Raw genomic sequence first — 121,896 nt, 5'->3', positions numbered from 1 at the left:
GTTGCTCCTGAAGGCCGGCGTGTGCGCTGACAACCAAGAGTCATTTCTGGGGCCGGATGGAAGGAAGGAAACTCCGTGGTAAAGAGCACGTGGGTGGGAAAAGGAGGGGAGTGGAGTCCGGGAAGATGAAAGCTGGCTAGGTAGTCTGCATCCTGCGCTTTCTCTAGACCTCAGGCTCCACCATCCAGGTGGGCGGGCACCGCTGGCCTGGAACCAGCCCCTCGCGCCTCCCCACGCCCCTGGCCACCCACCCCCGCCGCTTCCCCGGGTAAACTTCCCAAACTTTTCCCACAGCAGGGGGAGGAAGGGTGCTATTAAGTTTAAAAGGGAAGTCCCTCCCCATTCCCGGATTCCGATTGGCCGGGGCTAGTCCACCCCCGTCAGGGCGGCCGGCCGATTGGCTGCAGAAGGGGGCCCAGCCGCAGGCCCGGAGCCGTCCTCCGCCAGGGCCCCCAGGTGGCAGGTGGGGCCGGTAGCGCCGCGCCGCCTCCGCCGCCGCCTCCTCCGCGCTCTCAGCCCGCGACTTCAGGGTTCGCGCGCAGCGCAGGCGCGCCGCTCCAGCTGGGAGCGCGGCTGCAGAGAGTTGGCCATGAAGAGCCTCAAGTCGCGCCTGAGGAGGCAGGACGCGCCCGGCCCTACGTCGGCCGCCGCCGGCGCCGCCGCCGCCAGCGCGGTGAGTCCCGCGGCCCGCGCGAGTGCCCGGCGTCCCCGCGCTCCGCTCGCGCGAGCCACGCAGCCTCCGCGGCTGCCCAGCCCGCGCGTCGCCTGCCTGCGCTGGCTCTCAGCCCGTCCTGCTCCCGCGGGCCTGGCAACTTCTCTCTCAGGACGGGGCGCCGCGCCAGCCCAGAGACCTTGGGGACCCTCCCCGCCTCCGCACCCGCGCCTCCACGGCCCCTGCCCAGCCCTCCTCCCGCTCCCCGCGCTGCTGAGAAACCCCCGTGCGCGGGTTTATCGCCCGCTTCTAACCCCGGCGTCCTGGGTTATCCCTCCGCCCGGCCGGTCCCCCTTGGCCGCCTTGTCCCCGTCCTCTCCCGGCGCTGGAACCCGGCTCCGCGGGGGCCGAGGCGGGGGGCCCTGCGTCCCCGGGGCCGGGGATTCGCGCCAGGTAGTCCAGGTGGGCAAGGCTGTGCCTCCGGCGCCGCCCCACCTGGACTCCGGACCTTCCTTGGGTCTGAGACTCAGAGAGTGGAGCCCTGCCAGCCGGTGGACGCGCGTGCTGGCCTCTGTCGCTGTCACTGGGGAAGTTTGATTTCTGAGTGAGCAGAGGAATTGGCGTAGTTGTAGAGACAAAGCCCCCCAAGGGTGGTGACCCTAGAGATCGTGGAGTCGGGATGGTGGTGATGTTGGGCCTTGCAAACTCACCTGTGGGGCAGATCCGTGCGGGGCAGCCCTTTGGTGCTGATCTGCAGCCCGGCCTCAGTGTGCACGCGAAGGAGTAGTCTGGGCCTCCCTTTACTTGGCAGGAGTACAGAAATCTTGAGAAACAGCCTGACCGCAGATGTTGTGATTTAGATAAATTGGCAGGCTAGAAGAATGGCGATGTCATAAAAATTCTATGGTATTAAAATAAGTGCTGTTAAAATAAGTCTTGAGGAGACAAATATGTATAGGAGGTGTAATGCTCAAACTCCCCTGTTACCTAGTTGGGATAATTAAATGGACCTTTATAATTTTACACAGATTTTACCAAAGGATTATATGCCTTTTATGAGAATATTAATCAATCTGCTTCTGCTTTTGAGTTGATTCAGAATTGTGCCTTCCTCTCCACCAGATTTTTTTCTAGGATTGTTTTACTTGTACTTAAAGGAAATTGTGGAGGAACTAGACTTTTAAATTCCCATTGAAAAAAAGAATAGATTCAGATGACATGCTGATCTTAGATGATGTTTAATAAAACATGAAGTTGTTTTACAAGCTCTTAGAAAGGAGAGATTAATTTGTTTCACTTTTAAAAAAAATATTGGTGGAAATGTCATTTAGTGATATTGTAGGTCACTACAGTTAAGATTCAACTTCTTTGTAATGCAGGTTGTGATTTCCGCTTTATTGAAGATATACTTTCTTAGGTTTATTAGCTATATTTTCCCTGGTTTTGTTTGATCTACACCAAGGATTTGATTTACATCCTCCTTGGAGAGTCATATACCTTAACTTTATCCTGTTTTCTCTTCTAGAAATGGAGAATATTTAGTTTTTATTGGTATTATCAGAGAGCGAGTTTGCATTTTATACATTTGGAATATGAAGTGCATTGCTCTGAGCTTAAATTTTTAGCACTCTATAAGTTGAGCATTCTGCGATTCTTCTTAAATAACAGCATAAAAATAAAGAGAAGTATATGGTATTAAACTCATTGCTGTAGAAAAATGAACATCTTTCAGTGTTAAATATTATAATAAATTTTTAAGATTTTTAAGATTACAATAAATTTTGTAAGATTTTAAAGTAAAAGAGTATGGTGACTAATCAAACCAAACACTGATAGAAAATAAAAGAGTATGATGACTAACCAAACTAAACACTGATAGAAAAAAAAATGTACAGGAGAAATAGATTCCTTCTGCTTTTCAGTCATAATCCCTGATATGTACATGGTGTATGGTTGAGTCTCTTTTTTTTCCTTAAAAACAGTTAAGTTTTATTTACTTTTGAATAGATAATATAGCACATGGTTTTATATTTGAAAGCAACACAGATATTGACCACGAAATGTCTGTCTCCTTCAGCCACCCTGCCCCATCTCCTCAGAGGGCGCTGGTGTTATTAGTTGCTTGCATTTCCCTCCAGAGAGAGCTTAAGCCGTAGCATATACAAGCAAATATGAATACCAGTATTCATCCTTTACATAAATGGTAGCCCACTGTACTCCCTATTTCGTATCTTGGGTGTTGGCTTTTGTTTTGTTTTTTTACTGTAAATATCTGAGCCTATTCAGAGCTTATCCATTCAAATCTTTTGCTATAATATACAATGCTGTGTTGAATAAGCTTGTGTATATTTCAAGTATATGTGTGTATGTACCTGTAGGATCAATTCCTAAAGTGGAATTGCTGGGTTAAAGCTTATGTGCATTTGTATTTTTGAAGAATGTTGTCAAATTTCCCTTTATGCATCATGCAATCAATCTATGAGAAATGTTTTCCATGCTTTTATTAAAAGTTTGTTCAAATTTTTTGATCTTTGCTATTGCCTGGTAGCTAAAATATGATATCTAAGGGTACTTTAGATTTGTATTTCTCTTATTATGAATGAAGTTGAGCATCTTTCCATATATTACCAGCCCTTTGTATGTTCTTTTTTGTGAACAGTTTATCCTTTCCGTTTTCCTATAGAGTTGTTGATTTTTCCCTATTTATTTGAATGTACTTTTTGTCACAGAAATTAGACCTTTTAATATTAATAACTGATATTATTTCTCAATTTGTTATTTGTCTTGAGTTTTTTTGTGGTGGCATTTGCTATGCAGAAAGTAATTTTTATGCAATTGAATTTATAACCTCTTATTTTGTGACTTTTGTCTTTATGTCTTGTTCTTTCCAGTCTGCAGTATTAAACAAACAAACAAAATCTTTCTAGTTTCTTCTACTTTTTTTGTTTCTTTTCTTTTTTTTTCTACATTTAAGTCTTTGATGCATGTGGTATTTATTCTGGTGTAATACACACCTTGCTTTATTTTTTTCCCTGCCTTTTTCCATGGGTTCGTAAACCCATGTACCAGCCGTGTGTACAGCCATGGGTTCGTAAATCCATGGGAAAAATGCTTTTTATTATTAAAGCATTCATTTAATTATCATGGAAACAGTCATAATTTGCTCTGCACAACTTTGACTTGAGATAAAATTTAAAAATGTTTATTTCAGAAATAGTTATCTTTGTATATTTATTTGAGCTTATTATCTGAAGGAGACACGTTAGCAACAGAGTGAGGTATGCAAATATTTTATGTCATGAAATACAGCATGTTACCTTAACACGCTAAATTATAATTATGTGCAGTTTATGTGCAGAAGAAAGGTAATTTTAAATATTCTGAATAGTACCATTATTATAAGTCAGTGAGTTTAAGGTTCACTAAATGGGGATATGTTTATACATATATAAGTAAATGTAGTTCACCATTATAAATTGTGGGCAAAATACATTTGAGGGTTTGTCCTTTACTAGTCAAATCTCGAGGTAGCTGCATCTATTAATCACAAACTAAGATTATTTTTGTTATATTTATTTTTTAATTACTAAATTGAAGCTTCACATTTCTGAAAGGGATAATTAAATGACTGTAAATGCTATATCAGATCTAGTCAATTATATGTACATTTATATGTACAGTGAGCATAGACATGTTAGGAAATCTGAGTAATTAAAATTAAAGGGTTATAATTCCATAACTAGCAGAAGTGTGGTAAACAAATATTGTAAATAGACATTTTGGAAGGGGGTCTCACTTTAAATTGTACTTATGTTCAACATTTGTAACAGAGTAAATACTTGATTGTAAAAGTGATCTCTGACCTGGAAGGTTCTGCAATGATTATTTTTGCTGCTTCTTCTCTAGGCTAATCCTAAAATGAGGCAGTGAATTTTATAAATCAGCAAATAAAGTTCTAAAGCATCTTGTTGATGCCTCATCACTCTGAAAAAATACTGGAGTATTTCTAAAAGAATTTAGAGTTACAAACATAGGAACCCATCTTCAAAAAATTTCTTTTGGTTCCCACTAAGAACATTAGTTTGAGATGTTTGGAAAGTATAAAGGATTAAACGTGATTTTTGTTTTAGTTGTGATTTTGAAAATGAGGGCTTTGTGTTTCCTACTCAGGGATTTGGGTGAGTTTGAAAATATGTTAATGTTGTTATCATAACAGTGACTTTTGGGTAATGTGAATAATTAAGGTCACAAATTGTTATGTTTAGTTTAAACTTATGATACCTAACTCAGCACTCTTTACTCATTGTCATTAAAGATTCCAACCTTTAATTAAAAATGCTTACCTTAATTAAAGCTTTATTTAGACAACTTCCTATGATTATCCCAGCACTGTATTTCCTGTGGTTCTTGAAGGAGAATTACAACAAAGAAGCCTGTTTTTATACTTTTGAATTTCAACCCCAACCCAGCAGCAGGTTTACCTAGATCCTCATGCTGATTTGAATTGCTGAATTTTATTGTAATGCCAAAGTAGAGTTGTCAAAAGACATAATGAATCCAGCAACTTAAGTGATGAGTAGCTAAGGATTTTAATTACTTCTTTTAATAAGGGTGATATAATGATTGTATATCTTTATTGTGCATCATACACATTGTTCAAATGGAAAATAATTGGCTCAGGAAGTGGACCTTGCTCAGCAGTTGCCTTATTTAGTTTGGAAAATATTTATGGAACACATAAGTTAGGCTCAAGAATGGGTTAATAATTAGGTTCTCTTTGAGAAATGGATCATTCCAAGTCATGAGTAGACTTAGAAATCCCCTGTTCTGCTAGAATGCAAGGAGGTTATTAAAGATAAGGACTCTGGAGCCAACTTGAAGAGGCTCCCACTTGGCCAATGATGGGACAATTTGAACATGAGTAAGGATAACAACTGAAGTGGATTGATATATTTAAATCCATGAGTTCATAATAATGACCAAAAAACATAAAAACTCATCACTTTTGGATAATGCTAGGGAACTGATGATATTCTTTTAAGATCTGGAAAATAAAGGGAAAAAATAGAACATTTATTGTGCTTTTCCTATGTGAACTGTATCTCAAGTTAACCAAATAGTTGATAAGAGGAAGTTCCTCTTTTATAAAAGATATTTTAAGCTCCTAATGAATTAATGACCCTGGAATCTATACAGTGATCATCAGAGGCTACTAATGTCTCAAAAAGAAAGCAGCAGACATAATTTATCTCCTGGTGGAAATACTCAATACTGCCTATAAGTTGTCTTGCCAAAAGAATAGCTCCTTAGATACAACTACCATTGTATAGAGAGTATAGGGAACAAAGAAACATGAGGATATAATCAGCAAAATTCTGATTGTGGGAAACTCAATAGAACAAATGACCTAGTTTCTTCAAAAACAAATTTTAAGAAAAAGAAAGAGGTAGAGGAGAAACCTAGAGATTCCAAGAGATTTAGGAGATTAAGAGACATATTAGCCAATTGCAATGACATACTTTATTTAGATCCTGATTAAATAGTTGTAAAAAATAAAACGTTTATAAGACAATTGAAATGTAAATAGTGGCTGGATACTTGATGATATGGAATTATTATTTAAAAATTTTAAATATGGTTATGTTTGTAAAGAGTAACCGTCGAAGAAATATTTAGAGCTGCATTTACAGATGAAATGATATGAAGTCTAGGACTTGCTTCAAAATAGTAGGTGGGTGAACGGGCTTAGTGAGTGGGGGATTGGTCATGAGTTAGTAGTTGTACCTGGGTGGTTCATCAGATATTATTGTATTTACTTTTGTGATACTATTGTGTTTAGCATATGTTCTATACTGTAATTAGAAAGATCTAGTAACAGCCTTCAAAAATTTTAAGAGTTAAACAAAAAAAAATAACAATACTGTATATTAAGAGTCATAATAAAGGTCTGTGTAAATTGCTGTGGTAGCACAGATGTGTAGGATGAAGTCAGGAAAAGGCTGAAAGGAGGAACTTGAGCTTGGGCCAGAAAGACAATTTGAATGGCTTTCCAGGCAAAAGAACAGCAAATGCAGTAGTGTGTGGAGCTATGAACTTATAGAGCCCAATGAAGAAGCATCAGATTTGGAAACTAACTCTGGTTTCATGGTAGGGGATGGTGCAAATGAGACATAGATTAATCCTCAAATAAGAATTTCAGCAAAAGTAAGGAGTTACAGGGCTGTAGTTTGGGGGTTACAGTCAGGGAAGGTTTTCTTCCTTCCTTCCCTTCCCTTACTTCCTTCCATTTTCTTTTTAACCTTGCATTAAAATTTTGAATTTCTTGACAAGTTTTTTTTATTTTTTTTATTTCGGCATATTATGGTCTTGACAAGTTTAAATCATTGTTTAGAGAGCTCCCTGACTAGAGTCATTAAAGTTTCATCTTCAGAAATCATCCTGTTAGTGAGTGACCAAGTTCATCCTTCCTCTTTTCCCTCCTTCTATCTAATTAGCTAATAGCCAACAAAATTTTATTTTTATCAGCCCTGTTTAACTTAGAGTTGTATTCCTGGTAAAGAAAGCTAGATCTAAGAATAATAGACTTGAACATTATAACTGATGTATTCTGTTTCATCCCTATCATATGAAAACTTTTGCTGTCCTGTTGGAGTTATGCAAACATTTTTTATCCTGACACCTAAGGAATATATCAAATTGTTGAAATTTCTACTTGCATGAGCTTATTTGTGTGAGAGAAGTCTAATTGATTTTTGTAGGAATTTTACTAACAATGGATGGTTGAAATGCACTTCCTGTAATTGGAAACAGAACAATAGGATATTATACTCGTATGGTCTTATTTTCCTGAATCAGAAAACAATTAAAAGGTTTGTATGGCTTTTATATAGTTAGAAAATATAGAAAATATATAGAGAAATATAGAAAAAAATATATATAGTTACAAAATATAGTCTCTTCTAGGCTTAAAAATATAGCACCAAACTGCAAAAATAAATTGGATTATTTGTAGTCACAAAACAGTTTTGTCTTTGACTTTGTTTTATTTTTTAAAATACTAAATATTGTTGACATTGACTAATTTATTTTCAAATAGTATAGTCTCCAAAATGCCGTGCAGAAGATGAACTAATGCGGTTGAGTGACTAAAAGGCTCTGGCAAAGATGGGATGTGATGAGTTGTATTTATATACAGATGTTCCGTGACTTATGATGGGGTTATATCTTCATAAACTCATCTTAATTTGAAAATATTGTAAATGGAAATGCATTTAAGACATCTAGCCTAGAGAACATCATAGCTTTAGCCTAGCCTACCATAAATGTGCTCAGAACACTTATGTTAGCCTATACTTGGGCAAAATCATCTAACACAAAGCCTATTTTATGATAAAGTGTTGAATACCTCATGTAACTTATTGAACACTGTACTGAAAGTGAAAAACAGAATGGGTGCTTGAAGTATGTTATAGTTTCTTCTGAAAGTGTATAGCTTTTGCACTATTGTAAGGTCGGAAAATCCTAAGTCAAACCATTGTAAGTCGGGGACTGTCTATAACTGAATCAGACCAGGCAAGTGTCCTTGAGAAAAAATAGATGTATAATTCAGCCAGTTAGGATAAATGGCTGTCCCATAAAAATCATACACATTCATTGTAAAAAACAAAATATAGTTGAAGGTAAAGAATAAAACAAGTCACCCGTAATGTCATTCACTATGCCATAAACCACTGGTTATGCTCCTTTTTAAAGATTCCATAGTACCCCTTATTCAGTTAGCATTTAATTACCGTGATACTACAGTGATGACATGTACAATTTTTTGAATATTTCATCCTAATAAACTTTGTACTTAAAATTATAGGTAATTTGAAATGATTTGAGCAGATACAAATGTTCCATTAATAGTACTCAGTAAATGCTAATGAATTACTTAGAAAGAAATTGCTTATAAGAATTCCATGGGCCAATAGCTATTTCTTGAGTATATAAGTGCCAGGCATTATTGTAAGTGCTTTATGTTAACTTGCTCCTCATAGCAACTCTAAGAAGTGAGTACTATTGCCATCATTTCACATGGAAGTTAAATAATCTACCTGTCTAAGGTAGCATGGTAGTGAGTGGAAAGCTAGGTAGCCTGGCTCTGAAACCTATGTCCTTACCATTGTGAATGTACATAATTTCAAATTTAAAGCTATGGGATTTGTACCTTAAGCCACATACAAAAAAAATGGGGAGAGGGGTATTTAGGGGGAAAGAAGGCCTTTTATGGGAAGTCTCAATTTGTGTTCCTTCCAGTGGTATATAGGAACCCTTTCAATAATGGATACTGTTATTAAAACATATTTGTCAACCTGATAGAAAAAAATATTGCTTTAATCCATGTTTTTGATTTCTACAGAGTGTGAACATAGTTCCCTGCTTATTGGATACTTTCATTTGTTTTAGGAATTGTGTGTTCATGCTCTTTGACTGTTTTTTTCCTGTCTTGTTCATATTGATCTGTAACAGCTTTATACGTCCTTAGTTTTACTATTGGCCAGTTGTAGCTTTTAGACTACTATTGCATGTCTCTCCCTATAGTTGTGTTTCTGTCACCTTCCCTTATATTTCAAACAGTTTTTGTTTTATGTATTTAATTTTTGATAATTTATACATTAAGGTTCTTGGCTATTTTGTCTTCATTGTAGAGTACAACTATTGATATAAAAACCTTTAATTTTTTCATTTAACTTTTGCCATGAATTCTACATTGTTTGATATTAATACTGTCATATTGCCTCTTCTGCCGTTTTGCTTTTGTGTGTGTATGCTTACCTTGTATGTTATCCTGTCATCCTTTGTTTTAGCATTAGATATAAAGGAGGGTGTATAGGTGCAATAAGTCTTGTGAATCCAATAGAACTTAAATCTTTTTGGCCTACTGTCTGGAGGGTTGAGTGTGTTTGTATGTATGTCTAAAAGGGTGTGTGCTTTTTGGGGAGCTGACATGTTTTTAATATTGACCTTATTGATGTGTTGTCAGGTTATGACATTACCTCTGTGGTAAGATTTTCACTGAGGTAATTTTCAGATGCACAAATATGTATATTTTTTAATCTCAGTGACTCTTGCTTAATTTTCTTCTTACCAGATTATGACATTTTCTCTTTATTAGAGAGATTGTTGAGGGGGGGAGAGAAAACATACATATACAGCATGTTTTTGTTATTTCATGGTTTTTCTCAGCAGGTGCCTACTTAGCGGAGGTTGGGGTACTTTGACAATGAGTCTCCAGTGGGAAGCCTTGAGGGTATGGTTCCAGTGAAGCCAGCACACTCTAATCTTTTCAACTGTGGACAAGAATAGCCTGCAAACACTTGCTGATTTACATGTGAGAAGTTTTTTCATGAGAAATCTTTTTTATGATTCATTTCTATTTTTTGACTGTTATATTTTTTAAAGTAACATTTTATATTTTAAAACACTTTATGAAATATAAATAGCATTCATGGCAGTGGGTAAGTAGGTAAATGAAGAAAATGAAGTGCTTTCTCAGCCTTAAAAAGGCAAATTGTGGGCCAAAGAATGTCCCATTCAGAGCTCTACAAACCATACCTGGAGCAGTATGAAGGGGAAGGGTCACATGTTGATGCTACAGGCTCAAGCTCTGCAGCCTGGGCAACTTGGCTTTGAGTCTTGCCGCTCCTGGTAACCAGCTTTGTAACTTTAGGCAAGTTATTAAATATATTCATTTCTTCATTGGAAAATAGGTTTAGTAACTATACTTCATAGAGCAGTTGTGAACATTAAATGATATAAGGTATATTAAGAGATTGTTTATTAGCACAGTGCTTCTCATATAGTTAATAAATGTTCTTATTACTAAATGAAAAATCTCATCAAAGGTCACTCTCTTGTCCTTTATTACCAGACGAACAGCAGTCTTCCTGATCTTTTCTTTTCCAGTTAATACAAGCTCTCATAGGCTTTTAGATCTGCAAAAGATCATCTACTCTACCTCTTGCCTCAAGGGAGATAAGTGGTGTCTCCATTTTACAATTATGAAAAAAGAAAATCTTTTGATGGCCTGGGCTAGGCACTGGAGGATGAGAAGATGAGGAAGATAAGAAGAGGCTCATAGTTTTGAGGGGGAGCTCTATGAGCAGGCAATGTAAAGTAGTAAGTGCTGTGATAGAGGAGTGTACAAGATACTGATTCAGTCTGGGGCTGAGGAATGGGGAAGTCAGTGAGGTTTTTATTTTTTGTTTTTTTGCAAGGTAAGCTGCTGCTTTTCTTTTAAAACTGGTAGGAGATTGATGTAACATAAAATCAATCATTTTCAGTGGCATTTAGTACATTCACAGTGTTATATAGCCACCATCTCTGTCTAGTTCTAAAACATTTTCATCACCCCAGAAGTAAACCCCGTACCCATTAAACAGTTGCTTCCCACCTACCCTTCCCTACCCCCTGGCAGCCACCAGTCTACAGGATTAACTTCTTAATTTGAGGCTTAAACAAAGTGGGTAGAAATGATCCAGGAAATGATAAAATTCCTTTCAGAGGAAACAGCAAGAGCAAAGGCATGGAGAAAAGAAATATTAGGTTATTAAATATGAAATATCCAATTTCCTTAAGTAGTAAGTTAGACAGTTGACATTTGTGACATTTCACTTTGACATTTCTTGTTTTATTTTTATTGTGAAGGTACATCCTCATTCTTTCAAAAACATGGTTTGGCTTGTGATTGTCTTTCACATTGTTTTTTTAGAGCAATTTTTGTGAAACCATGTATAAGTAAAAAATCTGTGTTATTTCCAAATATGAGTTCTGTCCTAGAAACAGTGCAGCACAGACAGCTCGAGATATCAATGAAGTGTTTGGGAAGAATGTCGCTAATGAATACACAGCATGTTGATGGTTTGAGAAGTTCTATTTGGGTGATTTTAATATTGAAAATGAGCCAGGTGGGTGACCTGAGACCAAGGTGGATAATGGTGAGCTGAAAGCTGTAGTGGAAGTGAATTCATCTCAACCTACATGTGAATTAGCAGTAAGGTTTGATGTTACTATTCCAACGACATTGGACCATTTGAAACAAGTTAGCAAGGTAAAGAAATTGGATAGATGGGTATGACATGAATTAAGTGAGTGTCAGAAGAGAAATCAGAAGAGTAATCATCTTGAACCTGCCTTTGCTGTCATGACATAAAGGTGAAGTGTAACGAAAAATGGATTCTTTTTGACAATCACAAGTGTTTGGCACAATGGTTGGATAAAGCTGAAGTGCTGAAACAGAGTCCAAAACCGAATATTCATCCAAAAAAGCTAATGGTGTGTTTGGTGGTCCAGTGCTGATATTATCCACGACAGCTTCATAAAACTTGGTCAGTTGATTACAGCAGTGGATGTCTACTGCACCCAATTGGAGGAAATGATGAGGATGCTTGCAATTAAGCAGCTGAGATTGGTCAATAGAGACAGGCCAATCATCTTGCAAGGCAGTGCTCCATCACATGTCACACAAAGAAGGCTGCTCAAACTACAGATGCTGGACTTGGAAACTCTCTGTCACCTACTGCTGTGGTCCCTAGCCCACAGGCTGTGGACCGGTACCCATTCGTAGCCTATTAGGAACTAGGAGGTGAGTGGTGGGCTAGTGAGCGAAGCTTCTTCTGTATTTACAGCCCCTCCCCATTTCTTGCATTGCATTATCTCCACCTCCTATCAGATCAGCAGCGGCACTGGATTCTCATAGGAGCGCGAACCCTAATGTAAACTGCATGCGCGGGGAATCTAGGTTGTGCATTCCTTGTGAGAACCTAATGCCTGATGATCTGAGGTGGAGCTAAGGCAGTGATGTCAGTTCTGGGGAGCGACTGCAAATACAGATTGTCATTTGCAGAGAGGTTTGCACAATAAAAATAGCGAGCTTGAATCATCCCAAACTATTCCTCCCACCCCCCAGTCTGTAGAAAGATTGTCCTTCATGAAACTGATTCCTGGTGCCAAAAAGGTTGGGGACCACTGATCTACTGTATTCACCAGACCTCACGCCAACTGACTACCACTTCTTCCGGGCTTTGGACCACTTCTTGCAAGGAAAAATATTCAGTTCTCAACAAGTGTGGAAAAACCCTTTTGCGATTGTCTTGCCACTCGCTGTCCAGGCTTCTTCGCAGCTGGTATAAACAAGCTACAGTTAAGATGGCAAAATTGTGTCAATAATTTAGACATATACTTTGATTAATTGTACTGCTTCTTGTTTGAGATATAACAAACTAAACTTTTGATTTGAAATTGGATATTTCATATTTGATCACTTAATATAATGGAGATGAGGGAGGGTGTAGTTGGGAGGAGCCTAGAATTAATAGCAGGAGATTGGATGGGAAATAGAAAAAAGAGGAGGTTGGGGCTAGATCTTGGAGTAGCTTAAAATATGCCATCTTTAAGAGTATTGGACATTGTCATGTGCTTCCAGAGGTGGAGAATTCCATAATCTAGATGGATTACTGTTAAAGCAGCTCTGTTCAGTACAGATTTGAAGGTGTCTAGGTTGGAAGCGTGGGGATCAGTTATGAAGCTACTGAAATAATACAGGTAAGAACTAGTGAGGGCCTGAATCATTACAATGCTGGAAGGGATGGAGAGGAGGGCACAAGTCAGACAAACATGGGTGACCTGAAAAGTTATAACTTACAAAAGGCACATAGTCAACAGACAAGTGGTTAGAGCCCCTGCCTGCTCACCCTGTCTGATTCTCACTAAGTCCCCTAGGTTTGATGCACTGTGTATTCCCTGCCTGGATGGTAATTATATTGTAAGGCAGGGGGAGAATACTGTTTACATCTTCCCATATGTTAGCAACTTAGTGATTTTTTTTAAGTGTGCTTACTTATAACTGATTTGGATAAATAGTTCAATGTTCTGATGATGATGTTTGAAGAAAACTGGAAAGTTTAACTTACTGTGTTAATAATCATGAGCACAGATTTTTAGCAGATACTCTAATTTTCTCCAACTCTTTATTATGAAGAAATTGAAATGTACATAAAATGAGAATAGTACAAATTACTAGAATCCAGTTGCCTACTAGATCCAAAAGTTAACATTTTGCTGATTTGCTCTATGTTTGTGTGTGTGTATATATATAATAAATACATGTAATTATATATAAAATATACACACATATTTTTCACTGAACCATTTGAAAGTAAGTTGTAGAATTATATTTTACCTTTAAATACTATATATAGCATGTATGACCTAAGAATAAGTCATCTTAAATATCTAGAGTGTAATAGTGATATTTGAAACTGTAACTTTTATTTAAAAGTGAGGAAACTTAAGCATAATATGACTTGTGAAGATGAAGCAGTTGGAAGAAATAATGTTTTCTATTTCCTCAGACTCCTTTACTTTCTATCGTACATGGTAATACTTTCTTTGAAACTTAGTAATATTAATGCATTATTTTGATTTTTGTCATATCCATGAAACATCTGTGCTAGTTGGTAATATTCTTTTAGAATGGCTCCCTTAAAAAAACACTTAAATGTCAGCATATTTATTTAGAAAGGGGACTATATGCGGGAGACTGCATGAAGGGGATCATAGTGGTCCTCTGAGCTGCAGAGAGTATCTCCAGGATCTGCCTTTCTAGAGAAGGAGGGGTAGTAAAGGGAGAGGGCAGAGGGAAGAGAATGTGAGTATGCAAGCAGGTGCAAGCAGTGAATACCTGCACTCTCCTGGTCCTGTCACTAGGGTGAGTCAGGAACCAGAGCTTTGGAGCTGGCACCTATTGGGCCTTTTTATTTTATTTCTAACTTCATGTCCCATGCCCCACTGCTGCATCTAACCTTCCTGATCCTGAATGATTCTAGAACCTTAGAAGGAACTGCCAGAAGTTCTTGTGCCAGAGAGGGGGTTACCTGCATAGTAGTGTATAGACCACACTTGGAGAGATGCTTAATTTCTGCTGCTAAGAACTTTTCCTGTTCTGTGGGTTGATTTTTTTTTTTTTTAACTTTCCTTTAAAGCTAAGAATTGTAATTATTGATGTTCTTAATTAAATAATTATTCAGCCTTTTAAATTGGAGAATGCACTTTTTTTTTTTTTTAGACAGAGTCTCACTTTGTTGCCCAGGCTAGAGTGAGTGCCGTGGCATCAGCCTAGCTCACAGCAACCTCAAACTCCTGGCTCAAGCAATCCTTCTGCCTCAGCCTCCCGAGTAGCTGGGACTACAGGCATATGCCACCATGCCCGGCTAATTTTTTCTATATATATTAGTTGGCCAATTAATTTCTTTCTCTTTATAGTAGAGACGGGGTCTCACTCTTGCTCAGGTTAGTTTCGAACTCCTGACCTCGAGCAATCCGCCCGCGTCGGCCTCCCAGAGTGCTAGGATTACAGGCGTGAGCCACTGCGCCCGGCCTGAAAATGGACATTTTTAAAACTCAGCATATATTCTTTAAGTATTTACTGTATGCCAGGCACTGTGTTGCTTAGGGAACGTAAATAAAAAATTTAGCATATATTAGTGAATATTTGAAGTTTAATTTTCTTTGAATCCTTTCTCTCAACTTAAAAATCATCTGGTCTGATATTTAAGAATATATTATTTCATTAGGATTTTTATTATCAAATTAATGTTTTAAACATAAAATCTATTTTGGTTTTCTCTATATAAATAGAGAAATTTGATATAATTTTAAAACCATCTTCTTTCATTTTAGTTTCAATATTTTTTAAGTAGAAATATTTTATAGGCAGAAAGATTAGGGTTAACAGGATGTCAGAAAATCTTGGCACTACCACTGAAAAGTTCTGTGACTTTGGGCAAATAACTTTATCTCAGTAATATTCAGTTATTACTTTTGTAAGACAGCCATAATGCCACTTGCCTTTCTATCCTACGAGAAATTTTAGGTACTAAAAAGAATGGAAACATTTTAGAAGCTGTAAAACAATGTAAATAGAAATTTAAGCAATGATTGCTACCTGTCAATTAAACCATTACATTAGTTTTTGTTAGGGATGCCTGAAATTGTACTGATTCAGTTCTGAAAATAGAAAATGTTGGTTAGATCTTTATGAGATGAAGAGTAAAATTTGTTTGTATATAGTATGAAAATATCTTCTGAGTTCTAATTTGATGTGGATTTCATATTGATTCCATGAGGTGAGAATAAGAAGAGTAGAACTTTTGTTTTTGTACAAAGTAGTTTTGAGTTGGTTAGCTGAATAAAGCACAGTTGAGATGGAACAATCTTTGTTAAGGTGAAAAATACACAATTCTCTCCCCCCCCACCCCCCACTAAATTTTCATCTGTAGTCCCATTTAAGTCGAGTGTTTCTTTGTTTATTTTCTGCTTGGAGGATCTGTCCAGTTCTGTTAGTGGGGTGTTTAAATCCCCAGTTATTATTATGCTGTTGTTTATCACTTTGTTTAGATCTGATAGGGTTTGCTCTATGAATCCCAGTGCACCTGTGTTAGGTGCATAAATATTTAGAATTGTTATGTCTTCTTGTTGAATTGCTTCCTTTACCATTATATAATGACCATCTTTTTCTTTGCTATTGTTGATTTGAAGTCTATGTTGTCTCATATGAGAATGGCTATACCTGCTTTCTTTTGATTTCCATTTGCATGGATTATTTTTTTTCCATCTCTTCACCTGGAGTCTGAATGAGTCCTTGTGGGTTAGATGTGTTTACTGAAGATAGCAGATACTTGGCTTGTATTTTTTTTTAATCCATTCAGCCAGCCTGTGTGTCTTGAGGGATGAATTCAAACCATTCACATTTATTGAAAGAATTGATAAGTTGGATGCAGTTTAGTTCATCCTGTTGGGTAGAACCGTATTGCTCTGTTTTACTTCTTCAGCTATTACTGTATATGGGCTCTGAGCTTTAGCTTTTGTGTAATTTTAACACTGGCAGATGTATATTGTGCTTACCAATGTATAATGCAGATGTGAGTATTTCCTGCAAAGCTAGTTTGGTCTTGACAAATTCCCTCAGTGTTAGATTGTTTGAAAAGGTATTTATTTCACCCTCATATAAGAAACTTAGTTTTGCAGGATACAACATTTTAGGATGGTCATTACTCTCTTTGAGAAGATTGAGGATGGGGCCCCAATCCTTTCTGGCTTGTATGGTCTCAGTTGAGAGGTCTGCAGTTAGCCTTTCCTTTGTAAGTTACCTATTGCATTTGCCTGATGGCTTGTATGAGTTCCTTCCTCATATTAACTTTGGCCAGTCTGATGACTATGTGTTGTGGTGATTAACTCTTTGCCATGAATCTCATTGAGCTTTTTACCTGGATATCTAAATTTCTAGCAAGACCATGGAAGATTTCCTCAATTATTCCCTCAAATAGGTTTTCCAACCCTTGTGTGTTTTCTTCTTCCTTCTTCCTTCCCCCTAAGGGATGGCTATTATTCTTATGTTTGGCCTCTTTTCATGATCCATATTTCTCATAGACTTTGTTCATTCCTCCTATTTCTCTGTTCTTTATCTTTGGCTGATTTTTTAAATTTGAAGGTGTTGTCTTCAAGCTCTGAGATTCTCACTTCTGCCTGGCCTACTCTATTCTTAAAACTTTCCACTGTGTTTTGTATTTCCTTGAATGAATTTTTCATTTCCAGAAATTTTATTTGATTATTTTTGTAATTTGATTCCTTTAGTGAATTTTTCATTCATTTTCTGTATTGTTCTTATTACCGTGTTTCCCCCAAAATAAGACTAACTCATAAAATAAGCCCTAGCAGGATTTCTAAGCATTTGCACAATATAAGCCCTACCACGAAAATAAGACCTAGTGGAGGGCGTGGCTATGCAGCATATCTGTACAACCCATGCATTTCGTTGCAGAGCGGTAAGGAAGATGAGCAGCCCTTCTCATCTGCCTCATCGTGACAGCTACTATCCCAGAGGTGACTGGAAAGGTGCGGGAAGCCCCACCAACAAGGTTGGCTCCCCCTGTCAGGTCCCGGCCATCCTGTGCTTGCTGCAAGCTGAGGCTTTGTGAGGAAAATAACACATCCCCTGAAAATAAGCCCTATGGTGTCTTCTTGAGGAAAAATAAATATATGACCCTGTCTTATTTTTGGGGAAACATAGTATTTCTTTGTGTTGGTTTTCCATTTTTCTTTTGTATTTCATTGAGCATTGGAATTCTTAATCTGTCATTTTGATACTTTTGTTTGGTATCTATCGGTACAGAGCTGTTGTTTCCTTTTGATGGTGACTTTTACTCTGATTTTTCATACTTTTGGAGTTCTTTCACTGATTCCTTCTCATCTGGCCTCTTGATCCAGTTCTAGGGGTACTGGGCCTGGCTTGTGGTCCTGTCCATTGATCCACAAAGATCATTCCTTGACTCTACCAGGGAGAAGAGTGCTGGTACCAACTTGCCTGTGGGGTGTTCAGCAGGTCTGATGATCCTCTCTGGTTGCCTCTGTCCTGCTGTTTTCACCTCTTCCCAGCAGTGTGAATTGTGTTGATTCCCTCAGCTTAATCTCCATTATGGGGGGTTGGTATTGTATGAGTCAGCCATGCTTTGTTTGCTTGAGTTGGGTGACACTATTATGTGCTATAGAGTTGTTCTCCCTGCCATTGGTTGATATTTCCATGAAAGAGCCAGCTGCCATGATGTTCCTTTGTGCCTGTGGCAGACTCTGGTCCTCCAGGTGGAGTATTTGAGTGCCCTAAGCTTTAGGAGAGACCCTGAAGCTCCCAGGGGGTTGTTTGATGTCTACCACCACTAAGGAAAGTGGAAGGAGGAGCAAGGCAGTTCGTGGCTAGGTTGTGGGAGCTGAAAGGGTTTGCAAAGCCTCAACAGGGCTCAGAAATGCTTTTTTGGCCAGTAAGGGAAGCCACTGGTATGAGGGTTAGGGTGGGCTCACTAAACCAGGAGGGTTGTTCACAGGGAAGGGGCCTAAATGTTGAGTGCTGAGGCCCCATGCTGGAATCTTTTCGCCCTTATCAAGTTTTTCTGCATGAAGAGGTGGGCACTCCCTCAAATCGCCCCCCCTTTGGATCCCCAAAGCATACTCCTGTCCGTTCAGTTCATGTGTGCTCCCTTACCATCTGAGGCCTGCTCTCAAATCTCCCCGTTTTGTGTGTCTGACCCACTTGCGTGTATCTCCATGAAACGCTGGCAGGCAGAGAGTTCCAATATTGTGCACTGCTATTCCACATCCAGCCCTTGGAGGAAGAGGTGTGGGTCCCTGTATCAGTGTGGACCTCTGCCTGTAGCACACTTCCACTGGAGAGAAATGCTGCTCATGAACTTCTCAGCACGAAGTGCACTCCCTGTTGTAATGAGTGGGGGCAGGGCTGCAGGACCCGATTAGCTGGCACACCTGAGTATGAGACATTGGGTTGTCATGGAACTGGGGCAAAGCTATCCTCTCTGAATGCCAAGCCCTTATCCAATATAGTGGTTCTCCAACGGGGGGAGGGGGGGATGGGTGCCTCAGCACCCCACTGCACTATAAGGGATATGTCTGTGTGGGCTTCCTTGCCACCTGAGTCTAGCTCCCGGACTTCTCCCCTGTGTCCTCATACACCGTCTCATGTCTGGGGTGCACCGAGGCCAACTTGCTTTTCTGAGCCCTATGTGCGACCCTGGGAAATGCGGGCAGGCAGGAAGTTTCCAACTTGTTAACCCCATTCCACCACAAGACCTCAAGGGGAAGCGGTGTGAGTCCCACTTTCTGAGGAGACCTCAGCCTGGGATGTGTGCTTGCTGGAGAGAAATGGCTGTATGTGAACTTCTTGGCTCAAACTATGCTCGTGGTGGCACTGGGTAGGGGAGGGTCCACAGCTTCCGGACAGCCTGAGCTCACACTGCATTCTCAATTGCAGTGGATGGGGAAGGTGCTGGGAGGAAATGTCTGGATGGGAGAATGATGGCACTCTGGTCCCTTTGTGACACTCTTCTGGGAGGTGCCCCACTTGGGCTGCCCAAACTCCTAGGACTTGCTAGTTCACCCCACTGTTCTGTATTTGCTGCTGTGCCTGGGCTCATGGAGGGTGGAAAAGCCTTCGGTATACTTAGTGTCCCAGTGTTCACCGAAGGCACTTGTGAGGGGGAGGGGGATTTCTCCCCTTACCCTTTCCTGGGCTCCAAGCCTCTCTGGGTTTGGTGCTGCAGGTATCTTCTCCTCTTTATTTTCTTACTTCTTGGCTTCACAGGTCTTTCCGTGGGGTCCCAAGCCATCTCTGATTTCTCTCTCTGTGGTCCACACCTGAGCTGTGACTCTTCCTTTTCTTCTGTCCAGTATCCTGCTTTCCCATCAGGACGGTGGGATAAGTTATGTGTCTAGTCAGCCATCTTGGATGTCTCCAGCCATAACTAACTTTTAAATTCATATAATTTTTATTTCCTTATAACATTACATTTTATTTCCTTAACATGTTTGAATACTAGATTTTTAGATTTTTAGGATTGAAAGGGAACTTCAAGTTTTCTAGTCCAGTGGCTAGGTGACCTTTAAGCTTTTTACTACAACCCACAGTGAGAAATACATATTCTATGGTGATCCAGAGTTGCGGTGGGCAGAATTATAAAAATGGCTTCCCATGATTTTGCACCATAATTCCTAGGACTTTGAATATGACTGGGAAAGTATGCCCATGATTATGTTTTACATGGCATATGAGATTTTGCAGATCTAATTAGGTTACCAATCACTTGACTTTGGGTTAGCCAAAGGGAAGATTATCTAGGTGGGCCTATTCTTATCCCATGAGCCTTTTAAAAACAGATTTTTCTGTGGCTCAAAGCAAAACTACAAGTCACAGAGAATTGAAGGATGTGAAGGACTTGTCTCATTGCTGGGTTGAAGATGGACAGAGCCATGTGAGAAGGAATGTAGGTGGCATTTAGCTGAGAGAGAGGTTCCCTGCTGACTACTGGCAAGGAAAGAAGGACCTCAGTCCTATAATTGCAGGGAACTGAATTCTGTCCATAATCTGAATGAACCTGAGAGCAGATTCTTTCCCAGACAAGAGTCCAGCCTAACTGGCACCTTGATTTTGGTAAGCAGAGAACCCAGTCAACCCCACCTGGACTTTTGACCTACAGAACTGTAAACTTAAAATAATTATTATTTTTAATCCTCTGAGTTTGTAGTGATTTGCCATATAGCAATAAAAAACAAATATGCAAGACCATTTTGCAACCGTATGAAGAAATTCTATGGGAGAAATGGAAATCTTTATTTATTTTTTTAGAGACAAAATCTTGCTTTGTCATTCAGGCTAGAGTGCAGTTGTGTGACCATAATTCACTGTAACCTCAAACTCCTGAGCTCAAGCAATCCTTCTGCCTCAGTTTCTCAAGGAGCGTGCCAGCTAATTTTTAAAATTTTTTGCAGAGGATGGGGCCTTGCTGGCTATGTTGCCCAGGCTGGCCTCAAACTCCTGGCCTCAGGCGATCCTCCTGCTTTGGCCTCCTACTAAAGTGTTGGTATTATACATGTGAGCCACTGTACCTGGCCTGGAAATCTAATGTTAAAAAAAATAAGAATAAAAAATATAGTGCAACTTGATAATAGTCATGTAAAACATTCACATTGGGAAAAGAACTGCAGGCGATATACAAAGGTGATCATAGTTATGGAGGTATGGTAGAATTATGAAATTTTTTTATTTTTCACATTTTTATGTTACTTTTTATAAGTAAAATAGATTTATATTAATATAACAAACTTTTGTAAAATTAAGAACTTAATTTTTTTTGGAATTTATTATTAGGAACATGCAAATTCATAGGCCTAAAATACTTGCTGGTAAGTGTTAGATGTGAAAAACTTCTGTGTGTTTTCCTTAATTTTGCTTAATTACTGAATATATCAGTAAGATAATTGGTATCAAGAACCTGTAGGTAATAAACTAAAAATCCTATATTCCATAACATTCACCAGTTCACTAGTTTGCTGAGGAAATAGCTTTTACTGTCCTGTGTTGTTTAGGAGAATGCACAGGCATGCACATTTTTTGAAAAGGGATTATGTGTGGAGGTGTAGAAGTGGCAGTTGGAAAGGTAGATTTCAAGTTGCTTATTATGTATTGCCTTTGAAATAAAGATGTGAAAGGACTTGTGCCTGTTATTACTTATAGCCATGTTAATTTAATTTAGCTTTAATGAAAGAACTGTATTGCAAGTAGTCCTGCAACTTAAGCTTTATTAAGCAAGCTTTTTTATGTATTCATATTGAGGAAATAGAACATCAAGTTTCCTAATTGCTTAGATCTAATTGCATTCCTGCTGTTAAAGTGTTTTGATATCATGGGAAAGGGTGAGTCACAAAAGAGGAAGGAACTACACTTAGGACCCATTATGAACACTTGGGTGTGGTGGGGTATTTGTGTGTACTCCTAAAAGAAATGAAGTGTTTTGTTTAATGCATTGTTTAATGCATTTGTTTAATGCATTGTGACTATCATGTAATTTTTTGTTTTTGGTTCTAACCTTTAAGATAAACTTTCTTGTGGCCACTCCTGACTTTGCACTGAATATACTACTTGAAGAGAACCATAATTAGGGAAGGAATACTATTGTATTGTGAAGATGAAACCCTATTCTACAGTCATTTTTGCACAAAACTGATTTATTAAAACTAACATTCCTAACCACTTAGTATACTATTAAAATGATAAAATTTCCATTGAAAGCATGAAAGATGTGCTTAAAATTGTAATCCACTTTTAAACACAAGGACAACTTTATATAGGACAAAGTTTTGGAAACTTCCTAGAATGCCCCTTTTTCTACCTTCATATTTTAAAACTTTGGCAAGTATCCTATTGTATGTTTTAGGTGACCCTTTCTGCTGGGCTGCCTGTTTCCGTGTTTGATACTATTACTCTAGCACATATAGGCAGGCCCTGTGGTTCTTTGAAGGAACACAGAACTGACAATAAGTAAGGTGTAAGTGCAGAGGCTTAGTACAAGACAGAGCTTGGGGGTGCAGAAAGCAGCGGGGTGTGTTATTACTTGCCTGCTATTCAGTGTAATTCCTGCTGGACTGGAGGTGAGATGAAAACAACAGACTCTTACCTCACATTGTGGCTCATTGCCTGTACCTGAGAGAGGGTCCTTCCTTAAATTTTGCACCCTAGGCACTTTGCTCCCCTCTCCCTACTTTCAGCCCTGATAATTGGTATATCACTTGGCTCTGTAAAGGAAAAACTCTTATTTTTTGCTTGAAGACTCCAGAATGAAGGTCTCTAAATTGGTTCTTATGGATATGATTTCACTTGGCCAGTGCTATCACAGATTTATACCTGAGTGTTAGAGAATATTTGGTTTATAAAGATTTATATTATATTATATTATATATTACATTTATTATATAATATAATATAATATATTATATATTATATTTATATTATATTATATATTTCTTATGCATATAAAGTGGTTTGATTTATAGTGTTTCAGGAACTTAAGTATTGTGAAAAGAGTTTAGATTAATATTTCTTGACTGGGCTGCTTATTACTTTAGGTTTTCCTATGTTATTTGATTTATTTTAAAACTTCTTTAAGAAATATTTTGATTTGTTATATTATACTTTTAAAAATTTAATACTTTCTACAGCTGTGATTTCTTATAGAGGTTTTCTGTGGTATGTTTTACATTTGTAATTGGTGATAGAGTAAGAGGTGGATTGGGAAGCAAATTGCTAGTGTCATGAACTGGGAAGAAGAGAATTGGTGATGAGATGATGTATACCACATATCAAATTCTAAAGCCAATAGAATTAATTTAGTTTAATTTCTGACACCATTATCTTCTTTTATATTAACTTCAAAAATATGGAAATGCTTTTGGTTAAATTTATATGAATTAGCACTGGCCTAAAAATTGTTGATAAAAATTTGGATTTTTAATATGTAAACTATTGAAAATTTGGTATATATCATACATATCTATAAATTAAGTTTGCATTTTAGAATCATTTTAGTAGCAAAATTAGTATATATTGGCAAGAATAAGACTAAGTTGTTTTTACTTTAATTCATCCCTCCATCTGTCACAATGGTTCTCAACTGGGGTGATTTTATTTCTTGGGGGACATTCAGCAATATCTGGAAACATTTTTGGTTGTCACAACTCAGGGAGTACTGCTGGTGTTTAGTAGGTAAATGCCAGGGATATTGCTAAACATCCTACAGTGTTTATGACAGCCTTTCTACAATAAAGAATTATTTGGCACAAAATGTCAATAGTGCCAAGGTTGAGAAACTCTGACGTACAGGATTATAAGTGTAAAGTATAGTTTATGTCATCTTTTGTATTTTTCATTTTCCCTCCATGTTAGATGAACCAGCATTTTAAAATAGTGCTCTTGTCATGAGATGGGCTAGATTGATTATAAAAATGAACCCAATTCTTTTTTTTATGTTTTTGTGGTTTTTATTAGAATGTAACTTCTATTCATTTTTAAAATTTACATATAGTAACTCTTTTTTGAAGAAAGTTCTAAGGAATTTTTGCAATGCATGCAATCATGCAACCATTACCATAATCAGAATACAGAGCAGTTCCATCACCCCAAGAAATTGCCACCTTTTGCCTTTCTAGTCAACCCCACACCTATAGAACTCAGTTCTTTACCCCTTCCTGTATCCATAGTCTGTCATATTTCTTTGTTTCTCTGCCTCTTCAATCTGGGTTGGATTTGTGACTTGCTCTGAAACATAGAATGTGTTGAAGTGATGTTGAGCCTGGGTCTCAAAAAGTCTTTCATGCTTCTGTTCTCTCTTGTGCACAAGCACATGCTAGGTTGCTGGTTATCAGTTGTCCCTATTGCCCCAACTGACAGCCAGCCAATCATCAGACATGGACAGAGGCCATCCTGGACCAGCCCACCTCCAACTAGCTTGCTAGTTGACTGCAGACACAAGCAGGAATGCAGGAGCCTAGCAGAGATTACTGAGCCTGGCCCATCCCAGCAGAGCTGCCCAGTTGACCTCTAGATTCATGAGTGGTAATAAATGGTAGATATTTTAAATCATTGTGTTTTGATTTAGCACCAATAGATAATTAATACATTATGATATAGTATTTTTTTCTTTTGGAATGTATGTTTCCACTTTTTCTTCTAATCAGTAATAATTCCAGATAAAGGGAATAGCATGCTAAAAGATCTTGAGATGGGATTTTATCTATTATCTTCATGTTTTAAAAACAGGGAGACCATTAAGATTGAAGTGAGCAAGAGGAATAAGGTGGAAGGAGATCATATTAGTGATCTCTTGGGGGTCTGGGTATGTATGGGTAAGGAGCTTGGTTTGTGTTTGGATCCCAATCTGAAGAATCCAAGCCATATGTTTTTTGATTTGTTTTTTTAAAATAACATCCTATACTTTGGATTTGTTTGATTGCTTCCTAATTATTAGATTTAGGGTAAGCATTTATGGCAAGAATACTAACAACTGAGAGTTTTAAACAAAGGAGTGACATGACATGATGTGCTTTAAAAATATATTCTGGCGTGGAGTGGAGAATAAACTGTAGGGAGAGGGAAACAGTGTGTAGAATAAACTGTAGGGAGAGGGAAAGGTAGAAGCAGAGCAGGGAGACCAATTAATAGTCTAGGATAAAAGAAACCAGAAAAAATAAGGTATTATAATATTCTTATTATCATTGCTTAATATAAATTAAGTTTGTTCTAGGATATTTTAAAAGCTTTCTTTTGTATTTTTCCATAGGCTTTTACTTTAGAAATAATAAAATTAAAAAATGTACTTTTAAAAATAATATACTTATTTAAAAAATTGTCTTCCTCTCAAAACAGTAATAACAGTCAGGAGAGATATGGGAAGGAAATAACAAAATATAGGATGTGTAAGGCTGTGTTGTCTTTGTATTACTGGAAAAGTCTAAGCAAATCATTGGTTTGAAGAATGGGCCTGAAGTGTGGTTTGTTTTCTGTTTGAGTACAGTGGTTGATGCTTCATTTATTGTGTTGTTTTCTTTAAAAAAAAATTCTTTCATTTTAAGCAGAAGATTTTTATCTTAAATAAAAGACTTTCAAAACATCCAAATATCTTACATGTAACAATAATTACATTATATAAATACATATAAGCAAATAGACAGACTAGTGTTTTTAAATATAAGAAAAAAAAACCTGTGCAAATTTTTTTTTTTTTTTTTGAGACAGAGTCTCCCTTTGTTGCCCAGGCTAGAGTGCCGTGGCGTCAGCCTAGCTCACAGCAACCTCAAACTCCTGGGCTCAAGCAATCCTACTGCCTCAGCCTCCGGAGTCGCTGGGACTACAGGCATGCGCCACCATGCCCGGCTAGTTTTTTTTTTTATATATATTAGTTGGCCAGTTAATTTCTTTCTATTTATGTAGAGACGGGATCTCGCTCTTGCTCAGGCTGTTTTTGAACTCCTGACCTCGAGCAATCCGCCCGCCTTGGCCTCCCAGAGTGCTAGGATCACTGGTGAGAGCCACTGCGCCCCGCCAAACCTGTGCAAATTTAAAACTGAATAAAACTTATTAGAATCTATCATAAAATTTAAGATTTTGACCTCAAGAAAAACAACACAGTTTTTTATTCTTTACTTTAATATATACATTTATAATACTCTGGATAAAATAGCCTACTCTTTTAATCTTTGTAATATAAGAAGTGTTCCCAAATGGGATACTTTTACTCTCAAAAGGGACAGAAGTCTCTAAGACTTTTGACTTCAAATACTCTTGAGCCCCATATGGCCACCTATTCAAATTAGCTTCCCAGCTCAGAACAGTAATGATTTTGAAGCACCACAACTCTTCTGGTTCTCAGGTCTGCTCATTATTAAAATTTCCCATATCCTTATAATTAAAAAAATAATTTCGTGGATATGAGACACCCCTATACCTCTTGTAATACCTGAGTGCCATGAATCCACCTTTGAGAACCAGTAAGTTGAAATTCCAGGTAGGTCCAATGTCTAGTCTTGCCATAAATAAAGGTTAACATCAGCTAAGAGGTTACAAAGATAAGCATTTATGTACTATAATTAGGATAATCACCTCAATATAAATAACTTCAATCTTATATTAAATGATAATTTAATTTAAAAGATGTTGAACTTTTAAGCTCCATGATTTCTCAAGTATAGAAAGTATTACTTGAAAGCATGTTGAATACTTCAGCATTCTATTGAAATCAGGACAAAATATATTATTCCAATTATATAGTGAAATATAATTTTTAGAGTTTGCTATAAATAAGAATCTGATTATAAAAATAAAATACTTAATGCATACTAATATGGAAATGACTTATTCATGCCAAAGTCAGACTATTATGTGGAATATTCAAATTTGATTTAAGTGTTATTAAATATTTCTAAAACCAAAATTAAAGTAATTAACCATTTTTTTGTGTTAGCTTACTTTAATCTTTCTACAGTGTATACATATAATGTATCATGTCTCATAAATGTGTCCAATTATTGTTTGTCAGTTAAAAATAAAATAAAAAATATAAAAGAAGAAAATTCAAAATCTGAAAAGGTACTTCCTACAAGATTATCCATCACTCTGTGGAAATTCATTGAGCTATACTCATGACATGTTTACTTTTCTGTATGTATATTAAACATCAATGAAAAGTACTCTCAAATTCTTAAAAATGGCCCTAAGATTGAAAATATTTATCTTTTGTTAGCTTCTACTTTCATATATGTTAGGTTGGTGCAAAAGTAATTGTGGTTTTAGCATTGTTGAAATTTGCCCTTTGATATTGGAATACATTCTTAAATGTGGTTATGTTATACATCATTTTAATGTGCATTTCTCACTTTATGTTTTTTTGCTAATGACTTATTACTTACTGTTTATTTTGTTTACTTACTGTATATTTATTTTAGACTATGGAAATGATGTTAGACAAAAAGCAAATTCGGCAATTTTCTTATTCAAGTTCAAAATGGGTTGTAAAGCAGCAGAGACCATTTGCACAACATCAGCAATGTATTTGGCCCAGGAACAGCCAGTGAACACAGAGTGCAGTGGTAGTTCAAGAAGTTTTGCAAAGGAGATGAAAGCCTTGAAGATGAGGAGTGCAGTAGCTGGCCAGTGGGAGTTGACAGTGACCAGTTGAGAGCAGTCATTGAAGCTGATCCTCTTACAACTACACAAAAAGTTACTGAAGGACTCGTCCTTGACCATTCTACAATTGTTCAGCATTTGAAGCAAACTGAAAAAGCTCAATAAGTGGGTGCCTCACGAGCAGACTGAAAATCAAAAATATTGTCATTTTGAAATGTCATCTTCTTTTCTTGTATGCAACAACAACAAACCATTTCTTGATCATTTGTGAAGTGAGAGGAAAAGTGGACCACCAGCTCAGTGGTTAGACCGAGAAGAAGCTTCAAAGCACTTGCCAAAGTCCTTTGCCAAAGCCAAAGCACTTGCCAGAGCCAAACTTGCACCAGAAAAGGTCATGGTCACTGGTTGGTGGTCTGCTACTGGTGTGATCCACTACAGCTTTCTGAATCCCAGTGAAAACATTACATCTGGAAAGTATCCTTGACGAATCCTGAAGCACAGATTTTTACGCCTTAGGAGTAAACAAACTTATTTCTCATTGGCAAAAATGTGTTGATTGTTGTGGTTCCTATTTTGATTAATAAAGATATGTTTGAGCCTAGTTATAATGATTTAAAATTCACACAAAATTACTTTTGTACCAACCTAATATTATATCTGCTTTTATATGTAATACAAGGGCCTTAAAATTGTGCATTCTCAATTCTTCCTTTCTTTCTACAATTGTTGTCATACTAATTAACCAATTTAGAAATCTGGCAATTAAGTTCCAAACCCCATACCAGAGGTATTTCCCATAGTATTGTACAGGTGTATCTATAGGTACAATATTAATATTATAATACCCAACATTAAATTCTAAAATCAATTCAGAGAATTTTAAATTACAAAAATAGTAAAACTAAAACATTTGTTATTCTTTCTTAAATATCTTTTTTGTGTCTGTAGGAAATTATAAATCTTTAGAAATTATCATTTGGAATGTGAAAATTATCTATATTTACATATATATGACATGTCAAGATATCCAGAGTATATTTATGTGAAAAACAAGTTGGACCACAGTCTAATTTGTATAATCCCAGTTTGGTTAGTAAAGTTTTTTTTTTTAATTGGGAAAGTATACACCAAATACTTCATCAAACTCTTAAAAATAGTTTCCTATGTTTAAGGAGTTCAGGAATATGAAGTTCTTAAACATATTCCTAGACCACACCTTCAGAGAGAGATTTTGATTTACAGTGGTGTCTGTGAATCTGTATTGTTAAAAAATTTGCACCAGGTTATTTTGAGGCAAATGGTTTGACTACTATACTCTGTCTGAGCTGCTCTGTGAAGTCTCTTAGGTGGTTCAGAGACTACAGAAAAGAATGTAGGACGTGAAGGGGCCCTACCTTTAAACAGCATTTCTTCTTGCTTTGCTCACTTAACGGATTCATTGAAGAAAATTTTTGAAATTAAAATGTTTGAAAACCACCCTCCAAAATTATTGGCCATATCAAGTAGTAGTTCTAGGACAGTGTGAAGTTATTCAGTAAATTAATATCTTACATATTTATATAACATATTTGTATATTACATATTTATATATTACTTATTTGGTGTTTTTAGTTTTTGAGAATATTTTCACAATTATTTTAATTGTATCCAGTTAAACCTGAGGACAAATGAAAAGTATACTAGGAATTAAAACATTTCTGTAATGATGAGATATTTCATATAATTTATAAATAGGTTGTTAATATAAATTTATCTACCCTGGACAGTAAAGGTCAGAAAAAAATCTATTTTTAAAACATTTTATTTATTTATTTTTGAGACAGAGTCTTGTTCTGTTGCTCAGCTAGAGTGGAGTGGCACAATCATAGCTTATTGCAACCTCAAACTTGTGGGCTCAAGTAATCCTCCTACCTTAGCCTTCCCAAAATGCCTAGGATTATAGGCATGAGCTACTATGCCCAGCAAAAAATATCTATTTAGAATAGAACCAGTCAGTTATAAAGTGCTTCATATTGTTTCTATATGATACGATATCAAATAATTTTAAAGTGACTTATTTTTGTTTTTTGATTATCTGCATTTTCTAATTATATAATAATTTTTAAATTATGTAATAAAATAAGGGAAAAACTTTATAGGATATTGTTTTGATAAATAATATTTTTATGTTTTTGGAAACATGTTAATTACAAATTTTAGATTACTCCCTATCCCCCTGAAAAATACCCGGAAAAGGAAAATAGACTTTTCTGTTTTATATGCCTTTCTCTCTGTTGAATCTTTCTAAAAACCATGTATATATATTCCTTTTATAATCTAAAAAATTCAATTTAATCTTTAAGAAAAAGCTGTATGTTTTTCTAACCTCCTTGTACTTCAACCACAGCCTTATACTTTAAATGAAGGAAATTCGTTGGAGTTTAAGATGGAAGCAAAGAATGTTCACCCTGAGAGACAGAAATCACACAGGGGCTAGAAATGAGCAGCGCTTGTGGCCCAGCACTGGTGGCAGCACCACTGATTCTCACTTGAGGTTCCTTAGAGAACTGACTCCCAGGCCACCCTCTACCTCCTTTGGAGGGCTCAGCATGATTGTGGTTCCCAGGATTTGTTTTCTGTGCAATTTCTTCTGTGGCTGTGTGCATATCCTTACGATAAATCTCATTTTTCTTAAAGCAACTGAATGTGTACTTGCTCCTTGCAAGTAAAAAAGTCTGGACAGAAAAATATTCATTGTAGAAAATGTAGAAAATACAGAAAATGTAAAGAAAACAAGTCTTCTCCAATCCTCCCTGCCCCACCCCCACAGCTATTAACTGTGTTTATTCTCTTCCGTTATTTTTCCAGGCGTTTCTTAAAATTGTGATCTTATAGCCTTTTCAATGTGCTGAGCTCTGTGATCTTATTTCCAGTTGACAAGCAAATTAAAGCAAAGTGAAAGGAGAATAATTGGAGAAGCTATTAATGTTTAGTGAATATATATTTTTAAGATCTGAATTTTTCAGAGATCTAGTTTCATTATAAAATGAACAACAATGAATTTGCTTTTAAGCTAATGAGAAAGTCAGTGCCATTTTTACTTTTTTTTTTTTTTTTCCAATTTCCTCTGTGTTGCTCAGATATACATCTTGTAAAAGTTTTAATGAAAAGTTTTGTTAGGGGAGATCCAATCCCTTGTTGCCAAGGGAAGCCCTTTTGTCACCTTGATAAATTAGCCTTAGGCTTGTTTAAGCAGAAACTCAATCTTGATTGGATTTGGTGGTGCTGAGTTACACTGAAAGTCCACTGATGTATTAAATGTCATCCTATTAATGTATGATGAGAACTAACTAGCTGACTAGTGGGTTGGGTACTTACATCCTCTTTCTCCTATATAGAGAAGCAAGTTTCTCAGAAGCGTGCTTGGTGAAGGTACAATCAGAACAATGGAAATGAGTGATAAGAATCAACTGTTTAAAGTTATCCTGTTTTGATGCCTTGGTATCTCCTTCATATTCCTTGGATTGTCTCTGTATGGCCAGTGCCAGAATTCCTGAAAACATTTCTTAATATACTTCTGCTCTCATTCAGGTACATTCATAGGTACTACACTTGTGCCTCCTCTCTTGGTTTCTATTTCTTGGCTAAATGATAATATAGAGAATATATTATTAAGTTCACAATTCCATTCACCTTTATGGGAACTGGCGAATTAAGAAGTCTCTCATGAGAGGTCCTCTTGAAGGTGGGAATAACATTGTGAAAGTTGAACGATTTCCTTTTCAACAGGGAAGAGGAAGGTTTCCCTGCAGTTTGGGGCTGCCTTGTTTCACAACCATTGGCAACAAATGTTCCCTGTGAAAATTAAAATGGCCAGGCTTTTCTTACATTACTGATTATTGCCATATCCTTAGGAATCTGGGAGATCTGTGAACATTCTTGGTCAGAGGAAAGCGTGCTAAGATTGATTAATCCATATTCACTGTAGGAGAGGGAGGCTGCATATATTACCAAGTATTTAGTGTTGCTTTAAAAATCTATTTCCTTTAACTTAACAAGGAAAGAAATTAATTTTTAGATTTTTTTATGCATTATGATGCAACTTGTAGGGGAAAAAACAGTTGTTTTAGAGTCAGAGGATTTGCTAAAAATCTACCAGATAAATCTGTTAAATATTCTGTCACATAAAGATTTTAATGTAAGAGATGTATTATAAACCTTGTAGCTTTCATTGGGGATTTTCAGATCTTTTTTTCTGGCTTAGTAAAAATGAATAGAGGACAAAGCCATTGGGGACCAAAATTTGCTATATACGTGGGAATGCTTCCTATATATAGAAAGACTCTATGAAAAGGTTACACTCTTGGAGGCAGTTGCAGGTACACCTTGGTTTAAAATAGTGCAGTGTGCATACCTCCTGAAGAAATAACAAAGCACACCTTTTAGCTTGTGATTGCCAGCAGTACTTCATTCACCACAGATTTCCTTGAAAAGTAAAACTCCCTATACAGTTATAAAACACCCAGTTTTCAGACAAACTTTCATTTGAATATTGGTTGCAATAAAATTTTAAAAAATTTAAAAAAGGACTATCATTATAGATTTAGGTTCTGTGCTCTCAAAGACTCTTCTTTGATGGGCACAACTTTTTCTGTGAGTTGTAATAAATACATGTGTTAATATATTTGTCTGAGTTTTATTCTACTTTCTATCAGCATTTATGAACACGAGTTAGCCTGAGAAGAAAACAAGGCATAATGTTTGGAATACTATTTTAAATTTACATGACCACTTTTTTATATGAAGTAGGTTTAGAAAGAACTCTTTAATTTCAGTATTTGTTAACTTCTGTTTAGTCACTCAACAGATACTTAAGTGCCTACTTTATGCAGACAAGTGACTAGATTCTGCTGATAGGGTGGTAAGCAGAACATATACTCCTTGCTCTTGGTGAACTTGTAGACAGACAAGTGGGGGAGACAGGGTTAGAATGCTAACATGTTTAAATAAAAAGCTAGAGCTCTATGTAATAAGCTCTGTGAAGTCTAAGTATACCAGAATGTATAATAGAAAGGGCCTGACTAAATCTGGGAAGGCAGAAAAAGTCTCTCTGGTATAGGAGCTGAGATCTGAAAAATGAGTTAAGTAGCACAGAGGGAGGGAACACTGTTCCCAGGTACCCTGTGAGAAAACTCGATACTTTTCACTATGCAAAGAGAGGGAGGCTAGAAGAAGAGTATCCAACTTCAAGATTATACTTCAGAGGTCAGAAGGGACGAGAACATGGAGAATATTAGAGGTCATGTTAAGGCTTTTGGTCTTGAGAACAATAAATAGTTTATTAAAAGAGTGTAAGTACAATAAATTTGCATTTAAGGAGCTAATCTATTTGAATTTGGTAGCTGTGTTATAATTCATTGTTATTTAATCGCAAATCAGCATCTTAGTGCTAGTGGTGGGTAGTAGTAGTAATGCTTAACTGCCGTTCATTTTGTTTTGTTTTGTTTTTCTTTCTGTGACAATCCTTTGGAGCATATCCAAAGTACAAATATATTAACTCTAATTCTTATAACTAATGAAGTGGTTGTTACTGGCTTCCTTTGACAGATGAGGACACTGACATTCAGAGAGAGTAAGTCATTTGATCAAAGTCAACTAGCAAACAAGTGTCAAGCTAGAAACTCAGTCTGGGTTTTTCTGATGTCAGATCCCTGTTGGCTAATAGGAATTAACTCAGAAATTGTCCCTGTACACTTTCTGGACCAAATGTATATTCAGATAGGTTCTTAGAGTTGTTTTTAGTAATAAATTAGTCTTTCTGTGTTAGGTCACTTTGTTTCTTTTCAAATCGAATTAAAGAAAATAGCTTCTCTTAGTTACCACCAGAGGGAGCAAGAAAGATTGAAGTTTGAAGTTCTCCAAATCGGGATTGAGAAAGTAAATTTAAGCCATCACTTATCTGAATCTTCAAAATTCTGAATTATTATAGTCTGAATTTAAGAAAATTTATTGAGTAGAGATAAAAGATGTATTTTTTAAAATAGAATCCAGAGTTAAACTGAGTTCATGGTATTAGCTTTCTCTTGTATCTATCTTATAGAATTGGTAAATGGTATAAAATTAAGTAACTACTTTTATGGGATATTTACTGAATAGTCAATACCCCTTTTTTGATGGCATGGTATAGAAAAAATATTGAACTTTATAATTATTAATATATGGTCTTGGGTTTGAATTTTAACTGTCACTTGGCAGCTGTGTAATGTTGGCAAGTTATTGAACTTCTCTAAGTTTCTTTTCCTATGTAAAATGAGGATGGTAATAAAAGCCTGTCTTGATTATAGTTGAAGACTATGTGAAGTGTGTGATCAATAAAAGTTAATTTTTATCAGGTTTGCAACCTTAGTTTTACTTTTTGCCACAACCTCACTTCCAATAACCAAACTGAACTGATTTATCCTTTAAAGCGGTGGTCCCCAACCTTTTTGGCACCAGGGACTGGTTACATGGAAGACAGTTTTTCCATGGAGGGTGGAGCAGGTGCTTTCAGGATAATTCAAGCATATTACATTTATTGTGTACTTTATTATTATTGTGGGGGCTGGCAAATCTGATATTTGTAGAGCAGGCTGGGAACTCAGGCAGCATTTCTATGTTAAAGTCTTGAGGCAGAATTACTTCTTCTCTGGGAATACTCAGTTTTTGCTCTTAAGTCCTCAAATGATTGAATGAGGCCTACCTACATTAGAGAGGGTAATCTCTCTATGAGTCAGATCAACTGATTTTAAATGGTAACCATATCCACAAAGTACCTTCATAGTAACATCTAAGCTTGTATTTGACTAAACAACTGGGCACTATAGCTGAACCAGGTTGATACATAAATGTTATTTATTTATTTAGAGACAGGGTCTCACTGTGTCGCTCAGGCTAAAGTGCAGTGGCACAGTCATAGCTCACTGTAACCTCAAACTCCTGGGCTCAAGTGATACTCCTGTCTCAGCCTCCCAAGTAACTAGCACTGGAGGCATATACCACCATGCCTGGCTCATTTAAAAAAAATTTTTTTAGAGCTGGGGTCTTGCTGTGTTGTCCAGGCTGGTCTCAAACTCCTGACCTCAAGAAATCCTCCTGTTTCAGCATCCTTACATGCTGAGATTACAGGCATGAGCCACCGTGCCTGGCTGAGCTGTGCCTGGCCTAGAATCCTTATTTTAAATGCTGTGTTTTTACTGTAGACCTAAATATGAGACTAAACATTCTTCTTGTTATTATTAATAATTTGGCCATGTATTTTTTTTTTTTTTTGAGACAGAGTCTTGCTTTGTTGCCCAGGCTAGAGTGAGTGCTGTGGTGTCAGCCTAGCTCACAGCAACCTCAAACTGCTGGGCTCAAGCAATCCTGCTGCCTCAGCCTCCTGAGTAGCTGGGACTACAGGCATGCGCCACCATGCCTGGCTAATGTTTTCTATATATATTAGTTGGCCGATTAATTTCTTTCTGTTTATAGTAGAGACGGGGACTCCCTTTTGCTCAGGCTGGTTTTGAACTCCTGACCTCGAGCAATCCGCCCGCCTTGGCCTCCCAGAATGCTAGGATTACAGGCATGAGCCACCGTGCTCGGCCGCAGCCATGTATTTTAGTACTTGGACATATCTTAAGACTCACTGAAAGGAAATTCTGTGTAAAATAGCTATGTGAGAAAAGTTGTGCATTTATGCACAGGTATTATTCATTTAATAAATGAAAGAAAAACAGTATTTCTTAAAAAACTACACATTCCTATAATCTTCTGTTTATATCTTTGTATTTCCCATTTTAAAATTTAAAAATATTAGCTAGAAGTGTAAGGTTTGTTTTCAGTTTCATTCTTGAAGAGTCTTTTGAGTTCTAGCGAACATTTTTTTTTTTTTTTTTTTTTTGAGACAGAGTCTCGCTTTGTTGCCCAGGCTAGAATGAGTGCCATGGCATCAGCCTAGCTCACAGCAACCTCAAACTCCTGGGCTCAAGCGATCCTTCTGCCTCAGCCTCCCAAGTGGCTGGGACTACAGGCATGCGCCACCATGCCCGGCTAATTTTTTCTATATATATTATTTGGCCAATTAATTTCTTTCTATTTATAGTAGAGACGGGGTCTCACTCTTGCTCAGGCTGGTTTCGAACTCCTGACCTCGAGCAATCCGCCCGCCTCGGCCTCCCAGAGAGCTAGGATTACAGGCGTGAGCCACCGCGCCCGGCCGCGAACATATTTTTGTTTAATTAATGTTTCTTTGCAAAGCCAAGGAAAAGTAGAAAGCCAAAGGAACAGAAATGTCTTTTGTTGGTTTTCGTTGTGGTCAAACCTCATCAGAGGCTCATTAACAAGTGTATCTGTTTTGTTTTTTACTTTACTGGGAATAAACATAAAGTGCTTCTAAAACTGTCCTATTTTGAGATATATGTCAGACATTGGCAAAAATATTTGTTAAAACTCACCAAAGGTATTACTCTGTTCATTGGTATATATAGAGATAGGAGGCATAATAGACCTCCTTGGTTTTTACTTTTATATTTTAAAAATTTTGCTCTTGACATTTAGGCATTTTAAGAACTCTGAATACATTTTTCTAATATCAAGGAACAAAGTTTAGTTTTTCCAAATAACCTATTGCTTAATATTTTTAAGGGGACATTAAATAAAATCTTACTTAACCAGCCTGAGAGCTCTATTCTTGTATGATGTGGATTATAATTTGTTCTGTGTAAGATCTATGCATATATTTACTTTGGAATTTAATGCGTCATCTTTTGGGGAAGGGTGAAATAAATAATATTACAAAGCAAGTGGTATGTATTAAAATTGGAGAGGCAACATCTTTATATTTTTAATAAATTGTTTTGAGTGCCTAGACTGTTCTAATAAAGGAACAAATACCTGCAGTAGGGAGGGATAGACAGTCTGGTATTTATGTGTCAGACTAGAATAGCATCAAACTGGGTGGTTGGGAAATCTTGGCAAAGCAGTGTTTTCTGAGTATTTCTGACTCCAGTTCTTTAAAAAATTTTTTTTTCAGATTTTATACATAGCCATCTTAGATGCTGAAGAGTTAGGTTTATTATTTAAATCATCATCATCATCTTTTTTTGTCCTTGATATTTTTATGTAGAGGAATCCAATAAAATGAGATTAAGCCTATTAAGTCAGAAAAATGATAGATAGGATATAATTTTCCCTTTCCTCCATTTGTTCTTTTAGTCCAGACTGCATACTTTCAAATAATACAGTGGAAGGATAAGAGAAATGAATGAAACATAATTAAATAAGGATCAAGAAAAATCATGAAGAGAAGAGTCAGGTCAGGGAGAAAGAAGCTGGTTGTACAGCTTTTGTTTTCCTGGTTTATTTTAACATTTTTTTCCTTTTCTATTACATAAGCTCTAATTTGCTGTTATATAAGAGGGAGGAATAAATAACCTTCGGACTAAATGGAATGGGGAAAATATTTCTGATCATCATCAATCCAGTGAACTGTAGAACAGTTCTTAATTGTGCAGCGTAATCTTTGAGGAATGTTTATGCTTCATAAGCTTTGCTCTCTGCTGTTTTGAATTGCAGTAGAGCTTGTGTTAGGTTTGGTAACAGAGAATGTTGGTAATTAGGGGCTACTATAGAAGCCTGTTGTACTTCAATAATTAGATGTTTTAGGGGAATTTGCCTAAACGCATATGTTGTTTAGTTTTTATGTAGGCTATTTTCTTTTTCCATTGGAGAAAACTTTATTTAGTAGCTGCTGTATTCTTTTTCTTGAAGAGTCTTACCTTGAGGATGTGATTATTTATGAAATTCTGTTTTTGGGGGTGCTATTTTTTATGGTAGTTTTTTTAGTATAATTCATTGCAAAATTTATTTAGGTTTTTACATCTGAAGTGGGTGAAGTATATTTATGATATATATTATGTTAAGATAATTGATTAATCTTGTAAACATTTCAAGGCAAGTTAGGCATCAGCTGGTTATTATTGCTCAATATAAATTCTTGGAAGTGAAAAAAATAGCAGTATGTCAGGACTTAATTCTAAAGTGGCCAAAAGAACTTCATGAAAAGGCAGTTGCCTTAATCCTTAAAGAAGTCCCTTTTGAAAAAAATGTTCATGATAAAACTGGAGAATCCCATATTTTAGATCTGGTGGTGCTTGCCTTCTCTTCTGCCCTTATCTCTCATTCTGGGATTCCTCTTACTCATCATTCATCAGCTATACTGGCCTTCTTTCAAACTGCCAAACTCCTATCGTGATTACTGTGTTTCCCTGAAAATAAGACCTACCCATAAAATAAGCCCTAGCAGGATTTCTAAGCATTTGCGCAATACAAGCCCTACCATGAAAATAAAACCTAGTGATAGGTGTGGCTACGCAGCGTATCTGCACATCCCATGCATTTTGTTGCAGAGTGATAAAGGCGAGCAGCCCTTCTCATCTGCCCCATGAGAGCTCTATTGCTTGACATGAGAGATAAGGGCCAATGGTTCTCAAGGAAATAGAGTAGCAAGAAATTCAGGATGGAGTTCGGGGTTTGGAGAGTTATGATGATGTTCTAGAAGAAGACGACTTAACTGTATTTGAACAAACGTAGATTGTTGTACTGTACTGAAAAGAAATAACACATTCCCTGAAAATAAGCCCTAGGGTGTCTTCTTGAGGAAAAATAAATATAAGACCCTGTCTTATTTTGGGGGAAAACACGGTAGGTGTTCCCTTTGTCTGGAATGTAAATTCTTTGCCATTCAGATCTCACCGTCAAGATCACCTTCTTAGAACAGACTTTTCTGATTACCCAGCTTAATGGGCAACCCCCATATTTTCATCACATCTCCTTCCCTATTCTTACCTGATAGTTTCTTGGTTTCCTTAGTTATTTACATTCTATCTTTCCCTGTTAGAACATCAAGTTCCATAAGAAGAGTTGACTCTAGCTGTCTTATTTACTGCTGTATCTTAGGTGCTTCATGTAAGTTTGCATATGCAAGTTTGAAATTTTTCTTCTTTTTTGCTATAAAGGACATCTAAATTTATTATGTTGATATTTTAAAAAGGTACTTGTGTTTTTACATTGAATATTTTTTTTTCATATGATCAGAGAAGTGGAAATAGCTTAATTAGTAGAAAGAGCACTGGGCAAGAAGTCAAAACAACAGGATTCTTTAATTATTTTGCAGCTAACTACAGTTGCCTTATGGCAGATGAAATCCTCTAACTTCCTAAGGACTCAATTTCTGCATATGTAAACAGGGTTAACTTTTCATGTGATGATGCTTAGGAGGTAAGTAGGGGCATCACTGTAGAGAAATTTATAGGCTCAGTCAAGGAATTTTGTCTATCCTACAAGCAATAGAAAGTCACCGAAGGAGTTTAAGTGAGGTGGAAGAGGGTATATAGAAGGGAGTGGGGGTAGTGGTTGGTGGTATGATTAGGTTTCCATTTTGGAAAAATCACTCTGACTACAGTGTGGAGAATACAAGGAAAGGGGCTAGAATGAACAGGGACAGACCGTTTAGGAGATTAGTGCAGCCATCTGGTGAGGGATGGTGCTTAGCACTTGGAGTAGGGTAATGTCGATGGAGATGAGCGGGGCATTTCAGTAATAATGGGAAGGTGAAGTTACCAGGTTTGGTGATGGAAGACCAAGGAGAGTAAGGTGTCAGGACTGATTTTTAGATTTCTGTCTACATGCAACCAGATAGATTCTGGTGTTTTTGCTGTTAGTGAAATTTGGAATAGCATCTGGTTTCTGGAGGAAAAGCATGTTTTTGGTTGGGGACATAGAGCTACTTTCAAGAAGGTAGTTGGATATATAGTCCTGGAGCTTAGAGAAACTTGAGTTGCAGATGTGTTTGTGAGTTATTTGTGCATAGGTTTTAATTGATAAATATATCATGCATACGAAGTGCTTTGTAACTCATAAAAGGCCATATGGTTGTGTTTGTAGTTTCCTAATTTGTGGTGCTATTTCAAACCTGGTCACTTTCTACTAAGCTTTTAATAGATGGTTTAGTCATCTCTTTGGAACTTTTTTGACTTTCCCTCTTTTGAACTACTTTTGTACCTTACACATAGTTATTGTAGTGTTATGGACTATATTATTGTTATGTGCATGTTAATATACATATCTGTCTGCCTTATTATATTGTGAATTTAATTGAACAAGGTGACTAGATTTTATTCCTCTGACTTGCCTGAGGCCAGATATCATGTCCATCTTGTTCCCCATGGTATATCCAATGTCCAAATGGGCTAAGCACACATGTCAATTGACCATACATATTTTAATGTTGAGTCAAAATGTGTATAGCCCTTTGCACATAGATGTTCAGTAAATTTTTATTGAACAAATAAATTATCCAGTTTTCTCACAGTTCTTCAGTACTTACTTTATAAACATTATGTAAAGTATAAAACATTTTTGCTACTTTATATTAGGTTTTAAAAAAAATCTTGGGATTTATGGACTCTATATTGTATAAAGAAGATCAGTGAGCCCCCCTGAAAATATTTGTCCCTGCCCCTGGTTTCTAGCACACAACTCCTAAAACCCTTGGAATCTCCAGAGTGATAAGAGTGACATTTGTATGCTGATGACTGAGGCTTTCTGGATAGTGTCAGGGTGGGGACTGATCACCAGAAAGCCCAAGGCATGATTAGAGGGTTGGGACTTTCAGCCCATCCCTCACCCTCAGAGGAGGGGAGAGAGGCCGATCACCAATGGTCAATGATGTAATTACTCATGCCTGTGTATGTTGCCTCCATAAAAATCCAAAAAGGACAGGGTTCAGAGAGCTTCCTGGGTGCTGAAGATGAATAGATACCAAAGGATGGTGAGCTAGGAAAGGGCAAGGAAGCTTTGTCCCCCTTCCCACATACTTTGACCTATGCATCTCTTCCATCTGGTTGTTTATCCTTTGTAATATCCTTTATAATAAATGGATAAATTTAAGTAAAGTGTTTTCCTGAGTCCTGTGGGCTGCTTTAGCAAATTAATCATGGGTAGTGGGAACTCTGATGATTTTTTAGTTGGTCAGGAGCACAGGTCACAACCTGGGGCTTGCAATTGACATCTGAAGGGATAGGGGTGGCAGTCTTTTGGGACTGACCCCTTAACCTGTGGGATCTGCCACTGTCTCCAGGTAGTGTCAGAATTGAGTTAAAGTGTAGGTTACATAGCTGGTGAATGCTGGGGAATTGTTTAGTGAGTAGAGAAAACTTCCATGCATCTGGTCACAGAAGTATTTTGTGGTGTGCAAGTAGGGAAAACAATTTGGTTTTTCCTATCTCACAAGTGCTTATATGGAATTATAAAAAGGGTCCGTTTCTTTCATCAGATTCTTAAAGGGGTCTGTGACACTAAAATTATTAAGATCTGTGAATTAGGTACTTTTGTTCAGTGTGACTCTGTTTGGTGTTAAGCAGATTTCTATGAAAGTTTTGCTGTCATCCTCTATATTTCTCTTTTGGATAATATATCAGAAATTGCCTTTAGGCAAAAACTGGTCACTAGATCATTTTAGCTATGATCTATTGAGTGTACTTGTTAAAGGTATAAGGCATTTTATATGGATTTACATATATGTTAAAGTCTACTTGTTTATTTGCACCTGTACATTTCTTTTCAAAAGACTTTCAAGAGATAATATCCTAAATATTGAATAAATTAATATTTAATATTGGACTTATACAGGTTTAGGAAATATCTTGATTAGACCGTTTAACCTAAAAGAGGCTAGAGGTTACTTGCAAAATATTTAATACTGGTTATTTCTGTATGGTGAGATTATGGGTTATCTCTATTTTCTTTTCTTTTTTTTTTTTTTTTCTGAGACAGAGTCACTCTGTTGCCTGGGCTAGAGTGCAGTGGGTTATCATAACTCACTGCAACCTCAAACTCCTGGGCTCAAGCCATCCTCTTGCCTCAGCCTCCTGAGTAGCTGGGAGGAGTAAAGGCGTGCACCACCATGCCCAGCTGAGTTTTCTATTTTTTGTGGAGACAGGGTCTGGCTCTTGCTCAGATTGGTCTCCAGCTTCTGGCCTCAAGCAATCTTCTTGCCTTGCCTCCCAGAATGCTAGGATTATAGTTGGTGCCCAGCCTATTTTCATTCATAAACTTAAATATATTCTAGGTTTTCTACACTGAGTATATATTATTTTTAAAATTAAAAAACTTTTATATCATTTCTGAAAAAGTTATGAATTTCTAATTGATATTCATGTGAGAGTCATTGTCAAAATGTCCAAGTGATTTCTTTTATGTTGATTTAGAGTTTGAAATTATCATCCAGTTAGATCTACCTAGTGAAATAACTGATTTGTGTTAGAATGTTGTATTTATTCTCTAGAATCAACTGTATTTTGTCTTTTACCATAGATACTTTGGTTTGCTATATTCTGAGTTGGATTAATATCTTCTTTTCAAACCAATGTAGTAACTGCCTATAGAAATTTATTATTATTAATATGTGGTAAACATTGGTGCTCCTCAAAAAACTTACTGCTTCTTTTTAGGAGGCTTGATATTACAGGGCTTTCCTTGTAAGTGTATGACTATGGACTCGCCAAGATATGTTGAAATGTTAGTAGCTCCTTTTTAAAGCAGAGAGGTGGCTTTTGTTAAAGGATTAGAGTGGAAAGAGATATGCTACTTTTCCTGCCATGTTAATTATTCAGTGAAGGACCTTGGTGATAATCATGTAATGCAGTTTAAAAATATATACATCAGCCAGATTTGTTGGACCATGTATCAGCAGTGTATGAAATATACAGGAGTTGAGAGGATAATTCGGTATAATGAGCTTGGGTGAACCTGTAACTGTGCTTTTAACAGTTATAAACCTATGGCCAATCTTGTGTATGCCCCCAACCTCCTGATTGTTGTTTTTTTTTAAAATTATTATTAAATAATATTAATCATGCTAATGGTATTGTGAGACATTGCATTGCTGTTCTTATTTTTATATTTGTGTTAAAAACACATAAAATTTACTATCTTAACCATTATTAAATGTACAGTTCAATAGTGTTTTGTGTGTTCATATTGTTTTGCAAACAATCTCCAGAACTTTTTTATTTTGCAAAACTGAAACTCTATAACCGTTAAGCAATTCCCTCTTCCCCCTCCTCTCCCTCCTCTTAGCCCCTGGTAACTATCATTCTATTTTCTGTTTCAGTGAATTTGATTACTTTAGATACCTCATATAGGTAGAATCATAGAGTATCTGTCTTTTTGAAATGGGATATTTCCCTTAGAGTAATGTCCTCAAGGTTCATCCGTGTTGTAGCATTATAGGATTTGCTTCCTTTTTAAGGCTGAATAATATTCCATTGAATATATCCACACCACATTTTATTTATCCATTCATCTATCGGTGGACCTTTGGGTTGCTTCCACCTCTTGGCTGTTGTGACTACTGCTGCCGTGAACATGGGTATGCAGATATCTCTTTGAAACTCTGCTTTTAGTTCTTATTTATTTATTTATTTCAAAATATCATGGGGGGTAAAAATGTTTCGGTCGCATGAATTGCTTTTGTAAGTCAGAGTTATAAGTGTGCCCATCACCCAGATACTGTACATTGTATCTGTTGGGTATGATTTCACCCGTTCTCTCCTCCCCCTTTCATCTGCTTTATTACCATTGAGTTTGACTTCCATGTGTGCTGATTAATTAGTTCCAATTTAATAGTGAGTACATGTGGTGTTTGTTTTTCTATTCTTGCAATTGTTCACTTAGAAGAATGGTCTCCAGTTCCATCCAGGTTGTTATAAAAGGTATTAATTCATCTATTTTTTTTTATGGCTGGGTGGTACTTCATGGTATACATATACCATATTTTATTAATCCACTCATGAATTGGTGGGCACTTGGGTTGATTCCACATCTTTGTGATTCTGAATTGTGCTGCAATAAACATTAAACTATGTTCTGTGTATAAGTACCTTATCTGATATATGATTTACAAATATTTTTTCACATTCTGTAGGTTGCCTTTTCACTCTGTTGACTGTTCTGTCGCACGAAAGTTTTTAAGTTTGATGTAATCTCATTTGTCTATTTTTGCTTTCGTAGCCTGAGTTTTTGGTGTTATATCCAATAAATTATAGCCAAATTCAATTTATGAAGCTTTCCTCCTTTGTTTTCTTCTAGAAATTTTATAGTTTCAGGGCTTATGCTTAAGTCCTTAATCCATTTTGAGTCAATTTTTCTATTTGGTGTAAGATAAGGATCCAACTTTATCATTTTGCATGCGGATATCTAGTTTTCCCGACACTTTTTGTTGAAGAGGCTATCCCTTCCCTGGTGCATGGTCTTGACACCTTGTTGAAGATCATTTGACTATACATGTGAGCATTTATCTCAGGGATCTATATTCTATTCCATTAGTCTATATGTCTGTCTTTATGCCAGTTTCACACTGTTTTGACTACTGTAGCTTAGTAGTATGTTTTGAAATCAGGAAGTTTGAGACTGCCAACTTTGTTCTTTTTCAATATTGTTTTTCTACTTAGGGTCCCTTGAGATTCCATATGAATTTTAGGATAGATTTTTCTATTTCTACAAAAAAAATGCCTTTTGGGCTTTTGATAGGAATTGCACTGATCTGTAGATCACTTTGGGTGGTATTGGTATTTTTACAATATTAAGTCTTCCAAATCCATGAACATGAGATGTCTTTTCCTAAGTATTTTATTCTTTTAATTGCTATTGTACATAGAATTGTTTTCTTAATTTTGCTTTTGTATTATTCATTGTTAGTGTATAGAAATGCAACTAATTTTTGCGTGTTGAATTTTGTATCCTGCAACTTTGCTGAATTTATTCTAATAATGTGTGTGTGTAATCTTTAGGGTTTTCTACAAATAAGATCATATCATCTGAGAATAAAGATAATTTCATTGTTTTCTTCCAATTTGGATGTCTTTTAATTCTTTTTCTTGCCTAATTTTTCTTCAGGCCTTCCAATATTATATTGAAAAGAAATGGTAAAAGTGAGAATCCATATATTGTCCTTGATCATGAAGGAAAAGCTTTCAGTCTTTCACAGCTGATTATGATGTTAGCAGTGAGCTTTTCATTTATGGTCTTTATTATGTTGCGGTAGTTTCCTTCTATTACTAGTTTTTTTAGTGTTTTTATCATGAAAAGATGTCAATCTTTTCAAATGCTTTTTCTATATCATTTAAGATGATCTTGTGATTTTTGTCCTTCATTCTATTAATGTGGTATATTACATTGGTTATTTTCATATCTTGAACTATCCTTGCATTCCAGGAATAAATTACAGTTGGTCATAGTGTATAATCTTTTAAATGTGCTGTTGAATTTTGTTTGCCTCTTAATTGTTTTGATTATTTTTAAAGCAGATAGCAGGCATCTAATCATTTTATCTGCAAATACTTCGGTCTGGATTTTTAAAACATAGGGATTTTAAGAAATAATTACGATATTAGCACACCAGAAAGCTCAATTTACTGTGATTCTTTAATATCATCAAATATCCAGTTAGTAGTCAATTTTCCCAATTTTTTTGTTAAAACAATGTAGTTTGTTTAATCAGTGTACTTATGTTCTATGTCTTGTGATTGGTGATATGTTTCTGAAGTCACTTTAAGTCTATAGGTTTATTTCTTTTTTTTCTTACAATATTTTGTTTAAGAAACCATAGTTTCCTCTATGCTGGATCTTTCTGATTGCATCCTGTGGTGTAGTCTGTTACGTTCCTCTTTCCCCTATAGTTTTTGTAAATTGTTAGTTCTAGAGGTTTGGCTGGATTTTTATTTTTAAATTTTTACTTAGACTACTTGATAGGTGGTGGTATATATGGCCATCAGGAGATCCTTAGGATTTGGTTATCTTTCTGTGATGCTAGCAGCCACTGAGGATGATTGCTTAGAGCCATTAATTGAGTAGGGATTGAAAAATGGTGAAATTCAAATTTTATTACTCTTTTGTTTATTTGCTGTAATACCTTTATAAAGATAAGTTCACCCTCATCAACTGTTTAGTTACCCTGAGGTACAATTGATAAAGGAAAGGCAGAATAAATGGTTAGAATTTTTTTACTTTATTAGTTTTTTAAAGAAATTTTTTCTGATTAGTATCTCTGACCAGGAGCAAGAGCACTTGTGACTGTCACCAGTCCTACCATTTTTGATTAATATTTGCCACACATAGTGCCAAGACCTTTCAAAGGCATTAGCTATTTTATTTTATAGAGGTAGGTTCTCCATTGTTATCCTTGCTTTGTATTTGAGGGAACTGAGGTTTAGAAAGTATAAATAAATTCTCCCACTAGTATATAGCAGGTAGGTAGCAGAGCTGGAATCTGAACCCAGGTTTGCCTGACTCTAAAACATATTTTTTAAGCACTCTTTCTAATGCTTTCTGAGGGGTCTAGTGGGATTTATAGAGTGGTAAAGAAAGACTTGAGGTATTGGATGTACAGGGGGCAAGTGTCAAGATTTTATTGACTATAAAGAGTAGGTTCTGTTTGTTCAGTTGCAATCAGCTGAGCCAGTCTTGCCCTTCCTGCCATCATCTCGGGCTAATAAATATTTGTTGTCTGAGTGTGGACTGTTTACTGGGGAACAATATTGCTAGTAAATGTGTGCTCCAGATATAGGTTAGTTAACAATTAAGTGTAAGAGAAAAGAGGATTCATGAAGCGGATTTGGATTCCATTCCTTAACATGGATAAGAATCTAATGACTATCAAATTACGTATGTAAAAATCAATTTTATAGTTTCAAACCAGACGTAACAGAGACCTTGGATATCTAGTCAAATTAGAGAGCTACTGGAGAGGTAGGCAGTAAGCTCATAAACAGGTAAACATCCGATGTAATGGCAGATACTGGTAAGCATTCTGCAGAAAGGAAAATGGGGCACCAGGATGAAAACCTGTGGGGTAGAGTGGGGTAGGGGTTGTTTAGATACAGAGGTCTGAGAAGCTCTCTCTGAGCAAATGACTCTGGAGAGGATCTTGAACATAGGAGAGGGAAGAACCTTACAGGCACAGGGGACAGCAGAGGTGGAGGATTTGCTCAGGGGTCTTGGAAATAGCTGTGAAAGAGGGTGTGAGAGCAGGAGATTAAGCCACAACAGCCGGGGAGGCGGCAATTCGGGACATCCATAGCACACCAGCACACACGAATCTCGATCTTCTTTCTGAGCCTGGATAGCTCCTTACATGGCTTTTGTTACTCCTTACAGGATTCTCCCTTCCTTTTTATTTCCTTTGCCTTTGCTGTCCTATTTCTAGAAAGAATGTGCTTGCTTTGTTAACCAAAGGACAGGGCCTGAGTTCTATCCCAGATTTCCTCTAAAGAAGGGTGAGATAGACTGGGTAGAGTCTCTGGGTCCAGCCAAATGAGTCCATTGTGATATCTCATGTGGTTTGGGAAAAAAAATCATTATTTCAAAAATAATACATTGTGTATGATTTTATATGTTTTATAATTAGAATATGGGCCTAATGTTTTAAGTTTAAATAGTAGGAAACGGATTTCTTGTGGAAGGTCATAACAATTTTTAACCGGCAGCGTGATCTACAGTATAGCAGCTACCTCTTTCCTATAAACACTTGTGTTGGAATATTTTGCATTCCTATGAAACTATTTTCCTGAGCGTGTCTTTTTGGAGGAAATATAAATTATTCTCAAGTTATTGTGGTAATTAGAACATGGTAAAAAAACAGCCTGAGCTTGTGTCTATACTGGCCCTGTAATTAAAAGGAATGTTGGTACAAGTATGGATATCACAGAGAATGTGAAGAAATTGTCCGCTTTGTCCCCAAATGGAATTTTATTTATAGTCTAGCTCAGTGTTTAATGTGTATTTGCCGCCATTTTAGTATTTAATCAGTTTGTTTGTTTTTATCCACTGAATCCAGATAACTTGACTTTCCACCAATAAAATATTTACTTGTCATATTAGGCAGGGCGCTAAACTTGGAAATAAAGAGTACTGAGTTAAATTTAAAATTTGTTGAACAGTATTCCTCATGGTGTATTCTATTTAATGTTTTGGCAGTGCCTCTGGCTCTTCTCATTTAACATGCTAGGAGACAGACTGGCAGCAGTTGTAAGCTGAAACCTGGTTGTATGCAGAATGAGACTGATAGGGGTATGAAATAAAATGGAGAAAATTTGAAAGTGTTACTGTGTGTGTTTCCTTAATTTAAAGTGTGACACATTTGCTTAAAATAGAATTTTATGTTCTGTTTGTCAAGGCTATTATAACTTCATGTTAGATGATTCTAAGACTAAAACTGCTTTTAAATATTGTTTTGTAGAATAACCAAATTTGTTTCTTAACAATGTTGTCATTATGTCACACAAGTTGTTTTGATATAATAAGTGTGTTTTGCAATATGTTTGAGTCACTTTCCCCAGCAGACCTGAAATTAATTACTCAGAGGAAAAGCATGCATTTACAATATATTCTTAGCTGCTCCTTTCTATCACTCAGCTGTCAAGTCCTATGGAATCTAAAATAGGACTCGACCAATGGGAGACAGGCTACACACTGTTTACTGGACCGTTCAAAAGTGGACAGTTTTATCATGCACTGCAGTGTCTGTGTTGCAGTGTTTAGGCAGCAGGATGCAGAGAGCTGTTCAAGTTTTCCGGTGGGGTCCCTGAAGGGGACAACTTTGAAAGACAGCTTCTAAAGCAAAAGAAATAGAAGGAGTTACAGTACCTGACTTGGGTCTGCTCTGAATCAAGTGCTGCGCCGCAAGGAAGATAATTTTTGACCGTTATGAAGGCGGAGAAGGATCCTGAAGACGAAGAAAATATCATTAGAGATCCAAGCTAAGTGTAGCACAGCATGTGAGGGACTGAGTCACTTGTAAGGAGTTTGTCTGAGGGCTTGCTTTGTGAACTGCAGAGATTTGTAACTTAATGCAAAGCAGTTTGCCATTAGCAACAAGAAACTAAATCCTGTCTATGATGAACTGTTGGTTTTCTTGTGCTCCTAAGAACACAGTAGGTATCCCAGTAGTCCAGTGTAACAAAAGATTCTTGGTTAGGCTTTCTGAACTGTGTTCTTTTAAATTTTATTAATGTTGGTTTCTTTGTTTTGTTGTTTTCTCCCTGATTTAGTTGATTAGCAGATTGGGGTTAGTAATAGAAAACAAAAGTTTATTTCTTTTTCTGGGTTTAAAAAGCACATGATAGAATCTTAGTAATTGAACAGAATTACTGTTAACTGACATTGGACCAGAACTGAAAAGTATGTTTGGTGGAGTACAACTGAAAATCATATGCTAATGTGAGGCTTTTTTCACATTTATCTCTTTAAAAAGCCTTACGTTTTGGATTTTAACAACTTTTAAGTGATTTAAGTAGCTCCTTTCTCTACCAGCAAGTTTGCCTGGAAATAAAGTTGAGATTGTTTTAATTGTAAGGATAAACGAATCAATCTAGAGCAAGTATTTGTGTGCTAAACATGACTTAATCCCTTAGGCATTTGAAAACACAATGTCTCTGAAGCCCACATCCTTTACCACTTCCCAAATTAGAGTCAGTAAACTGTTTTAAAGCTATAGAAAGGTGACGCTTAAAATGTAGTCTAGGCTTTGAGCAAATAAGTAGAGCTATTCTGTACTCATAGGTGGCAGTTTGAACTTTTGAAGTTAAGAGAAAACTTAACTAATTTAGAGATAATTCTGAAGTCTACTTGAATCAGGTTTCATTAAAATATTAAATTTCAGGAATGAGTTAAAATTTTAATGTATTTGTCTTTTTTAATATTCATATTTTACTTAAAGTATTTTATTCGTACATTGTTTTTTAACTAGAAAATTGGTAATGGTGATTTTTTTTTCTTTTTTTGGTTTGGAGGGGATAATAGATATAAAATAATCATATTGATAAAACATTAGAGGATAAGCAAGTGATTATTTCCCCCCAGAGATTTGGTATGGTATTTGTGAGAATAGGATTTGCTTTGTAAGTTGAATGAAAAATATACAGGTTTTTTTTTGTTCTAGAAATAATTAATACTAGATTCAGCATATAAATTAGCAGTAACTTTGTAGAATATTTTAAAAAGCTAAAATCTTACCTGTTTAAATAACATATATTTTGGTTCTGTGTTCTGACATTTTTGTTTACTGAGAAAAGATCCAAGTTATTGGCTTAGAATGTCTTGAATATATTTTCTCCAAAGCTAAAGCTAAATTTGATACACTTAAAATATATATTATGTGATATGCCCTCTTAGTTTATTAAAAAACGACCTCTCATTTTCCTTTTAAATACATGTGCACAGTTTTTGTTAAAATAAAAAAAATTTTTTTTTACAAAAGCAATACGTGTTGAATGTAAAAAGGAAGAAAATGAAAGTCACCTGTAATCTTCATACTTCAGGATTTTAAGTAGTTAATACTTGAGTCTTTTTAGTTTTTGTCTATAAAGAAGTTTCTTTTTATCCTAATGTTTAAACACAATGAATTGCTTATTTGAATTGTGTGTATGTGTGTGTAATTTGCCTCCATAAATATATTTCCAATAGTACTTTTTAAATAAGTGGGCGGTGGATGATAGGTTCTTAAAATGTATACAGAATTCCCCTGTGTTTAAGGGTCCTCGGAGATGATAGGTAACCAGAGACAAATCTGAAAGCGTGAGTTGGAGCACACTGATATTGAAACTATACTAGTCGTGGTTAGGCTTGGCTACTTAAGTCATTTAATGTCCCTGGAACCTTGACTTTTCTCATCTGTTAAATGGAAATGATAATTTTAGTTTACTACTGTTGCTTAAAACATTCATGCCTGTCACAGGGGTGGATGTTCAACAATTATTCATTTCCTTTTTTGTTTTTTTTTTTGTTTTGTTTTTGCTTTGAAGGCAAGAGAACCAGGTGGAAAACATTAGAAACATGCTTTTCTTCAAAAGTATAATTTAAAATATTTCTTGTATATCATGTGTTTTGGGAAGGTTTTATAACAAACTCTGCTCTTCTAGTGAAATTAGCGCAGAAGGGAGATGGAAATTTGGGATGCAATTGAAAAATAAGTGATGTATTGTGTAATACTTTCTCTTCTTTTTTCCTTCCTTCTTTAGAAAATCTTACTAATATCGTATGCCATGTTTATTTTCTTCCTTCTTGTAGCATGCAGCAGATTGGAATAAGTATGATGACCGCTTGATGAAAGCAGCAGAAAGGGGAGATGTAGAAAAAGTGTCCTCAATTCTTGCTAAAAAAGGGGTCAATCCAGGCAAACTAGATGTGGAAGGCAGATCTGCGTGAGTATTACTGATGATAAAAGCACGTCTGAAGGGAATTTGGGTAGAACCTTGGGATACAAATGAAATTTGTGAATTGTGGTTATCAACTTTTTTATTTAGAAAGTCTTTACCAAAACCTGCACTGTAGAATCTTTCAAACTAATAATTGCTCTCAATTTAACAGATACTCAATCTAGAGAGAGAACACCAGACTGCTTACTATTCAGTGGTCTAGTTGTTTAGGCCCTGTGACAAACCACAGCCTGTGGTTATTTGGTGTATTTCCATTTATATGCTTTTTCATATTCCTTACCGTATTTGATCTTTGAAGCAGCTTGACAAAAGAAGTAGGAAACTGTTTACAGAGGTTAAATAACTTGTTCTAATTTCTTGAAAAGTCACAGAGCTGGGATGTGAACCCAAGCTTTCTGTCTTTGGAGAGTCTTGTAAATTACACTGCCTTTCTGCCCCCAAACCCCCTATCCATTTTTATACTTGAGTAATTTGTTTAAATGAGAATGTTTAGAGCAGAAAGGAAGCAGAATGACTAATGTAGCTATGGAGACACTGGTAGGGATCCCACCTTTTGTTTTTGTGTTGACCTAAGGAGGACTGTTGGCTTGTTCATATGCTTATGCACCCTAGGTCTTTTCTCCCAATCATCCCACATCTCCATAACCTCCCTTCCTGTTGAGGGTGAGGAGCAATTGGGTCAAAGGGTAGATCTAGGTTCTGCTATAACCCTCTATAATTATACCAGTTAAAACCTTATCTGGGAACCCTTCCAAAGTTAGAGGTGAAAAGTCTCATTTCCTAAAATTCCTCTCAGTCTTATACTTGCATGAGTCTATTCAGAATATTGTAAGTGGAAACAAGATACTAAATATAGAAATGAATATTAGGAAGTGAATAGTTAGTGTTTGATGTGGGTCGCTATCTTGGCATGGTCAGATATTTAATAGAGTAAAGATAGCAAAGCATAAATTAAGTGGTTTTTAAGAGGAATAAAATTTGAAAAGTTTCAAGTTTATAGTGTTTCTATTTTGTCAAGTAGCAATTTGATAGCTACAGAAACGTTGGTTATTTTAGTATTGGGCATATTTTTGCTGAATTTTAACCTACTTATAGGGGTCACAGTATAAATAGTAAAAATTTAATATCTATGAAATGACATTGTTTTTCATGTTTTTTTTCCCAAACACTACCATATTGAAAGATGAAGGGAATTTTCCTTGAGCTGAAATTTCATTGTAACTCACATCAATTCTGCCCATCAATACTTTGAATATTTTGAGTGAATGCTTGTGTGAGTTTGGAGTTTTTGATCTATCAGTTTTCAGTGAGACTATTTGTATTAATAGGGTTATAAAAATTTAGTATAATTTGATGAACTGTGATGAGCTTTGGTTTGTGAAATATTTAAGTAGTATTAGTCTTTGAGTCCTTCCACTGTAGGAAGTAGAATTCTTTCTGGGATTCATAGGATAAAATATTTCCCTTTTCTTTATTTATACATAAGCTATTCTTCCTTAATTAAAGCAATTTACATTTAGTAAGTATACATGTTACAAAATATTTATTTTGTAATTACAAATACAATTTGTATCAAATGATTCTTTTTGTTTTTAATTTTGAAATTTAAGATGAAAGTAACATGTGCTCTTGACCTCAGTGTGGTTTCAAAATAGAAAGATTTTAAAGCTAGCCATAGTCTCTGCAAGGATCTGTTTTCTTCTTCATCACCTCTTTCTTAGGGTACAGCCCTTTGAGGTCCCAACCTAAGATGGGGCAGGTTCACCAAGGATCCGCACTGCCACTTGGAGAGCTGTGGACTACAGTTCCTGTTTCCCCATCCCCTTAAGGCAGTCAAGTGTTGCTCAGCCTCCCTACTGTTTTCTCTGGAATCAGCAAATGCTCTTAGGGGAAAAATGACCTCAAACACTAAGCTCACCTCTCTAGGATTCCTTCCTTTGCATCCTGGAAGGAAGTGAGCTGTCAAGTTAGCTCACTGATACCTGCAAGCTGATGTTATTATATTTTGTGCATCTTTTCTAGTTGTCCTCAGAAGTACTGTTTGTCCAGATTACCTGTATCTCCCATTATGGGAGCAAAAGTCCATATCTTGTTTTTAAAAGAAGAAAACTCAGAATTGATTTTTTAAATGCAAAAGAGTATTTCTATAAAGCAATTTTTCAAATTTCCTTTACAACGCTCTGCATACATTTTAATCATTGATGTATCTGCTTTCCGAAGCACATATATTGTTTTTAGCACATGAGCATTAATAATGCATTGTAGATTTGTTTTGATTTCTGCCTGTTTGTACATCATCATAATGTTGATAATTTTGAAGAAAGAGGTTTTCCAAATATTGTAAGCTAAGAAATGAAAACAAAAAAGCAAACAAAAAATGGTATCTCCAAGATTATTGTTGGGAGACTTAGTACCTTTGCTTCAAGGAAATTGGTATTCCTCCAAAAGCTGTAGTGATGCCTTGCATAGTATAATTCCCATCTTCAGTGTTACAGAGAGATTATGTGATGTAGTCAGCCTTATAGTAATTTAACACATTGATTGCCAAACAAAAAAATCAGAAACTTTTCCTTGGGGCCACAGTGTTTTATTACAAAAATAGAATAAAAAACTTCAAGTATAATTCAAAAGTAAACATAAATAGAAAAATGAAATGTATTGATTTCTATTTATTTAATTCATGTTTTTAGAATTAAATTGTCAATATTAATTGTAACAATAAGAACATCAGCAAGTAAGATTTTATATATGCTTCATATGTTCCTAGAGTCAAAACTAAAGTGAGTTAAATACAACTTTCATGGCAGTTAAAGTGTTAATTATTCTAGTATAAGGAAATTTATCTGATTCTTAAGACACTATATTTCTTTCATCAGAAGCATCATTCTTTCTAATTCAAATTATACACAAACCTGCTTTACCTAGTAGTGCTTGGTCTCTAATTTGCATTTATATCCATCATAATACTAATAGGGTTGGACAACTGAGTCTTGTAATATCTGGAAATGAATTTGTAAGCTATCTTCAGATTTTGTCTCCAAGACTTTAGTTATTCAAATATTTGAGGAGCCACCATCTATCTGGCACTGTTATTGGTTCTGGGGATATAACAGAAAGCAAAACAGGTTAGAAAATCCCTGCTTTTATTGAATTTGCAGTTTAGTGGGAAGATATTGATAGACTATAAAAAACATAAATAATGAATTTGTATGTTACAAAATATTAAGTTCTATATAGAATAATAAAGATAGGGATGAGAGAATATCTATAAACACTAAAATTTGGGGGGAATGGGGAAATGTAAAATTTTTAAATGATCTGGTTAGGAAAGACCCTTACTGAGAGTGTGCTACAGAGTGTATCTGTATCTGGGCACCTTGCCTGTCATTTGTTTCCTGACATCAAGTGATTATTGTACTTGTTTAAGGCCTTAGTTCTATTTCAACCTGAGTTCAGCATCATTTTCCAAAAACTTCTATTATATTTACCAGTTTGGATTTGATAGAGTACCAGACAATGTCAGTTCTTACTGCACACAAAATATTTCTGTAAATGTTTGTTAAATAATAAAGTATTAGATGATCAAGGAAATAATGGAATATTTTGTTAACTAGCATCTTGAATTCTTGATGGCTTTAGGTTAGTTTTTAAACTGGCTTTACTTGACTTATTAGGAAACTTGTTTTATGGCTGTTCGTGTGAAACTTCAACCAATTGTACAGGTCTTTGAGCAAAAGGACCTGCATGATTCATCCAATCATACAGGTCTATGACTAGGTGGTAGTTGTTGGTACTGTTTGGGAAAAAGAAGCCACCAATTCTTTTGTGACTTTTAAGGTAGTTTAGTCTGTTGTTTTGAAGGCTTTTCTATATACGGTTTAGTTTGATAATTCTTAAAAAAAGGGATAAGTGTTTTGATCTGTCTTTGGCCTCAGCATTCTGCTGTAATTTCATTCCTTTTGCTAGTTTCAGACTATTTGAAACTAAATAAAATAAACGATAGAAAATTTTCAGTGCATTTATTAAGCTCCAAGCACTAGTGCTTTTGCTGTTGAACTAATAAACTATAGAGTTAATGATATTATAGAATAAATTTTCTCTCAGTAAGGCTATTGCACATTAGAATATAAAATGTGTGTATTGAATAAAGGGTGACATTAATGTAACATTTAAGTTGACCTTTGGTAGTTTCCATGGCATAACAATTATTCAAATATTTTCTTTTTGTTTAGCTTCCACGTTGTGGCCTCAAAGGGGAATCTTGAGTGTTTGAATGCTATCCTAATACATGGAGTTGATATTACCACCAGTGACACTGCAGGTATGTGTGCCTCCACAGTCAATTACAAAATATTAAGAGGATACAAGCGTTGTTCACTGCTTATATTTTTAATCAGACCTAAATGTGATTTGAAAAGAGAAGTCCTTAAATTTCTGTTTTTAAATAGTTGAGAAAAGGCTTACCTCTGAGGTAGTATTGTGGGGAAAGTTCAAGTATTGGGAATTTAGGAGAAAGGATTACTTCACTGATGAGCATTTGGAGACTGAAGTCTAGTGCTAGTATTAGTAGTAGTATTGGATTCTAAAATCTCAGATTTTGAAGAACTGTTACGTGTTACTTAGTTTATATTCATATACTGTTGAGTATATGAATCCTTTCTGTTGTGAAGTTATTTGGTATTTGGATTTTTTTTGTGGTAGAGAAGTAACTGCCTTGTAACAACATCAACAATAAGAAGACTAGCTGACATTTATATAGCTATTCTGCTAAGCACTTTACCCATATTAACTTTTTTGTTTTTAGAGCACAAATTGTTTTTATTTTTATTTTTTTAATTTCAGAATATTATGGGAGTATAAATGTTTTGGTTACATGAATTGCTTTTGTATAGTTTGAGTGACAATTATGAATGTGTCTGTAATCCAGATAATGTGCACTGTACCCATTAAGTGTGAATTTACCCATCCCTTCCTTTTCCTCTCACACCTGCTTGATTTTCATTGAGTTTTACTACCACATGTGCACATGAATATTGATCAGTTAGTTCCAATTTAATAGTGAATACACGTGGTGTTTTTTTTTCCATTCTTGTATATTTCATTTAGAAGAATGGTCTCCAGTTCCATTCAGGTTGTTACAAAAGGTATTAGTTCACCTTTTTTATGACTGAGTAGTACTCCATGGTATACATATATCACATTTTATATAATAATCCACTCATGAATTGATGGACACTTGGGTTGATTCCACATCTTTGTGATTGTGAATTGTGCTGTAGTAAACATTCAAGTGCAAGTGTCTATTTGATAAAATGACTTTTTTTTCCTTTGAGTAAATATCCAGTAATGGGATTGCTAGATCAAATGGTAGGTCTACTTTTAGTTCTTTGAGGAATCTCCCTACTATTTTCCATAAAGGTTGTACTAGTTTATTCTTGCCAGCAGTGCAGATGTGTTCCTTTCTCTTTGCATCCATGCCAGCGTCTGTTGTTTTGGGACTTTTTGATAAAAGCCATTCTCTTTGATTTGCATTTCCCTGATAATAAGCAATGTTGAGCATTTTTGATGTGTTTATTGGCTGTTAGTATATCTTCTTTTGAGAAGCTTCTGTTCATGTCTTTTGCCCACTTTTTAATGGGGTTGTTTGATTTTTTTTCTTGCTGATTTGTTTGAGTTCTTTGTAGATTCTGCTTATTAGCTCTTTATCAGATATATAATGTGCAAATATTTTCTCCCATTCTTTAGGTTGTCCATTTGCTCTATTGATTGTTTCCTTGGCTGTGCAGAAGCTTTTTAATTTCATCAAGTCCCATTTATTAATTTTTGTTTTGCTATGATTGCCTTTGGAGTCTTCTTCATAAATTCTTTGCCTAGGTCAATATCTAGAAGAGCTTTTCCAACATTTTCTTCTAGCATTGTTATAGTTTCATGCCTTAGGTTTAAGTCTGTTATCCATCATGAATTGGGAGTGGTGAGGGGTGCAGATCCTATTTCAGTCTGCTACATGGGGCTATCCCGTTTAACCAGCATCATTTATTGAATAGGACTTCTTTTCCCCAGTGTATGTTTTTGTCTGCTTTGTCAAAAATCGGATAGCAGTATGAGGATGGTTTTATATCTGGGTTCTCTGTTGTGATCTATTGGTCTATGTCTCTGTTCTTGTGTACCCTGCTATTTTGGTTACCATAGCCTAGTAATATAGCTTGAAGTCTGGTAAAATGATGCCTCTTGATTTGTTCTTTTTGCTTAAGGTTGCTTTGGCTATTGGGATCTTTTCTGGTTCTATACAAAGCATAGAATTATTTAGTCTAGATCTGTGAAAAGTAACGTTGGTATTTTAATGGAGATTGCATTGAATCTGTGAATCACTTTGGGTAGTATGGACATATTAACAATCTTGATTCTGCCAATCCATGAGCATAATCCATTTGCTCATGCTTTCCAAATGTTTTTCCATTTGTTTACAACCTTTGTGATTTTTTTTGTCAGTGTTTTGTAGTTCTCCTTGTAGAAGTATTTCAACTTCTTTGGTTAAATATAGTCCCAGGTGTTTTATTTTCTTTATTGCTATTGTGAAAAGTAGTGAGTCTTTGATTTGATTCTCAGATTGACTGTTGTTGATGTATAGGAATACTACTGATTTGCATACATTGATTTTGTAGCCTGAGACTTTGCTAAATTTATTTATCAATTCCAGGAGTCTCTTGGCAGAATCTTTAGGGTTTTTAGATATAAGATCATATCATTAGCAAAGAACAATAGTTTGACCTCTTTTTTTCCCCATTTGGATACCCTTGATTTCCTTCTTGTGCCTGTTTGCTCTGGCCAGTACTTCCAGCATTGTATTCAGTAGAAGTGGTGATGGGGGACAACCTTGTCTGGTTCCAGTTCTAAGAGGAAATGCTTTCAATGTTTCTCTGTTCAATATGATGTTGGCTGTGAGTTTGTCATATATGACTTTTATATTTTTGAGATATGTTCCACTATGCCTGTTTTGTTAAACATTCTTATCATAAAAATGTGCTGATTTTTGTCAAATGCTTTTTATGCTTCTATTGAGAGGATCATACGATCTTTTTTTTCTTTGCTTCTATTTATGTGGTGAATCACATTTATAGATTTGTGTATGTTGAACCATCCTCGTATCTCCGGAATGAAGCCCACTTTGTCATGGTAGATTATTTTTTGATTTACAGCTGAATTTGGTTTGCTAGGATTTTACTGAGAATTTTTTGCTTTTATAGTCATAAGGGATATTGGTCTGTAGTTTTGTTTTTTTGTTGTGTCCTTTCCTAGATTTGGTATCAAGGTGAAATTGGCTTTGTAGAACAAGTTAGGGAGAATATCTTTCTTCTTGATGTTATGAAATAATGTCTGTAGTATAGGTACCAGTTATTCTTTGTAGGTCTGGTAGGATTTGGCTATAAAACCCTTTGGTTCAGGACTTTTTTTGTTGGGAGATTTTTTATTTCTGCTTCAATTTTGTTACTTAATATTGGTTCGTTCAGGAATTCTGTTTCTTCCTGTTTGAATCCAGAGGGATTATGCGTTTCCAAGCATTTGTCCATTTCCTCAACGTTTTCAAGTTTATGTGTATAGAGATTTTTAGTATTCAGAGGTGATATTTGGTATTTCTGTGGTATCAGTTGTAATATCCCCTTTTTAATTTCTGATTGAGCTTGTTTTCTGTTTCTGGTTAATCTAGTGAGAGGCTTGTCAATTTTGTTTATCTTTTTAAAGTATCAGTTTTTTGTTTCATTCATCTTCTTTCATTGGTTTCATTTAGTTCTGTTCTGACATTAGTTCTTTTTTTCTTCTGGGTTTGGGATTCGTTTGTTCTTCCTTTTCTAAGTCCTTGGGATGATTCATTAGATTGTTGATTTGTGATTTTTTTTTTCTTTTGGATGTAAGTATTTAAAACTATGAATTTTCATCTTAGGACTGCTCTTGCTGAATCCTGCAGATTTTGATAACTTGTATTCCCTTTGTCATTCAGTTCAAAGAATCTTTTCATTTGCATCTTAATTTCCTCCTCAAGCCAACAATCATTCAACAGTACGTTGTTTAGTTTCCATGACTTTGTGCAGACTTGAGTGTTTCCATTGGAATTGATTTCTAATTTTACTCCACTGTGGTCTGAGAAGATACATAGTATAATTTCTATTTTTTAAAATTGATTGAGACATGTTTTGTGGTCTAGGATGTAATCAGTCTTTGAGAATATTTCATGAACTGATGAGAAGAACATGTATTCAGTAGTTTTGGGATAGAATTTTCTGTATACCTCTGTTGGGCCCATTTGTTCTAGAGTTCTAATTAAGTCCATTGTTTCTTTGCTTATTTTCTGCTTAGAGGTTCTGTCCCCTTCTGTCACTGGGGCGTTTAAGTCCCTGGCTATTATGATGGTACTGTTTATCATTTTGTTTAGATCAAGTAGGGTTTGCTTTATGAATCTGGGCATACCTGTGTTGGGTGTATAAATATTATTATTTAGGATTTTTATGTCTTCTTGTTGAATTGTTCCTTTCATCATTATATAATGCCCATCTTTGTTTTTGCTGATTTGGAGTCTATGTTATCTGATATGAGAATGGCTACACCAGCTTTCTTTTGGTTTCCATTTGCATAGAATATTGTTTTCTATCCATTCACCTTGAGTCTGCATGAGTCCTTGTGGGTTTCCTGGCACAGCAGATACTTGGCTTGTATTTTTTTTTTTTTATCCATTCAGTCAGCCTATGTCTCTTGAGTGGGGAGTTTAAGCCATTCACATTTACTGAAAGAATTGATAAGTCGGGAGGATTTCTGTTCATCCTGTTGAGTAGGACTTAATTGCTTTGTTTTACCTCTGGAGCCATTATGGTATGTGGGCTCTCACCATTAGCTTTCGGGTGATTTTACACAGGTGGGTGTCTGTTATGCTGATCTGTGTATGATGCAGTTCTGAGTACTTTCTACAGGGCAGGTCTGGTTTTGATAAATTCCCTCAATGTTTGCTTGTCTGCTAAAGTTTATTTCTCCCTCAGATAAGAAAGTTAATTTTGCAGGGTTCAAAATTCTAGACTGGCCTAGAATTTTGAGAAGACTGAGAGTGGAGCCCCAATCCCTTCTGGCTTGTAAGGTCTCAGTTGAGAAGTCTGCAGTTAGCCTGATGGATTTTCCTTTGTAAGTTTTGCCTCATGGCTTGCAGGACTTCCTTCTTTGTGTTGACTTAGGCTAGTCTGATGACTGTGTGTCTTGGTGATTATCTCTTTGCAGGTGTTCATTGAGCTTCTTATACGTGGATGTTTAAATCTCTAGCAAGACCCGGGAAGTTTTCCTCAATTATTACCGCAAATTGGTTTTCCAACCCTTGTGTGTTTTCTTCTTCACCCTCATGGATGCTTATATGATTCCTTAGTTTGGCCTCTTTACATAATCCCATATTTCCTGTAGCCTTTGTTTGTTCCTCTTATTTCTCAGTTCTTTCTCTTTGACTGACTTGTTTAACTCAAAGGTGTTATCTTCAAACTCTGACATTCTCTCTTCTGCCTGATCTAGCCTATTCTTAAGGCTTCCCACTGTATTTTATATTGCCTTTTCATTTCTAGAAGTTCTGTTTGATTTTGGTCTTTTAAATAATTTGATTTCATTAGTGAATTTTTCATTCATTTTCTGCATTGGTTTTGTGGCTTCTTTGTGTTGGGTTTCCATTTCCTCTTGTATTTCATTGAACTTCCTTACAGTCCATATTCAAAATTCTTCATCTGTCTTTTCAGTCTTTTTGTTTTAGTTGTTATCCATTGGTAAGGAGTTATTGTTTTCCTTTGAGGGTGTCCTTTTCCTCTGATTTTTCATGTTTCCAGAGTTCTTTTGGTGATTCCTTCTCATCTGGCCTCTCAGTCAAGATCTGGGGGTGGTAGGCCTGGCTTACTTGCCTGTCTCTGGGTCTCCGAAGATTGATCCCTGAGCATGACAGCGAGAGGAGTGCTGGTCCTGAGTTGCCTACAGGCATGTTCTAGTAGGATTGTTGAACCTCTTGGGTCACCTATGAAGAGGTCTTCACATTTTCCAAACAGTGTGTAGGGAGTTAGGTCCCCCAGCTTAATCTTAGAGATGGTGGTTGGTACTTGTGAGTACAATCAGCTGCTCTCTGTTTGCTTTAGTTGGAAGGCACTATGCTTGCTTAGCTATGGGGTTGTTCCCCCTCTCATTGATTGAAGTTGCATGGAAGAAAAAGCTACTAAGATGGTATTTTGTGCCCTTGGTAAACTCTGGTTCTCTAGGTGAGGCACAGGAATGCCTGAAACTACTCCTGTAGCCTAGGAGCTGTAGGGAGCCTGGGATCCTGTAGCTCCCAGGGGTTTGCTTGATCTCTCCTCCCCCTGAGGTGGGGGAGAAGCAAGACAAATTGTAGCTGGATTGTGAGAGGCTGAGAGGCTTGGCAAAGCCTTGGTGGGGCTCAGAGGTTGCTTATTTGGCTGCTGGGGGAGCTGCTGGTATGAAGTTCAGGGCAATCTCTCGAAGCTGGGAAGGCGGTTCCCAGGGGAGGGGCCTAACAGCTTTAGTGCTCAGTCCCCAGACAAGGCTCTTTTTAGTCTTGTCCTCTATTGCAGTTTCTCTGAGGGATGGGCATTAGCGCCCTCCCTATTCACTCCCTGGGACTCCCCAGCACTCTCCCATCAGATCAGTCCACATGAGTTCCCTCGTCATCTAAGACCAGCTTTCAAACTCCCCTCAGTCTGTATGTGTGACCCACTAGCGTGTGTCTCCACAGGATGCTGGCAGCAGGTGGGAGATCCCAGTTGTGTGTGCCTGTTCCACCATAAGACCCCAAGGGGAGGGAAGTAGGCCTCTCTGTCCACAGGGGCCTCTGCCAGGACACAGTCCTTCAGGGGAGAAATGGCTGCTGATGGGTTTTTTGGGTCCAACTGCTTTCATTATTGCAATAATGGGGGGAGAGGCCACTGGTCCTGTTTAGCTGGTGTGCCCAAGGTATTTTATTGTCATGGGGACCATGGGCTAGGCTAATTCACTCCCAGTGTCTCACCCCGGTCCAATATGGCGATTCTCCAGCGACAGTGGGTGATGGGCATGCTCACAGATCTCTGTTCCTCAGCCCCCTCCACGCTTTCCTATTGGTTATGTCCACAAGGGCTTCCTTGCCACCCAAGTGTGAGAAGGAGATCCCTCCCCTGTGACTTCCTACACCAGTCTCATGTTCGGGGGCCAGCTGGGTCTGTTCCACCTGTCTAAGCTGCCAATGCATGATTCCGTATGATCCTGCGAAATGCTGGCGGGCAGGAAGTTCACAAATTGCAGTAGCCCTGCTTTCATTGGTGGGCTCGGCTGGGAACATGCACCTGCCATAGAGAAGCAGCTGGTTGTGTCCTCGTTTTCAGTATTCTTACCATTGCAATGGGCAGTGAGAGGCTGCAGTTACTAACCAGCTGAGCTAAACTTACTCTCTCTGATGCTGTGATTGGAGGAGGTGCAGAGGAAGAAGTATCTAGCTGTAGGAAAGCCAGCACTCCGGTCTCTAGTGATATTCTCCCGTGGAGTCCCTTTTGAATATCCGAAGTCCTGGGGTTCACTGGTTCACCCCACTATTCCTATTTAGCTGCCGTGCCTGGGCTCATGGAGGGTGGAGGTGCCTACAAAATATGATTTATGTCCCACTGTTCACTGACAATACCTAGATGGATGGGGTAGGGGAAGCCGCCCTTATCCTTTTACTGGGCTGTGAGGCTCTCTGGGTTTGGTCTGTGCCACTGTTTTCTGTTCTCTGTTTTCTTACTTTTACAGTTTTTCTTGGTTGGGTCCTCAGATGTCTCTTTTGTCTCTCCTTGTGATCCACACCTGAGCTGCAACTGCTTTCCACTTCCTCAGTCCAGTATTCTACCTTTCAGCTGGGACTATCCGACAAGTGATGTCTCTAGTTGGCCATCTTGGCCCACCCCCCATATTAACTCATTTTATCTCACATGAACCCAGTGAGGTTGTGAGGTACTGAGCTGTTAAGTATCTTGCCCAAGGCCCTTCAGTAGATGAGTTGCAGTCAGAATCTATATTCTTTTTTTCTATACTTTTTATTTTTATTTTTTTTAGACAGAGTCTCACTTCGTTTCCCAGAGTAGAGTGAGTGTCGTGGCATCAGCCTAGCTCACAGCAACCTCAAACTCCTGGGCTCAAGCAATCCTGCTGCCTCAGCTGGGACTACAGGCATGCGCCACCATGCCTGGCTGATTTTTTCTATATATATTAGTTGGCCAATTAATTTCTTTGTATTTATAGTAGAGACGGGGTCTCACTCTTGCTCAGGCTGGTTTCGAACTCCTGGCCTCGAGCAATCCGCCCTCCTCAGCCTCCCAGCGTGCTAGGATTACAGGCGTGAGCCATCGCGCCCAGCCTATACTTTTTTTTATTTCAGCATAATATGGGGGTACAAACATTAAGGTTACATACATTGCCCTTGTCTCCCCTCCCACCTCGATTCAGAGTTTTAAGAGTGTCCATCCCCCAGATGGTGTATATCACACTCACTATGTATATATATATATACCCACCCCCCCTCCCCCCTCCAGAATCTATATTCTTAACCATTATTCCTCACAAGGACACCATTCTGTGTTTGGTTAGCTATATTTATAAAAAAATATTTTTTATAGTCGGTTGAAATCTGTTTGTTACTTGGTCTTCTGCTTACACTTACTCGTACCTATGTCTGTCCTTTAAAATTTTACAGCATAAGTTTGTCTGCACATCAAAGGTAGATGTTTAAGTATTTGAATGTAGCTGTCGCTTTTCATCAGTGAGCGTGCTAGTTTTCTGTTCTTTGGGATGCACATTCTTGCATTTGTGGGATTCTTGACAGCTTCGTTCTCTGCAGTTCTACTTTGTTTATTTAACTAAATATAGGAGTTGACCTACAATAGAGATTTTTCTTTACAAGTTTTTACCACATGACTCCATGTATGGGCAAACAAATACATACTGTTACCCAGCATTGTGTTTAGAAATGAAAGGGAAGGAGAGATCACAGTTGAGTTAGTGAGGAAAATCTTTACCTAAAGATACATCAAATTCTAAATTGAAGACCAAATTCAATTTATCTGTCACCTTTGAATAAACAAAGAGATGTGTTTATTGCTTATATGTGCTTTCCATTCATGTAGAAGAATATTTACTTTAAGAAATTTTGGACTGACTATACCTTTTCAAAATTCTGAAGACTTTATTATTTACTGTGCTGATTCCAATTCAAAAAAATATCTTTCTTATTTTTGTCTGTGTTCTTTCTGCTCTGGATGTTTTGCCTACTGGCTAATCTAGTGACTTTTGCCCTCCTTCCTTCAGTGCAGATTAAACTCAAATGCTTTCCCAAGCTTAGCAGACATTATTCCATATATTGCATCCCAACATACCCTGCTTAACTCTTCTTGTCTTTTGTTTTTGCTGTTATTTAGTTATCTTTTCATTTGATACGTTTGTCCGTAGAGTTGTCCTTTCTTGAGGACAAGGACCTTTTATTACTTGCTACAGTGTCTTTATAATCCAAATGTGGATATTTGATAAATATTTGGTCATAAATCTTTGTATATATTATTTTAATTTCTTTTTAATACAAAAGTATATTTAAAATGACCAGATTTCAAGTTTGTGCAGTTTTGAGGTATTTGTTACTTAGGTCTTACCAGGTATGCACCTTTGTTGTAATTTATGTTGATATGCTTTAGATCTGATGTTTCCTTGATTTTATGCTACCATATCTCAAGTGGTTGGATTTGATATTTTCTTAGCCCTTACCTGACATTGTGACGTAACCAAGTTTCTGTGTAGCATTTTATTGAACACTAGGGACTGTCGACCACTGTGCCTAACCCCACCGTTACCGTGCTCTCTCACTTCACATGTAAACACTAGTTATTTTAGTCACTTTTCACAATGTGAAATGTTTCTAAGACACTTGTCAGTGAACAGTTGCAAATTGATATTTGAAATGATGTGACTTATTTGTAAGTAGAGGGTATTTGAGTGTAGTGGAATATGTTTGTACTTCTACCTGTTGAAAGACTGGGCCTCACTGTGTTTTGTTTTGGAACCTGGTTAGTCAGCTACACAGAAGGGGTCAGACCCAGGAAAACTTACCCGCTTATCTAAACTCATATAAAACCGAATGAGAGTTTAAAGCCAATTTATTTATCTTTACAAGATGAACAAAACATAAATTGCTTATTTTCTAGCAGGAAGGTCTACTTGTGAATTCAAATTATGCTTTAGTAAGTTTGAGAGATTAGAAGGAAATTAAGAGCATTAAAGATTAGAAGTTGGAATAAACTGGTGAAACCCTTGTATCTTTCACCATCCAAGAGAAGATGTATGTGTAAAGAAAGATAGTTAGCAAAGATAGTGTTTGGAGGTAGGAGGTTTCTACAAGTTTACTTTTCCAGTATTCAGGGTTAAGCTTTCAGATTATCTGGTAACCTCTCCTCCCTACCACCTTTGGCATTTCCTTTAAAATTGCACATTTTAACACAATGTATTTGAACAAGTCTGGTTTTCAGAGATACAATTTTATAACTTTGAATTTTACCTGAAGTATAAAAATTAGTTAGGGAATACTCTTTCTATGACTTAACTTCCTTCTCCATTTTCAGTGTCCACACTGCCTATGTGGAAATGTTATCTGAAATCTAGGTACTTCTTTCCCTCTCTCCATGTTCTCTTTTTCTCTACTCCCCTCTCCACTATGCCAGTGTATAATTACCTCCTTGTATCAGGTACTGCTCTAGGTTCTGGGGATGCAGTGGTGAATATGATAAAAGTTCCTGCTTGTTATGAATTTGTATGATTAATTTTTTTTCCACCTTAATTGTTTTGATATACATTGTCTCTCTTAAAATATCTTACTAGGTGAAACATCTTAGAAACAGAAAACATGCTTATAAATTAAGTATCCTGTCAACTAATTTTTGAAAAAAGGATAACATTTCTATGAAAATTCATGTATGAAGAAAATAATCCTTCACATATATTTTACATCATTTCTTTTATAGGGAGAAATGCTCTTCACCTGGCTGCTAAGTATGGACATGCATTATGCCTACAAAAACTTCTGCAGGTAGTAGAAGTGTTTAATACTTTAGCTTTATTATTTTGACTGGAAATAATAGATGTTGTTTTTAAATTTTTTTTGGAATTTGAGGTCAAAGAAAATGGTAGACCAGGTTTGACTATTAGCTTGCATATTTTTTCCTTCGTTTGTGAAGGAATGTGAACAATAAAGAGCAAAAAGTCTGAGGGAAGTAAATTGCATAACTCAGTGTATTAAAAATAAATAACAAAGAGTTGACCTTCCTGTTGACATTAGCCAGGGATTGGAATTTTCTGTTGTTTAGAATGTGACAGATAAAGTGATACAACATAGGACCTATATAATTCTTTACAAACATAGATAACATAGACTGCATAATATTAACATCATTAGTAAAACTTAATCACGCAACCACAGAATTCTGTGACCTAGTTGGCTGAATTAAGGTTTCAATCAAAGGCTCTAGTCATACATTTCTATTAACATTTTTGCTAAGTTTTTAACAAGTCCCTTGTTTTTCTGATTAAGTAGTTTGCTTTAATTCTTGCTGAAAAGAACCCAAACAATACGTATTTTTTCTATATCCCATGCCATTGTAATGTACCATATGTTTCCTGTTTGGTGAAATACTATTAATTTAGTTATATAATGTTATGCTTATTTCATGTCAAAATATTTAGTGGATTGTCCAGTAGTCTTTAGTTTCTTTAATAAGTGGAATATTTTAAGATTAAATAACAGCTGTTCATTTGAGTCTGGATATTTAATTTTAAAATAAAACTCTCCTATGTTACTAACTTTCTGTGTTTTAACAGTATAATTGTCCCACTGAACATGTGGACCTGCAGGGAAGAACTGCACTTCATGATGCAGGTAAACAAATGTCTCTCTTGGATGCAAACAAATATTTGTAAAAATGTCTAGTCATTTAAATTAATTTCAGGGTTTTAACATGTTGTGTATTTGTATAATTTGTGAATAAATAAAGAATATTGAAAAGGTTTTGTATACTCAAATTTAATTTTTAGATTTTATAGCTTAAAAATATTCAGCCAATATTTACAGCCCAATTTTCTAGATACTGTAATAAAGGTACAAAGATGAATTAACCATAATCCTGTTCTCAAGGAGTTCTGAGCACTGCGTGTGTGTATGTTTATGTTTGGAAATTGGTAGGAGAAATGGGAAGGAAGAAGATACCTCTCTTTCTTAAAAACTGTGTTTACCTAATTAACATGTCTGAACCTAATTTTTCTCATTTGCAAAATGAAGTTAATAATTATTGCTGTAGTAAGTAATTATAATTAAATCATAAATAGTATCTGGCATATATTAATTTCTTAATTAATGGTGGTAGTAGTTGTTTTCATTTAGAGATGTCCACAAATTTATGGGCATAGTAAACAAAATCCAATTTTGTGAATTTGACAATAATTTTTCATGATATAAATATGAACTCTGAATTTCATATCACTGTTATGTGCTATATTTAAAAAAAATTATACTAATAATTTCACAGATTTTATTAATCATACTTGTGTGTTTAAATTTATCTGCATTGTTCTTAAAGGTGTCTTAAAGTACTTTGAAAAAAGTTATGTGTTTAAGTATTTTTGGTGTAAGATAGCCTGACTGTTCGCCTGACTCTTCTAAGTCTGATGTTCCTACAGTTTACTAGGAAACCAAAGGAAAGAAAGCATGTATATAGATTATATGAGTAGATTAAAATGGTCCACTTTAAAGATGTATTATATTTCAAATTTTCTTGAAATTTTTATACCTTAGGCTTTTTTCAGTTTTCTTTTGGCATTTTATATTCTTTTACGATAGTTTAATTTCTCACACAATGTATTTTCTTCTCTTATTTTTGTATAGAATAGTAAATGTTTATTCACTATCCCAACATACATTTGTTCACTTATCTGCTACCCAACCACTAAACCAGTACAGTATATTTTAGGTATTTGTTACAGCAACACCCCACTTATAGCAATTTTTGTCTTAGGGCTAAGACTAGGGTGCTGTAACAAAGAGACCATAAAATACCATTGGCTTAAAAAAAGTACAGAATTTATTTCTTTCATGTCACAGTCCTCATGTTTGGATTGGCTGCCTCTGCTCCATGGGATCATTCAGGGACCCAGATTTCTTCCACTTTACAGTTCTACCATCTATTCAACATTGAGGCTAAAGTTGGTAGCAGGCACCTCTGTATTCCTGTTCAAAGGAAGGGAAAAGATTATAGAGGAATACATAACCAGTCTTATGTTTTATAACCAGGTCTGTCTAGATTCAGAAGTAGATATAGGTCACATGGCCAAACCTCGCTGCAAGGGAGATTGGGAAATGTGGTCTCTAGGTGAGTCACCATGTGACCATGGACGAGAGGACAATCAGAGTTTGGTGAACAGCTAATATTCACTATCATCCAGTACCTTTAATACTGACTTTTCGTGTTCAATGTGTTATAATTCTGGAAATCATTATGTGTTACATTTTTTCATTCTCAATAATTAGACCTGAATGGTTGTTAATTTTATAATTCCTGAATTAATATAATCAGGTTCAGTTTATCTTTTTATTACCATTGATTATATATTTTTATATAAAGCATTTGCTGGATTGGAGACATGAACAATGAAAATTTGCTTGGTTTTCTTATACATATTTGGTTTAATTCTGTTGAATGTCACCAAGAAAACAAAATTTTGTGCTGATAATTTTTATCAACTCATAAGACTTGTAAACACAATCCTATTTTATGAATTTGACAATAATTTTTTCCTGATATAAATATCAACTTTAGCATTGGTCAATGAAACATAATGTGATTTTATAATTTTTAGCAAAATAACACCACTTTGCATCATTAAGAATAGACATTGCAATCTGTTTTATAAGGAAATATTAATTGTATGATTCATACTTTATTTACTGTGGATATTTTATAAAAAATGAATATGATTCTTTAAAAAACCTGAGCTAACACTTTAAGGATCAATTATAGCCATGTTAAAAATATACTGTAAGTACAAAATTTAAGTTTGATTTATCTATGCTTACCCTTAATATAGTGGTATCATCTTGTCTTTTACAAAGTTGACAATATTCCTTGATCCTAATAAATTATAAAATATTTATAAAATGATCTTGTCTAATTCATTTTCAGATAGAAAAATGATGCTTATAATGCTAGGCTAAGAGTGAAGGATGCGAACGTTGGTAGTTTAGAAATTAAATAATTTATACCTTACATGGACCTAGAAAAACACCATGTGTCTTACCAACAGATGTTCACCATTTATCATTTTCCTTTGTTCCTTAAAGCGATGGCAGACTGTCCTTCTAGCATACAGCTGCTTTGCGACCATGGGGCCTCTGTGAATGCCAAAGATGTAGTAAGTCAGTTTATGTTTGTTCTCATTTCAACCCATGTATTTTTAAGTTTTATGTCTTGGGAGATTCGTTGTCTTAATGCTGTTTTATTTTTCCTGTTGCTTAGGATGGGCGGACTCCACTTGTTCTGGCTACTCAGATGTGTAGGCCAACAATATGTCAACTGCTGATAGATAGAGGAGCGGATGTTAATTCCAGAGACAAACAAAACAGGTAATTGTTTTCTCATGGCTCCCCAGATACCAGCTGGATGTCAGGGATGGCAAGGCCAAGTCACAGCAGCACCTCTGTGCTGTGACTTGGCTTTTTCTTCCCCCTTGCTCCTCCCCTTCCTTGGCTTGCTCCCTTGGAATTAGCATCCACCTCTCATTTTTCTTCAGAGTCTGCTGAAGAAGGAAGGAGAGGGAGATAGGGAAAGACGATGAGGTAAATGCTGAATAAAAACAGTGATTGGCCTATGTTTGTATCAAAGAACTAAAGGAAAGAGGAATTGTATCCCAGTTATTTTAAGCTTTAATGAAATGGGTGCAAATACGATATAAAGTAGAAGAATAAAAAACTTCTATAGTCTACTTCTACATCAGTGAATCTTTTGAGAATAAATTATTTCTTTGGTGTCTTAGAGCCTGACATGTTTCAGTATAGATTTTTCTTGAGGTGTTTTTCTCTCCTTACCCTGCCAGGGCACAGTGCTGTCTCCTCTGAACTAAGCCCATTTCTGTACCCCAAGATTCCCTTCATTTATTTTTGCTTCTGTATTTGATATTATTTTCGTTGGTATGCTCTAATAATTTCTATCCAAAATTTTCCCTGCCCCTTATCTAGGACTAGTGTATCATGGGGTTTGCAGTATTAAAATTCTGATGTTTATGGTCACAAAGCATCTGAAATACATCTCTATTAGTTGAAGTATTATAATAAACTAAAATTTCTGGTACTTTATAGATAATTACTAGTACAATTGTTATTTCTTTTGACTTAATTTTATTCTTCTAAACATGTATCCTATGGTTGGTAGTTCATGTTCATTGCAAGTAGATAAGTACAAAAAATAGTCTTTAGTTGTCATATTTTATAGCTCTGTTTATTTTTCAGATATCTCAAAGGAAGAAATTCTTAAGCAATTAAATCATTAATGTGGTTAAGAAAGTGGCTTTTTTATATTATTTTGTTTTTGTAGATATTATAATCTGATTCCAAGCATGACTAAGGAAATTTGATTTTAAAATTAAATTTAGGATCACAGAGGGATTGTCTTAGTTGATCCATGTGTATGTAATACCTTATATTTTTATAGTTCTTATATTTTTTGAAGAACTTTTGTCTATATTTTTTCATTGGATTTTCACAAAAAGCCGATGAGGTAGGGTAGTATAGATCATATAGACTAGATAGCAGATGGTTTTAAAAATAATTTATAACCTTAGTTTCTGACACTCTGTACTCTTCTCATTTTTTTCCTGTTTTATCTGTAGCATTTTTTTTAACCTAATAATGAAAATGTTGTTAATGCCTACTGTGTACAGCAACTACAGGGAGTTAGGAAATGAGGTAGGGATATAAGAAACAGAGCATACATAGCAGAGTACAGGTAAGCATCAGTTTCCTTATGAAATCCAGTGTTCACAGTTGAAGACATAGTTAGGTATAGAATGAGTCATTTCATTTCATTAGGTGTTGGTTCCCTCACCAGTATAAGTAGAGCATTAGAAAAGATAATCTCTGGGGTCCTTGTAAATTTCTAAGATAGTTTAATTGTTTTGTTGTCTGATTACTATTTGCTAATATACTGTGAAATGTTTAAGTGCTCTTGGTTCCACCACAGCAGAATAAAGCAGTGGTCCATGTTGCATGGGGTTAGTTGAGGAAAGTTTATTGGAGGAAACTTAAATGAAGTCTGAAGATGTAAAAGTCTTCAGGTAGAAGAAGCAAGAACACCAGGAATGGAAGCTGATTCTTCTCTGGGAGGAGAAGAGATTTATAGGGGAGGTTTACATGATGTGATTGAGTTCGTGAAGAGACTTGAATAGTTTGGTTTTGAGCAGATGGGGTGACAATATCAGTTATGGAAGATTTTTGTAGAGATTATTTACCTGTAGGATATTGAAGTGGAATAAATTTTAGTTTAGTCGAAGTAATTAAAGTATATGAGATGATAAAAGAATTTAGCTTTGCAACCTAAGACACAAAGCAAATCTTTTTATAAATGCAATGAAGTTAAAATATAAGATAGTATAAAGTAAAATATGTATCTAGAACATATCTATCTATCTAAAAGTAGTATCTATTCTTTAAGTAGGGGATCTCTGACATCTGACAGAATATTTCTGAAATATTTCCTTGGATTTTTCTCAAAGTCTTTTTTAGTCTTTCTTTTTCTGTTTTAGAACTGCTCTCATGCTGGGTTGTGAGTATGGTTGCAGAGATGCAGTAGAAGTCTTAATTAAAAATGGTGCTGATGTAAACTTGCTGGATGCCCTTGGCCATGATAGTTCTTACTATGCAAGAATTGGTGACAACTTGGACATTCTAACCTTGTTGAAGACTGCTTCGGAAAATACCAACAAAGGTATCAGCAGTTTTCTATAACTAGAAAAGTTCACGCTAATAAAGAACAGTTTTTTAAAAACTTAGTAGAACTACAGTTTGTGAGAAGCAAAACATTCCTCACTGTTAAACAGTATTGGTTCATCTCCTTCTATTCCATGAATTTCCTAACTTACATTATAGTCACTTGTTTTGAGGCAGTGTGTTCCATGTATTGTCTAGTTTTATCAATACTAATGAATGCTAATATACTGTGGAATAATTTAAGAACTGAAGAGGAAGAGTCAGTTCAAGTGTTTTACTAATTGATTTTTATGAAGAGGGGTGAAGGTTCTAAATTTGATACTTACAAAGTTTTAAAGAAAGAATTATTTAAACATGAAATATTCAATTGATATTTATCAAATGGCTATTCCAAGTATTTTTCTATGGTGAATAAGGAAAAATTGTAAAATACAGAAAAGCACAATGAATAAAGTTAGTCACTCATCCTACTGCTGAGGAGCCTCTCTTAACATTTTGAAGAATATCCTTCCAGACTTTTCCCTATGCATAAAATTGAGGTCCCCTATAATACTGAGTTGTAGCTTCCTTTTTTATGTGATGTATTTTGAAGGCTTTTCTCTCATAAGTAAATGTTTTTTCTATAGTGTGATTTTTATTGATGCATAAAATTCAATTTATTTGAATTTCATTTAATGAAGCAGTTTTCTATAGGTGGTGTTTAAGTTATTTATAGTTTTTCACTGATATTAAAATATAACTGTACTTACACATAAATATTTTAGCATATTTTTGTTACCACTTAGGATCAATTCCTAGAAATTGAATCACTGGTTTTCAGGGCATGCACATTTCTTTAAGACTTTGGTGTATATTGATAAATTGCCTTGCAATTTAGGAGTGTTTTAAATTTCCCATTTTCTTTACCTGCCTTTCCTCCCTAACATTGAATATTATCTACCTGAATATTGTTATAAAAAATTTGCTAATTTGGTAGGCAAAAATGATATTTTCCTTTTTTTTTTCTTTTTTTAAATTATTTTTTATTTCGGCATATTATGGGGGTACAGATTTTAAGGATTCAATAAATGCCCATTTCCCCCCATTTTCCTTTTGTTTTAAGTGTAAGTTTTGGAAATAAAACTAAAAAGTAGTAAGCTTTAGAAGAAACTTTAAAATTTATTTATTTGATATTCACTCAATTGTATAGTTAGGGAATGCATACCTACCCAAATTAACCTGCTGTTTCTGTGTTTCTCTTTTTCTCTCTTTAAATTTTTAGGGAGAGAGCTATGGAAGAAAGGACCATCTTTGCAACAGGTAGATCTTAACTTTAGTTTTTAAAAGTTATATGTATTATACAATCAAGTAAAGTACTTAGTAAGACTAGTTAATAATGATCATGTATATCTGTTCTTAGTTTAAATGTATTCTGGCTCTCTTCTCAGTTAATCATGCCTATATAGAACCTAGGTATTAAGATCATGAGGTTCTGTCAAGATACTGTCACTCAGTTTTAGACAATAGAACTTAATTACAATGAATGTATCTAATGCGAAATAAATAGCCTCTTGTCTAGGGCCTTCAACATGCAACTCTTTCAGGTATTGAATGTTATACCGTGTTAAATGATGAATTTTAGCCTGGCAGATCATAGACAGTTTCCCTTATTCTCCCTTAATAACAGATCCAAATCTTTACTGTTAGGGGCACATTCTTCCAATGCAGTAAGAAATGAAGAAAACAGAGTTCAAAACTGTTTATATATTGTGATTTCAGTACCACTGTTATTTTTTATTTCTTTTCATTCTTTTTCTCTGTGTATATTTAATGGAGGACTTTACAAAATACATTCAGCATAATACATGAAATAATTAATACTTTGTACTAACTTTTATTATCAATCACTGTTTAACCCTGGTTTTGTATTCTAGTTTATCTTATATTTTCTCCTAATCGCCTCAAAATGAAGTAAGTGGTTAGTTTATAGCACCCTGGCTCAAAAGCTAGCGTAGGCAGCTTTCCTCTCCTGCTGGCTGTTCCCTTCCAGGCTTTCAGCTTTTCTCTAGTGAGAGCAACCTGAGCGTTTCCAAACCCTGAAGAGAAAGTAATCAGGTACCTTGCGAGCAATTCTGATCACCATTCTGCATCATTTCTGTACCTCTCACCTAAATCTGAAAGCTATATTAAAGCTTGTTTTCCTTTTCAATCCATCTGAATTTAGTAATATGTTCATGCATGGTTATGTCTGTTGACACTTTTCAATCTGGAACAACTGTTCCAACCTTCTCCCCTGTTCCTCATATAACCTTAGTGGGAGTAGAGTGAAATAAAATGTACATGGTTATATCTGTACCAGCTATCTCACACAGAATCAGAAAAAAATGATTTCTAAAATGTACAGATATTTAAAGTAAAGACTACTGGCTCCTAATTACTGTGTTTCCATTATTTATTGACTGTACTTAGTAAATATCTGCTATAAATAGAATTTGTTCTTATCCTAAGGGGCATGTAATCCCTGTTATCAAGAAGCCTAGTGTAGTTGTAAATGCAAGACTTCTTTAGTTGTTGGTTCCACAAATATGTGTTAAACACCTACAATATGCCAATTACTGTTCTACGTGCTGGGGATATTGTAGTGTAAAGTCCCTGGCCTCATAGAGCTCCTAGCGTGAGGAATGAACAATAAGCAAATGAGTATTTAATATCATGGCAGTTGCTATGAAGAAAAACGAAACGGGATCAAAGGGTGATGAGAGGGTTGGGGCTCTGTGGGAGAAGCCTCACAGACCAAGGGAGGGGCAGGTACCACGGCCTTGCTGAGGGAGCGTGTTTAACATGTCCCTGGGGCAGCAGAAGGCCACACTGAAGGGAGTCGTGTGCACATGGTGGAGGGAGCAGAAGGAACTGCAAAAGTAACCAGGTGTCAGATTAAGAAGAACTTTATGTGGTAAGGTCTTTGGATTTATATCCACTGGTGACTAACTAACAGATAGCAGAAGGCAGGATGTGAGCGTTCAGTCAGTGGTTCATGGGACCATATCACTGGTACAAGGAGCCAGAGTGCAAGAGAAGTTCTTTTAGTGTGCTAATAAGGCTTTATCAAGAAGATGAATCTTAAAGGACAGGGTTGACTGAGTATGTCTGAGGCAGGGTAGGGGGAGAGTAAAGGCAGTGGGTGAGGATTCTGAAGGGGAGGCTGGAAAGGAAAGTGGTATGTGAGAAGATGTCAGATTCCACTCCAAGGACAGTCCTTTAGTAGAAGGAATGAGGCTACAAATGTAGCTGGGCCAAATTGTGGATGTAGAATATCTTTTTAATGAGATCTGTTCTTCTTATTCTAGATCCAAACTCATGATAGTTTAAAAACTTGGTTAAACCAAAACTCAAGTAATACAAAACATGAAAAAATTATCTTGGAGAATTAACATAGTAGCTTTTTTTAAACTCTAAGAAAGGAAGAAAGAAATAGCTTTCTAAATTAGTTACTGTACAGATTTAAAGATCAATTTGGGTGAAAAAAAGGTTATTTTTTCTCTCGTTTAATAATCGTGTTGTGTTTTTGTTAAAGCAAATCTCTAAGCTGGAATAAAGTTTCAAATCAGTAAGTGTAAAAAACAAAACATAAACCCAACCAAATTATTTAGAGATCTTTTTACATAGCTCAGATCAGAGGATTGTTAGTTTTGTCCTTACCAAATCTCTTGATATTTTATTTCAGCAGTGCTCAGAGAAATAAATAGTTTTTAAACTAAATTCTTCACTTGGGAATGGTTGTCAGGTACAAATTCTCCTTTTTAAAAATTCGTAAATTTAGTTAAAATAAATCTTTCATGAGTATTTTAAGTTCTATCATTTAGTATTTTAAAATTATATTTGATATATTTAGAACCTATATCCTTAAAGATGCTTTCCATTTGGGGATTCTAAGTGGAAATACTGCCACCTTGTGTTTGTGCAGCAAAATTTAATATTGGATAAACTAAAAATCACTGGGCAAATGGCCTATTTAGGAAAATATACTTTTCTGTGATCTCATACTTGGTAACCTGCGTTTTCTTATGTTTTACCAAAGCGAAATTTGACACACATGCAAGATGAAGTAAACATGAAGTCAAATCAGAGGGAACATCAAAACATTCAGGTAAAAAGAAAAAAAAAGTATTTGATGTCCTCCTTTAAAAAGAATTCCAGTGTTGTTTGTAGTGGGATGGGGGGAGAAGAGAGAAGCAAGAGAGAGAGGGAAAGGAAGGGACTCGTGTTAAAATGGTTTGTGCTTCTATTTTCTTGCCCAATTCCTTCTGAAGAATCTACTTTTGTTACAAATGTTTAGGTCAGTATTGTGTAATTAAATTATTACACTAGAAGTATGGCATAAGAAGTATTTTTTGATGTATATTCTGAAAAGCAAATAATTTAACAACTTTATACAACTCTTTGATTTAAATAAATCATATATAAATCATACATTTATGTTCATTTTGCAAAATTATAGCGATAGAAGTGTCTTTAATGTAAACAAAATGAAATCTGAACTTTTTCTTAAAGTATTTTGATTTTATTTCAATTAAGAAAAATAATTTTGTTAAATGAATCACATGGTGCTTTTTACCTTTTATGTTGGTCAAAGTTTCAAAAAATAATTATGTTAGAGGAAGAACCCATAATTATATAGTTTATTTTATGAGTGAAGCACCTTTAAATTATAAATTTAGGTGTTAGAGGAAGAACCCATAATTATATAGTTTATTTTATGAGTGAAGCACCTTTAAATTATAAATTGAATGGCTGTTTTCAATATAATAAAAATAAAAGCATTTTATTTGGATTTTCTTAGTTTACTATGTAGTGTTAAGAAAGTGAATTATATCCTTAAATTGGAGCCTTTAATGTTTTATCAGAATACTGAAATGATGATTAGTTTAACAAAAGCATTAGAATAGTCTCATAAACTTGGAATGTTTTAAGCAAAAGTTAAAATGTCATATTCTTCTGCTATTTTCTGTTTCTAGGTGATGGTTTTATTTTTTAATTATTGGAATCATGATTTGCCTTCTAGTAGTATATACTTGTATTTATTAGATATGATAGAACAGTAATTTTCTGTGTTATTTCTGATTTGTAGATTTTAAATCGCTTGAGTATCATTGAAATTATTGTATCCTTGTGCTTAAAGTGTTTTATATATATATGCATCTGTACATGGTAGTGAACTACTTAAAAAAATTTATTCTATAAGAATTGCCCTTTTAAGGTTGGTCTAACGAACTGTTATCTTCATTATTTAAGGATTTGGAGATTGAAAATGAAGATTTGAAAGAGAGGTTAAGAAAAATTCAGCAAGAACAAAGAATACTATTGGATAAAGTCAATGGTTTACAGTTACAGCTGAATGAGGTAAATTATCTGCAGTATAAAAAAAATCCAACACTGTTTTCCCACTGGTAATCATCACCAATAACAAATTGTTAGCGATTGTGCTAAAGGAGGTAAAATTAAATCATTGCCCTTAAGGGAGTTATATCTTAGTGGGGACCAGATCCTTTATGTGAAACTTAATGTTAAATATAAAGTAGCATAAGCCATCTAATAGGTGAGGACAGTGCAAGGGACATTCAGGGAAGTGAGACGAGGTCATTGTGGGCCACTGTCTCCGAGGGGGCACTTCCTGCAGGAGATTGTACTTCCGTGGAATTTAGAAAGAAGCAAGAGGGTATCGGAGCATTCAAGAGAATATTGTAATGGCCAAAATGACAGAAGCAATAATCTGTAATCTCTGTTGTGTAAAAAATTAGAAATGCAAGAAATATCTATAAATCATTATTTTTAGAGGCAAGTAGAATATATATATATAATGCAGTATAATCAGATCACTCTTTAAATACACAGTGTGCACATGACTTATCACAGGTGAAATCTTGTGTGATATTTACGTTTCAAAAGTAAGAAGTAAATGCATGGTTGGTATAGCTGTGTCCTTTTGGTTGTAATTTTCTGTATCACTTTTATATCTTGCTATCTAGTTCAGATTTTCCTGAAACTGAACATATCTAAAAGCAAATTCATTATCTCATTCCCAAATCAGTCATCACCTTTTTCTTTGTTCTAAGAGCAGTATCAACTGTCTTTGCTACCCACACTAACCTTAGAATCATCTTTGAGTCTTTCCTTTCCTACACCCTCTCCCCATACATTGATTTAGTTGCCCTAGGAATAGTCCCTGAGATTCAAATTGTGACAGCTAAACTCTGGATGAGTTAAAGAACAAGTTAGTGAATTGTTAGATAGGATAAAGTATTCATCCAGATGTGGCACAGAGAGAAAAAGGCATAAAAAAATGTGCAGTGTAGTTAAAAGAAAATACAGATAATTGTTGATAATTTCCAGGAATTAAGGAAAGAGATGATTTCAGATGATAGTGTACTCTGAGTACCAGGCTGTGTAAATAAAAATATAGACACAGCTAGATACCATATTGTGGAATTATATACCATCAGATTTAAAGAGAGGATCTTAAAAGTGGTCAGAAAGGAAGGTCAGATGTTAGGAAAATTTATACTGGGAAAAAGAAGGACTATTAATATCTGCAAAATGCTAATAAAATGAGCCTTCAACCTTGACTTGTATTCCCAAACAAGAGTGAGGTCAAAATGAAGACCTTTCCAGACTTCCAAGGACTTAGAGAATTTGCCTCCATAGACCCTTGGGAAAATAACTGCTAAAGAATGTATTTAAGCATAAAGAAATGTAAACACAAAGGAAAGATGTGGAATATAAGAAACATGGGTGAGCTCAGAAATTGATAAAATATGTTGATAAAATTAAGTAGTCAGTATAAAAATTAAATACTAACTTTGGTATGGTTAAAAATAAGGGTAACTTCTAGGTTAACATTACAGTTTGAACATGTGCATTTACTTTCTTTTCCATTCCCATACTAAGAACATTCTAAAAGCATTCTTTAGAACAATAGAGCAGGAGTCAATACCACATTAAGAAAATGTTGACTCTGGAAAGCAGATGAATGAATGATAAATGACTTCATATACTTGAGAAATTGGGATCTGAGGCCAGCAATGGGGAAAGTGAAATGATTTATAACGCAGAACTCCTAAAAGGCTTAGCAGTTAGTGGTACCAGGTACCTCTGGATTTGGAGGTAAAGGTAGCATTATTGGTTAAAAGCCCAATTAAGGAACAGGTTCCTAAATGCCCTGACTCATTCCATTCAGCTGCAACTGAATTGTTCTACCCTCAACAGAAGATTAGAGGTTTAATCTCTGGAGAGATTAAACAGAGTCTCTGAACTGGGGACACTGAGTATAGCTGAGGATGGGTATACCACACAAAACACAACTAGAGTAAGTGAATATTGGCATCTAAGTGCTGGGACCCTCCTTGTCTCCCCCACTCTCCTTAGCTACCGGAATACTGTTGGCAAGTCCTTCAGCAGCTAGGTAGGGATTCTTCCCAAAGGAATCTTTCCAGCCCAAGAAGTAAATAACTTAAAAATACTGAAAACGAGGGATTCCTTAGCTAGTGATATGGCCCGACCATGTCATCTTCAACAAAGCCCTTAGTTACACATGGGTTTAGACCTTCTAGTCAGTTATTTAGTGCTCCACTCTTAAACATGAGCAGAGACCAAGGTGCTAGATATCTGAGGACAGCTTCAACCATGGAAGGTAGATACTAAACAAACACAAAAGAAAATTGGAAGAAATGGATTGTGCCAGGAAAGGAAATTTTAAAAAACAAAAAACTGCCTGGTATTAATTTATCTTCAGTTAGACAAGAGAATATTATATCTTTGAAGTGAGAACAGGATATTTTAAAAAGGAAACATTCTGACATCAAAAATAAAGCTGAGAAAAAAACCCAAAAGTATAGGAAAAAGATAAAGACTTGGCAAATAGAAAAGGTAGGAAGATTGGAGAACACACTAAGAGGTCCAACATCTGAATAATAGCAAGAACAGAGGGGAGGAGAAAATCATCAATAAAGTAATTCAAGAAAATCTTCCAGTACAGAAAGACATCATATTTCCAGATTGAGAGGACCCACAGTCAGTGAAGCTAGATCCACACCAAAGCAATCATTGTTGAACTTTAGATTTTGAGGAAAAGGAAAATCCTACAAATGCCTCCCCCCCACCCCCCAATTTTCAAGTTACATGTTCAAGGATAAAAAATCAGAATCGCTTTGACTATCTCAGTTGTAACATTGGAAATGAGAAGACCATGGAGCAATGCCTTCAGAATTTTGAAGAAAATAAATTTCCTACTTGGATTCTGTAGCCAGCCATTCAAATGAGAGGACGGGAAAAAAATGATTTCAGACATGCAAGGTGTATTAGTTATCTACTGATGTGTAACGAGTTGCCCTCAAATTTAGCTTAAATCAGCAGATATTTAATATCTCATATGCTGTCTGAGGGCCAGGAATCTGGAAGTGGTTTAGCGTTATGGTCCCTCATAAGGTTGCAGTCAAAGCTGTTGGTTGGGGCTGCAATACCTGAAGGGCTAAAGGGGATCGGCTTTTAAATTGACTGATGTGATGGTTGTCAAGGGGCTGTAGGTCCTTGCCACGAGGACTTCTCCATAGAACAGCTCATGATGTAGCAACTTTGAACAACAAAATTAACAATTTCGATTTAACATATGTATTTAACCCTGTATTATGTTTTTAGAAATACAGAGTATATATTCCTTTTAAATATACAGGGATGGTGGTATAGATGCTCATTTTATTATGCTTAAATAATTATTAAACTAGGACATTATATATACTCACATGTGATATATTAACACAATTAAAAAGTTAATACCAAAAAAAGAAGGCAGGTATCAATAATTTAGGTGTGTGGTAATAATAAAGGACCAGTCTATAGTTGGGCCATGGATTGGAGAGGAAGAAGTAGACAAAAAATGTAAAGAGGAAGAACAAGTAGGACTTGGTGGTTAATGGGTTCTCAAAAGAATCCAAAGTGCTTCTGAATCTGGTTAGTGAAAAGAATGAATGACAACTCATATAACAAAGTTGGTAAATACATAGACATTTTCTTCTTATATTTTTGACCCCAATATTAAAGACATGTGCCAGTCTTTAAAAAATATATTTGCCAAGCTCTTATGCCTTTTAAAATAAACTTTCAAGAGTTAAAATGCATTTCTTCTTTTTAAATTTAGGAAGTAATGGTTGCTGATGATCTGGAAAGTGAGGTAGGATGATAAATTTTATTTTAAAGCTGTAAAAATGTTTTGTAAATCGAGGATGATATTGTAGTAAAAGTATAAGTCCTGAATTGATATGGAGACCAGGATTCATTTCTGGTTATTGTTGAAAGGGAAAAACAAAATCTGCATGTGATTATAAAAGTATGTTTTGAATATAGTGGCATGGGTTATTATAGGCATTTTGTTGTTATCGCCTCTGAATGTCTCACTTTCTATGAAAATTGTTATGAAAAAATATAAAATTCTGAATATTATGTAGAAAATGAAAACATTAAAATTTAAAACAAATAGAAATTTAAATTTTTCATTATATTATTTGGATATATTATATGTTTTATTGGTATATTTGTAGGAATTATCAACTATACTAATAGTTAAAATCCACCAGGTTGAAGAATTCACTGACTCCAGTCCTTAAAGTAATTCCAATCCACATTTTCTAAAACACATTTTTAACCCAATTTTAAGCACAGGGTGATTTTATTCTGTATTTTTCCTTTCCATTTCAGAGAGAAAAGCTGAAGTCCCTTTTGGCAGCTAAAGAAAAGCAACATGAAGAAAGTTTAAGAACTATTGAGGCTCTGAAAAACAGATATAAATATTTTGAGGTATAGAAAGCTTAAATTATTTCCTGTAATTTATAATGGGTAGTGGTAAGGAATTTGGCATCAGACTTGAACTTGAATTATAAATCTATTTAAAGTATGACCTTGGGCTGCTTATGTATTTATTTTTATTTAAAAAAAACTTTATTATTATTATTTTTGAAAAAGGATCTCACTCTGTCATCCAGGCTGAAATGCAGTAGCATGATCATAGCTCACTGTAGCCTTGAACTCCTGGGCTCAAGCATTTCCTGCCTCAGTCTCCTGAGTAGCTGGGACTGTAAACACATGCCACTATGCTAGACTAATTTTTTTCATTTTTTTTAGAGACTGGGTCTCTCTCTGTTGTTCAGGCTATTCTTGAACTCCTGATCTTCCTGCTTCAGCCTCCCGAGTAGTTGGGATCACAGGCACAAGCACTGTGCTTGGCTGGGCTGCTTACTTAAAGTCTCTGAGCTTGTTGCGTCTTTGGAAAAATTTGGGTGATTGTTTCTTTTTCCACAGAGTTGTAAGGTTAAATGAGATCATTTAAATTTACTAGCATGTAGTTGACATTTAGTTTTGTTCCAGTTTCTCTTTGTTGTCATCCTAACCTTTTCAGAACTTCATATTTTTACCTGTACATTTGTAGTGATTGTGATGATAATAATAATAATGAAAGTGTTACATAAATGAATAGTGGTATGTCCAGGATTATCTCAGAAAGGATCCTCACTGGGCGTCACTGAAAACTGTGGCTGATTCAGTATGACTCTTTTATCCTTATTGGGGAATATGGTGCCAAAGTACATTTTTTAAAAAAAGTACTGTAGTCTGTTTGTGCTGCTATAACAAAATACCTGAGACTGGGTAATTGGTAAAGAAGAAAAATTTAGTTCTCATAGTTAGGGCTGGGACGTCCAAGATCAGTGCTCTGGCATTCATGGTGAGGGTCGTCTTGCTGCACCCTCACATTGGCAAAGGGATGAACACTGTCCTTACATGGCCTCAGTGGAGCCCTCATAACTAAATCACATCCCAAAAGGCCCTTTCTCTTAATATTACCACAATGGGAATTAATTTCAAGACATTTGGAAAGATAGTCAGACCATAGCAAAAATAATGTTTTTCTTTCTAAATAAAAAATTATGTGTGCACTATGAAAAAGAATATAAAACATGGATGTAGCTCATAGATATAAGGTTGCATGAAAAAAATGAGACATAAAGTATATACTGCACAGTTCTGTTTTTATCAAGTTCAAAAGCAGATAAATCTAATCTTTGGTGAGTAGGTTGAGGCATGAAGAAACTTCTAGGGTGCTGGAAATTTTCTATATTTTGATCTGTGTTGTGATTAGACAAGGTATACATATGCAAAAATTCATTGTACTGTACCCTTAATATTTGTGTACTTTCTAGCTTCATAACTTTTTAAAAATAGAACAAACGTATTTGTATATTTATTTGAATAATCTTTATCCTAAAGATTATTCAGAAACATCATTTTATAACCCAAAGAATTACCTCAGTCAGTACATATTCATTGTGATGAATTTTTATACTAGAAATGATTTTTTATTTCCAAACAGAAAATTATGGGTCCCACTTTATACATAACCTAGTAATTATAAAAGCAGCCATTAAAAACTGAGAATTCATCATATATAAACATTGAATAACCACTACTGTATCATCTCACATGCTTAAAAAAACTTCATACACTGCCAATAGAATTACTGTGTTGTGAATTATGTGTTATACCTAATATGTAGGTATTTCCCTTACAAGTATAGAAAAATGGGAAATATTGATATTTTAGAATGAGGCTAATTTTATATTATAACTTGTGCATTTGTTTTCATTTGAGTAAACCAAATTAAGCTTTTTGAGTTCCTTATGTGCACAGCTCCCCCTATACATGTATAATAAGCCTATATAGTAGTTACTGCAAACTTTAGTATTATATATTGCATAGAACAAATAGCTTAACTGAGCTTACAGATATTTTTTCTGTACCATTGGGAGCACTAAGAATTAATGGAGGTAGCATTAATTTAGTCATGGAATTATGGACTGTTTTTATTTTGGACACCTAATTCAGAGTTTGGTACAATCAAATACACGAATATGAAGACATCTGGATGTATTTACTCTTGAAATTTAGTATTTTAATTTATATATTAGAATCTTTGTATTTGGCTTACTTGGGAAAAGGAGCAATCCAGGTATATTTTGATTCAGAGAATCTGAAGTTTCTCTATTCTCCTTTCATAACTGATGCACTGATGGGTTTATTGCTGTGTGTAGATCTTTGCCTCAGTTTCATTTCCTGCTTTGTCTCCTTTTGCCTTCACGTGTAACAGAATTTTATAAATTCTGAAAGGTGGGATTATGCTAATATTTCATAGTCAACTCCCAACAGTGGTAAAGTAAAATGGGTTTTTGATGCAAATCTGGCACTTCCTTCCTTTTGTGGTAAAGCAGCAGCTAGCAGTAGGTACTGAAAATTGTTTCAATTCACTTGGGGCTCTCTTTTTTTCTATTGAGCAGTAAAGTTTTTCCTTGAAACACTTGGCTGCTTTTATTAAAATGCTTAGTTTATTCCCAACTGATCTCTCTAATCGTTGCTAGTACTGTGTCTTTTTGTGGGTTTGAGTAGAATAATGCTCAGGAGAAACATGGAATGTCAAAAATGTGGTTTTAATGACTGGATCATTTAGAGCTAAAATAGATACAGAATTTAACAAAATGAAGCAACATTCACCTAAAATGTTTTAATTTATGCTTCTGATTTCAGAGTGATCATTTAGGATCAGGAAGCCATTTCAGTAACCGTAAGTATAAAAGTATGGATTATCATTGTAGTTTACCTAGTTCAAGCAAAGAAGAATGTTTATTCTTATTTGCCTAACTGTACATGATACTCCTGCTAAATTTCATCCAACTATACTTGTGTGTTATACCTCAAAAGATGGAACTAGGAAGTGATTAAGATAACCCTGTACCCTCTAATAAAATCTGATCATCACTGAGTCTCTGATTTTCCTTAGCCACCTATATTTTTAATTTGTATATTGTAGGAATTACCAAATTTGCCTTGTTGATTAGTAGACCTTTGTCTTTTGATACTTGGCTTGCTTTTTATGGAAAGAAACATAAACATAGTTTTCTAAGTTGGAGAAATCAGTCTCAGTGCAGGTAAGCATTTTAAAACTATAAGTTCAATAAACAGTTATTTATTAATTATTTTAGACTGTACAGTCTTCTTTTTTCTCCAACTTTAAACAATTTCTCTAGAAAACCTGTTTTTGTTTCCTAGTGAATACTAAACTATCCTCTAGCACAAGAGTAATATTTATCCTATAAATTTAAAAGAACAGCATTTTTGTTTTGATTGATTATAAGGTGCATATTTTATAATAATCACTTAGCCTATTTAGTTTAACAATCTTACATATTTCTAAAAACCAACTTAGAATCTATTTATTAGTAGGCTGTAGGTTCTTCCCTTATGTTTATAGAAATAATAAGGAAAAAAATATGGGTATTTTAGAACAAAATAATTTTATGTTGTACCTCCTGCTTCTCTTTTGTTTGAATAATAAAGGAGAGGAAATAACATCAAATTAATACTTAGCCTACTCTGGTATGGATATTTAAGTTAAGATGTCATTTATTTGGACTTATTTAGGAAAAGAAGATATGCTTCTTAAACAAGGTCAAATGTATATGACAGACTCACAGGTAATACTGTTTTCTTAATTTTAAAAAATATTTAATGAAAATATTAGTGCCTTTATATAAAGAAGAAAACAGCATTGTGTATTTATTAAGTCTATATACATGGAGTAAGTGTTTCATTATCAAAGAAAAGTTGTTCTTGCTTTCTTGAATCTAATAAAAGCAGATATTGCTGTTTCTGGTGCCCTCTAGAGTGTTTTTGATGATAGTGGCTATAATAAGAGATTTGAATTACAATTTCATTGTCTTTGATAGTAAGCCTCCATTCATTAATAGTGATCAGTTAACTCTTCCTATTTGCCCATATAAAGTAGAAGATAGATATGAATAATTCAAAAGTAATTTCTTGGCTTTGAAATGTATTTTCCCTTGTAACTAAATATGTATTCTATGTTTTGGAAATTTGCCTCAAAATAAATCTTCCAGAGGTAGAGTATTATCTGATTTTCTTACCTGTTTATCTGCTTCTCATGTTTACATTTTAGCAGATACAAGGTTTGCATTTCTAGCACCTTCTGTGGACTGCAGAACAGATAAATATTTGGGCTTCTGAGGCTTTTCTTATATTCCTTCATCTGTAAACAGAGTGAGTTAGCCTAGATGATGCCTAAGATAGAAAATTCTAAGATTCCATGTTGAGAGAATAGTTATCAACTGACCAGTATTTAAAAAGATTTGATAAATATTTGATTACAGTACAAGTATAGAAGTTGTGAAGGTGTATAAGAAATTTCTTGGTAAATTACAGTAGTCTTAGTCTAAATAATTGGTAAGTTGAAAGATAATTTAAAAGCAGACCAAGGCTGGGAAATTATTTCATTTTGTCAATTTTTTTCTTCTTGATCTGGGGGAAAGCAGTTCAGATTTAACTGAATAACAGTAAAACCTGCCTATTAAAATAATGGAATGTACTCATAGCACACAGCTTTTATCAATGAATTAGCGCTTGTAAAGAGCCCTTATTGTGTTAGGCCGGGTGTCCTCAAACTACAGCCCGTGGGCCACATGTGGGTGTTTTTGCCGGTTTGTTTTTTTACTTCAAAATAAGATATGTGCAGTGTGCATAGGAATTTGTTCATAGTTTTTTTTTAAACTATAGTCCGGCCCTCCTATACTCTGAGGGACAGAGTTTAAAAAGTTTGAAGACCCCTGTGTTAGGCTATGTGAGGAAAATGAAAACATTATTCTTTCATGATTGTATGTTCTGATACTTATAAACTATTTCACCAAGAAGTTTAATGATGCTTCTTTTCTTATCAGCACTTAATAGAAGGAATACAATACTAATTAAATTTTACACTAAGGTCTTGTGCTAAATTCTACTTCATCTTCCTATTTGAGAGGTGAAAACTGGTTTTTTTGTCAATTGACTAACATTCTCTTGACAACTTTCGTACTAACTAGGTTTATTTTGATGATATTCTTATAATTTAAAGAATATTATATTGGAATTAATAGTGAATGTACCTAGAAGTCATAGTCATATATCTTATTAGAAGTTAAATAATCTATAATTCTGTGGAATTATTTGCATATTTAGAATCATAATACTTGTTTTTTTCAAGGGTCTTACAGCTTTCTTCAGAATTTGAACTTCTAAACATATTATGTGTCATAAAATATAGAAATAATAAATATGTTTTGATAAAGTTGATATTCATGCCTGGAATAAGGTGTTAGAATAGGGAAAGAAAGAGAAAATAGCACCCAATGGACACAGCTATTTTCCTTCTTGTTCTGCCAGAAATAGAATTAAGTGAACAGAACCCTCAAAATGTTCTGAGCATATTAGGGAAATCATACCCAAAATTATTCTTCTTACCACAAAAATCAGTACTATATTTTTTTGCCACCATACTATGTAGTCTGAAAACCCTTTGACTCCTGATGATGTGGGAACTTTCTATAAGTTTGGCAAATAAATATAGTTAATGTCTTTTAAGTAAAGTTAATGTCTTTTATAGGCATTTGTGATTGGTATCTTTTTTTTTTTTCTTTTTAGTGTACCTCCACAGGTATGCCAGCCCATATGCAAAGCAGATCTATGTTAAGACCCCTGGAGCTATCTTTATCCAGTCAAACCTCCTACTCTGAAAATGAAATTTTAAAGAAGGAGTTAGAAGCAATGCGAACTTTCTGTGACTCAGCAAAACAAGACCGACTCAAACTCCAAAATGAGCTGGCTCACAAGGTGGCAGAGTGCAAAGCTTTAGCGTTAGAGTGTGAAAGGGTCAAGGAGGATTCAGATGAACAGATAAAGCAATTAGAAGATGCATTAAAAGATGTGCAGAAGAGGATGTTTGAGTCAGAAGGTAAAGTAAAACAAATGCAGACCCATTTTCTTGCCCTTAAAGAACACCTAACCAGTGAAGCAGCTACAGGGAATCACAGACTGGCGGAGGAACTGAAGGACCAGTTGAAAGACATGAAAGCAAAATATGAAGGTGCTTCGGTAGAAGTGGGAAAACTAAGAAACCAAATCAAACAAAATGAGATGGTAGTAGAAGGGTTTAAGAGAGATGAAGGCAAGCTGAGAGAAGAAAATAAGCGATTGCAGAAGGAATTTAGTATGTGTGAAATGGAGCGAGAGAAGAAAGGAAGAAAAGTCACAGAGATGGAAGGACAGTTAAAAGAATTGTTAGCAAAGTTGGCCCTTTCCATTCCAACAGAAAAATTCGAAAATATGAAGAGCTTATTATCGAATGAAGTGAATGAGAAAGCAAAAAAGGTAGTGGAAATGGAAAGAGAATATGAAAAATCACATAGTGAAATTAGACAGTTAAAGAGAGAACTTGAGAATGTTAAGGCCAAGCTTGCTCAGCATGTCAAACCGGAGGAACACGAACAGCTCAAGAATAGATTGGAGCAAAAATCAGAAGAACTTGGGAAGAAGATCTCCGAGTTAACACTGAAAAATCAGACATTACAAAAGGAAATTGAAAAGGTGTATCTGGATAATAAGCTCCTCAACCAGCAAGTACATAACTTAACAATTGAAATGAAAAATCACTATGTTCCTTTAAAAGTAAGTGAAGAAATGAAAAAATCACACGATGTCATTCTTGATGATTTGAATAAAAAGCTTTTAGATGTAACACAGAAATATACAGAAAAGACCCTGGAAATAGAGAAACTGCTGAAGGAAAATGACAGTTTAAGTAAGAACATTAGCCGCCTGGAAGCTGTATTTGTTCCTCCTGAGAAACATGAAAAAGAGATAACGGCTCTGAAATCCAATATTATTGAACTTAAAAAACAAGTGTCTGAACTTAAGAAAAAATGTGGTGAAGACCAAGAGAAAATACATGCACTCACGTCTGAAAGCGCTAACTTGAAAAAGACTATGAGCAATCAGTATGTGCCAGTTAAAACCCATGAAGAGATTAAAATAGCATTGAGTAACACATTAGATAAAACTAACAGAGAATTATTAGATGTGAAGAAAAAATTTGAAGATATAAATCAAGAATTTATAAAAATAAAAGATGAGAATGAAATAATGAAGAGAAACCTGGAAAACACTCAAAACCAAATAAAAGCTGAGTACATCAGCCTAGAAGAGCATGAGGAAAAGATGAGTGCTCTAAGTAAGAGCATGAAAAAGGTACAAGATGATAATGCTGAAATACTGGCTAACTACAGACAAGGCCAAGAAGAGATTGTGACACTGCATGCTGAAATTGAAGCCCAGAAGAAGGAACTCGACACAATACAAGAATGCATTAAGCTAAAATATGCACCAATTATCAGCTTTGAAGAATGTGAGAGAAAATTTAAAACAACAGAGAAGGAACTAAAAGAACAGTTATCAGAGCAGACACAAAAGTACAGTGCCAGGGAAGAAGAGGCCAGGAAAAACAAGCAAGAGAATGACAAGTTAAAAAAGGAGATTTTTACCCTTCAGAAAGATTTAAAGGATAAGAATGTTCTCATTGAGAATTCTCATGAAATGGAAAGAGCACTAAGCAGAAAAACAGAAGAGCTAACCAAACAGTTAAAAGATCTGTCACAGAAATACACAGAAATAAAGAATGAGAAAGAGAAGCTAGTAGAAGAAAATGCCAAACAAACTTCTGAGATACTTACAGTGCAAAATCTTTTGCAAAAACAGCATGTTCCAGTGGAACAGGTTGAGGCCCTGAAAAAATCTCTTAATGGCACAATTGAGAATCTAAAGGAAGACCTAAAGAATATGCAAAGGTGTTATGAGAAAGAGCAGCAGACAGTGGCCAAACTACATCACTTGTTGGAGAATCAAAAGAATTCTTCTGTGCCCCTGGCAGAGCATTTGCAGATTAAGGAAGCATTTGAGAAAGAAGTTGGAATCATAAAAGCTAGCTTGAGAGAAAAGGAAGAAGAAAGCCAAAACAAAACTGAAGAAGTCTCCAAACTTCAGTCTGAGGTTCAGAATACCAAACAAGCATTAAAAAAATTGGAGACGAGAGAGGTAGTTGATTTGTCTAAATATAAAGCAACGAAAAGTGACTTGGAGACACAGATTTCCAACTTAAATGAAAAATTGGCCAATCTGAATAGAAAGTACGAGGAAGTATGTGAGGAAGTTTTACATGCCAAAAAGAAGGAGCTATCTGCAAAAGATGAGAAGGAGTTACTACATTTCAGCATTGAGCAAGAAATCAAGGATCAGAAGGAACGATGTGATAAGTCCTTAACAACAATTACAGAGTTACAAAGAAGAATACAAGAATCTGCTAAACAAATCGAAGCCAAAGATAATAAGGTAGGGCACAAAGTAGTCTGCATGGCTATAGGTTGGAAACCCCAGAACAGGACTAACAGAGCAGAAGGAGAATAGAACTCTTTACCATAGTATCCCACGGAGGTTTACAAAAGTATTAACAAAGTGACCATTAAATGTTCCCTTTTGTTTTGACTACTGGTATGAAAAAATTTCTGAATTGGAAAAAGTAACAAACAGAAATCAAAAGCATTTTTCCTTCTGTTCCTTTAATTGAGGAAAGATGGGTGACTCATGGTTCACTTGCCTCATAGATGAATAGTCAAAATTCAAGGGGGTTGTAGCATCTGAAGGGTAGGGATGGAGAGGATAAAAAAAGCTATGCTTCTGGGCTGCAAGAAACTGAGGATTCTAGGGAGCATCCCAAACTTGATCTTGGAATTCACCTATGCCAGCAAACCGAGCCCCCCAATTCATTGTATGTTCTCTCTCCCATGTCTTTCTATAGACTGGTCCCCTCACCCAGAATGTTCTCCCCCTCCTCTCTCCTGAGTTGCATCCTAGACATTTTTTAACACTTTGTCTTCCATCCTAAAATCTTCAGTGTCCAATCTAGTATACAGTAAATAGTTCCTCTTTCAAAATACATGTTTTGTTTCAACTTTGCATTTGAAATATTTGTATTACCATGTTAGAATTATGTGGTTGATCTCCCCAGTAAGTTTATAAGAGCAGGATTTATAACTTATCTTTTCTTCTTATCTTTCATTCTCATGGTACAATTTATAGAATAGATACTCAGCAATTTTTTTACAACTAGTAGTTACATAAAGTTTGTACTATGGAGATGAGACATGACCGCTATTTTATCCATTCAGCAAGTAATTATTAAATGCCTTCTACATGCCATGTTCTGGGGATACAGTGATGAGTAAAAGCAGACAAACACCTCAGTGGAAAGGTACAAGTCCAAACCTCTGGCATATCTGTTTTTATGTCCCAGAATTTAAATCCTTTAAACTTGTTTGGAAGGTAGTTATCAATATAGTAATATATAATTATAATAGCTAATTATTAGTATCTACTTATGCTTTTCATTTATTGAGCATGTACTATGTACCAGGCATATATTTATAATTGCATTTGATTTTTTTAACTCTGAAAGATTTTCTGCCTTTCACCAGTATGGAAACAAACACTCAGAAAAGTAAAGGAAATTAGCCAAGCTCATACGAGTCAGACCTGTCAACTTTAAAGCCTGTGCTTTTTCCACCACTCTAAACAGCTTCCCTGTTTTTTTCCCCTCTCTACAGCAAAGTAATCTTAAATAATTAAACTCTTGAAAAGGGAACAAGGCATGCCTGTTAATTCTAGACTTAAATGAGACACTCACTTTTTCTTTTCACACTTTGTTGAAGGGAATCCCCCTCCCTTCCTGTATTCCAAACATTACCTGGAGGATAGTTTATATATCTTTATAGATAATTATGTATAATCTAAACGTAGAAAGACTAAGGTCGTGCTCAAATCTTTTGATATATTTAATATTTATTCTTAATTTGGTATTGCTTTTATAAAGAATTTGCTGAAAAGAATTTAAAGAAATTAAATTATATATTGTATATACTGTTGATAATCTTGATAATATTCATACCTCAATTTTCTGATGTATAAATTTTGTCTTAAAGGAATGATGATGCAAAGATGTTTATTATAAATGAATAAATGAATAATATGCTTCTCCTACAATTTTCTTCCTTTGTTTAAAAAGATAACTGAACTGCTTAATGATGTAGAAAGACTAAAACAAGCACTCAATGGCCTTTCCCAACTCACCTACACAAGTGGAAACCCCACCAAGAGGCAGAGCCAACTGATTGACACTCTGCAGCACCAAGTGAAGTCCCTGCAGCAGCAGCTGGCTGTAAGTAACCAGATGCACAGGACTCTGCGCTAGTTTGTGCAGGCTCACATTAGTTCACAAAGCTTATTTAGAAATTAAATTGATTTATACCTGTGTTCAGATCCAAGAATGTAATTGTTTTTGCCAAAAGTTACCTATACTCGTGGTATAATAATATCATTTATTTGGTGCCTGCTATATGCCAGGCACTACGTTAAACATTTTACATATTATATCTTCATCATAATCCTGCAAAACAGATTTATTCATTGTTCCATTTTATTCTTAAGGAAACAAAGATTAAATTACTTGATGCCTGGGGTCATATAGCTGGGATGTAGACCTAGGACTGGCTGACTCCAAATCCACCTGGTCCACTAAACTGAAGGAGGTTTTTAATAATCTTTCATTCTTATGACCAAAGATGGGCATTCCTATGGTTTTATTCCTTATATCCTTATATATTTAAAGAAGGCATCTGGATTTCCATCTCTCCGTTATATATTAAAAGAAAGCATTTGTATTTAAATGCTGAAGTTGGAACTCTGGTCTCAGCCCTGCCACTTACAAGCAAGTAGCATGGAACATTCCATTTAAACTATGGCATCCTCATCCATAAAATAGGATAATAAGAACTGATTACTTATTTGTTTATATTTTTAATTGAATGAGTTCATATACATTGAAATGCTGAGTAGAACATGGCCCAATCAAATGTAAATTGTTGCTAATATCCTATTTTGTAGGAATTGCTTTATGAGTTATTTTTAAATAGAAGAAAGGTTTTCTTTTCAAGTTTTTATTTTTTAACACTGTTTAGCTATTAATCATAATAATGGAAAATTGCTGATTTGGATCTTACCAAAAGGATATGGTATTCCTTCAATAATTAGAAATATCTGTTTATTATTTTTTATCTTCATGACCCCATGCTAAGCCCTGTCAGGGTTAAAGAGAGTTTACCATTCCTGTCCCCAAGGAGTTCTGGGTTGTAAGAAGGGCAAAATACAGATTCTTGAAAAGTCAAATAACAAGGAGACAGATGTCAAATATAGAATTGAGAATGTAGTACCAGATTCTAAGTGATATGGGTTCCCAGGAAGGAAAGATTACTTGTGTGGTGGGAGCTAATTTCAAAGAATGGAGTACCTGGCCTGAACTTGTAAAATAAATGGAGTTTTGGTAGGTGACAGGAAAATAGAAGATCTTCCATGCAAACAAAATAGTTTCAGAAAGGGCATGGAGGCAGAATGCAGGCGGCATGGCTGGGGGCAGGAAAATGCCTGCCTATACAGTAGTCTCCCTTTATCCACTGGGGATGCATCCCAAGACCCCCAGTGGATATCTGAAATTGCAGATAGTATCGAACCTTACAGATACTATTGATATGTTTTTTTCCTACACATACATACCTGTGTTAAAGTTTAACTTATAAATCAGGCACAGTAGGAAATTAATAACAATAACTAATAATAAAATAAAACACATAACAACGTACTGTAATAAAAGTTTTGTGAATGTGGTATCTCTGTGCCCCTCCCTCCCTCTCTTTCTCTGCCTCAGAATATCTTATTGTAACTGACACAGAGAAAGTAAAACTGCCGATAGTGAAACTGATAAGGGGGGGCTGCTGCATTTGAAGCCCAATTGTGGAAATTCTTTAGAACCAAGCTGATGAGTATGGTTTCTCTCTTATATGTAAAGAAATGTCACCCAAGGTTTTTGAGCCAAAATGATGTGAGGGAAGAGCTGCCTCCATGTCAGAAACATGATAGGGACACAGTGTAGAGCTAGCAGGCAAGATGGGAAGCTTTTGCTGGAATCCGGAGCATAAGTTGATAAGTGGTCTGCATGAGCTCATGGCATTCGATGTGAACTAAGGCAATCCTTTCATGTTACTTAGGGTAAGTGGCGTTGCTTTCACTGTGAATAACCCACACATTCATGAGAAAAGTTTTATACTAATGTTATGGAATTCTGCATCTGGTAACACCAAAGTAGTTTGTTATGAAAAGTAATGGGAGCATTTTAATAATAATATTACTGTTTTGTAGCATCGGGCATGAGGCCAACATTGTCACAAGCCTCCATGTGTTTGGAAAGGTGAATGCTGATATTCTGATCTATCTTTCTACATTTCTAGGATGCTGACAGACAGCACCAAGAAGTAATCTCAATTTATCGGACACACCTTCTTAGTGCTGCACAGGTAAAGAACTATTTCTCCTTTGGAAAGAATATTTTAGAGAAAATAATTTTTTATTTTCAAGTAAATTTATGTGAAAGAAATTGATGTTTAAAGTAGCTGTACCCTATATGCTTATTTAAAAACAATTATTTCTTTTAATCATGGTTTGCGTATCTTCCAGAAAAATTTACAAAGCTTTATGGTAACACAGCATCTTAAATTTAGTGCTGTCTCCATCTGCTTGTCACTGAATTTATAGACAGTTTGGTAATGTGGTGACAGCACATGTTCACGGTGTTGCCAGCTGGAGGTAATGCCTTGACATCCACACGTAAGTGTCAGCTAAAAGAGGAGAGTGGGGAGGATTTCATATGTTTCTTGGTAGCTCAGGACTATCTCTTTGAGATGTAAAGAGTACTAGAAAAGTATGAAAATGACAAGCAGGGTGTGCATAGAATTGTAATAAAGAAAAATTGGTTTGTGAAGAGATAATCAATAACATTTATTTATTGATCCCTAAACTCAGGGACACATAAGATTATGAATTCCCTTCTTTAGAGGTATACTGAGAAAGCTATTTATTTAAATCATACTAAGAAATGCTTAACATATGAAGGATACTATACTTAATGCCCTGTGGAAACCCTATGTGCAGCATCTCCAAAATTCTCAGACTAGTTTTTTCAGGAAGATATACTAAAAGAGAAAAATGTTAAAATAACAGGAGAGATATAATGGCAATTATTTGGATTTGAAGTGTTAGGCCACATTATAAAAACAAACAAAAAATATGAAGGAAGGAAAAATGGGTGGTGAGAGAAAGCTTCAAAGAAATATCATTTTAAAAAAGAAAATTAGATAAAATAATAGAAAGATACTTTATGACATATTTTAAAATCAATAGGCTTGCCTTTTCTATAGGAGATGGAGGGGAAACCAATGAAAAAGAATGAATGGAGTGATAAAAGAAGGTATCTTTAGCTACGTCTTTTGAGTAGAGAGGAGATAAGCTAGGATTTGAAAGTTTATTGTAATTATTAGAGAAGACTATTGAGGGATTCTAGAATAGGAAATTTAGGTGGGAAAATAGTAGAAAAGCACAGAAAATCTATATGAGAGTGAGGAACTCGCTAGCATTGGCGAAAGGAAGAAGACCTTGCTCCTACCGAAAGATACAGCAAACTAACAAGGCTTTCTATTTTCTATAATATATGCTTGTGAAATATGAAATTATTTTCTACCGAGTCCTAATGAAACATAACAAAAGCAATTGGCATCTGAAATGAAATAGTCTTGCCTTCTGGCATCATAAAGTTAACTAAGAAATTCAGTTTAGTCAACTATGGCTAATGTTTGAAATTTAAACATCCTGCTGTTATAGAAACAGATTTTGGAAGCAAAACTTTTTATATTAATAGGAAGTGTTGTGCTAAAACCTGTTCAAGTACTCCAGAAAAAAAAAGTGTGGTGGAGGGTGTTGTAAGCCCACCATATTGACTCGCATTTAATCAACTCTTGCCACCATTTTAAGTTTAAAGTATTTCTTTTTAAATATAAATGGCTAACATGCATGTAAAAAAGATGCTAAAACTCATCAGTAATGGGGGAGATGCAAATGAACAGCAAAGTACCATTTTTCACCTATGGAACTGACAATATTAAACAAGATGACAGTCTGTAGTGTTAGCCAGAGTGTATGTGGAAAATAGGCATTTATGGCGTGTTGGTGGGAGTGTAAATTGTCATATTCTCTATAGAGGGAAATTTCTGGTACTTTGCTAAATTAAAAATTGAGTCTGCTTTTTGACCCAGCAATTTCTTCTTTAGGAATCTGTCCTTAAAGATTGGAAGTACCTTTAATGTTCATCATTAGGGGAATGGGTAAAGAAATTTAATACATTTATACAGTGGAATATTATATAATAACTTAAATAATTAGGTATCTCTAGGGAAAGATTTCTGTGACACTACATAAAAGCAAGTTGCAAAATAATATATATTATATGATCATATTTAAGTTAAAAATATAAATATGGGGAATTTTTTTTTTTTTTTTTGAGAGACAGAGTCTCTCTCCGTTGCCTGGGCTAGAGTGCCGTGGCATCAGCCTAGCTCACAGCAAGCTTGAACTCCGGTTCAAGCGATCCTCCTGCCTCAGCCTCCCAAGTAGCTGGGACTACAGGCATGTGCCACCATGCCTGGCTAATTTTTTCTATTTTTAGTAGAGACATGGGGTCTGGCTGGTCTCAAACCACTGAGCCGAAGCTATCCTCCCGCCCAGGCCTCTCAGAGTGTTAGGATTACAGATGTGAGCCACTGCGTCTGGCCATGGGGATTTTTAATCAAGCACTTTTCTCACTAAAAAAAAAGAACCTCAGTGACAACAACAAAAAGTTTCCTTTTAGTTTACTCTGCTCATTTATGGCTTATGCTGCTCCTGTCATCTGAGATTGTTATTAAAAAAGAGAGAGAAGTCTGTCCATTTGTTTTCTGGTAATAGATGTTAAAAGCAACTACTGTGCAGTACTTACTGACTTCTTTCTTTTCATAATAGAGCTCCACTCCCTTTTACAATAATGTCTTTAAGTATGACCACAATGGCAAGAGTTTTTTAGCATTTGGTGACTCACAACTAGTTATGCTCTTTTATGAAGACTTTGTCTTTAGAATTCTTGTGCAAACGAAAGATGACACAAAATATTTCTCCTCTTCTTTTTCTCAAGGGTCATATGGATGAAGATGTTCAGGAGGCCTTACTCCAAATCATACAAATGCGGCAGGGGCTTGTGTGCTAGCGGTTAGCACTGACCGGCCACTGTCTGCTTTGTCCTGCTGGTGCTGAGCTTTCTGTGCAGAACTCCACGGTCTTTCTGAACTTACTGTACTAGTGTAATTAAAATAAAATGTTTTGTCCTATCAGTAGGTTTTTTTAATTAGATGAATATGTTACTGACTTTTTCAATATCAGTTCAAATTTTATATTCTATATATGTTAATTTTACGTACAACATAACACTTTGCCTTGGATTGACTATATATTTTTACACTTGAATCCCTAATAAAACATGAACCATCTGCAATGGGTCCATACAAAGAAGGGTTAGGCTGAAATAATTGTTTAAAGATTTCTTTCAGAGAAGTTAATTTGGTTGGTGGCCACTTTTAAGTGGATCAGAAGACCTTTCAGATCCTCAGAACCTTGAGACCTGATGTAGTTGCAAGGAATGCATTGTAACTTTGCTGGCTAAGTTATCTCTTTATTGAGGTTACTTACTGAGTGTCTGACTTGTTTTGGAGGTACTGATTTTTTTCTTCTTATTCTTTTATGCCTTTTAAAATAAATTTCATAAATGGATCATAGTACCAAATTACATTTAGATTAAGAACAAGCAGGGGTGGAATATATCAGGAATTTATAATAAAATTGCCTCATAATCTCTACAACAGTATCTTAATTTTTACTTGTGGTGACTTTTCTTGCCACAGTATTTAGAGAACAATGATAAATGATACATTAGATTTTTGAAAATGTCAAAAACTTTAGACTTTTTTTTAGCAGTTAGTTTGACATTTGCTACTATAGTAACCAAGCACTCATTATATATGCATCCTCCAAATGTTTCATACTTATTTATAGGAAAGTTGTACTAATGAGATTAATAATGTGAAATGCAATTTTCCTACAAAGTTAGCATTAGAGAATTGATTTTAGATAAGATTTTTGAGGTTTTAGACAAAAGTGCAATAATACAGTAAACTGTAAGAATATAGATAGCAAGAAAATAATAAAATCGGGCATGTTTATAATAAATACTCTGATGTAACCAACTTTTATTAACTACATCTCATTGAGGGAAGTTTATATATCTTGTTATTTTTATTAACATTTTGTTTAGCATTCAGACTGAAAATTACTAATTTGACCATTAACAAATAATTGAACAAATAAATCATTTCAGTTGAGTTTTCTTAAACTGCAAAATGTGCCTTAGCAATAAAATTTGAACATCTTGAACCAGATTTTTTATCCCCTTTTTGTATAATAGGGTAAAAGGACCATAATATAGCTTCTCATACCAAAGAATAAGCCATTATATTTTTTCAGTATACAGACAACAGTGAAATGTCAGAATTGGATTTATTTTTAATTCTTTAGGTAGATATATACAGTTTACATAAATGATATCTGGTTTCTTTATTATATTTAATGTGGTCCTTCAGCATGAGTTCCATTTCATGAATTTTAGGTTACCTATTGAAGCTCTACAGCGGAGCAAAGTTCTAAACTGAACATTTACATTCAGTGTCCCACTTTCCATATTAGGGGTGGGAAGAGAGCCTTATGTGTATTTTATTTTGTCTTCATCATCAATAAAATGTTTTCTCCAGAATATTGTTTTGTACATTCTTAAAAGTGATTTGCAAGTTAAACTACCATTTACCAAGTTTATTTACCATCTTTGGAGAATTTGGAGTAGGAAATAATGGGGTCCAAAGTACAGAAGATGATATCCATTTTCGGTTAGCTATCCAGAGTCAAATATCAAGTAACCTCCTTAAATTAATCCCTCGTCTCATTCTCTCACCTTTTGATATCAATGGCAGAAACTGCATTTGCAACACTGAAGACTAAAGCTTTTTAGTTAGTGAACAAGTGATACATAGATAATGGATGATGCTGGTCTCTCTGCCATTGTGTCGAGAAAAACTGTGAAACCTGAATCTATGGCGGAGAGGAAAGAAGAGCAGTGTTGTCTAAGATGTAATGAGTGCTCTCTGAGACAATGTCCAGTCCCTTGTTGGGAGCTTTACTCTTCTGCGCTGTAGGTTTTTTCTTATCACTCCTACTTCATCAGAAAAGCTCATTCTTTTTGACAAAGGGTCAGTGTTATAAAGAATTATCTATTAAAATAAAATATTCATTCAATGAACATCTTAATGTCATAGTTTTTGTAATCACTTAGCTATACCTGCATTATTCTGAAATTTCAGATGAATGTGGCTTAGTCTTTCCTGTGGCTTACCTTTTATTTAAACCCTTTTCCCTTGACCCTAACTAAATGTTATGCAGTTTAAAATTTTCTGGTATGCTCATTTGCTGCTTTAAAATCTTGCAGCTTTAGAACATGAGCTTTCCCCCGCCAGTGTTACCAGCTTTCCTCTAACAATGGCCTAAAAACTGTTCTCACAGACATGGTGCTTATCTACCTGAATGGTTCATGTTCTTTGGCTCACTTGTTTCGAAGTAGAAAAGGGAAAAGTTTGCAATCAGTGTTTGGTATTCATGATGACTAGATGTAGTCATCACGCTTGCATGAATGCCACACCTTAGGTAGCAGTGATTATAAGCTTCTCTTGACATCTGCTTCAACATAGTGGAGGAAAACTACTTATTACCTCCTTATCTTCCTAATCACTGGATTCTGCAGCCTTACAGTGGTCTTTTTTCTTGCAGGTTACTGTGCACCAATGTAATGGTAGTACCTCAGGCACCAAAATACAGATTGAAAGACAATTGCCTGTGGTGAACATGTAAAATATGGCTGCACATGCTTGGCAGAGAGTAAAAAGAACTTAGATCTTACTTCTGGCCCCTAAATTTTATGAATAATTTCAGAGAGAGGGAAAAAAAAGCAACAGATGAGTAAAAGCAGAGTTTGCACCATAAAATATATTGTGCACAAAATACAAAATGAAAAATAGTGTAGTCATTTCAGCTCTCATTTTATTCAGTGATGTCCCCAGCTAAACTGGTTCTGAGCCATTGTTGCTGGAAATTCAATTCTTTCTCATACTTTGGCCTTGGCTGTTTGAAACAAGACTGTTTAGACCAGTCTCTCCAGGTAAATAGTAACCTGCTTCTTAGCATGGTTTCTGATTCTTACTGAATATATTGACCTTTGGCTCAAGTGAGTCATGAATGTACAGATTTAAAATAAAAAAGATGAAGCTGCAGCAGATAAGGCATTCCAGCAAGACTCCCTGGGCTGTGAGAGTGCTTGTGTTCAGCATAATTGGGCACGTGACATTGCTTATATATTAGAGACACTTTCATTATTTATGCCTGCATGAACAAACATCGATGATGAATGAATGCACCAAAAAAGGAAAGGTTACAAAAATGTCATATGTAAATGAGAAAAACCCAAGACTTGGGAGGGTTGCTTCCCCAAGCATGCATATATATATATATATACACACACACACACCACACACACCACACACATACCACACACACACACTTCATGTCTATAATTCAGTCACATATGTATGTATACATATGCATATGTATTCCATTCAGTAAAATAATGGAAGAGACATCAATAAAAACAATGGCCCTTATAATTGATATTTGGCATCAAATTGTACTCGAGGCCTGGTTTTTATTTTATATTTTAAGCAGGTTTGCAATTTTTTTCAAGATGGCAGTCCTGGGAATATTCCGAGTTCTGGAAAGAGTTTAGAGAGGTTATTGCCTTCTTAATAATTTAGAGCGTCTATTGCTCTGCCAAGTCAGAAGATTAACATTTAATAGAAAAAAATTATATATCTATAATTCAGTCACGGCTATTAGATCAGATGGATTTTACATTAAGTGAAAAAGATGTTGAGCATTTAAGGACCATTAAACTACAGGACTCTTTTATTGGGTTTTAAGGCCTCCAAGCCAGGGTCCTGCTGCGAAGAGTATTTATTTTACATATACAGAACACATTAAGGATGGGAAAAGGGCACACATTTTAAAAGAAAATAGGCCATGAAAAAGTGTGATTTTCCACATTGTGAACAGCTACCATACAGAATCAGTCTTATTTTATAATAATTAGTTTTATGCCTCATTAAGTAGCTTTCTTACAGACTAGAAGAATATTATGAAGGCCACTTTAAAAGTGGTACCTGCAGGAAATCTAAGTAGCCGCATACCGTCTGCTGATATTTCACTTTGAGAAGCCACATTTCTAATAGTTTCCAAGGTTGGAGACTATATATTGTCAAGTTTAAGTTTGAAAATACCTTCACCAGTGGTCCTTAAGGACCATAAAAACCAAGACCCAGAGAGGAGCAGTTCGAATAAGTGTTTATTTTTTCTAGTGATGACCAAATTATCCAGGAGGGACAGGAATTTTGATCCTTGAGAAGAATCTCTTGCCTATGGGGAAAAAGTCTGCACCATCCTTTTTATTAAGTGCTTCTAACAATTCCATTGTTGGAATTAAAACATGGCAAACAATATCTGAATGTAAATTTTTTCTTAGGATTTACACCATGCCTCCTGCCCCATTCTCACCTCCAAAAACTAAGCAAGAGTTTTATGTGGGAGTATAAAAGCAAATAGAGTCAGGAAGGTTGTGGGAATGGAGTTAATATAATTTATAACTTTTTTCCCTACAATGTCCAAACAAATTTTGTGATTTTCTTTCTTGCTATTCTAGGCTTTTTTTAATTGCCTTTGACTAAAGTGGCACCTTATGGGCTGCTTCAGAAATTTTCTTCAGGATTTAAAAATGAAGCCGATTCATATTCAGAGTCTTCCTGCTAAAAATCTGTTAAGCCAAAATAAAAATGACTGCTACTTAAAATTTTTTTTTCCTTTTTGTTGTTGCTGCAAACATTGTCTCACAGGAGCTGTAAAATGTCGTTTATGCACAATTAAAAGTCACTCTTCTTTGTACAAATGGAGAGAGAGAAACCATCCCAGGACTACCAATGCAAGTCCTAAGGATCAAAGTGTATCTGCCTTAATCAGATAAATGTGAGCTGTTCTCTTGAGTTTGAAAGGCCCCCCCTTTTTAAGTGAATTGATCCAGTTGGCCTTAATCTCTAAGCAATATAGCTCCTTTAAAACCATCTTTATTCATTCACACCAATTGACACTTAAAAAAAAATCCCCAGCTACTGTTCATCTAAGTCTAAATATATCTGTTAGAGTCAAATGTGTTTAAGAGGATTTGCAATCTGATTATCCAAAATACTATTTATCACCAGTGTTTTTGGTGTGCCACAGCCCATCTTATTATTACAATGTATGTAACTGTTTAACCGCAGCAGAGCCCAAAATATATCATAGCAATTAGGATAACCTGAAGGAGGGCTTTCCTCCAACTCTGCGCTGCCGTTCTGGCACAGCTTATTGTGTGGTTGCGAACATCAGAAAAATTTCTTTAATAAGCTCTTCTCTCCTTCCAGACCCTTTTGGGCAATCTCGCCCTCCATGTTCTCTAAGTAGAGAGCAGTTACCAGGACAACAGAATTTGAGGAAGATTTTATTGTGATTTGATGTCTAACCAGAATAAAGAGCTAGTGTCTTGAATTTATATTCTAGGTTCCCAAGCAAATGTCAATATGCATATTTATTATTTTTGCCCTACCTCATTACAAAAAGGATTTTAAGCAATCCTTTTTTTCTTAATATGGGAGAGGAGAAGGGGGATGGTGAAGACTAAAAGGATAGGCAAAACAAGCAGCAGCCTGGGATCCAGATACATGCCCTTAAACACTGTAACATCGTGCTTTCCTAGAGCTGACCTCAATTTGACTCTGGACTTCCTAGTAGGCAATGCAACTTTGGGAGCATCACATTAGGAAGAACAGTTGTGCCTGCTTCCCCAGGGTCCAGCTGGTTCACTTCTGGAGAGCGTGGCCCCTCAGGTCACATGCCGCGGGGTAAACGTGGCCCACCTTCCTATCGTGCTTCCATTGGGCTTGAGCCTAAGCTGCTTTTTAATGACCTTTTGAGTTTGGAATACTTTGGAGCCTCTGAGATAACTGAGCCAGAGTAAGAGTAATCCACATTTTGGATCCATGACAAAAATTCCATTTCTTTCCTCTCATCGTATTCTTGGTCCACAGATGTTTCAAACTAATTTTTAAAGTAGATACCCGTCTCTGGTGTTTTTTTGTTTTGCCTTCCTTTCTGTTCTTTTTCATTACCTAGGCTGCCTGTGCATTTGACACAGATTCTTTGCTTGGCCAAACTTTAGTCAGGCTCTTCAGCCTTCTCCTGGGCCCATCTGTGAACCTCCTTGGGCAATCCAGTCTTGGTAAAGAATCCCGCCGGGTCGGTTTAGCAAGAACTCCTGCCGCTGAGGCCTGATCCCCCTTGACATCTGCTCAAGTTCCTCATCCTCCTCCATTGCAGGCCATGTCTGATCCTCTGCAAGAATCCTGTTCACTGGGTTTAGCCAGAACCCCCCTTACCTCGTAGAAATTTTCTACTCGCTGCCCCCCTACCCTGCTCCTTGGCTATAAATTCCTACTTGCCCATGCTGTATTCAGAGTTGAGCCCAAGCTCCCCCCCCCTCCACTGCAAGACCCCATTGCAGTGTTTCCTGTATCTATCTCGATGGTCCTGAATAAAATCTTCCTTACCACGTCTAACAAGTGTCATTGAATACTTTTTTCTTTAACACACCATACCCTTAAACCCTCCATTTCGCACCCCTTCACCCAGGCCCTAGATGCCTTCTACTCCTGTTTTCTTTCCTCTCCCTCACCTCCATTCAAAGGTTGGAATCGGTGTAGCTTGCTGAGCAGGAATTAGAAAGCAGTGTGGCTCGGTGCAGTGGCTCATGCCTGTATCGCTAGCAATCTGGGAAGCCAAGGCAGGAGGATCGCTTGAGCTCAGAGACCAGCCTGATCAAGAGCGAGACCCGGCTTGCTATATCTAAAAATAGAAAAACGAGCCCAGCACTGTGGTGCGTGCCTGTAGTCCCAGCTACCAGGGAGGCTGAGGCAAGAAAATCGCTTGAGCCCAGGAGTTTAGCAATGATGCCATGCACTCTACCCAGGGTGACAGAGTAAGACCCTGTCTCAAAAAACAAAAAAGTAATTGTGACCAAATTAATTCATACCAGCTGTCAGCTGTAAATTGTTGATAATACATTGGCTCTGTTACCAATAGACAGCTTAAATGTTAAATGGTAAGTTGTCTATGTTATCAATAAATGATATTAACCATTGTAAGCTAATATTCATTTTTAAAATGCATGTTTATCCCCCAATGCGTTGTTAATTGTCAGGGAATCTTAGAATAATAAAATGAAGGGGAAAGAGTCATGTTTTGAGGGGAGCGGGAGATGATTTTCAGTAAGTGGAGGCATGATCCCTGCCTGAGTGGTGCCCAGCCCGTCCTTCAGGATTCTCCCTAAACTGTTGCTGCTTTCCTCCATTCCTCCAGAGGGTCCTCCATTTCTCTATATTTTTTTATGAAAATATTTTTAAGTATACTAAGTAGTGGACATTTACTGTTTTCTTGACCAGCCAGCATATGGACCACCTTCCTCTATTTAGGGGATTCTCTGCCTTATGAGTCTTGCTAAGATGGAGAGATATTTGCTTAGAAAATGCCAAATAATTGCTTTCTCCTGACACAGGTTCTGCTGCGGTACAGGCACGCAATCCAGGCCGGATCATTCTGCCAATTTTGCCCTTGACTTTGACTAGGGAACGAAGTAACAGTAGGAGGCAGAGGTGATACTGGTCTCTCTCTGGTAGCAAGGACAGTGGGGTGACGGGGAGATGGAGTTCCCGGTGCAGAGAGGGAAATTAGCATTTCATGCTTGATGGGACAGCTGTTGCTTTATCACCAGACAGGCTTCAGAGTGCGATTTGGAAGCTTGTTTCTGTCTGCTCAGGCCCAAGCCTGGTTTTCAGCCTTTATAATTCAGTGAGATACCCAGTATATTTTAAATAAATTTACTGTCTGTTTAAGACAGCCAGAATTGATTTCTATTGCTTATAATTAAGAACCTGGGCTGGTGAATTTTCCTCCTTATTTCCAAAACAAAGTATATTCAATGTAGAAAATTTTAGAAAATATAGATAGGAAAAAGAAAAAATATAGTTCATCCCAACCTAGAGAATACCACTCTTAATGCTTTGGTGCATCTTTTCTAATCCATTGTATGTGTTCGGTCCAAGGGAGACTATGGTGCAGAAGAATAATGAGGCAGGATTTGGGGCCCACTTCCTTCCTTGTCTAGGGAATCCAACAAATAGGCTTCCAATTCGTGTTCTAAGAGCCTGGGGTTACGAGTGCTTCATTGAATTGGATGTGGGCAAGAAGGGAAGAATGAAAGAGGTTGCTTTTAATGCTTGTAGCTAATTTAAGAAGCATCTATAAAACTCTTTTGTCATATAGGTTGTAATCCCCCCCCCATTTTGTCACTTGTCATTTAACTTAGTTTTTTCTCTCATTCAGAAATTTGCAATTTGCACATAGTCTAATTTGTCAGTCTTTTATGGTTTCTGACATTGGCATCACACCTTAAACATTCTTCTCAATATGTTTTATGTACTTGTATGATATTATTGTTTCTATTTAAACAAATAATCCATTTGGAATTTGTTTTATGTTATGGTGTGAGGTACAGATTCAGTTTATTGTCCAAATTGCTATCCGGTTTGTCCAGTCAATTCAATTACCTTCTATTTCCAATTCAGTGGTCTTTGTTTTCACCACTGATTTGTAATGCCACCTTGAACACATCTTAAATTCCCATACATATACGGTATATGGGGCTATTTTTGATTCTTCATTCTGTTCCATTCTGTCCACCTATCTTTTAACTTTACTTCAAAACCACATATTTTCTCAAGTTCCGAATATTTCTGCAATTGCTCTTGAAAAAATAAAAGGCAGTCTTGGATGAACAGGCAGAGATTGGAGGAGCCTGACAATTGGGGATTGCCATTATGAAAACCTCTGTTCTTTAATGTGGGAGGGAATGGAATGTTCTGGTTAACAGAGAATTCCGTTGAATGCCCAACTGTATTGATGAAATTTACTTTGCCTTTGAGAAGTATTGGGTATCACCAGTGCCGCCGCCTAGTCCAGTCACGAGGTGGGAACTCCCCAATTATAGAATAATTGCTCAAGTTCTGGGAAGCCAAAAATTAAACAAAACAAATATCTATAGATATTGGTGTCCACTATCATGAAACCCTGCTGCGATGCTGTAAGTAAGTTCTCCCTAAAAATCAAAGCTTGTGAAATGTGGGCATTCATTATTGTGAAATAAATTAAATAACAAGGTAGGACAGCACAGCCGGCCGGCCGGGCGTTCTGAGAGGCCCACTTCAGGGGCCGCCCGTCCAGGCCCCAGCTGCCATGTGGTGTCATTTGGGGCAGCTGTCAGCTCCACCTTAAATATATCAAGAGAATGATTCTGGACTCTGCGTGGGGAAGGTTTTCCAGGACAGTTTCAGTGATTCTAACTCCCCCCCTCGATCGGCTCCCATGTCTACGTCCTGACCCAGGGAGAATGATGCCGGGGCTGCAGGGCATGCCCCCCGCCTTGCATCTGGATCTCGCACAGTCGCCGGCTGCTCCCTACTGGGCTTCATCCTCCCTCCGCATTTCTCAATCCTGTTGCAGAAGCAGAGGATAAAATTAGCCTGCCCACATTTGACACCAGAGGTTGGGCCCAGGGCAGAGGCAATACTAACGGTGTTACATCCAAGTTTGTAGTGTGAGGAGGCGTGTTATGGAGGGATTTTACTGTATCCACAACTTTCCTTCTTTCTATATTTATGTTTCAAAACCAAAATGCAACAAAACAAAAATCCCTCCCTCTTAACCCTCATATAATACAAGTGAATTCATCCGTTTCCTTAAGGGAGACAACCCCACATGTCATGAGAACTGTGATCAGCTCTATCCACATCCAGGACCTACAGTCCCATCCATCTGGGGCTGCCACATTCCAAAATCCTGTGATGTGAGCTAGAGACTAAGTTTAAAGTCAACTACCCCAGGAGTGGGGGATAATGACAGGGCACACAAGGAAATTAGTTAAAGCTCATCAATATATACAAGGAATTGAAGAAAATAGGGCAATTTTTGCAACTGGACCCCCAAAGCCAGAATTTGTGATGTTTCTCCTCTGTGATATTTAATATTCACTTTGCTGTTAGCTAGAACCTGGATTATTAACCAGGAAAGGTGACCCCAACCTTCATTTATGAGGTACCTGAACCATTAATGACCCTTTCTCTATAGAGTTGCTTTGTCAGTGGTATGCTGGATCTATCTTGTACTGGCTTGTGAGAATGTGTTAGTGAATTTTCAACAGTGGTGTGGGCATTTGTTAAAAACAACCATTATTAAAAATTAAATTATATAAGCTTAAAATTAAATAAATTTATTGAAAATGTAATAAATACCTTAAACTCATCACTTTCTAATTATTTTACTAATTATCTATCCTTTTGAGAACATTTACATCTTTTTATATGTATGGTAGAAATACCATATAAAAGAGTGCTACTGTGCATCTTATCCCAACTGCATGTTTAGTAATGTCATGTTGATAGCTTGAAATTGACCATGGTGAGATTTTTGCACCAAGGAAATTAGCAAACACTGCAACACTGCAATTCAGTACCATCGGCTATAGTTTCCATCCTTTTTTTTTTTTTTTGAGACATAGTCTTACTCTGTTGCCTGGGCTAGAGTGCTGTGGCGTCAGCCTAGCTCACAGCAACTTCAAAATTATGGGGTGGGAGGCGACGATGCTGTGATGGGATCACCAGGGAGGAGCACCACCTGCACATGCGCCCTTGCTGCCTGGCCCCGTGCACTGGCTGCTGGTCCAGGCACACGCACCTGTGGATGAGCACCCTGCCCTCAGAAGGCGTGGTCCTCCACGGGTGCTACGACTTGATTCTTATATAGATGATTGCACGTAAGGCCAGCGGCCTCTGGGTGATTTGGCACATGGTAAAACCAATCAATGAAGACCATCAACCTTTTTTTTTTTCTTGCAGAAAAATGAATTCCTCTGAAGCAATGTTGTCTTTGACACCTAGTGTGTGCAGAAGGTGAGTCCGCAGATGGGCGCGCTGACAGCGGCAGGCTGGGCTTGGATAGCAAGTGGCGGCGTGTGACCAGGAGAACAAAGCCCTGGCCGGTCCCCGGGTGCTGTCTGATGTTTTAGGTGGGTCACTGCTGCTGCAATTCGAGCCCATTAGACAAAGAATTTAGGAATCGGAGCCTTTTCTCTCTTTCAGCTGGTCGTTGCCCTTAGAAGGAACTTCCCACCGCACAGTCCTGGAATTCTTCAGCCTTTTCGTCTCCCCTCTGACAACAGCCTGCTCGGTACCTGTGTTAGTTTTCCATTTCTGCATAACAGATCACCGCAGGCGCAGTGGCCTCGAACAACGCCTCCTCATTATCCCGCAGCTCTGCGGGTCAGAAGGACGGCGCCACGTGGCCGCACTCACGGCACGGGCCCTCCCAAAGACGCGACAGAGTCGGCAGGGCTGTGTTCTTTCCGGGAGGTTTGGGGGAAGAATCCACTCCCAGATTCATTCATGGCGTTGCCGGTGTTCAGTTCCTTGTGGTCATGGAACCGAGATCCCATTCATCCCATCCCATTCCTTGACAGCGGCCCTCCTCCCATCTCGTGCTTCCAATCTCTCTGCCCCTCGCTTCTGCTTTTAAGGGCTCACGTGATTACATTGGGCCTGCCTGGATAATTCAGGGTAATCTGTGTGAAGGTCGGCTGATTAGCAAAGTTTTTTCCATCTGCTCATCCCTTTACCATGGAAGGCACATATTTATGGGCATGGCGGCTCATCCTAGTCGTAGTCCCAGAGTTTAGGGTGTGAGATCTTTGGGGGCCATAATCCTGCCTGCCAAAGCTTGTCTTCAGTCAGCATTTCATTCCAAGTGTAAAGAGGTAATAATTTAATCTGCTGTTTCTCTCTGCCTGCATGGACTGCCAGAATCCCTACACTTAATACTAGAGTCTCACAGCCTTCACCCGCCAGCCCTGCTACGATCCCCACATTTCCCTGAGGGTCAGTTGCCTGCAGCCACTTGGCTTCAATGTCTGTAACAGTCAGGGCTCTTAACTGCAAGCAACAGAACCCAATTCTGGCTAATTTAGAGAGAAAAAAATTGCTTTTGAAAGATTGTGTGGTAGCTTACAGATTTGCCAGAAGAGCTGGAGAACTGGGCTCAGAGGCCCCTTGGACGGTGCCACAGACCTGGCAGTGGGAAGACTATGGCCACTGTTTGCACCACTGGGACTGGACACAGAAGGGCACTGCTGGCGTTGCTGCCCCAAGTCCCCGGAAACTCCCTGAGGCTGCAGCCACCAGCCCTGCCAGAGATTCTCATGACCCTCGCTTCTTTGTGTCACTCGGTCCTTATTTAAAGTCCAGGACAGGTTGGCTGAACTCAGGGCACCTGACTGCGCCTAAGTTCAAGGAGCTGGGAAAGCAAGGGTTTGGTGTCCTCAGCTTCTGCGGAGGTGCAGAGGCTTTACTTCCCATTTGGGCTTACCATGTAGGAAGTTTTTAAACAAGGAAATGGTTCGGATATTGGGCATCCAAAGCCATAAGAAATACCATGTATGAATTACAGCACGTATGATATGTGTTTCCAATCCAAATCAAGACATATGTTCCCATCAGCAAGGGCAACAAGACCACATCTGAAACACGACTACCCTGTCCTGGGGAGCGACTTTGCCATCTATGAAGCTGTCCAAGTGAGGACGTGGGAGTCTGGCAGACTATCCTGCTGCTTTTGTAACCACCCCTGACATTTCCAGATAGAAACCTTCTCTCCTCCCCTCCCAAACCACCCTGCTCTAGGGAGGGCGCGGAGCACTTCTCACACGAATGTCTCTGATATTCCCCTGACTGGCCATCCTGCTTCTGTTCTCTTTTGCTTCAATCCATCCTCTACCCACTGTGGAGTGCTACCAGATTGTCTTTTGAAAAACAAAAACCTGCTTCCATCATTCCCTTCTTTACATTCCTCTAGTGGCTCTCCGTGGCCTGCAAAGTGAAACCCAATTTCCTTGGCATGGATGCTCCTGTCTGGAACCCCATCTGCTGCTTCCGCTTCACAACGCACCCAGCGCAGCCCCCTGCAGACCGGGCCACTGGCCACGCTGAATGCTTTCCTCCCCCGCCCATGTCCCAAGCCCCTCCGCCTGCCCCTTTGCTCTTGCTCTGTTCTGTCTGCAGACACGTTCTTTCCCACGCCCCTGCCTTGGCCCTACCAGGCTTTGCTTTCGTGACCCCATTCCCCAGGGTGAGTGGAACCATCCTCTTAGGTATCCCTAAGGGTGTCCCACCCTTGCAGGCCATTGTCTTCTCGCAGCAGGCTGCAGGAAGGAACGGTGTGTTGAATGAGTGACAGGAGAGCATCTGCGGCAGTGGCTTGTCTGGGTGCAGACGGCAGGGACCACAGCAAAGCATCTGGGGCTGACGCGGGGGTCAGGGAGGGGCCTTTGCCCTCTGCTTGCGCAGGGCCAGGGCGCGTGGAGGACACTGTGCCCCCACTGTGTCCAGTCAAGGAGATCAGATGCTGCCTCATCTGTCAGGACCCCACAGCTGGTGACAAACCCGCCTGGACAGCCTGTTCAGGACCCGTCCCGGGGCAACCGCAACCGCAGGGGTGGGGTGGGCAGAAGGGCTGCTTAGTGAAGCTTCACACAGAAACCAGAGCTCGCATCTCCCATAGGACGTGTGGGGATTCTCTTTCTGCCTTCACTTCTCAAGAGGTGGGGCGGTGCGTCTGCGTGGGAAGCAACGCAGCCTCCGAGGCTGCCGGTGCCGCCTCTGCCTGCCCCATCTCTGCCTGTGCCCTGCCGGTGCCGCCTCTGCCTGCCCCATCTCTGCCTGTGCCCTGCCGGTGCCGCCTCTGCCTGCCCCATCTCTGCCTGTGCCCTGCCGGTGCCGCCTCTGCCTGTGCCCTGCCGGTGCCGCCTCTGCCTGCGCCATCTCTGCCTGCGCCCTGCCGGTGCCACCTCTCCTTGCGCCATCTCTGCCTGCGCCCTGCCGGTGCCGCCTCTGCCTGCGCCATATCTGCCTGCGCCCTGCCGGTCTGCTTCGCTGGAGCCAACCCGCAACCTGGCGGAGACCTGCCTTCCTGCCACTCTCCTCTGTTGGTCCTGAGCCCCAAACGGTGGCTGGAAATGGCATTAACTTTTTTTTTTTTGACAGCCACATTCCATTATTGAGTCTCATTGCGCTTGTTACAAATTGAAGCCGTGAGGTCTATTCTCAGATACAGGTAAACCAGGCTTGTCGCCGTGCTCACAGGCAGAGAGCTGAGAAGAAAACAAGGATGGGGCGATTACCCCTGTCCATGTTGGCTGAGGCTTGTCCTTTCCCAGTTCGTCCCAGCGTTGTGGAGGTTCAGCCAGGGCGGAGATGCTGCGAGTGGGCAGGAGATGGCAGGAGAGAGCCAGGAAGGACCCCGTGGCCTCAGCAAGACTGCGAAGAGGTGGATTCGTCCAAAGGAGCTGGCGGGGAGGAGCAGGGAGCCAGGGCGAACTCACCCTTGTGGGGGCAGGGAGGTGAGGTGACACAGGCACCCAGGAGCAAGGTAACCGGAAGGGGTGAGTGAGTTTGCAGTTTCTCAGAGAAGGTGGCTTAAAGGTAGAAAAGCAGAATCAGGTGGCTGGGGAAGGACTCGCAGCCCCCCGGGAAATACAGCCCAAGCCCCGAGTGCAGACCTGGGCTCACCAAAGCCGGGCCCAGGCCCAAAACAACCTCCCCGGCAGCGAGAGGGGAAAGGCCGAATGAATCGTGTCACCTGAGTGGGGTGGCTTACACACCCCGATCACAGAGGCTGTCCTCAAAGAGTCTTATGGCAGAAACATGTTTTCAATGTGAAACTGAAAATCATACTGTGGATCTGAAATACGTAGCGAGGAAATCCGTGGTGCGGTGTGCACGAGCCCATGCGTCTGTGTGCATGGGCGAGCATGCCGAGCGCACACTCTGTGCCGACAGAAAGAAATGAATCAAGAAGTTAACATGGATTATATTTTCCAAATCTGCCTCAGAGATCATATATAATTAGGAAATGCAGTAAATGTCATCGGAATTTCCAGTTTCTAAGAATCGGCACAGTGAACAGAATACCGTAATAGGGTCCTGGTAATACTTGGAAACCTGAATTGGCTCCGTTTAAGGAGGGTGCCCGTCGTCCAGGCGGCTTGTGCACGCTGTCCGTCAGCTGTTTCGAGGGGCCGGCACTCCGCTGGCACAGGAGGACGCGCAGGGGCCAGGGGAAACGTGCCCTTTCCCCGGAAGTTTGCTGAAAGAGCGACTCACAATTAAGGCGGATCAATGAGAGAAAGGTTTACTTACCGTGAGCACGGGAGGGTCACAGCGTGACGACCCCATATCCCAGTGCAGTTCAGATGTTTTTGTGCCTTCCTTTTGGAGGGGAGGGGAGATGAGTAGCACTGGTAATGCTCTTTAGGGGCAGCAAGTGGTGCCAGGGAGGATAAAGGCATGGGGGAAACTGATTGACTTGTAAATAATTCTCTTTGCAAATTAAATTAACCTGAGAGACAGGTATTATATTTGAATGGTCTGGGCCAGGTCTGGATGCACCCTTGATCTTCTTTCCTGCAATAAATTGAGATAACAGGGAGCAGGAGGGAAGTCAGTTGCCTCTTTGATCTTTTGATCAGTCAGTCTGGTTTACGCAGATAGAGGGAAAGACCCCTCCAGTGCCTTTTGATCTTGAATGGCCTTTAATTCACAACATTCTTTGTACCCAGGAATCATATTTTGGGTGCCATTCCCCGACCTCCTTCAGACGAAAAGACAAGTCACCATGGTGCTGGCCGTCGCTACCATGGTGGCTGCTGCTGTATGCCACGGCGTGGCATGGATTTCTGCACGTCACACAGACTTCACGGGGGAACCGCACGGTACAGGTCAGAGCAGACACGCGAGGTCCCCATCTTTTCAACATTCCTTGGAGAAGCGTGGCAGGGGCCGCCCAGCCCGCGACCTTGTTAGATGGAGGGACGCAGGGAGAGGAGTGGGCCAGGGGCAGGTGCTTACAGGTGGGGTGGAGGGAGTTTCAGGCCGGCACAGACCCTCTTCCTGGAGTGAAGGAGCCCCCAGTCCCACGGGAAGCTGAGAAGAGGCCTCCACAACCCAGAGCATGTTGTCAGGGTCCTTGTCAGATGACCGTCCTTGTGTCCCCATAGACACTGTCCCTGTTCCCACAAAGCTCCCAGCATCCTAGGAAGACAGACGAGTAACCAGAAACTCACAGGCCACTAGGTCTCCCACCACGAGCTGTCCAGTTTCTGCCACGGCCCATCACTCGGGCCTGCCAAGATTTTTTTTTTTAATTTTGTTATCCCAAATTTGCTGTCCCTCACAGCTTTGTGTCACCTGCACAGTTGACAAAGGCATTCTCAGTGCCTTCATGCCAATGGCCCAGGGAGCCAGCCTCTCAGCAGGAGGCCAGCAGGACGGGGTGAAGCCCACTGTTCCTGCAGCCAGGTGTGACTCTGCCTGGGGTGCCTTCAGCTCAGCCCTCTCTGGCTTCTCACCTGCCCGTAGCCCTGGCTCTGGGAGAGCCCAGCCCATTGCCATGGTGTAAATTAATTGCCTCCCAGCCAGTAACCTCCCACCCTTCCCTCTCTCTTCACCCGCTGCCTCTCTGCCAGCTCCTGCCTTCCCTGTCTCCGCCTGGGCAACTGCCCAGGTCTCTGGTCTCTTGGCCTCTACTTTCTGCCCCTCCCCATCTCTCACTCTATAACCAGCATAGTCTTTTAAACAGATATCTGACTGGGAGATCATCCGGCAATAAAAAGGAGCAAACTACTGATTCATGCTACCGCATGATGAACCTCAAAAACATTATGCTAAGTGAAAGAAGCCGGAGGCGAAAGACCGCATATTGTATGATTCCATTCGTGAGAGTCTAGGAAGGGTAAATCCATGGAGACAGAGAGCAGATTAGTGGTTGCCTAGGGCTGGGGTGGGAGCAGGGAATGAGTGCAAATGCACACAGGGGACTCTTTGGGGTGATAGAAATGTTCTAAAATTGGATTGTGATGGTAGTTGCACAACCCTGTAAATTTACTAAAAATTAATAAATTACACACAAAAAAATCTGGCACATACACAGGGCAAAGGAGGGGTTGGTGAGTGTACAGAGGGCAGTGCCTTGGTGTGTTCTCCAAGGTTCCAGTATACTCCACTGTGTTTTGGAACGAAGTCATCGGGTGGATTTGCAAATGAGATCACTGTTATACTAATGCTTTGCTGGAGGGAAGATTTTCTTTTCAACCAGGGATAATAAATATATTCTTATTTTAAAGAGATAGATCTGACCACGGGGAAGTGTCGGCTTCATAACTTTCTTGAAGCCTGTGCCTGTAAGAAAGTTGAAGGAGATCAGGAAATTTCACCCCAGAATATGAGTATTTTGAATTAAAAGGCCCTGGTGATCAGCAGGCCCTTGGGAGGGACTTTCCCTCTATCTGCATATATCAGAGCCATCAAAAAGACTTCCCTTCCCTGTTATCACACTATATTGCAGGAAAGAAGATCAAGGGTGCAACCAGACCTGGCCCAAATCCTTTAAAATATAAAACCTGTCTCTCAGGTTAATCTAATTTGCAAAGAGAATCATTTGCAAGTCAGTCTGTTCCCACCCATTCATCCTCACCAGCAACCATTTATTGCCCTTAAACAGAATCACCCACACTCCTCCTCTCCCCTCCCCTCTAAAAGGGGGGTATATGAATTTCTGGACCCCACTGGGATGCTGGGTAGTCACTCTGTGATTCTCTCCACACAGTAAATAAACCTCTCTCTCTTATTAATCCACGTTAATTGTGAGTTTCAGCAAACTTTGGGGGGAAGGGGAAGTTTCCCCTCACCCCACAGAGTCTAGGCCTTACCGTGGCATCCAGCACCTTCCCGGCCCCATGTCCGGTCGTGCCTCCTTCAGCACCTGTGCCCCAGGTGCACCAACTCAGCAGGCGCATTCGATGCCTCTGTCCACCCTTCGTCTCCGCTCTGTGACCCAGTCCAGCTTCCATTCAGTCTTCAGAGCCCGGCTCCAATCCCTCTCCTTGGTGGGACTGGCGGTTCCTTCAGCTCTGTTCTCACGTCACTTCCATTAAAGCCCATTTTATCCCGTAACACAGACACTTGCCTCTGTCTCTCAAAGGGGAGAGAGTGTGTCTTAGTCACCCCCGCATTCCCTGGGCACACAGTAGATGCCTAGAACCCCATTCATTCATTCTTCATTCATTCAGCAGTCGTCTATTCAGCGTGGGGTTTCTCAATCTTGGCACTACCGACATCCCGGGCCAGACGGTTCTTCGTCGTGGGTCCTGCCCTGTGCGTGTGGGAAGTTCCGCAGCAGCCCTGGCCTCTGCCCTCTGGGTGTCAACCGCACCCCCACACGCCCCTGTCGCGAGAACCAGACATTCTCCAGACATTGCCGGAGACCCCGGGGCGGGGGTGTGAACAGTCCTTACTGAGACCCCCGTGTGGAGCCTTCTCTGACAAGCACCGGCTCAGCATCCTCACCCGTTTTCCTAGAGCACACGTGGGACCCGGGCCGGCGCCCCGCCACCCTCAACACCAGGAGAGCCGGCAGCCCCAGCCCCGCCCGGCCTCCTGGGCTCAGCGCAGCCCCGTCCACCTGTCTGGGAACCGAGAAGCCAGAGAGCCTGCGGGATTTCAGCGAAGTGTTGATTTCCTCTAACTCTGTTTGTCTTCACCTTTTATGTTCTAAACCACTTGCCCTGACGGGAAAGACAGGAGTTGAGCAGCGCGGCTTTCTCTGTCACCCGTGAACAGCACGCTCTGCCCCAAACACCGGCTTGTCCCTTCCTGCTCTGCTGTGTTTGGGGCATGCTTAACAAAGCCCTCCCTGTTGTCCTGGGAGATCTGCAAGCCGGGGCGTGCGGGGCTTGGCCTCCCTGCGCCACATAAGGCCGGGTAGGGAGCCTTTGTCCTCCCCTTGCTGGCGGCTACGCCTCTGCCCTCGGTCCCTCTGAACCCCTGGCCTCCCCAGAGGGCGTCCTGGGGAGCCGCTGTACTCCCGCAGTTGCCTCTGAAGAATGAATTATTTGTATCTTCTCAGAATTTTCAAAAGTCTCCCACTCTTCTTGAGCCATCTTCCTTTTTTCTAGAGTTTCCTGCCCTGCCTGCCTTGACATCTACTTCCTGAAGTTCATATGCAGCAACTGTCTTAATATTCAATGTTTAGGTACTGGTAGAGGCAGATTCAAACAGACTGACTCCAAAGCCTGCAGGAGCTCTGCTGCTCTACTGCTAAGTCTCCAGGTTTCTAGAATTTTCTTTCTTAGTTACCATATTGTCTTAGTTCGAGTGCTGCCAGACACACAACCTGAGAGAAGGATCTAAGTGCAAGTAACCACTTTGGAAAGTGATTCCAGGAAACATGGATGAACGAAGTGGAGAAGTGAGGCAGGCAGGACCTGAAGCTCATAAAGTGTGCATTACCCTCATGTCACTGCTGTGGGCACCCTGGAGACCCGCAGAGCACGCCTCAGAGTGGCCCGGTGGAGGGAGAGGAAGCCAGGGTATTAATTCACCAAATTCCCCCCCAGATGGCTGTGGGCAGCTTAGAGGCACGAACTGTGACTCTCCTCGTTGCCCGCCCTGGGCACGCACAGTCCCGGGTGTTCCCGGCAGACAGACGGGGCATGTGGCGGACATGAGCACACCCAGTCTACCAGCTTGTGCTGAGTTGATGGTTTGTTGCCTCAATTTCTTTTCTCTGCCATCTCAACAGCCAGTTCTTTGTTGACCAGAATTAGGTCTGTGGAAGTAGTTGTTCTTGTTCCTCCGCTTTCTGAGAGATTAAATTGTCGGCAGGGTAGGGCTCTGCACTTGGCAGAATGGAGCTCCCTTGCAGGTCTGGAGATTCCCATTGTCTCGTGCCTGTCTCTGTGCGGACCTGGTGACATTTCTGAGCAAAGTCTTGCCAGCTCCTTCCTCTGGCCTGGGACAAGGTGTGCAGAGGGGTGTGCACTGCACTTGGAGCTTTGCCGCTCCCTGCGGAGCACTTCAGAGGGACCAGAGAGGCGTTTGGGGCTGCTTGGCCCTTTGTGGGGGCACGTGCAGGGAGATGCACGCCTCACGGGCAGTGTGAGGCCCCACGCACCCATGTGCCCCTGTCCCCAACAAAGAGCCCTTCCCATGACCACCACCAGTGTCCCCAGGCTGGAGTGACTGTGAGTCCCTGTGCAGACACCTGCTATTTTTCTTTGCCCAGACTCCTCTCTTCTTTGAAAAGCTGTGTCCCTTCCCCGTTCCATCTGTCCCCAGAGGCAGGTGAAGAGCTGGCCCACCCATTCTAAACCAGAAGTGGCCACGTGGTCCAGGCTCGGCTGTCAGAACACCCTGTCCCCGGCCACAGGGATTGGTCGAGAGTGTGAACATCCAAGCAGGGCCAGAGTTCTTTCCTGAATGCACACGCAGATTTTAGGAGACAGAGAAGTGCCTTTTGCTCCTGGAGTTGCTACAAGCTGACTACAAATGCCCACCATGGGCAAATACTAGCCACAGGCCTCTCTCCGCCCCTTGGCCCTTGTTTTCTCACCTTTAGAAACAGAGGCACGACTGTGGTGTCCATCGCAGTGTGGTGTGGAGCGAGCTGTGACCCGGGCGTCCGTCCCTGTGGCAGTGGGCAGTAGGCTGGGTGACCGCAGCTGTGCGAAGCATTTAAAAGCAATGGACCAGATGTTCACATAGACAGCCTCATAGATAGACCTGAAAACCACAGCCCTGAGGGCCCACAAAATAAAATTAAATAGAAGTGGAGGTAGCTGGACAGGACAGTCTCCGAGTTCCTGTCAGTCTGGTGGCGATGTGGTCGTAGGGGTTAGAGATAAGGATGTTGTGATCTGTGCCCACCGGCCGGGGGCTGCTTCCAGAGCCACTAACTCTGCCTCTCCCGGTCTTCCCTGCCTGGGCCTTGTGCAAAGTGCCAGGTGTTGGCAGTGGACAAGAGACCTGGTTTCAAATCCCACATTTGCCGTTTACTAATCTGGTGACCTGGGTAGGCCAGTTAACCTCTCTGATCCTGATGTTGCCGTCATAAAGTGCACTGGATGGGGCTTGGCTCACAGGAAGAACTAAGGAATGGTGGGCAGTTCCGTCATGCCACGGGCAGAAGCCCAGCAGGGAGGAGAGATTTGGATATTACCCTAAAGGGTAGTGACGCCCTGGCAGGCTGTCCACTCGTGCTGGGGGCGTCCTGCAGGCCTCCCCTGCCCTGGACCCACCTGCATCTTAGGCGGGGCTCACCATGCACCTGTGGGTGGCCCCGTCTGCAGCCAGGCCCGTTCTCCAGAGCAGCAGTCCCTGGGCCTGGAGAGTGTCCCTCTGCTGAGGCCTGTCCGCCCTCACTCAGGACTCCGGCTGCAGCCCTGTCTTCCCTTCCCGGCATCCCCTCTGGCTCTCCGCTCAGCAGCAGGGTGCAGCCGGCAGGGAGCCGAGCCGCGTGCCGGGGCGGGCAGTGCTTGGCCTGGGAAGCCACCTGGGAAGCTGGGGTTGGTCTTCAGGGGATGGGAAGACATGAGAGTTCTGTTTCCCAAAGACGGCGGGGCTGCTGCAGAAACAGTGGGATGAGGGAACCCTGCCAGGGAGGCTGCTCCGGAGGAAGGGGCGATTGAGGAGTGGGGACAGACGGGAAGGGGTGCAGAGGGCGGTGGGCAGGTGCCTGACCTTTGTCTTGTGGGTGGGCTAGGTTTGGAAGGGGGCCTTAGGGAAGGGGAGCTCGGGAGGAGGGCAGACCGTGGGGGAGGCAGGCGCGGCAGCAGGGCGGGCGTTGTGAGGGCTGGCAGAGCCCGCTCTGCTGCAGGAAGGGCTGCGGGCTGGCGGCTTTCGGGGATCAGAGCCTTTAGGGGCTGCCACGCCCGAGGTCATACCCTTTTCCTGGGTGCCCACATCTTTTATTGCAGGTGTACGAGGTCCTAGCCACCTCGGCCCACCTCAGGACAGCTCCGAAGGGCAGGTCCAACTTCAGTGCTCCCGTGGCATTGGCTGACATCTCTGTGGGCCTGATCACAGCTCGGCCTGTCCCCCTTCCCAGTGCTGCTTCCTTCTCAGCCTCCCACAGCTGTCCAACCGGGGCACTCCTCCGTGAACATCAGCTCAGCAAACCCCGTCTCCGGATCTGCCTCCCACTGGCCCCGAAGGAATCACACCCTGGTGCCCACACCCCTCTGCAGTGACTGTGCTGCTCCTCCCACCCAGGGGTGCAGCCTGTTTTTCCACCCCTTGAGCCCAAGCTGGCCTCTTGACTTGCTTTGACCAAGGGAATGTGTCGAAGCAACTGTCTGGGACTTCTGAGCCCAGGTCTAAGTGGACTTGCGGTTCCACCTTTGCTCTCGGAACCCAGCTGCTGCGTAAACAAGGCCAGGCGGTCCTGCTGGAGGGAGGGTGTGAAGGACAGCCGAGGCCCCCAGTGGACAGCCCCAGACACGCAGGAGAGGCCTCTGTGGACCCTCTAGCCGCAGTCGGGCCACGCCAGCCAACTCAACTGGAGCAGAGATAAGCTATCCATCCTGAGACAACCAAATTCTGACCCATAGAACTGTGAGTAATAAAATGATTATTGTTTGACGTCCTTAAGTTTTGGAATGGTTTGTGATCCAGCAACTGAGAGCTAAAACAGCACAGCTGTGCCGACAGGCACGTGCCCTGGCCCGTGATCAGGTGGGTGCTACCTCGCCCTGCACACCCTTGCGCCGGCTGCCGCAGGGCTAAACGCAGCTCTTCCCTGCACCCCCCCCCCCTACGATGAGGTTCTGTTTTGTCATCCCTGAGACCATCAATGCTCATCTCATTTCCACTCTTGGAACAGGGGCATGCCAGCACTATTACCTCTTAAGCTCCGTGTGTCTGAGGAGAGAAGCGACTTGCTGCCAAAGGAGCAAATGAGGCCCAGCCTTCTGCAGAAACATCCATCGTCCTGCGCTGCTCCAGGCAGAATCCCAGCGCATAATTCCCTTCTGCGGGAGCTGGCTCAGAGTGCATCCATCTTCACGAGCTCATTATTCATCTGATTATTTTCATGCTGTCCCAGTGGGGAATAAAAGCCATCAATAAATCACAAGGTTGCCGCAGATTATACTAAATGACCCGGGCAGAGAGCTGGCTGTGCCAGGCCCCGTGACCACGAAGGCCAGAGCCACTCATGCGCAGCGCTGCTCCAGGGCTGAAAACGCACCCCCTGTTCTTGCCCCAGTACCCTCTGCCTCCCCACTGGTCCTCAGTGACCTCCTTTGCCTTAGAGTGATTAAAATCAGTGAGCACAGGGGCCCTGGGCCCGTCGGAGGGCTGCGCTCAGCCTGCGCGTGAGTTGTGCCTCGCTAAAGCTTTGGGCTCGTCTGTGAAACGGCTGGAAATCATTGTCAGGAGAGCTAAATGAAGAAATAAATGTGGCATTTGTACACTGCAAAGTGCCATATATTTGTGTGGGGGCATCCGTGTGGCCATTATTTCAGAGTAACCAGAACATGCCGGGGGCACCATGGGAGAAATGGACTGGACCAGACGCGGAGGGGCCGTGAGCGATCGTGCACGCCTCCTTAGCTTCAGCTTCCTCATGTTTCAAACGGACCCGGTAGTATTTGCCCCATCAATTTCAGACAGCAATTGTGAGGCTCAAATCAAATAACAGTTAGGGGAGCCCTTTGGCAAAGCTTTAAGTTGTACAAATGTAAGATGTTTACTGAATCATCCCTTCTCTGAACGCTGTTGTTTTTGTCTCGCTTGTTTTGTTGTTGCCAATCTTCCTATTGCTTTGGTTTTCAGTATTATCGAGAGTCTTCCCTGGGCCTTTCTAAAATAATCAAGGAAATTTGGGCTAGTGGGTTTTTTTTTTTTGGAAGGAAAAAGAAGCTACCGTTATTGAGTACTAACTACATTTTAGGCTTTCTACGATGTCCCCTCATTTACCAGCCTTGAAGGTGGGTGGCATTGGTCTTTTTTCTCAAGGGAGGTAAAGGGGTTCCGAGCGGCCCGTGTCTGCTCAAAACCACGAGCTGGGATCTGGGCTCCGTCCCGTCCTATGACATTGGTGCCCTCAACTTAGCCACATTTCGACCCTTCCTCCATTTTTGACTCTTCTCATCACGATTGAGACTTCCTTAGCTCGGATTCGTTTATGGATGCCAGTGTCATGTGGAGATGTTGATGGCAGAGCAATCAACGGTCACAAAAACAATAAGACAAGCTGATCCATGAGGCGAAGGAATTTTCCCATGGATGTGTTATACAATATCCACGAGCCCCTGAGCCAAGGATCCACTTCAGTAGAGCCGTAATCTCTCTATGAAATATTTGAGATCGCAAAAATGTTTTCTTTTTAAAGCAAAGGATGGATCGATCACTTCAGGAAGAGAATTGGTTGGTGTAGTCATTGGATTCAAGGGAGCCCGGTAAGTAGCACCTTCCTACCCTACCTAAGTTTCTGAATAATAAGAGAAATAAGACACAAGAATAAAGCAGGTAAACATCAACATAGCTTCTTTGTTACTGGTGTGCCTGACATTTGGGCTTTTTAACCCTGAACTCAGATTTCGATAGCTAGTGCCCACACGGAAGTCTTGGTTTGTGAATTTTCGCTTTTGGAGGAGCATAACGGAGGCTGTGCTTCCTGGGGGGCAACGTGCTCCGGAGAGAAAGGGCAGAAGAGGCTGAACGCACGTGACCACGTCCTCTTTTCTAATTTGCCAGTTTGAGCAAAGCCAGAAGTGTTACAGAGA

At 38.0% G+C, this 121,896-nt stretch overlaps 1 protein-coding gene across 2 annotated transcripts; it reads left to right on the top strand.

The window, feature by feature from the left end:
* The first annotated feature begins 391 nt into the window (after positions 1–391).
* Positions 392–97,276, top strand: UACA (uveal autoantigen with coiled-coil domains and ankyrin repeats). Of its 2 annotated transcripts, none has more exons than XM_012768314.3 (19): positions 392–673; positions 50,835–50,968; positions 55,216–55,304; positions 66,019–66,083; positions 66,872–66,929; positions 69,384–69,454; positions 69,559–69,665; positions 71,840–72,021; positions 73,285–73,322; positions 76,081–76,149; positions 77,295–77,402; positions 81,193–81,225; positions 81,750–81,848; positions 84,624–84,660; positions 85,518–85,570; positions 87,570–90,308; positions 92,038–92,190; positions 94,313–94,378; positions 97,081–97,276. In XM_012768314.3, exons 1-19 carry the CDS (start codon positions 590–592, stop codon positions 97,150–97,152), a joined length of 4,257 nt encoding a protein of 1,418 aa, XP_012623768.1. In that variant the 5' UTR covers positions 392–589; the 3' UTR covers positions 97,153–97,276. The 2 variants fall into 2 exon arrangements, with proteins under 2 accessions (XP_012623768.1, XP_012623769.1); XM_012768315.3 differs by lacking the exon at positions 392–673 and adding an exon at positions 48,150–48,700.
* The last annotated feature ends 24,620 nt before the right edge of the window (positions 97,277–121,896 follow it).

This window comes from Microcebus murinus, chromosome 6 (genome assembly GCF_040939455.1).
Source record: "Microcebus murinus isolate Inina chromosome 6, M.murinus_Inina_mat1.0, whole genome shotgun sequence".
NCBI classification, from domain to species: Eukaryota; Metazoa; Chordata; class Mammalia; order Primates; family Cheirogaleidae; genus Microcebus; species Microcebus murinus.
The sequence above is the reverse complement of the archived record's forward strand: the minus strand, read 5'-3'. Positions and strand labels throughout refer to the sequence as shown.

What these genes read in the sequence shown, in the direction of transcription:
- UACA (XM_012768314.3), top strand. Translation starts at nt 590, where the DNA reads ATGAAGAGCCTCAAGTCGCGCCTGAGGAGGCAGGACGCGCCCGGCCCT. An exon ending in AAGGACCATCTTTGCAACAG is followed by an intron (nt 73,323 to 76,080) that starts GTAGATCTTAAC and finishes GTTTTACCAAAG; the next exon opens with CGAAATTTGACACACATGCA. An exon ending in ACCTTCTTAGTGCTGCACAG is followed by an intron (nt 94,379 to 97,080) that starts GTAAAGAACTAT and finishes CTTTTTCTCAAG; the next exon opens with GGTCATATGGATGAAGATGT.